At 45.6% G+C, this 121,896-nt stretch overlaps 2 protein-coding genes and 1 long non-coding RNA gene across 3 annotated transcripts in view; 2 read left to right on the top strand and 1 right to left on the bottom strand.

The window, feature by feature from the left end:
* Positions 1-7,278: 7,278 nt before the first annotated feature.
* LOC135556436 (glypican-1-like) lies at positions 7,279-66,567 on the top strand. The gene is made up of 9 exons (XM_064989643.1): positions 7,279-7,923; positions 49,523-49,681; positions 53,566-53,960; positions 57,339-57,504; positions 57,761-57,891; positions 58,016-58,156; positions 58,358-58,491; positions 65,446-65,621; positions 65,845-66,567. Exons 1-9 carry the CDS (start codon positions 7,767-7,769, stop codon positions 66,048-66,050), a joined length of 1,665 nt encoding a protein of 554 aa, XP_064845715.1. The 5' UTR covers positions 7,279-7,766; the 3' UTR covers positions 66,051-66,567.
* LOC135556437 (uncharacterized) lies at positions 66,009-75,111 on the bottom strand. Its single transcript, XR_010457996.1, has 3 exons — positions 74,404-75,111; positions 70,617-70,721; positions 66,009-66,096 (listed from the first exon to the last, which is right to left on the bottom strand). It is a non-coding gene; the product is annotated as an uncharacterized LOC135556437 (long non-coding RNA).
* Positions 75,112-96,021: 20,910 nt separating this feature from the next.
* The window catches only part of LOC135556435 (ephrin type-B receptor 1-like), a 180,997-nt gene continuing 155,122 nt past the window's right edge, over positions 96,022-121,896 (top strand). Inside the window, exon 1 of the mRNA XM_064989642.1 lies at positions 96,022-96,218. Within this exon, the coding sequence (XP_064845714.1) occupies positions 96,161-96,218 (58 nt within the window). The 5' untranslated portion in view covers positions 96,022-96,160. The remainder of the gene's footprint in view (positions 96,219-121,896) is intronic.

Here is a 121,896-nt window from a genome sequence, read left to right as displayed (position 1 = left end):
GGAGAGTGATTGAGTCCTGGCCTCCACAATCACCCAACCTCAACCCAGTTGAGATGGTTTGAATTAGCTGGACCGCAGAGTGAAGGAAAAGCAACCAAAAGTGCTCAACATATGTGGGAACTCCTTCAAGACTGTTGGAAAAGCATTCCATGTTAAGCTGGTTGAGAGAATACCAAGAGTGTGCAAAGCTGTCATCTAGGCAAAGGGTGGCTACTTTGAAGAATATCAAATCTAAAATATATTTAGATATATTTTTTGTAATGTCCGTTAATTTGACTCAACAAATCACAGCGCAGATTGAAGGGTACACTTCCTGCTTTTACTTCCTGGCATGTTCGTCAGTAGTTACCACAGGCACAAAGTCATAATTAGGGCTAAATCTTGCCTATTTATATAATTTATCTTCTTAAAATCTGATTTGAAATCTAACCTTAACCGTAACCTTAAACACACTGCTAACCTTATACCTAAACCTGAGCTTTAATTAGACCAAAAAGCAAATGTTTGTTATCATGAATTTTGACAATTTCGCCAATTTTCATTTTGTGGCTGTAGTAACTAGTAACAACCTCCTGGCATGGGTACACTCAAAATGTGGCTGCCACTCTCAGTCAGAGAGAGAGAGAGAGAGAGAGAGAGAGAGAGAGAGAGAGAGAGAGAGAGAGAGGGAGGGAACTCTGCCAAGTGTCACGGTTTTCTGTAGGTGAAAGAGAGTCAGACTAAAATGCGGCGTGGCTATTGCGATCCATGTTTAATAAAACTGAAGTAAACACGAATCAATACGAAAAACAATAAACAATACACGAAAACCGAAATAGCCTAATACTGGTGCAAACTAACACACGACAGACCTAAGGACAAAAGGACAGGAACAGGAACAATCACCCACCAAACCCAACACCAAACAGGCTACCTAAATATGGTTCCCAATCAGAGACAATGACCAACACCTGCCTCTGATTGAGAACCATATCAGGCCAAACACAGAAACAGACAAACTAGACACACAACATAGAATGCCCACTCAGATCACACCCTGACCAAACAAAACATATAAACATACAAAGCAAACTATGGTCAAGGTTGTAACAGTACCCCCCCCCCCCCAAGGTGCGGACTCCGGCAGCAAAATCTGAACCTATTGGGGAGGGTCTGGGTGGGCATCTGTCTGCGGTGGCGGATCTGGTGCTGGACGTGGCCCCCACTTCACCATAGTCTTTGTCCGCCACCTTGTCCGCTTCCTTGGCCTCCTAACTACGGCGACCCTACTATATAACCCCACTGGATTGAGGGGCAGCTCGGGACAGAGGGGCAGCTCGGGACAGAGGGGCAGCTCGGGACAGAGGGGCAGCTCGGGACAGAGGGGCTCTTCAGACTCCGGCAGCAGCGCCGGACAGGCGGGAGACTAGGCAGCACAGGAGAGGAGGAAGGCTCTGGCAGATCCTGGCTGACTGGCGGTTCTGGCAGATCCTGGCTGACTAGCGGATCTGGAAGAGTCTTGCTGACTGGCGGATCTGGAAGAGTCTGGCTGACTGGCGGATCTGGAAGAGTCTCGCTGACTGGCGGATCCTGGCTGACTGGCGGATCTGGATGAGTCTGGCTGACTGGCGGATCTGGAAGAGTCTCGCTGACTGGCGGATCTGGAAGATCCTGGCTGACTGGCGGATCTGGAAGAGTCTGGCTGACTGGCGGATCTGGAAGAGTCTGGCTGACTGGCGGATCTGGAAGAGTCTGGCTGACTGGCGGATCCTGGCTGACTGGCGGATCTGGAAGATCCTGGCTGACTGGCGGATCTGGAAGAGTCTGGCTGACTGGCGGATCCTGGCAGACTGACGGCTCTGGCTGCTCCATGCTGACTGGCGGCTCTGGCTGCTCCATGCTGACTGGCGGCTCTGGCTGCTCCATGCTGACTGGCGGCTCTGGCTGCTCCATGCTGACTGGCGGCTCTGGCTGCTCCATGCTGACTGGCGGCTCTGGCTGCTCCATGCTGACTGGCGGCTCTGGCTGCTCCATTCTGACTGACGGCTCTGGCTGCTCCATGCAGACTGGCAGCTCTGGCGGCTTCTTGCAGACTGGCAGCTCTGGCGACTTCTTGCAGACTGGCAGCTCTGGCTGCTCCATGCAGACTGGCAGCCCTGGCAGCTCCTTGCAGACTGGCAGTTCTGGCAGCTCCTTGCAGACTGGCAGCTCCTTGCAGACTGGCAGCTGCTTGCAGACTGACAGCTCCTTGCAGACTGGCAGCTCTGGCTGCTCCATGCAGACTGGCAGCTCTGGCTGCTCCATGCAGACTGGCAGCTTTGGCTGCTCCATGCAGACTGGCAGCTCTGGCTGCGCTGAACAGGCAGGAGACTCCAGCAGCGATGTAGAGGAGGAAGGCTCTGGCAGCGCTAAACAGGTGGGAGACTCTGGCAGCGCAGGAGAGGAGTAAGGCTCTGGCAGCGCTGGAGAGGCGAGGAGCACTGTAGGCCTGATGCGTGGTGCTGGCACTGGTGGTACTGGGCCGAGGACACGCACAGGAAGCCTGGTGCGGGGAGCTGCCACCGGAGGGCTGGTGCGTGGGGGTGGTACTGGGTAGACCGGACCGTGCAGGCGCACTGGAGCTCTTGAGCACCGAGCCTGCCCAACCTTACCTGGTTGAATACTCCTGGTCGCTCTGCCAGTGCGCGAACCGGGGACACCGTGCGCAAGGCTAGTGCCATGTAAGCCGGCCCAAGGAGACGCACTGGAGACCAGATGCGTAGAGCCGGCTTCATGGCATTTGGCTCGACGCTCACGCTAGCCCGGCCGATACGCGGAGCTGGAATGTACCGCACCGGGCTATGCACCCGCACTGGGGACACCGTGCGCACCACAGCATAACACGGTGCCTGCCCGGTTTCTCTAGCCCCCTGGTAACCACAGGAAGTTGACACAGGTCTCCTACCTGGCTTCGCCACACTTCCTGTGTGCCACCCCCAAGAAATTTTTGGGGCTGACTCTCGGGCTTCCTACCACGCTGCCGTGCTTGCTTCTCCAACTCCATTCTTCTATACCCCTCTTCGCACTGCTCCAGCGAATCCCAGGCGGGCTCCGGCACTCTCCCTGGGTCGACCGCCCACCTGTCTATTTCCTCCCAAGTCGTATAATCCAGACTCTCCTGCTGCCGCTGCCTGTTGTCACGCCGCTTGGTCCTGTTGTGGTGGGTGATTCTGTCACGGTTTTCTGTAGGTGAAAGAAAGTCAGACCAAAATGCGGCGTGGCTATTGCGATCCATGTTTAATAAAACTGAAGTAAACACAAATCAATACGGAAAACAATAAACAATACACGAAAACCGAAACAGCCTAATACTGGTCCCAACTAACACACGACAGATCTAAGGACAAGATGACAGGAACAGGAACAATCACCCACCAAACCCAAAACCAAACAGGCTACCTAAATATGGTTCCCAATCAGAGACAATGACTAACACCTCCCTCTGATTGAGAACCATATCAGGCCAAATACAGAAACAGACAAACAAAGAAACAGAGGTTTATCCGGGGTTTTGGTCAGGTGGCAGCTCCCATTACCTCACTGCTAAAGGGGGGCCCGGTGCGCTTGCAGTGGTCGGCTGAGGCGAACAGGGCTTTTGAGCACCTGAAGGCTCTGTTTACCTCGGTGCCTGTGCTGGCTCATCCGGATCCCTCTTTGCCATTCATAGTGGAGGTGGACGCATCCGAAGCTGGGATAGGAGCAGTGCTCTCTCAGCGTTCGGGTACGCCACTGAAGCTTCGCCCCTGTGCTTTCTTTTCGAAGAAGCTCAGCCCGGTGGAGCGAAACTATGATGTGGGGAACCGAGAGCTGTTAGCTGTCGTAGAAGCTTTGAAGGTGTGGAGGCATTGGCTTGAGGGGGCTAAACACCCTTTTCTCATCTGGACTGACCACCGCAATCTGGAGTACATCCGGCAGGCGAAGAGATTGAATCCTCGCCAGGCAAGGTGGGCCATGTTTTTCACTCGTTTTGTGTTTACTCTTTCTTACAGACCAGGCTCCCAGAACGTTAAGGCAGACGCATTGTCTCGGCTGTATGACACAGAGGAGCGGTCCATGGATCCCACTCCCATACTCCCAGCTTCGTGTCTGGTGGCGCCTGTAGTGTGGGAGCTGGACGCGGATATTGAGCGGGCGTCACGTGCAGAGCCTTCTCCCCCTGAGTGTCCAGCTGGTCGTCTGTACGTTCTGTCTGCTGTCCGCGACCGATTGATATATTGGGCTCACACGTCACCCTCCTCTGGTCATCCTGGGATAGGTCGGACGATGCGCTGTCTTGAAGGGAGATACTGGTGGCCCACTTTAGCTAAGTTCGTGAGGATTTATGTTTCTTCCTGCTCAGTGTGCGCCCAGTGCAAGGCTCCTAGACTCCTGCCCAGAGGTAAGCTACGACCACTACCCATTCCTCAACGGCCGTGGTCGCACCTGTCGGTGGATTTTTTTACTGATCTTCCACCTTCACAGGGTTACACCATGACCCTGGTCGTTGTGGATCGGTTTTCAAAGTCCTGTCGTCTCCTCCCTTTGCCCGGTCTCCCTACGGCCTTACAAACTGCAGAGGCCCTGTTTACACACGTTTTCCGGCACTATGGGGTGCCTGTGGATATAGTGTCTGATCGGGGTTCCCAGTTCACATCAAGGGTCTGGAAGGCGTTCATGGAGCGTCTGGGGATCTCGGTTAGTCTTACCTCAGGTTTTCACCCCGAGAGTAATGGGCAGGTGGAGAGAGTTAAGCAGGATGTGGGTAGGTTTCTGCGGTCTTATTGCCAGGATCGGCCGGGGGAGTGGGCGAAGTTCGTGCACTGGGCAGAGTTGGCTCAGAACTCGCTACGTCACTCCTCCACTAACCTTACTCCCTTTCAATGTGTATTAGGGTATCAGCCGGTTCTGGCTCCTTGGCATCAGAGCCAGACCGAGGCCCCTGCGGTGGACAATTGGTTTCGGCACGCTGAGGAAACCTGGGAGGCAGCCCACGTCCAACTTCAGCGTGCTATAAGGCGCCAGAAAATTGTCGCAGACCGTCGCCGCAGTGAGGCCCCAGTGTTCGCACCAGGGGACAGGGTCTGGCTCTCGACCCGAAACCTGCCCCTTCGCCTGCTCTGCCGGAAGCTGGGTCCGCGGTTTGTGGGGCCGTTTAAAGTCCTGAGGAGAGTGAACGAGGTATGTTATAGGTTACAACTACCCACTCATTACCGTATTAACCCCTCGTTCCATGTGTCTCTCCTCAGGCCGATGGTGGCTGGCCCGCTCCAGGAGGCTGAAGTGCGTAATGTTCCTCCGCCTCCTCTCGACATCGAGGGGGTTCCGGCGTACTCTGTTCGATCCATTTTGGATTCGAGACGTCGGGCGAGGGGCCTTCAGTACCTCGTGGACTGGGAGGGATACGCGCCGGAGGAGAGATGCTGGGTTCCGGTGGAGGACGTGTTAGATCCTTCCATGTTATCAGAATTCCACCGTCTCCATCCGGATCGCCCTGCACCTCGCCCTCCGGGTCGTCCCGAGGCCGGTGTCGACGCGCAGCTGGAACCGCGCGTCAGGGGGGGGGGGTACTGTCACGAGTTCTGCCGAAGTTGTTGCCTCTCCTTGTTCGGGCGGTGCTCGGCGTTCGACGTCACCGGTCTTCTAGCCATCATTGATCCTTTTTTAATTTTCCATTGGTTTTGTCTTGTCTTCCCACACACTGGTTTTCAATCCCATTCATTACCTGTTTTTAACCCTCTGTTTCCCCTCATGTCTTTGTCAGAGATTGTTTTATTGTCAGTGTAGTGTGATGGTGTATAGGTGCGCGTCGGGTCCTCGTACCCATGTTTGTTTGTTTACGTACATTTAGTGTTATGGAGCATACTCCGTGAACTTTATTAAAAGACTCCATTTTACACTCCATTTGACTCTCCTGCGCCTGACTTCCCTGCCACCTCCTACACCTATGCATGACAACATCATAATAATTGGATTGTCCAGGATTTACATTTACTATGTTACATCTCTCCCTGAGTCCAGGTTGGCCTAAGGAATACATTTCGCACTTCTATCACACATGCACACAGACTATACACACAACCATGCAATCATGCACCCTCGCTCGCACACACATGCACACACGCGCACACACACACACACACACACACACACACACACACACACACACACACACACACACACACACACACACACACACACACACACACACACACACACACACACACACACACACACACACACACACGGCTGTGTCCCAATTCACGACAACCCCATGTTAATCCAGTACAGACCCTGGCAGGCTACACTGTAACAGGGATTACAGTGTGGTTAGTGAGCGACTCGATGTGTCCCCTGTACATGTAATTACACTGTCATTTCACACATACAGTTTAGTGGCTGGTCGGACCTCCCACCCACCAACTCCCACCTCTCAGGCTTCTGTACCCATCTCTGTGCCATGCAGGGAGATACGGCTGACAATGGGATTATATGCTTGGAAATTAGTGTGTACAGTACAGTAGGCCTATGTCAATGGGAATGTGTGTAGAGAATTAAAGAAGCCCCTCCTTCGGTGCAATTATGTGAGTTTTGTCATTGTGTTTTATGGGCACCTGTGGGTAAAAAATGTATTATGCACGGAACTCAAACAGATGAACAGAAAGTATTGTCCTATTGTGGTCATGGTACAGATCTAGATATGAGACAGTATGCTACAACAGGACAATAATTCTGCTGCAACAGAAAATCTGAATTACTATGTGGATTATAATGAATGGACATTTTTGTAGGGGTTGATACAATTTTTTGTAAGGGAAAGTCTGAAATTATAAAGTGAAAATTACAAACTTCAGAGGCCTTTTTAAACCTCAACTACGCTACAAGTTTTACATTTCCTGCTTTGTATGAAAGTTATACTGCAGGGTATACAAATAAAGAGCCTACATCTTTATCCCATCCAGTAGCCTAGAGATGGTGTGGACTTTCAAGAGCCAACAGTGAATGCATTTGGGCTCATTTCCATAACGCGAAATCTCGAGTGATTTTTCTAGAATTATACACTTATTTTTCACCAAACAAATAGGTTTTGATTGGCTCTGGAAGAAAGGTAAATCGTAATATTAAAGTGCTGCACATTCGAAGTCGTTGATTTTGTATTTTGAATAAAAACGTATTTAAAAAACAACAACAGCAAACAAAGAAAAAAAAAGAAAACAGAAGCGCACTGACCTGCAGGTGGTGGCATCCTCTGTTCTCCGCGGGGCGGCACCAAAACAGCAGCTCCGCATGAGTATCCCAGCGCGATTCCAATCCTATACTGTCTGTGCTACGTGCTCAGCTCACAACAGTCGGGCTATTCTCCCTTACACATCTCCGATATTTGTAGAGTTCACTTGTTCCATACAGTTTCATCAAAGACTACAGTGACTCTTCACTGACAGTAGCAGAGCCTTTATTCGGTTTATTGGTGGATTTTGATAACACGTATTAAAGTAATTAATTCTCGTTTTTTTTAGAGCCGTTCTGCCTAGTAGACTCATCACTGCGAGGACTTGCTCATCTTGACAGTCACAGCGTCGTCACAGGACTCCGGGGAGCGCTGACAGATTGCTCAGCTGGTGTTTCCAGCTGTATCCTCCTCGCCAAAGCGAGATACACCGCCAAGGGAGGCTTTATCTACCGGTTGAATGTCATACGAGGCTTTGTAGGACTTATTTTTAATTGCCAAGACTCGTTCTCTTTGATCTACACCTTACTATTTGGTTGTCAGTATGGATTTTCTCCAGGCTCTCCTATTCCTTTGTCTATCTGCTATCCCATTGTCGGCGGACAATGCGAGCAGTAAAGCCCGGAGCTGTTCGGATGTCCGACAGTTCTACAGCGGTAAAGGCTTCACTCTCAACGGGGTGCCACAGACAGAGATATCTGGTAAGTAACGGCACATTTTCTAGACATTAGTATTATATTTTTCAAGCAAATGTTTAATTAAATAATTATATGAAATGTTATAATTTTGGTTTCCAGTGTAAAATATTTAAATTATGAGCATAAGACACGATTGAGGGCAATAAGTAGGTGAGTGGTCGGCTGTTGTAGGCTTCTGTATCTACGGACAGCCTACTAGCACAATCTCCATGTGCAGCTAACTAGCCCCGAAGTTGCAACTACATTTGAAAAGAGCTTCTCGAAGTGCTCTGGTGTCTTCACATAGGCCAGGGCCTGATATCAATGTAGGACTTTTAGATGTGGTCCACTCTTAAAAAAGGTTTACAAAAGGGTTATATGGCTGTCCCCATAAGATAAATCCCTTTTGGGTTCCAGGTAGAAACCCTTTTGGGTTCCAGGTAGAAACCCTTTTGGGTTCCAGGTAGAAACCCTTTTGGGTTCCAGGTAGAACCCTATGCAAAAATGGTTCTAAATGGAACCCAAACAGGTTCTACTTGGATCCCAAAAAAATAGTTATTTAAAGGTTTCTCCTATGGGGACAGCCGAAGAAGCATTTTAGGTTGTAGATAGCACCTTTTTGTGTACAGAAAGATCATTTAAAAAAACATCATTATCAGTAGGCCTACTACAGGGGTGTCAAACTCATTTCCATGAAGGGCGTAGTGCCTGCATGTTTTTGTTTTTTCCTTTCAATTAAGACCCAGACAACCAGGTGAGGGGAATTCTTTACCAATCAATGACCTTAATTCATCAATCAAGTACAAGGGATGAGCGAAAACCCGTAGACGCTCGGCCCTATGTAGAATGAGTTTGACACGTGGCCTTTTACCTGCGAGTGCATCACTTGTTTTTAGTCACGTGGATAAAAGAAAGCTAAGAGGCAAAGCATGGTAGGACATACATTCTATTTCAGGCTCAATATTCAATACAGCATTTGTTTTACTATTAACCATTTGTATGCTAATTGTATTTAGGTACACTCTTAATTGTCCTGCCTGTTCCTTTAACCTTTGGACTTCTGTTCCCAGTGCTCTTCTCTATTAGACAAGGCATCCCTCTTAACTGCCTCATCTGAACAAACAGTCCATCAGCAAAGATGATGTCATCACATAATCATATTGAATAGTGTCATGGTGTGATGTCATGGCTTGAACACAGTATGCTAAATTACTGAAATGTATGTTATATCTATATTCTGACATTCAATATGACATTAAGTGAGTAGTAAACAGTTAATATTTCAGGATGGGTTATCAAAACAACCATGGAGATGAAGATGCATCAAAAGAACAGTTTTCTCATCCAGCATCTGTTTTAGCCTGTTCCCCATGCAACGCATCATGTTCTGTCACAGTGATTAGTGGCCAATGTCAGCCTTTGATGCATCCATCCTTTATAGTGGACTCTTTGTTGTATTATCCATAACTCATGCATAGGTATGCACATACACATGCACATGGGTACACACACACACACACACACACACACACACACACACACACACACACACACACACACACACACACACACACACACACACCTTTGCATTATTGCGGAGTTGTAATAGGTTTCTGAGTCTCCTGTTGGCTGTGGATTATGTACACAGAGCTAAGGTAGTAGGGGGATTGCCAGTGGGCTCTGCAGGGAATTTGAAGGTCACTTCATTCAGTCTCATAGATGATATTGTTAAAGCCATGGGAAAACATTGAATATTCCCAGTGAGAATCATACAAGGTCTGTCTTTTTTTTATCTGAAAAACAAAGGATTGGTTGCAGCTCAGGATTGGATAAAGATTGTAGTTTTTCATAACTTCCAGGATAAAATATACTTTATATCTTCTATATCGATATTTTTTTTACACCCTACTTTCCTGTATGTGACCGTGGACTGGATAAAAAGCAAATATTTTCTGTAGATACTGATCTATGTTGTGCAAAATGTAATTTAAGTTTGTCGTGTGTAATTTTTACCACATCCGTGATGACTGTAGCAATAACCCAGCTGACAATGGTCCCTCAATGTTCACTGTTCAATGGATACTTCAATAATGTAATCCCTTTAGTTTCCTACGGTATCCTTGACAAAGAAAGGATTTTATTTCCTCCATTCAGGTGGAAGTTATACACTGAGTATAAAAAAAACATTAAGAAGACCTTCCTAATATTGAGTTGCGGATTTTGTACACTCAGTGTATGAGTGTGTGTGTGCGCTCATTTTTTTTATTTTTTAAATTGAACCTTTATTTAACTAGGCGAGTCAGAACTTAAGAACACATTATTATTTAAAGCCTACTGAAATGTAACACCTCTCCCAGGGAGGGTATTTCATTCATGAACATGGATTGCCCATCTCATTTTCTGTGGACACACCCATATGCTCATATGACAGACGTCAGGTTGTACGGAAGTGGGTTCATGACTCCATGGCCAGATTTCTCCATACCTCACATGCGTTAGGGTATATTGCGTGTTGTGCCAGTGAGGTGAAAACAAACTCTAAAAACATGAATAACGTAAGGTTGGGTCTAATCCTGAATGCTGATTGGTTAAAACCACATTCCAGCTGGTGTCTATTTCACAAGTTACCACAGGCTAAATCTATGACGTTAAAATGCCTATTTTCTATCTTACTTCGCAATTCACTCTCTCATCAGCCCAACCAGGCAATTTCTAAACTTGATCTCCACTATAAATAGCATCTAGACATTCTCACATTTCCTTTAGACTAACATTTAGTTTTCAACAGCAGAGATTTGTATAAGCCTTGCTGTCTGTCTCTCCGACATTTGCAACATTGTTTCAATATTCAAATTTGATCTCCAGCTGTCCCATAGTAATTAACGTGTCGGGATAAGACAGACAGGTAGGTTGCTTTTCTCAACCACTCGAAATCATGAATTAGCATAATTTCTATCAATAGAAAACAGGTTAAAATGAAACAAAGTGCAGCTAGTTTGAAGTCTTTCCAGCTTCAGTTTGAAATGATTGTGTTAGTTGTGTTGTTGGCTAGCTCCTCTGAACAACAGTGTTTGACGAGAGAGCACATTTTCTATGCCAGCTGAAATCGCACATCATTAGATCATTGTTATGGATGTATCCAAATAAATGTCACTAGAAAACAGTTTAAACAAATGCAGCTACTTCGTTGTTATTATGTCTTCACTGTTTAACATGACTGTAAGTTAGCCGTAGTTGGCTAGCTAGCAAGCACGGGATAAAAACGTTGCCAGCCAATATGGCAATAGAACATTTGGAATGAACTATTGAGTCGCATCCTTAGACACAAAACAAAAAGACTGAACGACTGGGTCACGTCTCTGTGTTCAACAACCAAATCGATAGAATGAACGACCAGCTGGCTTGGATAACAACCATAGATTTATGTCTAGACTATAACTTGTGGAAGGATGAAATAGTATGAATACATTCATCTAAATAATGTTTTTAATGAAAATATGTCAATCTTTATTTGAATATGTTGGTAACCCATTGTAGAAAAGTGATCATGTCCTCAAAGCTGGTGTTTGAAGGATATATTGGCACGATATATCAACTTTGTCTCGGGCCGAACAACACGCGTGCCAATATATCCTCAAAACACCAGCTACTCAGGCATGATCACTTAAGTTAAATAAATTAAATAAAATATGGAAGTGTTGCAGCGTGGGCCTTCAGATTGCTGCTTCCCTCACAGAGACCACGATGAATCATCAGACGACCATTGAAGTCAGACTCCAGATACAACCCTGATATTATAATGAATGGGTCGGACTGTCCCACATATTTTTAGATGTTCCTTTACATTGTTTACTTTCATCTACTTCAGTTGCATTCACTGAGGAAGACATCTGAAAGTTATTCTTGTTACAGTAGCACTGTGTTCAGCAAGTCAATGTGAGTTCCCTCTTCCCCAACTGCTACACAGTGAGACTCAACATCAGCCTTGTAGCCTGGCCCCGACTCCGTGCAGCTACTTTTCCCTGCGGAAATCAATAGACTTAATCACTGGTGTGATAAAGAGAGGAGTTTCTCAGGCCCCTGAACTCTGCTGGGTAATGAATCTCTCTGACGAGGAACCATGAAAGCTGCATTTCACTTGAGCCACATAGAAATATACTGGCTCTGCTTTTCACTGCTACTGAGAAGAACTACTGGACAGAAATTAAATAATAAACACATAATCATCTCATATCTGTGGTTCCCATTAATTGGTCCTCAACTCCTATGCATTATGTGCAGAGCGTTAAATAAACAATATAAGAGTGTTGTGTTGTCCGTGCTGATGAGCTGGTGCTGACTTGGCTTCAGGCCAGGTTCCGTTTGTTCTTCTAGGTTCAGTTGAGGTTTGACAGTTACTCTTGTTTGGCTTCGCCCGCTTATCAGTATTCACTGTAGGCCTACCCTGTGTGTGTTCATGACAGTCAATTGATGCACTGAGATTTAGCAAAGTTTTTGAATCATTTACAGGGAAACCTGACCGCAGCCCTTTCATTTAGAGTTTTTCCCTCCTCACCCAATTAGCTTAGCACTGAGGGTGAAGCCTGGGAGGGAAGTGATCTGAAGGGGAAGCAAGTGACAGGGTTCGACAGGGCGATCGTTATCTTGTACTCTGTCAGTGCCATGATGGCACACTACTCATCACAATGCTCCCAGAGCCACTGCCTGCCTTCACATCCACTGTGATAAACATGAGTGAGCTGAACGCCTTGTGCTGAATGTTAATGGGTTTAGTTTGGCAAATTACCCTTAATGAAACATTCTCCTCCAACACTCGGGATGTCTTTTGAGTTTCTCAGTTGCCTAACACTCTAGACACAGCCAGGATAAATATTACAGTGATAAGTAGAAGATCTATGGAAACTAATGTGTCCAGTGGTTGACTTTGTGTTTGTCTCCTCTTTACTCTCTTGCACACTCTTCTCTGTTGAAGTCAACAGTTTCACTCTCTTTAACACACCCTCCTCTCCCCTCTAGAGCATTGATATTTTCCTTTGGTCTGCAGTTTTTCTGTGTGTCTGTACACTAAGAAAGTGAGTGCCCTTTCACATTTTTGATATTGTCATTGAGTGTTTAAATATAGGGCCTTAGTCTAGGCCAGGGGTGTCAAACTCATTTTGCCCCGGGAGTCACATCTGTCCCCAACGAGGTCCAGAGGGTTGCACTGAAAATGTATCATATTTCCTAATCGTCAAAATTAGCAAAAAATAGTCCTCTATCCACTGATTTTGGGGTCGATGTTTGACACCCGTGGTCTAGGCTTTCCCAACTCTAACGTTCCATTGAACTGACTTAAACAGGATCACTCCTCACCTTCACATGGAAATAACATGTATTCAGAACAAAATAACAAAACTTGATACAATATACTATAAGGAAAACAATCTGAAAGAGCATTATATTCACACTTTTAAGAAATAACACTACGATTACAGCTTTACTGAACACAAATATAAATGCAACATGCAAGAATTTTATAGATTTTACTGAGTAGAAGGAAATTAGTGAATTGAAATTGTAAGGCGTCAAGGTGTAGCAGGTAAGGTGAAGTCAGGCGCAGGACACAGAGATGAGTAATAAACGTAACTTTACTCAAAAAAACAAATATTCCAAGAAGGAACATAAATCAAGCTCACAAATGAGACCAACTTACAATGAACAAAGAAGCACAAAACCATGTGGGACACAGGGTTAAGTAAGGAACATATAATTATGGGAATGGAAACCAGGTGTGTACAATGAAGACAAAACAAATGGAAAATGAAAAGTGGATCGGTGGTGGCTAGAAAACCGGTGACGTCGACCGCTGAACACTGCCCGAACAAGGAGAGGGACCAACTTCGGCGGAAGTCGTGACAGAAATAAATTCCTTAGGCCCTAATCTATGGATTTCATATGACTGGGGGTACAGATATACCTCTGTTGGTCACAGATACCTTTAAAAAATGGGCCTCACAATGGGCCTCAGTGTCTTGTCACAGTAATTTTGTGCATTCAAATTGCGATGAAATGCAATTGTGTTCGTTGTCTGTAGTGGATACCTGCCCATACCACAACCCCATTGCCACCATAGGACACTCTGTTCACAATGTTGACATCAGCAAACCGCTTGCCCACACAATGCCATACACGTGGTCTGCGGTTGTGAGGCTGGTTGTACGTACTGCCAAATTCTCTAAAACTATGTTGGAGGTGGCTTATGGTAGAGAAATGACATTCAATCATCTGGCAACAGCTCTCGTGGACATTTCAGCAGTCATCATGCCAATTGCACGCTCTCTCAAAACTTGAGATGTCTGTGGCATTGTGTTGTGTGACAACTGCACATTTTATTGCTTTTTATTGTCCCCAACACAAGGTGCACCTGTGTAATGATCATGCTGTTTAGTCAGCTTCTTGATATGCCTCACCTGTAATGTGGATGGATTATCCTGGCAAAGGAGAAATGCTCAATAACAGGGATGTAATCAAATTTGTGCAAAATATTTTAGAGAAATAAGCTTTTTGTGTGTATGGAACATTTCTGAGATTTTAGCTTTTATTTCAGCTCACTAAACATGGGAACAACACTTTACATGTTGTGTTTATAAACTCAGCAAAAAAGAAAAGTCCCTTTTTCAGGACAATGTCTTTCAAAGATAATTAGTAAAAATCCAAATAACTTCACAGATCTTCATTGTAAAAGGTTGTTAAGACACTAACAGTTTACAGACACTAACTAACAGCTTACAGACGGTAGGCAATTAAGGTCACATTTATGAAAACTTAGGACACTAAAGAGGCCTTTCTACTGACTCTGAAAACACCAAAAGAAAGATGCCAAGTTCCCTGCTCATCTGTGTGAACGTGCCTTAGGTGATCTGAAAGGAGGCATGAGGACTGCAGATGTGGCCAATAAATTGCAATGTCCGTACTGTGAGACGTCTAAGACAGTGCTACAGGACGGACAGCTTATCGTCCTCGCAGTGGCAGACCACGTGTAACAACACCTGCACAGGATCGGTACATCTGAACATCACACCAGCGGGACAGGTACAGGATGGCAACAACAACTGCCCGAGTTACACCAGGAATACACAATCCCTCCATCAGTGCTCAGACTGTCCGCAATAGGCTGAGGGAGGCTGGACTGAGGGCTTGTAGGCTTGTTGTAATGTCCTCACCAGACATCACCGGCAACAACGTCGCCTATGGGCACAAACCCACCGTCGCTGGACCAGAGAGAACTGGCAAAAAGTGCTCTTCACTGACGAGTTGCGGTTTGGTCACACCAGGGGTGATGGTCAGATTTTAGTTTATCGTCGAAGGAATGAGCGTTACACTGAGGCCTGTGCTCTGGCGGTGTCACAGCATCATCGGACTGAGCTTGTTGTCATTGCAGGCAATCTCAATGCTGTGCGTTACAGGGAAGACATCCTCCTCACTCATGTGGTACCCTTCCCGACATGACCCACCAGCAATACTACTCGTTCTGTGCGGGATTTCCTGCAAGACAAGAATGTCAGTGTTCTGCCATGGCCAGCGAAGAGCCTGGATCTCAATCCCATTGTGCACATCTGGGACCTGTTGAATCGGAGGGTGAGGGCTAGGGCCATTCCCCCCAGCAATGTCTGGGAACTTGCAGGTGCCTTGGTGGAAGAGTGGGGTAACATCTCACAACAAGAACTGTCAAATCTGGTACAGTCCATGAGGAGGAGATGCACTGCAGTACTTAATGCAGCTGGTGGCCACACCAGATACTGACTGTTACTTTTGATTTTGACCGCCTCTTTGTTCAGGGACACATTATTCCATTTCTGTTAGCCACATGTCTGTGGAATTTGTTCAGTTTATGTCTCAGTTGTTGAATCTTGTTATGTTCATACAAATATTTACACGTTAAGTTTTCTGAAAATAAACGCAGTTGACAGTGAGAGGACATTTATTTTTTTGCTGAGGTAATTATATTTTCAGTGTAGATACTGTCATTGATACATTCCTAACAAAGAAGTGAGCAGTCCTAGAGCAGCTTCTGTGTATACTTTCAGCACACATACAGTAGTGTTTCCTTGGTGGAGGATCTTTCATGTGTCAGGGAGGAAATCAATGCTGTCCATCGTCTCTAGCAGAAGAACACCCGTCCGAGATCAGCTACTCACTCAACCATTCACACTGTGCAGCAGCGCATAGAAAACCTTATCGCACTGTTGTTGTTTCTCGCTGCTTTAAAAAAACTCTGTGCCGTGCGGTTGGTTCGCCAGCTGGATGGATGCCTGTGAGAGCACTGTCCCATGCAGGTGAATTATAACCTGAGCTCACCTGCCATAGTGAGAGATCACATGTGCTACAATGCCTTCAGAAAGTATTCACACCCCTTGACTTTTTCTAACATTTTGTGGTGTTATGGCCTGAATTTAAAATTGATTTAAATTGAGGTTTTGTGTCATTGGCCTACACACAATAACCTCATAATGTCAAAGTGGAAATATGTTTTTAGACATTTGTACAAATTAATAAAAAATAAAAAGCTGAAATGAGTCAATAATTATTCAACCCCTTTGTTATGGTAAGCCTAAATAATTTCAAGAGGCTAAATGTATTAGTTATTAATTACACTTTGGATGGTGCACCAATACACCCAGTCACTACAAAGATACAGGTGTCCTTCCTAACTCAGTTGCCGGAGAGGAGAGGAAACTACTCAGGCATTTCACCATGAGTCAAATGGTGACTTTAAAACAGTTACAGAGTTTAATGGCTGTGATAGGAGGATAGGATAGGAGAAAACTGAGGATGGATCAACAACATTGTAGTTACTCCACAATACTAACCTAGTGTAAATGACAGAGTGAAAAGAAAGAAGCCTGTACAGAACAAATATTCCAAAACATGAATCCTGTTTGTAAAGAAATTAACTTTATATCCTGAATATGGGGCTGCAGGGTAGCCTAGTGGTTAGAGCATTGGACTAGTAACTGAACGGTTGCAAGTTCAAATCCCCCAGCTGACAATGTACATATCTGTTGTTCTGCCCCTGAACAGGCAGTTAACCCACTGTTCCTCGGCCGTCATTGAAAATAAGAATTTGTTCTTAACTGACTTGCCTTGTAAAAAAATATAAAGTGTTATGTTTGGGGCAAATCCAACACAACACAGCACTGACATCCCCTCATCACATTTTCAAGCATGGTGGTGGCTGAATCATCTTATTGGTATGTGTGTCATCGGTAAGAACTAGGGACTTCTTTTATGATCAAAATAAATGGAATAGAGCTAAGCATAGGCAAAATCCTCAAGGAAAACCTGGCTTTCCAACAGACACTGGGAGACTAATTCACCTTTCAGCAGCATAATAACCTAAAACACAAGGCCAAATATACACTGGAGTTGCTTACTAATATGACATTGAATGTTACTGAGTGGCCTGGTTACAGTTCTGACTTAAATCGGCTTGAAAATCTATGGCTGCCTAGCAATGATCAACTCCCAACTTGACGGAGCTTGAAGAATTTAAAAAAAGATAGTGTGCAAAGCTCTTAGAGCAGGGATCATCAACTAGGTTCAGCCACGGGTGGGTTTCTTTTTTCTTGAGCGGATGGTTGGGGGGCCGGAACATAATTACAAATAATTCGTAGACTGCTTGCTTACATTTGTATATGATCACATCTCTCTATTATGCGTGGGAATATTTGGGAACAGATGTCTTAAATTAAAAACACTTGGAGCTGATTTCCTGGTGTTTTTTTTAGTCTTTTATGTCCAACAATAAAAGTAAAATATGTATATATTTTGCTCAGAAAACTTGGGGGGCCAAATAAAACCACACACGGGCCGACAATAGGGGTAACTCTGTCTTAGAGACTTACCCAGAAACACACACAGCTGTAATCACGACCAATTATGTATTAAATACTTACGTATGTATTCAAAATACAGTGTTTTGTTTTTCATAAATGTCTTAAGATCTTTTGCATTTTTTACACTTTGACATTACAGAGTATTTTGTGTCGATCGTTGACAAAAAGATGACAATTCAATCAATTTTTAATCCCAACTTGTAACACAACAAAATGTGGAAAAAGTCAAGGGGTGTGAATACTTTCTGAAGGACCTGTATATATTTGACATTTGCTGCACAGTTTTTGAATTCGTATGCGTCTTATGGGCTGATTCACGTGACTGTTTAGTTTATGTTTAGTTTTTTTGTTATTCTCTTGGTTCTGGTTCCAAGGTTAGTGAGTTATACAGTAGATTGTACTTTACGGGTTAAGCATGCCATTGTGTGTGTGTGTTTGGGACTGGGAGTGGCTGTGTTGTGCTTTTTGATGTGTGTGTGTGTATTTGATAGGGGCTTAGGGCAGGCTTGTTAAAAGCCTTTGGCTGTACATTTTTCATGATGTTTGAATTCTTCCTCCGATGGGAGGAGACGCTAATCTAGATTTGAAAGGTAGCAGGACAGAGGACGACAATCTCCAGCTCTCCTTGACAGCCTTTGCAGTTAGCCCTCTCTCTTTTCCTCCCATCACTTATCTCCATTATCTCCTTATTCTTCTTGGATCCCATCCCTGTCTCCTCCTCACTTCCCCTCTCTTGGTTGCATGTAGTCTTTCTTCTGGCCATTCTCTCTCTTTGTTCCTGCTACTCTCACCCTCTCATTATCTTTTCCTTTCCTCTCCAAATCCTCCCCACTGTGCACAAACTGGTTGAATCAACGTTGTTTCAACGTAATTTGTTGTGACGTGAAATCTACCTGGAAAATACATTGGATTCGCAAAAAGACATCAAGGTGAACTGTGTTGTTTTGAGGGTGAAATTTAAACCACAGAATTATGTCATCATGTTAACCAATTTTCAACATAGCCAACCCTCATATAAAATATGTTGAATTTGTACCTTTGAAACAATGTCAGAGCTTCAACGTTATATCCACTATCAGAAAAACTATATAGGCTGGGCAGTACCTCCTACAGGAGAGTTGATCTTTCCACAGCTATCCATTTTGTCTCCCATCCAAGGTTTTAATAAAGCCCAGCAGCCCTGCTTAGCTTTGATATTTGTCACTGACTACTACCAGTGTGCTATTGTAACAGTGATTTTTGAGAGATCTCTTAATAACTAAATACATTCACTGTTGCTATCGAAGTCATTCCAAACGGTAGGTATAACAGAGCAAATGAAACGTAACCATTCTCTATATGTCATATATCATCAATTATACTATTTAGGCCTATAATATTATGGCATTTGCAAAGTCGTCAACAGCTATTGTTTCAATTCAACCCAAGGTTCAACTAAAAGTAGACAATAAATATAGGCCTAGGATTTCAATTTTGGTCAAATGTAATATTCAAGTTATTAAGGAATATGTTGGATTAATGTCGCTATTTCAACCAACAATCTAAGTTAAAGAATAAAACCAAATCAAATCAAACTTTATTTAAAGCGCATTTTAATATTTTATTTTATTTTGTCATATTCTTTAACTTGTTTTTGGGTTGAGACAGAGACGTGAATATCAATTATTAATTTGTAGACAAACCGGAATTAAATTCAGCCTAAGTCAGTGGCACAAAATATCAATCTCTTTCAAATGTTGATATTTGTTTGCATTGACAACCAAACACAATTCAATATCATTTTTGCAATACCGTCGACAAGTTAACAAATTATAAATTGGAATCACATCTCCAACTAAACCCAAAATAAAAGGTAAAGAATAGTGTTAATTCATTTTTAAATGTTGTTTATTTTGATTTATTTCACCTTTATTTAACTAGACAAATAACTAATCTTTATTTAAGCTAGTGGCGTAGTTGAAACCATCCAAGCATTAGATACAGTACATCTCCTTTAAATGTTGAAATTTGGTTGCGTTGTCAACCTAACACAATTTAACATGCCTTTTGTAATACAATAAATAGCCTAAAGTTATCTTACAAATATAAGTATCTGTGTGGAATCTCAGTTTGATCACTTGAACTATGTACTTTTATTGTGATCTCAACTACAATCCAGGTAATTTGGTTGTGCTATTGGATGAAGCACTGTGATAGCACATTAAGTTGTTGTATAAATACAAAACATCTGACATTGTATTCCCATTTTGAAATGTGTTGTGCAGTGATAACATATTTAAAATCAGACATTTTTTTGCTATGTTAGCTAGCTGGCTATGACTATCCAACACAACACTGGAACTCTTCCAAATCAAGGTAAGCTTTTGGTATTAATAATTTATTGCCACTGGGGTCTGCCATTGTAACTGCTTACTGAATGTACACTAACTTTACTTCATGATTGTAGCAGGTTTACTAACGCGTTAGTTCTACGAGCTATGCTGACTATGGCGTTACTTTAGCTAATATGGTGACAGCGGATGTAGGCTGTGTGTAGTGGTTAAGCTTGGAATGTTTTTTTCGCCTGGTCATATACAGCTGATGTGTTGTGTATTGAAGTCCACAAGCTAAGGGACAAGGAGAGGAGGAGTGTGCATAGGTGCGAGAAGGAATACAATGTGGCTGCTATGAAAGTGAACTGTGTTTACGCGTGATCATGGGTGAATTAATTCCGACCATTCTGTTGAAAAACGTTTCTTAAACAGAAGCAAACGGAACAAATGGGGATAAACACACCTAAATGTTTCAATAGAAACTCTCATTTGCAACTGTTGGACTAATGATTACACCCTAGATAAGCTAGATGCAGGCAAGAGTGTGCAAGGTGCTATTGAATGTGTCACTATCATCTCAAATTTTATCTCGACATTTGTGCATCTACGTTGTAAACTTTCATTCATAGGCTAGGTTGTGGCAACCTCGTGGTGGGTTTAGGTAAAATTTGAGTATCATGTAGTAGAATAAACCTTTTGCTTTTACATTGAACTGGGTGAATGGACTATGAAAGAGAATCATCCAATATGCTGTAATAGAAATAAGGCCATGCTCATGAAAAGAACGGCACTGACCGCCACTGCTTTCCATCCCTACCTCTCTCTTCATCTGTAATGTTGGATGCTATTCGTAGTCATTGTCTCTTCCTCCTTCACTGTCTCTGCATGTCCAACAATCCATCTGCTCTCCAAATGAATCTAAAATAAGTTAATCTGCTTGTGTTTGATGTGGGCCTCTTGATTAGTGCTAGTCTGTTTTATGAATGAAGCCGCACGATCTGTGCTTCATGCTAGGGACTTAATAAAGTACACATGCTTTCCTTTGCGGTTGTATTGAAGAGGCGGTGAGTTATGGCAAATGTTGTAAGTCTATAAAAGTATTTAATGAAGAATTTCATGCAGCTCCCATGCTCAGAAATCAGGCAAAATCTATGAATGTAATTTATTGTTCATAGCAGTTAACACAGTAGGACAGTCATGCCTTTACAGTGTTTCCCCTATATTCATTTAGTATCCGCGCACCACAACTCGTTGTCAACACTGCAACAAAAATGTAAATAATTGATATTTACCCCAACGAGGTCATGAGCCCCAGATGTAATCAGTAAGAGTGACTGCTTAACTCAGTCTCCTCTTCATAAACTTGATTAGATCCCTTTACAGGGTTCATATTGGACGAATTAGCTTGTCTCCGACACTCCTTCAGATCTCATTGACTCTTTTAGGTGTGTTGCACACCATGTGTGGCACGTGGCATGGGGTAAATGTTAAATCCTGTTGTTCATGTGAACCTGTGGTACCTTAAACCCACACAGGGAGCAGGGTTTAGCATCAGAATACTGAAGTACCCATTTTTTTGTGTGGATGGCTCGATCCCCAACAACATCATTTAGAGTAAACAAACTTTCACATAGTGAAACACACATAACTCATACATTTTCCTTGTAATGCTTCATTGAAAATGAAACAGTGTTCTATCTGCGTCTAAACACAGCTGGTTAAGGGAAGTTCTCATTTACATGTCTTGGGTTTGAACTCAAAGATTAATTCTGAGAGAGACCTATAATTATCCATGTTTCAGTAGAAATATTTTCCAGAGTGTATATTCAAGTCTGGCTGGTCGGCTAGTTCATGCAACTTCAGCAAGAGCTGTTTTGCTGAGACAAGCATGTGCCAGTGTGTGTTATGAGATTTAATACCTGCTACTTTCAGTCACTCAATTTAATACTTCTTACTCATCTATTTTTTTCTCTTCTCATAACCACTTCTCCATCACTCACATGTGTACTGCACACATGCTCAACTCTATTTCACTCTCTCGCTCTCTCCCTCTCTCGCCCCTCTTGCTCTTTCTCCAAAATGTGCCCTCAACCAACCACAATTGTCATTTCCTCCTCTGCTTTATTACACAGGGATTAGGATGTTTTAAAAACATGAATAATCTCACCATAATCCCAGAGCTGTAGTCCAGCATTTAATAAGAGCATGGAGCATGGCAGTTTAAGACTGTCTCCATGACAGTATAGGATGTTATCTCGCACTTTCTCTTCGTCTCTCATGCATGCTTACATACAGCACACACACATTTAAAACCAGATTATTCACACTGCAAGGTACTGTATTATATTCGGTGCCTAGTGTTTGTTGTGAGCTTATGTAACCGTCTACTCGTTTATAGAATCACATTTTGTATCAATTCAATCATAAATACCTCTTGAAAAGTTACCTGCCAATTATCATGGCTATTTCTGTATAGGCAATAATATTTTGCATTGCGACTAGTGACACTGCATCAGATCATCAGTGAAATGTGCAGATGTCATTCTGCCCAGATAATATATGTCTTGAATGCTGGGCAGTTGTGATGCCCTCAAATAAGCATCTTGGTCTTGTGATAAGGGAGTGAACATCTCCAGAGTCTTGGCATCTCATCCTTCTTTCTCCCCCGCTATTCTGTCATGGACATGTGGAACTAATAGTTTGTTAACCGTTTTAACGTCATTTGAAGGGGATGATCCATATAAAGTGTTACATTTCTCTTCTACCGTTTCGACCAACAGTTTTTTGGGGTTATATACTGTAGCTGGACATCTGTATTCACCTCTGGTATATAAGGTCACTATCTATCAATCCAAAGTTAAAGCTAGAATCCTTAAATTGAAACAAGAACAACCCACTGTGCAAAAACTGGTCGAATTAACGTTGTTTCCATGTCATTTCAACAAAAAATATATATTTGATGGTATTGAATCAATGTGGAAAACTGAATGGATTTGTAAAAAGTCATCAACGAAAGGGCATTTGGTATTTTTTTCACCCAACTTTTTACCTAAATCCAATGACATGGTGAAATGTTTAGTTGATTTCGTGTTGAATTCAAGTTAGTTGACAACTTCACCAAATGTAAATCAAAACTAGACGTTGAACTGACATCTGTGCCCAGTGGGAAGCTGTCACCTCGCCTCAGTTTTTGGAAAAAACTCAGGGATGGGACTGAACAAATATAACCACTCTCAAATTCATAGACAGAGATGTGGATGCAAGGACTAGTTTTAACCATGTTTTGAGGCTATACAGTGGTTGTTTACATTTACATTGTTTACAAGCAATGGAGTCAAACAAGCTTATATTTTCATATCTAATGGGAGCATGACATTAGGTAAACAGCATTTTTATAAAGCCTTGGCAAACACTTTCTTCTCTCTGGTATACGTTCTTAGCACCAGTATGTAACTGCTTATTGAGAAACCAACAGCAGTAATTGACTGAATAAAACACCCTGAAGAAGAATGACATAAAATGCTGCTGAAAGGACACCCATATACACACAGCATGGCACACGTTGCACACATTTACAGCTTATGAGAGCAATAAATAAAATACTATAATAAAATACTAGCTTCTGAATAAAATACTAGCTTGTGTAAGAAATGGCTTTTAAGCACTTGATAAAATTACATAGAATTACATTATTACACCCTTACCTTGCTGTGTACACACACACACACACACACGCGCGCGCGCGCGCTTGGTGTGCAGACAGGCCCGGGTTGAGGCCAAGCACTGCAGTGATGTATTTTTAGACTCTTATGAAACCCAGTAATGTTTCACCCAAAGTGCTGTTTTACCTTCTTTCCTATGTGTCCCATTAAGCAAGCAAGACATCTATATTACATGGAAGTAGGCCAATTAAATCTCCTCATAGAATTTGAATCTTCAACCTCACCCAAATCCTGATGAATTACAGTAAGCCTTCACAGGTCCGTTCAACCATTTTTACAAGCTCTTGGTTTGCTATGTTTCTTCTCTTCTATTAAAGTCAGAGGGACCATTTCGGGAAGCTTAAAAAGACACGATAGAAAACCACAGTGCTCTCAGGAGTCCTTACTTAATGTGAAGTGATTTAGAGGGAAAAACCACTCCAATCTGCCACCACTGATTCTCCAGCCCTGATAGGATCATGAGGCCTCATTAGACACCACCATTACAGGTCAATCATTATTTCCTCCCTTTTTGCTCCTTCTCCTAAAGTAATAAAAATGTTTTCGGAGGCTGGCAATGTGCATACTTAATCAGTTACAGGTGCTTTTCTAAGAGAATGGTAGAGTCAGACCTCAGAGTGTGCCGTACAGCTGTAAACTCACATACATAGAATCACACCCAACAACACATACACAGAATTATACCCAACAACACATACACACACACACACCCAAGCACACATACGCACACCCACCCACCCAAGCACACATACACACACCCACCCAAGCACACTTACACAGTCCCTCCACCCCTTCATTTAGGTGTCTGAAACAAGCATGATCTAAAAAACCTGCTCATGACTAACATGCTCATTTACAAAGGAAGGGAAGGAATAAAAAAACTACTGAAGAAATAAATGACATGGCACTTTTTGGCAGTTTATAGAGCGCGCCAGACCTGCTTTGATGTTGTCTCTTGTGGCACTCAAAGAGGCGAGCCACAGGGCAGCCGTCAATCCCGTTTTATTGCCCGAGTGCGATGGCTTTATGAGCCCACGGGTCAAAGGGCACTAGCGCTTAAAATAAGACGGTGAGGTGCTACAGACGTAAAATACTTCCTGTGTCGTACTTTCAACTCCAGCAGACTCTGCAGGGGGCAACCAACCTGTAGGCATGAGGCGGATGTCACAACTGGCAAATAGGGAAGAGAGTTGGAGCGGAGAGAAGTGGGTGGGGGGTGATAATGAACAGGGGCAGAAATAGGGGAAAGGTTAGAGGGGATGTGAAGGTTGGGAGATAAGGAGAAGAGATGATGTGAGGAAAGGTGCTGTGAATTGGGTATTTTTTGTGAGTGCTTCTTTCCGTTAATACCATCACAGAAATGACCCAACACAATGGATAGGGTTGTGACAGTAGTGGGATCCGAATAGACTGAAAAGTGAATGCAAGCCATTACAGTAAAGACCCTGTGTTCAATTCAAACATATTGTAATGCTAATGAGTTAAAGGATTTCAAGCTGATGTCAACATTAGGAACTTTTGCATGCTGCCTTCTTTTACAATGATACAGTGTGTATGTCTGTGTATTACATGCACTTGCTCACCCATCATTGACTCTCGGCATGCTTAACCTCATTGTCTATGCACTGTGGCTCATAATGCTGATATTATGTCTGTGTTTGTGTTTGTTAAACACACTGATCTGCTTAATTGAGACCATTGTTTCTGTAAAGCTCAGATTGCCTGTGACCCCAAATCTGAAAACAAGGTCAGACTTAACAAAGGAGCTTATCTCTGTGGGGACTATGACCACGAGACACCCATCTGGAAAGGTCTGTGTTTCAACACTATCTTTTCACATGGCCTTATGTATAGCCTAGCCTATCAAGTATTTATCCCATCACTTTGATCAACTACAGCCATCGCAGAATGTCCTGCATTTAACCTGCAGTATTATCACCTTAGTTCTTGCCTTTTTGGAAAGCAAATGGCTATTTGTGACTGTTTAGGCCCGAGTTGATGAACTAAGTTGTTAGGATCTCCAGTAAGATAGGCTATTTTACCTTCAATCTCAGTCTAACATCACTTTGTTGCTTGTTATTAGCTTTAAATAGCTTGTTTGGCTGCTAGTCAGACACATCCATTTATCTTTGAAGATTTGGCTGAAGGCTGAATGGAGCATTTTTCCAATAATGCTTCTGAATGCCTCTATTTCACAAAATTACATGGGCTAGCATCGATTATGGAATCGAGGGCTGAGCGCGACGATGTGGTTTTCCCGCCCTTACCAAGGGGAATTTGGGACCACGCCCCTCGCACCTGTTCAGGCTCGAACTGTGTTCAGGCTCGCTGTGGTATTTACTCCGGGCCCCAGGGATACACAGAGGGCTTTGAAAGAACATAGGGAGGATAATTAATTTTGGTTGGTCTGGTTAACACAGGGATCTGTAGTTGGAGAAGGATTGGACATTCATGTTAGATTCTGATATTCATTCTGTAAATGTTTAACAAGGGGCTAAAAAGTGTTTCTGTCTGAGAAAAATGGTTCAATACTGTTTTGAAATGTTTCTACTGTCCAATGTCCAATGTGTTCTGTATTCTCATAACACAGAGGCTGATGTTTTTTCAAGTTTTAATTATAGTCCCCACAAAGTCTTTAATTTTGTAGTGTGGATTTAATGTTTCACTGACTGGTGGGTTTTTGCCCACTGGAGGCGTGAACATGGTTCGATACAATAGATGGCGCCGAAGAACATGGCTGACGTTTTACATTCTCCCAACCAATTGTGCTATTTTGTAGTTTTTTGTGTGTTTTGTGTAACTTCTTTTTTTACTCATTGTGTACATAATGTTGCTGCTACCGTATCTTATGACCGAAAATAACTTCTGGACATCAGAATTTTTATTTATTTTACCTTTATTTAACTAGGCAAGTGAGTTAAGAACAAATTCTTATTTTCAATGACGGCCTAGGAGCAGTGGGTTAACTGCCTGTTCAGGGGCAGAATGACAGACTTGTACCTTGTCAGCTTGGGGATTTGAACTTGCAATCTTCTGTTTATTAGTCCAACCCTCTAACCACTAGGCTACGCTGCCGCCCCAAGTGGCAGAAAAGCGATTACTCACCGCGGACTGGAAGAAACTTTTTCCTTTAACAAGTCCGACGAGAAGAATATTCTGCTTTCATTGGAACAGGCCCAGATCCACGCCTTTTGCTTGAAGAAAAGAAGCCGCAAAAGAGGCCGCAGATCGTGCACCCTTCTGAGAATCTGGAGGTTAGCGAGTAAACTCCCATTGCCTTCCATTCTTCTTGCTAACATGCAATCATTGGAAAATAAAATTGATGACCTACGACTAAGATTATCCTACCAACTGGACATTAAAAACTGTAACATCTTATGTTTCACTGAGACGTGGTTGAACGAAGATACATACAATAGAGAGCTAGCCGGTGCATTTTCCATGCACCGGCAGAACAGACACGCTACCTCTGGTAAGACGAGGGGTTGGGGTGTGTTTTTTTTTATCAAGAAGCAGCGCTCCTAGTGGCCGGGGTCTTTAATGCAGGCAAACTTAAATCAGTTTAAGCAAGTTTTTACCAGCATGTCACATGTGCAACCAGGGGGAAAAAATACTTGACCACCTTGACTCCACACACAGAGATTTTTTTTGTTTTTGTTTTTGTTTCAACTTTATTTAACCAGGTGGGCCAGTTGAGAATATGTTCTCATTTACAACTTGATTTATAGTTGTCCACATATTCTAAGTCAGCGCCATCCAGAGTAGTGATGCTAGTAGGGCTGGCGAGTGCGGGCAGCGTTCGGTTGAAGAGCATGCATTTCGTTTTACTAGCATTTAAGAGCAGGTGGAGGCCATAGAAGTAGTTTTGTATTGAGTTGAAGCTCGTTTGGAGGTGTCCAAAGAAGTGCCAGATGTACAGTTGAAGTTAGAAGTTTAGATACACTTAGGTTGGAGTCATTAAAACTCGTTTTTTCAACCACTCCACAAATTTCTTGTTAACAAACTATAGTTTTGGCAAGTTTGTTAGGACATCTATTTTGAGCATGACAAGTCATTTTTCCAACAATTGTTCACAGTAAAGTCTACACTTGTTGTATTTGTACATGCAGAACTGAATTCAAATGAGCATTACCAGCAATCAGCAGAGCTAATCAATTGCTGTGTTTTACACAAGAAGCCTTTAAGACACAAATAATATTTTGTTATTCTCAACATTCTATCATTTATTTACGGTATTTCTCAATTCAGTGCTCACCTCCCACTGTGCCTGCCTGAAGGTGAAAATCCTATCAGAGTTAACTCCTGGGTAAAATGTATGTGTATTAACCCTTGGGATGTCTGAGGAATTAAATTTATGCCAAGGCCTAGAGGCAATTGGCAAATAAAAGGAACCACTTCAGTTGAAATTGTATTGTTATTTTCCCCAGACAATGGCTTAGGGAGAGAATATGGTCAAAGGTCATGGGCAGGTCCTCTTCACAAATTTCTCTCTTAGTTACCTACTGTATGGAGGTCCTAAAGTCTGTATGTGATCTGCAGTGTGTGTGTGCGTTTGTGTGCATCTGAGTCATGATCAATGATATATACTGTACATTAGATGACTAATGGGGGGGTGCTGTGTTGAAGCCACCTTATCTCCATCCTGGCTCTCCCCACCATTGTAAAAAAATATTTTGGAAGATATAGAAATGCATTTATTAGGGCCTCCCGAGTGGCGCAGCAGTCTAAGGCACTGCATCACAGTGCTAGCTGCTTCATTACAGATCCTGGTTTGATACTAGCTGTGTCACAGCCAACCGGGACACCCATGAGGCGGCGTACAATTGGCCCAACGTCATTCGGGTTAGGGCAAGTTTTGGCCGGCCGGGATGTCCTTGTCCCATTGCGCTCTAGCAACACCTGTGGTGGGGATCCTAATACATAGTAAATAGTATATGTCTGATTGTTACTGTGAACCATTTTGTCTACTCTGCCTAACTATAACAATTCTAGTTAATTGATAATTTACTGTGTCTGAGAAGGTTTAGTTTACCTGACACATTGGAGTGTCTGACACATTGGAGTGTTATGAAAGAGCCTAGAAGCCCAATATGCAAGACTATGGAGATGATAGATTATTTCAGATGGAGACAAAGGATAAATATAATGAACAAAAATATAAGCACAACATGGAACGATTTCAAATATTTTAATGAGTTACTCTTCATATAAGGGAATCAGCCAATTGAAATACATTCATTAGGCCCTAATCTATGACTGCGAATACAGATATGCATCTGTTGTTCACAGATACATTACTTAAAAAAGGTAAGGGCATGGCTCAGAAAACCAGTCAGTACCTCGTGCGACCACCATTTGCCTCATGCAGCACGACACATCTCCTTCGTATAGAGTTGATCAGGCTGTTGATTGTGGCCTGTGGTATGTTGTCCCACTCCTCTTTAATGGCTGTGCGAAGTTGCTGGATACTGGCAGGAACTGGAACACGCTGGTGGGAACTGGAACACGCTGTTGTACACGTTGATCCAGAGCATCCCAAACATGCTCAATGGGTGACATGTCTGGTGAGTTTGCGGGCTATGGAAGAACTGGGACCAGGAATTGTGTACAGATCCTTGCGACATGGGGCTGTGCATTATCATGTTGCAACATGAGGTGATGGCGGTGGATTAATGGCACAATAATGGGCCTCAGGATCTTGTTATGGTATCTCTGTGCATTCAAATGGCCATTGATAAAATTGTGTTCGTTGTCCGTAGCTAATGCCTGCCCACCGCCACCATGGGGCACTCTGTTGACAACTTTGACATCAGCAAACCACTCGCCCACACAATGCCATACACATGGTCTGCGGTTGTGAGGCCAGTTGGATGTACTGCGAAATTCTCTAAAACAACTTTGGAGGGGGCTTATGGTAGAGAAATTTAACATTAAATTCTCTAGCAACGGCTATGGTGGACATTGTTGCAGTCAGCATGTCAATTGCACGCTCCCTCAAAACTTGAGACATTTGTGTCATTGTGTTGTGTGACAAAACTGCACATTTTCGAGTGGCCTTTTATTGTCCCTAGGACAAGGTGCAGCTGTGTAATTATCATCCTGTTTAATCAGCTTTTTGATATACCACATTGGTCAGGTGAATGTATTATCTTGGCAAAGGAGAAATGCTCACTAACAGGGATGTAAACAAATTTGTGCACAACATTTGAGAAAAACAAGCTTTTTGTATATTCTGAAAATGTTTGGGATCTTTTATTTCACCTCATGACAGATGGGACCAATACTTTACATGTTGCTTTTATCTTTTTGTTCAGTGTACATAGAAAACCACCAAAGATGTGGATGTCGATTAATGCAGCCCCCCGCACCTCTCTGATTCAGAGGGGTTGGGTTAAATGTGGAAGACACAATTCAGTTGAAGGCATTCAGTTGACCAATTGACTAGGTTCCCCCTTTCTCCCTTAAAATGTTTATATTCAAATTGCCTAAGACATTGAATAATTGATGTATAAAGAACATTGAATGGAGATCACTGAGGAATCAGTGGAAAACTGCAGACTGGTACTGTATAATAGTGTAATGACCCACTTTAACATGCAACATCTAGACCGTAATAACTAGGTGAATTGTTCATGAATGGTCGACCAGAGAGGGATTAAGCACTCAACGGCCATGGTTTTAGTCCATAGATTAGTCTCTCTGGCTGTGTTTACACAGGCAGTCCAATTCTGAAATGTTTTCCATTAATTGTTTTTTTGACCAATCACATCAGATCTTTTTCAGAGCTGATCTGATTGGTAAAAAGTGTAATTAGTGAAAAATAGGTCAGAATTGTGCTGCCTGTATAAACACATCTTCTGACTACTAGTTACGGTTGCTCAACTGATTTAGGTTTTTTCCCCTGCAGAAATCATTGGCCTTGCTGGTGCACTTAGAGAGAATTACAATAAAGTTCAAAGAGGTTCGTGCAATTTCTAAGAAGTTTCTAAAAGACACCACCAGTGTTTAATTCTGAGCATTTCCCAATTATTCCAATTCCACCATATCTGTCAGGTACTTTACATAATGAATCTCAGACAAATATGATCTCAATCTTATCCCTATTTCATTGTCAGTCTAAATGAACTCTTCTCTCTATGTCAACATTATAGCATAGTAGACATCAGATTTACGCAGATAACACCATTATGTATACATCTGGCCCTTCTTTGGACACTGTGCTAACAAACCTCCAAACGAGCTTCACCGCCATACAACATTCCTTCCGTGGCCTCTAACTGCTTTTAAATGGTAGTAAAACTAAGTGCATGCTCTTCAACTGATTGCTGCCCGCACCATCCCAGCCCGACTAGCATCACTACTCTGGACGGTTCTGACCTAGAATATGTGGACAATTACAAATACCTAGGTGTCTGGCTAGACTGTAAACTCTCCTTCCACACGCACATTAAGCATCTCCAATCCAAAATTAAATCTAGAATCACCTTCTTATTTCGCATCAAAGCCTTCTTCACTCATGCCGCCAAACATACCCTCGTAAAACTGACTATCCTACCGATCCTTGACTTCGGCGATGTCATTTACAAAATAGCCCCCGACACTCTACTCAGCAAACTGGATGTAGTCTATCACAGTGCCATCCGTGTAATCACCAAAGCCCCATATACTACCCACCTCTGCGACCTGTATGCTCTCGTTGGCTGGCCCTCACTACATATCCGTCGCCAAACCCACTGACTCCAGGTCATCTATAAGTCTTTGCTAGGTAAACCCCTGACTTATCTCAGCTCACTGGTCACAATAGCAACACCCACCCGTAGCACGCGCTCCAGCAGGTACAGTGCCTTGCGAAAGTATTCGGCCCCCTTGAACTTTGCGACCTTTTGCCACATTTCAGGCTTCAAACATAAAGATATAAAACTATTTTTTTTGTGAAGAATCAACAACAAGTGGGACACAATCATGAAGTGGAACGACATTTATTGGATATTTCAAACTTTTTTAACAAATCAAAAACTGAAAAATTGGGCGTGCAAAATTATTCAGCCCCCTTAAGTTAATCCTTTGTAGCGCCACCTTTTGCTGCGATTACAGCTGCAAGTCGCTTGGGGTATGTCTCTATCAGTTTTGCACATCGAGAGACTGAAATCTTTTCCCATTCCTCCTTGCAAAACAGCTCGAGCTCAGTGAGGTTGGATGGAGAGCATTTGTGAACAGCAGTTTTCAGTTCTTTCCACAGATTCTCGATTGGATTCAGGTCTGGACTTTGACTTGGCCATTCTAACACCTGGATATGTTTATTTTTGAACCATTCCATTGTAGATTTTGCTTTATGTTTTGGATCATTGTCTTGTTGGAAGACAAATCTCCGTCCCAGTCTCAGGTCTTTTGCAGACTCCATCAGGTTTTCTTCCAGAATGGTCCTGTATTTGGCTCCATCCATCTTCCCATCAATTTAAACCATCTTCCCTGTCCCTGCTGAAGAAAAGCAGGCCCAAACCATGATGCTGCCACCACCATGTTTGACAGTGGGTATGGTGTTCAGGGTGATGTGCTGTGTTGCTTTTACGCCAAACATAACGTTTTGCATTGTTGCCAAAAAGTTCAATTTTGGTTTCATCTGACCAGAGCACCTTCTTCCACATGTTTGGTGTGTCTCCCAGGTGGCTTGTGGCAAACCTTAAACAACACTTTTTATGGGTATCTTTAAGAAATGGCTTTCTTCTTGCCACTCTTCCATAAAGGCCAGATTTGTGCAATATACGACTGATTGTTGTCCTATGGACAGAGTCTCCCACCTCAGCTGTAGATCTCTGCAGTTCATCCAGAGTGATCATGGGCCTCTTGGCTGCATCTCTGATCAGTCTTCTCCTTGTATGAGCTGAAAGTTTAGAGGGACGGCCAGGTCTTGGTAGATTTGCAGTGGTCTTATACTCCTTCCATTTCAATATTATCGCTTGCACAGTGCTCCTTGGGATGTTTAAAGCTTGGGAAATCTTTTTGTATCCAAATCCGGCTTTAAACTTCTTCACAACAGTATCTTGGACCTGCCTAGTGTGTTCCTTGTTCTTCATGATGCTCTCTGCGCTTTTAACGGACCTCTGAGACTATCACAGTGCAGGTGCATTTATATGGAGACTTGATTACACACATGTGGATTGTATTTATCATCATTAGTCATTTAGGTCAACATTGGATCATTCAGAGATCCTCACTGAACTTCTGGAGAGAGTTTGCTGCACTGAAAGTAAAGGGGCTGAATAATTTTGCACGCCCAATTTTTCAGTTTTTGATTTGTTAAAAAAGTTTGAAATATCCAATAAATGTTGTTCCACTTCATGATTGTGTCCCACTTGTTGTTGATTCTTCACAAAAAAATACAGTTTTATATCTTTATGTTTGAAGCCTGAAATGTGGCAAAGTTCAAGGGGGCCGAATACTTTCGCAAGGCACTGTACATTGCACTGGTCATCCCCAAAGCCAACACTTCCTTTGGCCGTCTTTCCTTCCAGTTCTCTACTGCCAATGACTGGAACTAATTGCAAAAATCTCTGAAGCTGGAGTCTTATAACTCTGTCTCTAACTTTAAGCATCAGCTGCCTGAGCAGCTTTCCAATCACTGTACCTGTACACAGCCCATCTGTAAATATCACACCCGACTACCTCATCCCCATATTATTGCTTACCCTCTTGCTCTTTTGCTCCCCAGTATCTCTACTTGCACATCTATCACTCCAGTATTAATGCTAAATTGTAATTATTTTTGACTCTAGGGCCTATTTATTTCCTACCTCCCTAAATCAAATCAAATCAAATGTATTTATAAAGCCCTTCTTACATCAGCTGACATCTCAAAGTGCTGTACAGAAACCCAGCCTAAAACCCCAAACAGTTAGCAATGCAGGTGTAGAAGCACGGTAGAAGCACGGCAGTTGGTCCCTACTCTTCTACATTTGCACACACTGTACATAGATTTTTGTTTTCTTTTGTGTTATTGACTGTACGTTTGTTTATGTGTAACTGTATTGTTGTTTCTGTCGCACTGCTTTGCTTTATCTTGGCCAGGTCGCAGTTGTAAATGAGAACTTGTTCTCAACTTGCCTACCTGGTTAAATAAAGGTGAAATAAAATTAAAATAAATACAATTGCTACACATGGGCCTCAGATCAGTCTCCAGTCCACTTGGCAGTTGGTCCTGTATCAGGACTCTGTCCAGCCAAGTATGAGAGCTGTCAGAGACCAGAGGGCAGGCAGGCAGGGATGCATGGATGTTCCCCAGCCAGGGTCACAGCAGATGCATGTGGCAGCCATTCGATTAAAGCATGTGATGGCTATGGTGGGATTATGCCAGGTGGGCCAGAGGAGACGCAGTGCTCTGCTGAAGATGCACAGCAATTCAATTATGATCGACTGGCATGACAAGGGTTGTGTGTGTGTGTGTGTGTGTGTGTGTGTGTGTGTGTGTGTGTGTGTGTGTGTGTGCTGTTTTCAGTTTTCAGGAGAGGGTGGGAAAGAGATGATGATTGTACAGGTCACTCATGCTCTGTCTATGTTTGTCATGCCCTGAAGCAAAAGCTCAAGCTCCTATTCAGCACGAACACCATATGTCTGATAAGTTACCATGCCAGAGAGCATTGAACAGAAATATAAACGCAACACGTAAATGTTGGTCCCATGTTTCATGAGATGAAATAAAAGATCCCAGAAATGTTCCATCCCCACAAAAAGCTTATTTCTCTCAAATTACCTGAGGAATATTTATGTCTGTAATAAAGCTCTTTTGTGGGGAAAAACTCACTCTGAATGGCAGAGCCTGGTTCCCCAGTGGGTGGGCCTATGCAGGTGCCCCTGCCCAGTCATGTGAAATCCATAGACTAGGGCCTCATTTATTTATTTAAATTGACTGATTTCCTTATATGAACTGTAACTCTGTAAAATCGTAGAAATTGTTGAATGTTGTGTTTATATTTTTGTTCAGTGTAGATTAGTGATTAGTTGCTCTATTCCTCTGTGCTGTAGCGTATAAATAATTCATGGCCAGTTGCTTTGCATTCTCTGTCCTTCTCTAACTGTTGGGTGCTGGCCTACGGGTGTTGTGTGTAAACTTCCTGTGTGTGTGTGTGTGTGTGTCTGGTTGCATGTCTGCGCGTGCACGCATCGATGTGTCTCTGTGCACTGTGCACATGGCTGAGAAAAGAGATGGAGGAGGAGTCTAATGTCAGGTGATGGCTCAGCCTTTCTCTGTATACAGATGACTGGGGTCGTCTGGCGACCTTTCACTGAGTCGGCCCCAGCGTCTACCCTGTCAACACCTGGTTGAGGAGCGGTGTCCCCCCATCACCTCCTCTGCACCCCATCTGTCACGTTCCTCTCCACCATCGGACACAGCTCCCCGGTGGTGTTATCACACTTTCCAAAAATGGACACATCGTCACTGAATGGCCCTTCCCAGAGCCAAGGTGCCCGTAAAATTATACAGCGTTTAGAAATTACTCCCATGTCCTTCCCATATTAAATTGTAGGCAGGGAGTAATTGGAGTGGTGGTGTGACTGGTAGGTGGAGGGGAGGGGATGGGGAGGGAGAGCGGGGTTGCCATGTTTAAACACTGGCCAACATCCCAGATACATGCTCAACAATCTCATTGAAATGATATCAGATGAAAATTACGTTTTTTAAATGTAATAATTATTGCTGTGTTAGATCCAATGTAATTTCTATGTGTGGGCTGTTGAATGAGATGCATGTACCGGTGTAGGCTATATAGTCTGGCTGACACCAAACTGCAAGTCTTCCTGACTTCTGTCTGGATGTTGACTTCAGTCTGATGTAGGCACGAAGTGTTGATAATGTAGGGGGCTGTGCTTTTTTTCTTTCTTTCTCACTGAAACACCCACATGGACAGCCACACACAGCCCGTGAGCACCGCCCCCTTCCAATACAACTGTTGGATGTTCAAATCCAAACAATGAGAGGTCTCAACCCCCCAGGAAATAAAATGTTTGAGAGAACAAATCAAAGCTCGAGCCAACTTTAGCAGGAATATTGCACAAACAACAGACTCCTGTCCAGACCGGTGTCACAGATCTCCCACGCTGTGCACCACATGAGTCAGCCAGGCTACGGGGTATATGGATCTAGCTCCACTATTCTGAGATGGATTTTACAGTTTCAATTTTGGTCTTGTGAATAATGTTAATTGAATGGATAGTAGGTGCAGGATTGTAAACTGGATCCGCTGTAATGTAAATGCCCTTTACATTACTGTGCACAGATGGCAATATATAGAAAGAAAGATGGTGGACAACAGAGAAAGCATAGGTAAACTGAAAGAATATAGACACAGTACATTGGTATGTGGATAGGGCGAGAAGGAGCAGCCCGAGACAGATGCAGAGTGATTGAGTATCATTCATTATCTCTGCTACAGAATGAGTGTTCAGAGAAGCCAATATGATTGTGTTCATTGTAATATGCCAGAGTTAATCCACTGCATCCATATGGAACAAACAGCCCATACAAGAATGTGATCCACCCTTGACGGACCTGTAGTATACAGTTGAAGTCTTTGGTTCGAGTCATTAAAACTCGTTTTTCAACCACTCCACAATTATTATTTTTCAAGGGGTGGATCAGCTTAACAGTGTGGAAAGATTGTTGCTTCCATCAATGTAATTGTCTGCATCATTTCCAATCCCTCATATTTTTGGGGTAAATATATATATATCCATATACATACACGTATGCATACATATACACATATATACATACACATACCTATATAGACATACATACTTTCTTAAGAATATACCTTTATTATTCCCTGCAAACCCTACCACCCTTCCCCCAATTGGAGTAAACTAATAAACACTTAGGCATCTACCTTCAGTTTATACATCTTATACACATTTTACAGACACAATCTACTTTACAATAGTTATATTTAGTTTGTCTTTAGTCCTTCCTCTATTTCTGATGTCCATCCAGTTTGATTCTATTTGTAACTGTGCTATCCCACAAAATATCTGAACCTATATACATTTTAAAGATCCCGTATGTTTTACATTGGTTATCTTGTTATTAGTCCCACCCTTCAGCTCCTTTCAACCCCTCCCATCTATCTCTCAACACCATCCATTTTGAATTTCTATTTGCCATATATTTTTCAACTGTGCTGTGATGCTTCACAAAAGTACTGAGCCTTTCTATTCTCATAGCTTCTACAGATTGTAAATTAAAAATAAACATTTTTGCTAAAACAATTATTATATTATTGATTGATTGACTATGGCTTTTCAAATCACCCAGTATTGCAATCTGCAGCGTTAGTTCTACGCAAAAGTTGCAATTCTTCAGCCATTCCTGGACCTGTGACCAAAACGAGCTACATATGGACAATACCAAAATAAATGATCTCATGACAAATTTCTTGTTAACAAACTTTAGTTTTGGCAAGTCGGTTAGGACATCTACTTTGTGCATGACACAATTTTTCCAAGAATTGTTTACAGACAGATTATTTCACTTATAATGCACTGCATCATAATTCCGGCGGGTCAGAAGTTTACATACTGTGCCTTTAAACAGCTTGGAAAATTCCATAAAATGATGCCATGGCTTTAGAAGCTTCTGATTGGCTAATTAATAATATTTGAATCAAATCAAATCAAATGTATTTGTCACATACACATGGTTAGCAGATGTTAATGCAAGTGTAGCGAAATGCTTTTGCTTCTAGTTCCGACCATGCAGTAATATCTAACAAGTAATATAACATAACAATTTCACAACAACTACCTTATACACACAAGTGTAAAGGAATGAATAAGAATATGTACATAAAAATATATAAATGAGTGATGGCCGAACGGCATAGGCAATATGCAGTAGATGTTATAGAGTACAGTATATACATATGAGATGAGTAATGTAGGGTATGAAAACATTATATGAAGTGGCATTGTTTAAAGTGGCTAGTGATACATTACATCAAGAGGCAAGATGCAGTAGATGGTATAGTGTACAGTATATACATATGAGATGAGTAATGTAGGGTATGTAAACATTATATAAAGTGGCTAGTGATAAATTGATAACATATATTTTTCCATTATTAAAGGAGGTATACCTGTGAATGTATTTCAAGGCCTACCTTCAAACTCAGTGCCTCTTTGCTTGACATCATGGGAAAATCAAAAGAAATCAGCCAAGACCTCCGAAAAAAATGTAGACCTTCAAAAGTCTGGTTCATCCTTTGGAGAAATTTCCAAACACCTGAAGGTATCAACATAACCTGAAAGGCTGCTCAGCAAGGAAGAAGCCACTGCTCCAAAACCGCCATAAAAAAACAGACTGCAGTTAGCAACTGCACATGGGAACAAATATGGTACTTTTTGGAGAAATGTCCTCTGGTCTGATGAAACAAAATAGAACTGTTTGGCCATAATGACCATCGTTATGTTTGGAGGAAAAAGGGGGAGGCTTGCAAGCCGAAGAACACCATCCCAACCGTGAAGCACGGGGGTGGCAGCATCATGTTGTTGGGGTGCTTTGCTGCAGGAGGGACTGGTGCGCTTCACAAAATCGATGCCATCATGAGGCAGGACAATTCTGTGGATATAATGAGGCAACATCTCAAGACATCAGTCAGGAAGTTAAAGCTTGGTCGCAAACGGGTCTTCCAAATGGACAATGACTCCAAGCATACTTCCAAAGTTGTGGCAAAATGGCTTAAGGACAACAAAGTCAAGGTATTGGAGTGGCCATCACAAAGCCCTGACCTCAATCTTCTAAAAAATATGTGGCCAGAACTGAAAAAGCGTGTGCAAGCAAGGAGGCCTACACACCTGACTCAGTTACACCAGCTCTGTCTGGTAAATGGGCCAAAATTCACCCAACTTATTGTGGAACGTTTGTGGAAGGCTACACGAAACATTTGACCCAAGTTAAACAATTTAAAGGCAATGCTACCAAACACTAATTGAGTGTATGTAAACTTCCCAGTATATGTAAACACTGGGAATGTGATGACAGAAATAAAAGCTGAAGTAAATCATTCTCTCTACTATTATTCTGACATTTCACATTCGTAAAATGAAGTAGTGATCCTAACTGACCTAAGACAGAGAATTGTTACTAGGATTAAATGTCAGGAATCGTGAAAAACTGAGTTTAAATGTACTTGGCTAAGGTGTATGTAAACTTCAGACTTCAACTGTATGTGTTTGTCACTGTGAGTTCGTTAATTTTATGGCTCATGCAGGATACATAGTTTCCATGACTAAGCAACGCTGTAATGTTTTTAAGTCCCTTTACTGTAGTAAACATACTTCAGTCTAGAGACAACAACCTCTATGGCTGAGGTGGAAATGTCTTTTCTCCATCCACAGATCAGTGGTTGAACCAAAAACAATTAAATATATTAAAGTGGAATGGCAATCCCTCTTTGGATGGTTTTGTTGCTTAAACCAAAGTTTCCATTAAGTTTCAAAAGTTACATTATGAAAGTCTTTGCAAGCCTTTTATTGCCCCTTCCAAGCATCTGATGTAGTTTTCTTTTCAATCTCTTTTGCACAGAGAGACATTTGTACACTCTTATAAAAAAGGTTCTTCAGCTGTCCCCATAGGAGAACCCTTTTTGCTTCCTTGTAGAACCCTTTTTGGTTCCAGGTAAAACTACTTTTGGTTCCATGTAGAACCCTCTGAGGAAAAGGTTGGATCCCAAAAGGATTCTACCTGGAACCAAAAAGGGTTCTTTAAAGGGTTATCCAACTGTATGTGGACAGCCAAAGAACCATTTTAGGATCTAGATAGAGTGTAGGCTGGTCACAATTGTCTGTCTAGATTAATTTCTGGTTGCAGAAGTGATAGCCATAGATATAAATGGGATGGAGAGTGCAGGTTCATGGACAAATAGTCCATGTCAACATTTTCTTTCAACGGCTGTCCAATCTAGATTTGCTAGCTACATTTTCTGTGGAAGTCTTGCATATTGTATTAGTCTGTATTAAATGTGTGGGTTGTGCCTTTGACTGTGGCTGACAGTGCTATGACTTTGATTCGATTAGTGTGACACGGGAGCGAGGTTGGACACCCCTCATCTCCCTCAGCAGTAATCCGCCTCTTGAATAAACGCTGTAAGTGGGCTAGACTTTCTCCCTGCACCTGCTCCCTCACACAGCCAGCCAGCCAGAGACAGACCAGACCAGGGCTCTGTCTGTCTGTCTGTCTGTCTGTCTGTCTGTCTGTCTGTCTGTCTGTCTGTCTGTCACCAAGCAGCCAACAGGATATAGCCAACCAGCCACTATAGCAAGGATGTAGCTGCCCATTTTCAATCATGCCCATCACAGATTTTTTAAATAAAAAATATATATATTATTTTGTACTTTTTACCCCCTTTTCATGATATCCAATTGGTAGTTACAGTCTTGCCCCATCGCTGCAACTCCAGTACAGACTTGGGAGAGGCAAAGGTCGAGAGCATGCGTCCTCCGAAACACGACCCTGCCAAGCCGCACTGCTTCTTGACACGCTACTTGCTTAACCCGGATGCTAGCCGCACAGCTGGCGACCGAGGTCAGCTTCCAGGTGCCCGGCCCTCCACAAGGAGTCGCTAGAACACAATGGGACAAGGAAATCCCAGCCCGCCAAACCTTCCCCTAACCCGGATGATGCTGGGCCAATTGTGCACCGCCTCATGGGTCTCACGGTCATGGCAGGCTGTGACACAGCCTGGCATCGAACCCAGGGCTGTAGTGACACTTCAAGCGCTGCGATCCTGTTCCTGTTCCCAAGAAAGCTAAGGTAACTGAGCTAAACGACTACCGCCCATAGCACTCACTTCCGTCATCATGAAGTGCTTTGAGAGACTAGTCAAGGACCATATCACCTCCACCCTACCTGACACCCTAGACCCACTCCAATTTGTTTACTGCCCAAATAGGTCCACAGACGATGCAATCTCAACCACACTGCACACTGCCCTAACCCATCTGGACAAGAGGGATACCTATGTGAGAATGCTGTTCATCGACTACAGCTCAGCATTTAACACCATAGTACCCTCCAAACTCATCATCAAGCTCGAGACCCTGGGTCTCGACCCCGCCCTGTGCAACTGGGTACTGGACTTCCTGACGGGCCGCCCCCCAGGTGGTGAGGGTAGGTAACAACATCTCCACCCCGCTGATCCTCAACACTGGGGCCCCACAAGGGTGCGTTCTGAGCCCTCTCCTGTACTCCCTGTTCACCCACGACTGCGTATCCATGCACGCCTCCAACTCAATCATCAAGTTTGCGGACGACGCAACAGTGGTAGCCTTGATTACCAACAACGACGAGACAGCCTACAGGGAGGAGGTGAGGGCACTCGGAGTGTGGTGTCAGGAAAATAACCTCACACTCAACGTCAACAAAACTAAGGAGATGATCATGGACTTCAGGAAACAGCAGAGGGAACACCCCCCTATCCACATCGATGGAACAGTAGTGGAGAGGGTAGTAAGTTTTAAGTTCCTCGGCGTACCCATCACAGACAAACTGAATTGGTCCACCCACACAGACAGCATCGTGAAGAAGGCGCAGCAGCGCCTCTTCAACCTCAGGAGGCTGAAGAAATTTGGCTTGTCACCAAAAGCACTCACAAACTTCTACAGATGCACAATCGAGAGCATCCTGGTGGGCTGTATCACCGCCTGGTACGGCAACTGCTCCGCCCACAACCGTAAGGCTCTCCAGAGGGTAGTGAGGTCTGCACAACGCATCACTGGGGGCAAACTACCTGCCCTCCAGGACACCTACACCACCCGATGTCACAGGAAGGCCATAAAGATCATCAAGGACAACAACCACCTGAGCCACTGCCTGTTCACCCCTCTATCGTCCAGAAGGCGAGGTCAGTACAGGTGCATCAAAGCTGGGACCGAGAGACTGAAAAACAGCTTCTATCTCAAGGCCACCACTAACATTAAACAGCCACCACTAACAGTGGCAGCTGCCAACACACTGACTCAACTCCAGCCACTTTAATAATGGGAATTGATGGGAATTGATGTAAAATATATCACTAGCCACTTTAAACAATGCTACTTAATATAATGTTTACATACCCTACATTATATATCTCATATGTATACGTATATACTGTACTCTATATCATCTACTGCATCTTTATGTAATACATGTATCACTAGCCACTTTAAACTATGCCACTTTGTTTACATACTCATCTCATATGTATATACTGTACTCGATACCATCTACTGCATCTTGCCTATGCCGCTCTGTACCATCACTCATTCATATATCTTTATGTACATATTTATCCCTTTACACTTATGTGTATAAGGTAGTAGTTTTGGAATTGTTAGCTAGATTACTTGTTGGTTATTACTGCATTGTCGGAACTAGAAGCACAAGCATTTTGCTACACTCTCATTAACATCTGCTAACCATGTGTATGTGACAAATAAAATTTGATTTGATTCAGTGCCTTGGACTGCTGCGCCACTTAGGAGGCAGATATTACAGAGTGTAGATACTGTAGGTCGAGAGCATCTCAATATGGAGTGGCAAATGTTTCATACAGTATATACCGTTGTAAGGGATCTACATAATGTAGGCCTAAGTCTCAGGAACCTTGTTGTCTTAGTGGTCCAATGGGAGATGGGATCCTATCTGCATACTGATGATGACTTGCTATTTATAATTCTGTGTGTTTGTTTTTGCATGTCTATGGATTGGGGAGGGAGGTATGTGGGTGTGTGTGGGTGCTCAAGCGTGTGTCTCCTGTGTTCCTGGCTTGTATGAATGTGGGTGCACATGACAGATTATCAGTCTTGTCTTTTGTTGTTCACTGTCAACAGTAATTGAAATGCATGCCACACATCTTCCCTCTGCTTTCGGACTAAAATGGACGCATGCTCATGAACAGGCCACAAGATGAGCTGTTTAATGAGATTTTAGCCAATTCAGCTCCGTAATATTCTAGGCCTACGAGTAAGACATGCAATAGGATCTCTACTAGAATCCCTCCATTGAGTTTTTACTGGTTCACACTTTGCTCCGCATATCAAATCACCTCATCACAACCTGTTTGAAGTCTCGCTTCAGAAGCTAAGCGCTGCTTCAAAGTAAAGACATAACTAAAAGAAAGAGAAAAAAGAGACGTTCAGGAGGAAGGAGTTTATACTTGCCTAGTTAAATAAAGCTAAAAAGATTTTTTCAATTATACACAATAGGAAAATGCACAATAAAAATGGCTGTCAAGTTCATTGAGTGCTACCCTTCTCATCTCTATACAGCGTGATCACGATAAGGATCAATCAACCCTTTCCATGTCCTCTCAAAGTTGTTTGATTTGATATAAAGGTTTGCAATACTCCTCATGACATTGTCATAATACTGTACCACATGCTGTTTACAACACTAAAGGAAAACAGACAAACTACTGCCTGACTACCACACAATTAGTGAGCTTCCTGGTAGGCAGATATCTATGTTCTTTCTCTGGAATTGTAACATAAAAGTGAGGAAATAAATCAGTTAATAGAAACTTCTCTGAACTTTTCCCACCTACTGTAGTCAGGAGTCATAAAAGATGCATGGATGCGATAGCATCTCTTCTCCAGTTCCCTGGAAAGACATCCAGGACCAGGCCGAGGGAAGGGCTTCAACAGGGAACCTGTTTGCGAAATGTCAAATCTTAGTCTGGGTTAACTGGTTTGAACTCCAAGCACAGATAGGACACATGGAAATGTAATTGCTTAGGCATTAGTCATGCAAACACATTTCTTTTTTATTGTGGCACGGAGTCAGTGAGATTCAAACCTATGCTCTTCTGTTTTCTATCCATGGAATAAGTCCACTGCATCACCAGGATGGAGCTAGCATGCCATGTTGATTTTTTTACCCATACAAAGCTGTTCATTTAGGTCTATTCAAACAGAACGCAGTTCAAAGGAAACAATCACTCTGATTAAAATAAGATGTGGCCAATAAGTGGGCGCGGCCGACACACCTGAACACACTTAAAAAATGTTTTAAATGTAATTTAGCAGACACTCTTATCCAGAGTGACTTACTTTCCGGACTTAACAAGATAGAGGATAGAGAACGTTATGTTGATGCTGAGAATGGAATGTATATGTTTTTAAATAACATTCTTAGAACATTCTCTGAATGTTACTAAAGTTTTCTTGTGGTTTTTATGGAAAGTTTTCTTAACGTTCTTTGGACAATTTGAGAATATTACTTAAAATAGAACCATGAAGAAATCTGTAGGAAATGTTACGCTGAAATATTGAAATTCCCACAAAAGAACGTTGTCTCTGAATGTCCTCTGAACTATTTGAGAACATTCCCAAAGTCAAACCAGTTGGAGAACACTCCTAGAACATTACCACAATTGAAATGAAGTATAACCATGTTTGAACTTTTAGGAAACATTATGTTAAAGTATTGAAATACCAAGATTTTCTTTTGTGAAGTTCCTTTAATGTGCTGAGAATGTTCCAAAGCCGGCACACTATCCTGCACCATTCCCATAAAGTTGTGGGAAGGTGGTATGCAACATAACCATAGGACAACCATGCTCTCACCACCAAGCTCTAAGAAACATATGGTTCTCAGAATGTTATGTGCTAGCTGGGATGTCTTTTACAGTCGCTTCAGAAAGTTTTCACACCCCTTGACTTATTCCACATTGTGTTACAGAATGTTTTCCTCACCCATCTACACACAATACCCCATAATGACAAAGTGAAAACATGTTTGCAAATGTATTGAAAATGAAATACAGAATATCTCATTTTACAGAAGTATTCCCACCCCTGAGACAATACATGTTAGAATCACATTTGGTAGCAATTACAGCTGTGAGTCTTACAGTTGGATTAAACAATATTTGCCCATTTATTCTTTTCAAAATTCTTCAAGCTCTGTCAAATTGGTTGTTGATCATTGCTAGACAACAATTTTCAAGTTTTTCCATAGATTTTCAAGCAGATTTAAGTCACAAATGTAACCTGGTCACTCAGTAATATTCACTGACTTCTTGGTAAGCAACTCCAGTATAGATTTGGTGTTTCAGGTTATTGTCCTGCTGGAAGGTGAATTAATCTCCCATTGTCTAGTGGAAAGCAGATTGAACCATGTTTTCCTCTAGGATTTTGCTTGTACTTAGCACCATTCAATAAATGTTTTTATCCTGAAAAACTCCCCAGGCCTTAACGATTACAACCATACCCATAACATGATTTAGCCACCACTATGCATGAAAATATGGAGAGTGGTACTCAGTAATGTGTTGTATTGGATTTGCCCCAAACATAATACTTTGTATTCAGGACAAAAAGAAAATTGCTTTGCCACATATTTTGCAGTATTACTTTTGTGCCTTGTTGCAAACAGGATGCATCTTTTGGAATATTTTTTATTATTCCTTCTTTTCACTCTGTCAACTAGGTTAGTATTGTGAAGTAACTACAATGTTGTTAATCCATCCTCACTTTTCTCCTATCGTAGCTATTAAACTCTGTAATTGTTTTAAAGTCACCATTGGCCTCATGGTGAAATTCCTGAGCGGTTTCCTTCCTCTCCGACAACTGAGTTAATAAAGACAGCTCTATTTTTGTAGAGACAGGGTGTATTGGTACACCATCCAATGTGTAATTAATAACTTCACCATGCACAAAGGGATATTCATTGTCTGCTTTTTAGATGTTTTATCCATCTACAAATCGGTGCCCTTCTTTGCGAAGCATTGGAAAACCACTCCTGGTCTTTGTGGTTGAATCTGTGTTTGAAATTCACTGCTCTGATGGACCTTACAGATAATGTTATGTGTGGGGTATAGTGATGAGGTAGTCATTTAAAAAATCATGCTAAACACTATTTGATTTGATTTATTGCACAATGAGTGAGTCTATGCAACGTACTGTATTATGTGACTTGTTAAAGCACCTTTTTATTCCTGAACTCATTTAGGCTTGCCATAACAAAGGGGTTTAATACTCAAGTCATTTCAGCTTTTCATTTTTTATTAATTTATAAAAATGCTGACATTATGGGTTATTGTGTGTAGGCCAGTGACCAAACAAATCTCAATTTAATCAAGTTGAAAGTTTCAGGCTGTAACACAACAAAGTGAGGACAAAGTCAAGTGGTGTGAATATTTTCTGAAGGCACAGTACTGTATATGCAGGTATCAAATCAAATGTATTTGTCACATGCGCCGAATACAACAGGTGTAGATTTTACCTTGAAATTACTTACAAGTCCTTAACCAACAATGAGAGAAGGATGCTTTTTTGCGAAATAGGAAGCCAATTCTAGATTTAACTTTGGATTGGAGATATTTTATATGGGTCTGGAAGGAGAGTTTACAGTCTAACCAGACACCTAAGTATTTGTAGTTGTCCACGTATTCTAAATCAGAGCCGTCCAGAGTAGTGATGTTGGACAGGCGGGTAGGAGCGGGTAGCGATCGGTTGAAGAGCATGCATTTAGTTTTACTTGTATTTAAGAGCAATTGGAAGCCACGGAAGGAGAGTTGTATGGCATTGAAGCTTGCCTGGAGGGTTGTTAACACAGTGTCCAAAGAAGGGCCAGAACACGGCTGCACAGTAATGAAAGCTGGTGGTTCCTTTAAACATGAGTCTTCAATATTCCCAGTTAATAAGTTAGGTTGTAGTTATTATAGGAATTATAGGACTATTTCTCTCTATACCATTTGTCTTTCATATACCTTTGACTCGGATGTTCGTATAGGCACCATAGTATTGCCAGCCTAATCTCGGGAGTTGATAGGCTTGAAATCATAAAGGGCACTGTGCACCAGGCAGCCCAAACTGCTGCATATACCCTGACTCTGCTTGCACTGAACGCTAGAGAAGTGACACAATTTCCCTAGTTAATATTGCTTGCTAACATGAATTTATTTTAAATAAATACCCAGGTTTAAAAATATATACTTGTGTATTTATTTTAAGAAAGGCTTTGATGTTCATGGTTCGGTACATTGGTGCAACGATTGTGATTTTTCCTCGAATGTGCTTTTGTTAAATCATCACCCGTTTGGCAAAGTTGAAGTAGGCTGTGATTTGATGATAAATTAACAGGCACCACATTGATTATACGCAATGCAGGACAAGCTAGTTAGACTAGTAATATCATCAACCATGTGTAGTTAACTAGTGATTATGTTAAGATTGATAGTTTTTTACGAGATAAGTTTAATGCTAGCTAGCAACTTACCTTGGCTCCTTGCAGCCACAAGGTCCTTTTTATGCTGCACTCGCGTAACAGGTGCTACGCAGTCTCCTCATGGATTGCAATATAATTGGCCATAATTGGCGTCCAAAAATGCAGATTGCTGATTGTTATGAAAACTTGAAATCGGCCCTAATTAATCAACCATGCTGATTAATCGGTTGACCTCTAGTGCGTACAGTCACTGTAGGGACGACGTTGTCGATGCACTTATTGATGAAGGCAGTAACTGAGGTGGTATACTCCTCAATGTCTTTGGATGAATCGCAGAACATATTCCAGTCTATGCTAGCTAAACAGTCCTGTAGAGTAGCATCCGCATCATCTGACCACTTCCTTATTGAGCGAGTCACTTCCTGCTTAGGTTGTTGCTTGTAAGCATCTATATGTGTGGTGTTAAGGTGGTCTAGAGTTTTTTTCCCTCTGTATGCATATTTGACATGCTGGTAGAAATGAGGTAAAACAGATTCAAGTTTGCCTGCATTAAAGTCCTCGTCCACCAGGAGCGCCGCTTTTGGATGAGCATTTTCTTGTTTGATTATGGCCTTATACAGCTGGTTGAGTGCGGTCTTAGTGCCAGCGTCGGTTTGTGGTGGTAAATAGACGGCAACGAAAAATATAGATGAAAACTCTCTTGGTAGATGGTGTGGTCTACAGCTTATCATGAGGTACTCTACCTCAGGCGAGCAATACCTCGAGACTACCTTAATATTAGACATTGCGCACCAGCTGTTATTGACAGATAGACACACACCCCCACCCCTCGTCTTACCGGACGTAATTGTTCTGTCCTGTCGATGCACGGAAAACCCAGCCAACGGTATAACATCTGTGGTTGTTCAGCCACATATTACAGTTTTTAATGTCCCGTTGGTATGTAGGATAGTCTCAAACGGAGCTCATCCAGTTTATTCTCCAGTGATTGCACATTAGCCAATAGAACAGATGGTGGAGGCGGGTCACCGTCGAATTCTCACAAGGCACCCTGATCTGTGTCTACTTTATTTCCTTATTTTCTTCATGCGAATAACAGGGATTAGGGCCTTGTCAAGGAAACAACATTATGTTCTTCGTGTCAGACTCATTAAAGAAAAAATCTTTGTCCAGTTTGAGGTGAGTCATCGCTTTTCAGATATCCAGAATCTCTTGTCGTTCATAAGAGACGGTAGCATCAACGTTATGTACAAAACAATGCAAAAAACCACACAAAATAAGACAATTGATTTGGAGTATGTAAAACGGCATCCATCCCCTCCGGGGCCATTCTTCTATTAGTAACTGACAAAATAAAGGTAACACCAACATAAAGTGTTTTAGTAGGGCGTTAGTCCACCACGAGCGAGCACAGCTTCAATGCACCTTGGTATAGATTTTACAAGTGTCTGGAACTCTATTGGAGGGATGCGACACCATTCTTTCACTAGAAATTCCATGATTTGGTGTTTTGTTGATGGTGCTGGAGAACGCTGTCTCAGGCGCCGCTCCAGAATCTCCCATAAGTGTTCAATTTGGCAGGGATCTGGTGACTGAGACAGCTTTGGCATATGGCTATGGCATTACATTGTTTTCATGCTTATCAAACCATTCAATGATCACTCGTGCCCTGTGGATGGGGGCATTGTCATGTCATGGGGCATAGCCATGGTAACCAAAATAATGGGCAAAATAATGGCCTGCCCAGCATTTTTATACATGACCCTAAGCATGGTGGGGATGTTAATTGCTTAATTAACTCAGAAACCATATCTTTGTGGAAGCATCTGCTTTCAATACACTTTGTATCCCTCATTTCCACAAGTGTTTTTGGCAGTTACCTGTATATGTCATCTGGTTGTTTTTATATATGAATTTTTGAAATGGCCCGTTCTCCAGTGTAGTTTTCAGCTGTGCACCTCCATGTTCTTTGAGTTGATCCCAGTGTGTCCTTTAACATAATCAATATCTCTGTTCTATGACTGAGCTCATCTCTATTCTCTCTGGTTAAGCTCCTCTCTGGCTGAAGTCTGACAGACACTGGTCTGATGTGTTGCTCAGAGACAGTCAGAGAGAGGGGGAGAGGTGATATGTGATAACCATAGCCCCCTCCACCTCTGGGGTCCTGAGGGCCCGAGGCCATGTGATGGCATGTAGGTCAGTGTAATGAATTGGTGGTAACAATGAGATATCATCCTCTCTCTTTCTTTTTACTGTGGGTTCTGGGGAAGCAGAGGAGCCTGCACAGCTATTTTTAGATCCTTAAGAGATTGATTACTCCACAAGTTACAGAGACCAATAGCAATCCATTATGGACCATTTTCAGTTTATCAGATACAATGCCCACCACAGTTGTGCTGTTTTGCTGTGTGAATAAAATACAGACAGAACAAAATACATGTATGGAAATATAGTTTGTATGCACTGTGGATAAAACCCTAAACATGTCCTCTCCTCTGTCTTGCGTCTGTGTAGGTGAGCACCTTCGGATCTGTCCCCAGGGGTACACCTGCTGTACCAGTGCCATGGAGGAGACCCTGTCCAACCTGAGTCGCAGGGAGTTTGAGGGCCTGGTCAGAGAGGCTGGACGCTCGCTACAGGCCTCTCTCAATGCACAGTACAGGAGCTTCGACAGTGAGTAGCAGCCTCCCAGAACGCATACACTCCTCTATACTGACAATACAAACACACTCGCACACACACACTTATTTGCATGCGATCTTTGAGTTCAAGAACTGGATGCCCTTGATGATGTCCTTGACCTGTTCTGAGAATTTTAAAGACTGCAATCTTTAACACATCACTGGTAAACTCTATTTATAAACTAATCAATATAGTTCTGAGGCTCCAGCTACAGGACCAATGTGGCCCAAAGGATATGGTGCCCCGATGACAGCAGCTGATAACGCCTGAAACACGGTTGTTTGCTCAGGGAAAATAAATCCCCCACAGGGTAATCTGGACCTCCATCCATCTGATTAACATAAGATTAGAACAGGAACTGGAGATGATGGCATGGAGTCATGTTTCCTGCTTTGATGGGTCCTAGCTGTCATCAGAGTGGCATAGACAGAGAGCAGTAGAAACAGAGACAGGGAGGAGATTGCGGGTGGCTGGGAAAGTGAGTTATGATTGGTTGTGGTAATGAGTCATGGAACCTAGCAGACACCGTCTGACAGGTTGGTGGGGATGGGGGGAGCAGGGAGCCCTCCCTCCGTCTCTCCTCCTCCAATCCACTGCCACAGGCTGGGATGCTGGCAATGCTAATGGACATTTGAAAGAATTTAAAAAAGAAGGAAAGAGGAGAGGGTATGGTGGTATGAGTCAGGCAGTGTGTGTCAGATGGGGAGTTCCAGTTCCCTTTTCTCCTGCTTTCTGCACTTTCTGGACTGCTGGGCTGCTATGATTTACGGAGCAAGATGAAAGAAGTGTGACTGATGTGGCAGAGTTAGCCTAGCAACAGGAGGAAGGTTTGGGCCACACAACAACAAGGACACTATCACACACACAGGGGCTGGGCTGGCAGAACAGTATAGAGCTAGTCCAGCTGCATACAGTACAGCTCCCTCACCCCAAAACCCACAACCCCTTTTCATCCCCCTCAACATCAGGAGTTTACAACCACAGAGACAGCGGAAAGTCAAATGTTGATGAGGATGAAGCAATGCATCAAAGAGGAATGAGCAGGAGAGCTATAGCTACATGAAGCAGTGATAGAGAGAGGAGGAAATTGACGTGTGCATGTGATGGTTCAAGCCCATTTGATATGACTGCAGCTGTGTCGGATCAGCAGTAGAGTACAGGAGTAGTAGCAGTAGGAGCAGTAGAAACAGAAGGAACAGAAGGACGCGGAGAGCAGTGACGGTAAGAGCTACATGGCCATCTGGTTGTGTTCAGGGTTGTCGGGCGTGGGCCCTGGACTCGCTCAACTAAATGAAGGTTTTTATTGCTTCTCCACAGCAGCAGCAGCACTCCCAGGCCCCACCCAGGCACCTCCCCTCTCCTCCAGCATGCAAACCTCAGATTAGAGGGAGAGTCAGAGGCAGTCTGCCCATCTTAACCATCTTTCTATGAGGGTCAGCTCCAGCATCAGGCAGCAGCAGCAGCCCAGTCAGTGTGTCAGCAGAATGGGAGGATACAGAGATGTATTACATTTCTCACTGACACTGTAACTCTCAATATATGCTGCTTTATTACAAGGCTCAATAAGGAGGTATAAGGGGCAATGACATTGTCCCTTGTTGATTTTATTGTTTTGTTTTTCTCTTCTCCTCTCACTATACACTCTTTGTAAAAATGTGCTATCTAGAACCTTAAAGGGAACCAAAATAGTTCTACCTGGAACCAAGAAGGGTTCTTCAAAGGGTTTTCCTATGGGGACAGCCAAAGAACCCTTTTTGGTTCCAGGTTTGAACCCTTTCTTGCCCCGGGTAGAACCTTTTTTTGGTTCCGGGTAGAACCCCTTTGGTTTCCATGTAGAACCCTTTCCACAGAGGGTTCTACATCAAACCTAAAAGGGTTCTACCTGGAACCAAAAAGGGTTATCCTATGGGGACAGCCGAATAACCCTTTTAGAACACTTTTTTCTAAGCGTGTACCCGCACAGTGCTGTGAACTGAAACGCAGCTGAAAAAGTGCTCGACAGTTCTACAGATAAATTCACAGGTTCTCACAGTGTCTATAGCTCATTTGTCAGGGAAGCTAGAGCACTACTCCTTGTATGTCACAATCAGGGCCCTAGTTTTTTGGAAGCCTCAAGCAAAACCTTGCGGGCAAAACAATTTAGTGGCCCCCCTTTTGAAGGCGGAGAGTAGAATAATAATGAAGATATCAAAACAATGAAATAACACATATGGAATCATGGAGTAACCAAGAAAGTGTTAAACAAATCAAAATATATTTTATTTTTTGAGATTCTTCAAAGTAGCCACCCTTTGCCTTGATGACAGCTTTGCACACTCTTGGCATTCTCTCAACCAGCTTCACCAGCAGCCACCATTAATTTGCCAGCTTCCCCTGGAATGCTTTTCCAATAGACTTGAAGGAGTTCACACATATTGTTGGCTGCTTTTCCTTCACTCTGCAATCCAAATCATCCCAAACCATCTCAATTGGGTTGAGGTCTGGTGATTGTGGAGGTCAAGCCATCTGATGCAGCACTCCATCACTCTCCTTCTTGGTCAAATGGCCCTGACACAGCCTGGAGGTGTGTTGGGTCATCGTCCTGTTGAAAAACAAATTACCAGATGTGATGGTCGCCTTGCTGGTTAAGTGTGCCTTGAACTCTAAATAAATCAAATACAATGTCACCAGCAAAGCACCCCACACCATCACACCTCCTCCTCCATGCTTCACAGTGGGAACCACACATGCGGAGATCATCCGTTCACCTACTCTGCGTCTCACAAAGACATGACGGTTTGATGTGTTAAAGTAATGATGGAATGTTGATTCTCTTCGCTTATTTGAGCTGTTCTTGCCATAATATGGACTTGGGGTTTTACCAAATAGGGATATCTTCTGTATACCACCCATACCTTGTCACAACACAACTGATTGGCTCAAACGCATTAAGAAGGAAAGAAATTCCACAAATGAACTTTTAACAAGGCACACCTGTTAATTGAAATGCATTCCAGGTGACCACTTCATGAAGCTGGTTGAGAGAATGCCAAGAGTGTGCAAAGCTGTCATTCAAGGCAAAGGGAGGCTACTTTGAAAAATCTAAAATGTATGTTGATGTGTTTAACACTTTACTACATGATTCCATATGTGTTATTTCATAGTTTTGATGTCTTCACTATTATTCTACAATGTAGAAAATAGTAAAAATAAAGAAAAATCTTTGACTGAGTAGGTGTGTCCAAACGTTTGACTGATACTGTGCATATATATATGATGTCTCTTATGCCCTGGTCATAACGATGGGCCAAATAAATCTGCTAATTTCCACACTCCGAATTTATTTCAATGTTTTACGTAGCACCAAGACCTCACCCTCTGGGCACAGACATCAATTCAATGTCTATTCCATGTTGCTTCAATGTAATTTCATTGAAATGATGTGGAAACAAGGTTGATGGATCTAATGTTGTTATGGCTGGAAGCTGGAGACAAACCAGGTGTGTGTGTGTGTGTGTGTGTCAGAGGGAGAGATTGAGTTTTGGTCTTGGTCTACTGGTCACATTAGACTCAACAGAGAGGATGTCCTGCAGTTTTAATGAAACACACACCTGCATCTCCAGCCAGGCGCATGTGACCATGCGTGTGAATGAGCCTAATCACCCTTTTTGTAGACTAGACCAAAGAGCTTTGGAGGCCTGTCTCTTTCATAATCTCTTCCGTGTTTGATTGGTCGGTTGCCTCAAGTTCCTCAAGAAAAGATATGTATCCCACTCTACGCTCCCTAGGCCCTGTTTGTGGTCTGGCAAAGGCATTGATAGGTGCTGCTCCTGTCCTATAAATACAACTGACTAGTCCAGTATTTGATTCCTCGTCCCTCTCTCCTCTCTCCTCAGCATACTTCACAGACCTCCTGAATAGCTCAGAGCGCTCCCTCCAGGAGTCCTTCCTGGCCAAACTGAGCTCCCTCTACTCCAAGAACGCCCCTGTGTTCCAGGACCTGTACACTGATCTGCGTCGCTACTACCGTGGCTCCGCTGTCAACCTGGAGGAGACGCTCAACGACTTCTGGGCACGGCTGCTGGAGCGCCTGTTCAAGGCCTCCACCCTCCCACAGTACACTCTCACTGATGACTACCTGGAGTGTGTGGCCAAGCAGACGGAGACCCTGCGGCCCTTTGGGGATGTTCCCCGCGACCTCAAGTCCAAGGTCACTCGGGCCTTGGTGGCGTCGCGGTCATTCGTCCAGGGCCTGACCGTCAGTGGAGAGGTGGTCCGCAAAGTCTCCCAGGTACTGTTGTTGTAGAGACCTGTGCTGTTTCACGTGCTGTTGCCTCTGATAAACATAGCTGTGCTTTTTATACCTGAGATTACCACCTCACATCTGCCACACTGTTAACCATTAACCACCATACACACACATTACTCACATCCTACAGCACACACTGAAACCCTCTCAACCAGTTCAAATTGGGATTTTTATGAGGTAGTATCTTGTGTAAATGTGTCACAAAAAAGTAAAGTCCCTGGATGAGACTGTAATTTTCACCCACAGGCAATGTTTAACCTTGGCTATCCTGGTGAAAACATGTAAGTCGCTCTGGATAAGAGCGGCTGCTAAATGACTTAAATGTAAATGTAATGAATACTGTGGATAGATAAAGCACACTAGGGGCGTGTCTCAGCAGGGGCATGTCTCAGCAGGGGCGTGTCTCAGCAGGGGCGTGTCTCAGCAGGGGCGTGTCTCAGCAGGGGCGTGTCTCAGCAGGGGCGCGTCTCAGTAGGGGCGTGTCTCAGTAGGGGCGTGTAAAAGGCTCCTGTGCATTGCCGGTAGCACTCCCTTCTATAGCCATGAAATGCTTTGAAATGCTGGTCATGGCTCACATCAACACCATCATCCCAGACACTCTGGACCCACTCCAATTTGCATACAGCCCCAACTCATCCACAGAGGAGGCAATCTCTATTACACTACACACTGCCCTCACCCACCAGGACAAAATGAATACCTATGTAAGAATGCTATTCATTGACTACAGCTCAGCTACTTCAATTACCTCGTACCCCTGTACATAGATTCGGTACTGGTACTCCTTATATAAATGGGGGAAAATAGAGATAAATATGCACATTGAACTTATCAGCTGCAGGACAAAAGAACGACTAAGATCCAACTCAGATCAAAACTTTGTGTTTATTGTGCGTCTGATTAAATCACCATGGGAGCGTACTGGAGTTGCGGACATTCCTCTTTTCTATTCCCTATATATATGGCCATTTTATTTTTATTCCATATTGTTATTCGTTATTCACTGCATATTTATTCCTTGTACTACTATTTTGTAAAAACTTAAATAAAAAATCTTGAGCTTTACCTCTGCATTGTTGGAAAAGTACCCCTAAGTAAGCATTTCACTGTTAGTCTATACCTGTTGTTTACAAAGCATGTGAAAAATAAAATATGATTTTATTTGTCTGAGGGGCAGATGAATAATGTAGCTAGGCTAGCTTAACATCTTTTCCCCATCATAAGTGAATTACAGAGAGGTCTGGCCTTCCTGTCCCTGTTCTTACAGCCACTGTCTACTTGCTGAATACTTTGGCCATTCTACTTTTTCTCTTCAAACATGGCTTTAATAAATCCTCTTAGGGATAGTGAGACTCTAGCGTCTCAAGTGGCCAATAGCCTCGGGAAATGCATAGCATCAAATTCAAATAATACGCGATAAAATTCAAACTTTCATTAAATCACACATGCAGGGTACTCAATTAAAGCTACACTCATTGTGAATCCAGCCAACATGTCAGATTTAAAAAATGCTTTTCGGCAAAAGCATAAGAAGGTATTATCTGATAGCCTGCACCATCTGCACCAACAGTAAACAAAGGGGTTAGCATATTTCAACCCTGCAGGTGCTACACAAAACGCTGAAATAAAATATAAAACATGCACAGTGGGACGCTTCTCTGTCTCAGCAGTGGATGTATGCCATTTTTTTGATGCTCTTGGTGGTATAAAGAGTTTCAAAAGGTGATTCCTGGCACATTCTTGGAGAGAGGAAGGAGCCTTTGAAAAACATTAAGGTTTTACGTTCATGTGAATGTTACATTACTATGAAAGTACTTTAAGTCTGTATTGTCATGTCTAATGTGTAATCTGTTGTGTTTTTAAAAAAGTGGATTGATGTGTATTTGTGCTTTACATATCGAACATACACAAGCTGTTTACACAAACACCACAGAGGCCAATAGCCACTTGCAGGAATCCAGTGGATTCTCACTCCCTTCTTGCTAAAAATAACCACCATTTCAAACCACTCTTTATGTTGGCACAAAGAGGCCAGAGTCTGGCCCATTTAAATACAGTCTGGGTTTCCAGTACATGATACCACAAGCTTTACCACCTTTAAATAGAACACAGGGAGAGGGAGATATAGAGGAGGAGGTATAGAGAGATCCATGAATGTGAGTGTATGAGAGAGAGAGAGTTTGAGTAAAGTGAGAGGATCTGAGTGAAAGGATCTGAGAGAGAGAATCTGAGAGAGAATCTGAGAGAGAGAATCTGAGAGAGAGAGAGAGAGAGAGGGGGAGAGAGCATGCAGATGGAAGAATTCCTTGGAGCTATGGTTGATTATTGTCATTACTGCCAGTGATGGTGGCTGCTGTAACAGTGAGGCATCATGGGTATCTGTCCCATCATTGATCTTAATTTAGCAGCCACCAATAACTGGCCTCTGCTCTGCTCCACTCCCCCTCCTGTTATGTCACTCTGTAGGAGATCTCACACTGGGATGTCACAATCAATCGGTGGCTGTCGGACGTGCTAGGAAGCCGGCTGTCTGTTTACATTAAACCCTGTTGATGTGTCCCTGTGAAGTCTGGCAATACAAGGACCGGTTGTAATGATGCCTCTTTAATCTTGTTATCTGATCAGTTTGCTTGTAAAGTTCTTAATGGTGTCAAACTCTAGACATCCACATTAAGGAGCTAAATTTGAAACTGCAATCTGGGAAAATGACATGGGTCTTCCTCTGAATGTGTGATTGTCTTTGGAAATGATGGCCGACTCTTCTGACCACAAACATCTACACAACATGGACCAACATATCCACTTCTTTATCCACTATCTAACCACGGTCATGTGTTAGCAGCATGGTAGTGTTGCCCTTCCATATCACACAATACTCTTAATCATAATCAATACATGATAATCAAGATTATAATACATATTATAACCACAAATGCAATGAGGGTGAACTTCTGTCTCTGTATTGGAGATGGTGTATGCATTCAGAGACCTGTGTACAAAATGGCAGTTCTGGAGGGAACCAGTCAGTACATCAGGGGAGGAAAGATGTCTCTAAGTGAGCTTTACTGGGCTTTTCATCGGTCTTCGCACTGACAAGTGTAACGGCCCCTATCGCTATGCACAGTTGACTTGATACATATATAGAGACCTAAGAAGTAACAAGGAACAACTCTCTACTCTACACAGGCGCCAGTCATCATGCCTGTGTGAAAATAGAATTCAGAATAGCAGTTATTTTACAAAACATGACCTTCCCATTCCAACTCGTCGTATTACTCATAACTCCTCACAGTTGAAGTCAAAATTGAAAAGATGCAAAGCTCATTGTTGATGATGATGATGATTGGTCTTTTCCTCCAGGTACCTCTCAGCCCAGAGTGTACCCGTGCCATGATGAAGCTGTTGTACTGTCCTCACTGTCGAGGCCTGGCCTCAGTCAAGCCATGTGCCAACTACTGCAGAAACGTCATGAAGGGATGCCTCGCCAACCAGGCCGACCTCGACACCGAGTGGCAGAACCTCATCGGTGAGAGACACACATGTCCGCCGGACTGCACGGACACGGACACTGACAACACAAACACTGGCACAGACACATGCATGCACACACACACACACACACACACACACACACACACACACACACACACACACACACACACACACACACACACACACACACACACACACACACACACACACACACACACACACACACACACACACACACACACACACACTCAGTCTTTCCCCTTGTTAATATCCTGTCTCTGTTTGTCCAGACACCATGCTGCAGGTGGCATCTAGTTTCAGTTCTGACCCCAGTGTGGACGCGGTCATCTACTCCATCCCCCTCCGTATCTCAGACGCCATCCTCTACATGCAGGAGAACACAGAGGTCTTCACCAGCAAGGTCCGTTCAACCAGCACCAAACGCTGACTAAACCTTTACTCCCACGCTCTATGCTATTTTACATGTGTTTGAGTCTCAGATGTGTGTGTCTAAAGGTGTTGTTTTACTGTGTGTTTGGTGGTAGGTGTTACAGGCCTGTGGGACCCCCAAGGTGGCAGGCACACAGAGTTCTGGGTCTGAGGAGAAAAAGAAGAGAGTTAACCCCGCCAGCACCGCAATGGGGTACAAACCCAGCCCCACCGCAGGGGTCCGGCTGGAGATGCAGGTGTGTGTGTCATTAAAACTGCAGGACATCCTCTCTGTTGAGTCTAATGTACCCAGTAGACCAAGAATAGCTCTCTCTCTCTCTCTCACTCACTCACTCACTCACTCACTCACTCACTCACTCACTCACTCACTCACTCACTCACTCTGTGTGTGTGTACATGCGTGTTTTGTGTTGACTCGTTTGTCATTTCTCTCCTAGATATCTGATGTGTCCAGTAAGCTGCGGGAGATGCAGCAGTACTGGGTCCAGCTGCCAGCTGCTCTGTGCAGTAGTAAAGTGGCAGCAGGAGCAGCTAGTGATGACAAGTGCTGGAATGGCATGACCAAAGCCAGGTATGATGAGCACCTGTCCTGTAGTTTAGCTGTCTGGCATAGACAGACTGTTACTGACACATTGTCAACAGGAATATGTAGCATACCATCCCATGGTATACTATTCCGCTTCAAATGTCTGAGAACATCTGTACTGTGTTGGATGTGGATTGCTCAGGTAACCCTGAGATGCCCTTTTAGAATGAGGATGAACATGCTAACCATTCACAGAGCTATAGACACAGCACTGCCTATTTGTCATGCAACATTCTCTCTGGTTAGAGTGAATCCCCAAGACCCTCTGTAAACTAAATGGATGATGGAGCAGTTTACCTCCCCTTCTGCAGAGCCATAACTCCTCCCTTATTGGATTGAGATTTGGGCATTTAGATTTATGGAGGACTGTTTACGCTGAATAATGACTGTGTCATAAAAACTGTATGTACTTGTGGGTTCATGGGCGTGTTTGTGTTAGCGTTAAAGCAGCATTGGACGCTGATATAAAAGTGTATGTGTGTGTGTGTGTGTGTGTGTGTGTGTGTGTGTGTGTGTGTGTGTGTGTGTGTGTGTGTGTGTGTGTGTGTGTGTGTGTGTGATGCTGAAATATTGAAATATGTGACAGGCCATGTCATAAAACTGCAACTCCAAGGCAATGGGACCATTAGTAATGCATGTAGCTAGGGCTGTGGCGGTCATGACATAAAACTGCAACTCCAAGGCAATGGGACCATGAGTAATGCATGTAGCTAGGGCTGTGGCGGTCATGACATAAAACTGCAACTCCAAGGCAATGGGACCATTAGTAATGCATGTATCTAGGGCTGTGGCGGTCATGACATAAAACTGCAACTCCAAGGCAATGGGACCATTAGTAATGCATGTATCTAGGGCTGTGGCGGTCATGACATTTTCTCAGCCGGTGATTGTCAAGCAAATAACTGCCAGTCTCACGGTAACTGACTGTTAATTAACATCAACACTTTTAGCATCTCCTGGCTTCCACGCACAGCCTACAAGCCACTGATGCAGATCTTTGGAACATCTACAGTTTAGTCTAAGTATAATAAATCCATGTAATATAGCCTACACCATCACAATAAATCCATTATTTATTTTAGACAGTTCTAAAGAAACATGTTATGAAAAAAAAGCTGTCTATTTTAGAAGAACAGAATAGCATACTCTGAGTTGTCCTATGTTAGGCCCTATACGTATATGCCCTATCTGTTTACGCTGTCTCGTGAGTGAGTTTATTAGGAAGTGCATTGGAGATGTTGTACGCACTGTCACTATTAAAACCTTACCTAACCAGAAACTGTGGATTGATGACAGCGTTCGTGCAAACTGAAAGCGCGAACCACCGCATTTAATCATGGCAAGGCGACTGGAAACATGACCGAATACAAACAGTGTAGCTATTCCCGCCGCAAGGCAATCAAACAAGCAAAGTGTCAGTACAGAGACAAGTAGAGTCGCAATTCAACGGCTCAAACACGAAACGTATGTGGCAACGTCTACAGTCAATCAAGGATTACAAAAATAACTTCTTTGCGCGCTTTGAGGACAATACAGTACCACTGACACGGCCCGCTACCAAAGACTGCGGGCTCTCTTTCAACGTGGCCAGGTGGCCAACATGAGTAAAACATTTAAATGTGTTAACCCTCGCAAGGCTTCCGGCCCAGACTGCATCCCTAGCCACATCCACAGAGCATGTGCAGACCAGCTGGCTGGTGTGTTTATGGACATATTCAATCAATCCCTATCCTAGTCATCACACTGCACGACATCACACTGTCCCATCTGGACAAGAGGAATACCTATGTAAGAATGCTGTTCATTGACTACAGCTCAGTATTCAACACCATAGTACCCACCGAACTCATCATTAAGCTCGAGACCCTGGGTCTCGACCCCGCCCTGTGCAACTGGGTCCTGGACTTTCTGACTGGCCGCCCCCCAGTTGGAGAAGGTAGGAAACAACATTTCCACCCCGCTGATCCATTTCCACCCCGCTGGGTGCGTTCTCAGCCCTCTCCTGTACTCCATGTTTACCCATGACTGCATGGCCATGCATGTCTACAACTCAATCATCAAGTTTGCAGATGACACTACAGTGGTAGGTTTGATTACCAACAACGACAAGACAGCCTACAGTAAGGAGGTGAGGGCCCTCGGAGTGTGGTGTCAGGAAAATAATCTCTCACTCAACATCAACAAAACAGATGATCGTGGACTTCAGTAAATAGTAGAGGGAGCACCCCCCTATCCACATCGACGGGACAGTAGTGGCGAAAGTGGAAAGTTTAAGTTCCTCAGCGTACACATCACGGACAAACTGAAATGGTTCACCCACACAGACAGCGTGGTGAAGAAGACGCAACAGCGCCTTTCCAACCTCAGGAGGATGAAGAAATTTAGCTTGTCACTTAAAACCCTCACAAACTTCTACAGATGCAAAATCGAGAGCATTCTGTCGGGCTGTATCACCGCCTGGTACGGCAACTGCACCTTCTTCCGCCGCAAGGCTTTCCAGAAGGTAGTGGGGTTTGCACAATGCATCACCGGGGGCAAACTACCTGCCCTCCAGGATATCTACAGCACCCGATGTCACAGGAAGGCCAAAAAGATCATTAAGGACAGCAACCACCCGAGCCACTGCCGGTTAACCCTACTATCATCCAGAAGGCGAGATCAGTACCGTTGCATCAAAGCTGGGAATGAGAGACTGAAAACAGCTTCTATCTCAAGACCATCAGACTGTTAAACAGCCATCAGTAACATAGAGAGGCTGCTGCCAACATACAGACTCAATTCTCTAGCCACTTTAATAAGTGGATTTAATAATGTTATCACTAGTCACTTTAAATAATGCCACTTTAATAATGTTTACATATCCATCCTCTTACATTGTGTGTATAGGGTAGCCGTTGTGAATTTGTTTGACTACTTGTTAGATATTACTGCACTGTCGGAATTTGAAGCACAAGCATTTCGCTACGCTCACATTAACATCTGATAACCATGTGTATGTGACAAATTACATTTGATTTGTTCTGGCTATGCCATATGGCTGTGGGCACACTAGTTAATTTAGCAGACAAGATTTTCTTAGAACTCTAACCCGGAAGCTTATAATAAATCCTGCTATGCTCTCTGACGAACCATCAAACAGGCAAAGTGACAATACAGGAATAAGATTGAATTTTACTACACCGGCTCCAACTCTCGTCGGCTGTGGCAGTGCCTACAAACTGACTACAATGGGAAGCACAGCCGCGAGCTGCATAGGTGGCACGAGCCTATAAGACAAGCTAAATCACTTCTATGCTCAGCTTTTCCGGACGACTGTTTGATCAAGTTCTCCGTAGCCGACGTGAGTAAGACCTTTAAACAGGTTAACGATCACAAGGCCGCTGGGCCAAGGATTACCAGGACGTGTGCTCTGGGCATGTGCTGACCAACTGGCAGGTGTCTTCACTGAGATTTTTAACATTTCCCTGATTGAGTCTGTAATACCAATATGTTTCAAGCAGACCACCATAGTCCCTGTGCCAAAGAACACTAAGGTAACCTGCCTAAATACTACAGACCCGTAGCACTCACGTCCGTAGCCATGAAGTGCTTTGAAAGGCTGGTAATGGCTCACATTAACGCCATTATCCCAGAAACCCTAGATCCACTCCAATTTGCATACCGCTCAAGCAGATCCATAGATGATGCAATCTCTAATGCACTCCTAACTGCCCTTTCCCACCTGGACAAAAGGAACACCTACATGAGAATGCTATTCATTGACTACAGCTCAGCGTTCAACACCATAGTGTCCTCAAAGCTCATCACTAAGTTAAGGATCCTGGGACTAAACACCTCCCTCTGCAACTGGATCCTGGACTTCCTGACGGGCTGCCTCAGGTGGTGAGGGTAGGTAGCAGCACATCTGCCACACTGATCCTCCACACTGGAGAAACCTTGGGGGTGCATGCTCAGTCCCCTCCTGTACTCCCTGTTCACCCACGATTGCTTGGCCAGGCACGACTCCAACACCATCATTAAGTCTGCAGACGACACAACAGTGGTAGGCCTGATCGCCGACAACAACGAGACAGCCTATAGGGAGGAGGTCAGAGACCTGGCCCGGGTGGTGCCAGAATAATAACCTATCCCTCAACGTAATCAAGACAAAGGACATGATTGTGGACTACAGGAAAAGGAGGACCGAGCACGCCCCCATTTGTGAGCTTGAAGTTCCTTGGTGTCTACATCATCAACAAACTAGAATGGTCCAAACACACCAAGACAGTCGTGAAGAGGGCACGACAAAGCCTATTGCCCCTCAGGAAACTAACAATATTTGGAATGGGTCCTCAAATCCTCAAAAGGTTATACAGCTGCACCGTCGAGAGCATCCTGACTGGTTGCATCACTGCCTGGTACGGCAACTGCTCGGCCTCCGACTGCAAGGCACTACAGAGGGTAATGCATACAGCCTAGTACAGCACTGGGGCTAAGCTGCCTGCCATCCAGGACCTCTACAACAGGCGCTGTCAGAGGAAGGCCCTAAAAATGTTCAAAGACCCTAGTCACCCCAGTCATAGACTGTTCTCTCTGCTACCGCATGGCAAGCAGTACCGGAGCATCAAGTCTCGGACCAAAAGCCTTCTCAACAGCTTTTAACCTTAAGACTCCTCAACAGGTTTTTTATTTTTTTATTTTACCTTTATTTAACTAGGCAAGTCAGTTAAGAACAAATTCTTATTTTCAATGACGGCCATAGGAACAGTGGGTTAACTCCCTGTTCAGGAGCAGAAGGACAGATTTGTACCTTCTCAGCTCGGGGATATGAACTTGCAACCTTTCGGTTACTAGTCCAACACTCTAACCACTAGGCTACCCTGCCGCAGGTAATCAAATGGCTACTCAGACTATTTGCATGAGTGTGTGGTTTTTCCATCCAGTACTGTGACCACAGCAATATAGTCCCGTGGATGAGAAGAGGCCCCAGAGGAAGACGGGATCGAGATGATAAGGAGAGTCTGAGATAGATGGACAGATACAGTGCCTTGCGAAAGTATTCGGCCCCCTCGAACTTTGCGACCTTTTGCCACATTTCAGGCTTCAAACATAAAGATATAAAACTGTATTTTTTTGTGAAGAATCAACAACAAGGGGACACAATCATGAAGTGGAACGACATTTATTGGATATTTCAAACTTTTTTAACAAATAAAAAACTGAAAAATTGGGCGTGCAAAATTATTCAGCCCCTTTACTTTCAGTGCAGCAAACTCTCTCCAGAAGTTCAGTGAGGATCTCTGAATGATCCAATGTTAACCTAAATGACTAATGATGATAAATACAATCCACCTGTGTGTAATCAAGTCTCCGTATAAATGCACCTGCACTGTGATAGTCTCAGAGGTCCTTTAAAGGCGCAGAGAGCATCATGAAGAACAAGGAACATACCAGGCAGGTCCGAGATACTGTTGTGAAGAGGTTTAAAGCCGGATTTGGATACAAAAAGATTTCCCAAGCTTTAAACATCCCAAGGAGCACTGTGCAAGCGATAATATTGAAATGGAAGGAGTATCAGACCACTGCAAATCTACCAAGACCTGGCCATCCCTCTAAACTTTCAGCTCATACAAGGAGAAGACTGATCAGAGATGCAGCCAAGAGGCCCATGATCACTCTGGATGAACTGCAGAGATCTACAGCTGAGGTGGGAGACTCTGTCCATAGGAAAACAATCAGTCGTATATTGCACAAATCTGGCCTTTTATGGTAGAGTGGCAAGAAGAAAGCCATTTCTTAAAGATATCCATAAAAAGTGTTGTTTAAAGTTTGCCACAAGCCACCTGGGAGACACACCAAACATGTGGAAGAAGGTGCTCTGGTCAGATGAAACCAAAATTGAACTTTTTGGCAACAATGCAAAACGTTATGTTTGGCGTAAAAGCAACACAGCTCATCACTCTGAACACTCCATCCCCACTGTCAAACATGGTGGTGGCAGCATCATGGTTTGGGCCTGCTTTTCTTCAGCAGGGACAGGGACGATGGTTAAAATTGATGGGAAGATGGATGGAGCCAAATACAGGACCATTCTGGAAGAAAACCTGATGGAGTCTGCAAAAGACCTGAGACTGGGACGGAGATTTGTCTTCCAACAAGACAATGATCCAAAACATAAAGCAAAATCTACAATGGAATGGTTCAAAAATAAACATATCCAGGTGTTAGAATGGCCAAGTCAAAGTCCAGACCTGAATCCAATCGAGAATCTGTGGAAAGAACTAAAAACTGCTGTTCACAAATGCTCTCCATCCAACCTCACTGAGCTCGAGCTGTTTTGCAAGGAGGAATGGGAAAAAAATTCAGTCTCTCGATGTGCAAAACTGATAGAGACATACCCCAAGCGACTTACAGCTGTAATCGCAGCAAAAGGTGGCGCTACAAAGTATTAACTTAAGGGGGCTGAATAATTTTGCATGCCCAATTTGTCAGTTTTTGATTTGTTAAAAAAGTTTGAAATATCCAATAAATGTCGTTCCACTTCATGATTGTGTCCCACTTGTTGTTGATTCTTCACAAAAAATACAGTTTTATATCTTTATGTTTGAAGCCTGAAATGTGGCAAAAGGTCGCAAAGTTCAAGGGGGCAGAATACTTTCGCAAGGCACTGTACATACAAAGAATGACAAATAAATCACTGGTGATATCGATAGACTAAATCCCTGAACGAAAATTGATTTGTCCAAATTTGTCCAGATTAGAACAGGAAAAGACAACATAACCCACAAAAACCTACTTGCCATACATCCCCATCATGGTCCAAATTCACATTACAATAATGTGCAGCAGGAGGCCTAGTCCAAAATGTTGTCATCCTCCTGCAATGTGGTACCACAGAAATCCACAGTAGTACCAAATGCGTTGCCTGCGAAGTGACGTGTTGATGTGTTCTGTGTCCAGGTATCTTCTTGAGGTGATGGGCGACGGCCTGGCCAGCCAGATCAACAACCCAGAAGTGGACATCGACATCACCAAGCCAGACATGACTATCCGCCAGCAGATCATGCAGTTGAAGATCATGACCAACCGTCTGAGGAACGCCCTCAACGGCAATGATGTGGACTTCCAGGATGCCAGTGAGTGACGGGCGGGAGTGGAGAGGGGGAGGAGGGTTGAGAGAGGAGGGAGGAAGGGCCGAGAGTATAGTAGACATGGTGAGAGGATATGGGGTATTGGTTTTGGGGATGGGGGGTATTGGATGTGCAGGTTAGAGTTGGGAGTGTATCAGAAACATGTTGAACCGCTTGGTCTCACTGATATCCTAATTTCAATTAACCAAGGCCTTTCCTTTGTCTCCAGGTGATGACGTCAGTGGTTCAGGAAGTGGAATGTGTACAGGCGAGTCGTGTGCCCGTAATGGACCTCGTGTCATTGTGCCCAAAGCAGACAGCACCAGATACTACAATCATCCTGAGAACAAGAAGGTGAAGGGCACAGGAACCCAGACCCACCCCTCCATCCTCCTCCTCTTGCTCTCATTGGCCACACTGCTGCGCAGGCGATAATGGACTGGTGGTGCATCCAGTCGAGACTGTGTTTTGGAGTAGGGCTCTGAGATGGAATAGAAGAGAGAAAAAAGGGGGATGGGTGGGTAACTTTGCCAAATAGGAAAGGATTGTTATTGAATGAATGGACTACCTTTCATTTTAATGAGAGAAACACAAAGAAATGTCCTAATAATTTTTTCTTGTTTTGAAATATTTTAAATGTGGCAAGTAGAGCTGGTCTTTGGCTTCTTTTTATTGTTTCTATGCTTGGGTGGTGAACAAGGATGGTTCACATGCTAGATGCAATGTTTGGATGGGACAAGCTTCTTAGCGATCATGCCACTCAATGTAAAGTCAATGTGACCTTGTTGCAATGTTCTAACAATGCCAATAACTTGACAGTGATGTTGTGAGAACACTGTGAGAGACGGTTTGGTGTGTATCTTCAGTGTGCTAATCCAATGCATTTGTTTTTCTTATCAATCACAGTGACAGGGAATTTGGATCTCTCAAGTATATTAAATCAAAAATAATGGTTTCTTGTACTTGTAATATACTTGCATCAATAGCACATTAACACAGCACCATTGACAAACTTCACTTGAGAGGGTATCTGTGAAAGCAGTATAACTATATACCTGACCTCTGCTGAAGGACTGTAGAAAACCACTTTTGTCAGACTAGGCCTATAAGCCTCTCACTGGGCCTGATATTTTCATTTATCCATCTGGTCTTAAAACTTGTAAAAACCACCATTCTGTTAACAGTCAGGTGATAAAGCATAGTTCACTTAGCCAGAAACACACAGCATTTACACATGCCGAAAGAAGCCCAACACACACATGCAGATCTTTTCACAGATCTTTTTTTCAGAACAATTTCAATCATAGTGTACCAGTTGTGGCATGATGACGGAGACCTTGGTTAGTATTGTTCACTCAACACATCCTAGCGACCTGTCCAAAAAAACAAGACGGGTTCACCTTTTTGTACATATTTTCTATGTCTTATAATATAATGTAATCTATGGTCATTAACCCAAGCTTAGGGGTCTGAACCTTCCCCACCTGCCATCTACACAGTTGACTACAGCTGGATGTGGAGTGGGAATGCCTTGACTAAAACGCAGTCACATGTTCTCCAAACATTGCTGGAATGTGAGATTGTAATGAGATAAGGTGTAGTCAGTGATCTAAGTGCATTGTAGGAGCTGGCTCATGTTCCCCCCCGTCACACACAGGAGGACCATTTCAAAGTGTCTGTGTGTGTACAGTTACAAGTCTCATAGCAGAGAATACATCTGATGTAGTGGCAAATTGTGTATGTATGGCCAATGGTGATTAAATGTTGGGGTTGAATAATTTAAGACATCCAGACAGTACGTGGATGTTAGAATGGGGAAGATCTGGTGACACAGTGTCCATTAATGTAACGCAGTGTAGGTGTCAATGTACTGGTGTACGGTATGTAAGTGTGTGAATGCTTGTCTTTGACTTTGTGTAAAACTGTGTATGTGACTGTTTGACTGACTGCATATAGGCACAGTATGAATGGATGCATGTAAAATGTATGCTTTAAGACTGTGTGAATACAGCGTCTGATTACCCAGGAAAGAAGCATTGAAAATAGAGCTAAATGAAACGGAAACAATAGACTGAGAGCATGAGTACTGCTTTCCAGTCTTGTTTACCATCCCTTAAATTTGCACTGCACCTTGTTTCTCCTTCAACACAGGCCCATGAGACTGCATGTTTCTTCCTTAACCTGCTTTTCATATGGTACCCAGGCACATTCAGTAGAGAGATATTGTGTTCTTAATTTCCCTTACTTTAATTGAGGTGGGAAGAAGATCAACACAACACAGGCCCATTCCCTGTTACCTGCAGATTCTTATAGCTCTTAATTTAAACTCTTTGTGCTGTAAACCTAACACTGGGCTCCTCAGTGCAGATCCCAGGGCCCACGCATGCTGAGCAATCGATGAGCAGGCCCTCTCTCAATGCACAGAGAATCAGCACAATGGAAAATCAATGGGTGAGAAGCGCCATGTTGAAGTGCTGATTGATTTGGATACAGATACAGACTGGCTGATTACCATGCATGTGTGGTGCAGATCTGGGTACAAACACGTGTATTTGAGTAATTGTTATTTGAAGAATTTTTCTGTATATTTGAGTATTTTCAAATACACAGCCCAAAATAATTACTTTTGAGTATTTTAATGATTATTTGTAAAAACCAAATAGTTGACCAAATTGCATTTGAAAGTATTTTCCAAATACTTATTTTAAATAATATTTGAAATACCTATGTTAAAGGCATGGGAGTGTATTCGAGCCATGTATTTGAGTATTTTCACATACTTTCCAAGTATATTTCTAAATAGATTCCAATAATCAGCTACTGTTTTTTTATTTTTTATAATTTTGTCTGAATACTTTTTTTGAAATGTATTGAAAAGTAATCAAAATACCTGAAATAGTATTTGAACCCAGGTCTGGTGTGAGTGTGTTTTTATGTGTCAGGGTGTGAATGAGTTTATGTATTTGGAATAAATGGATGAAAAGAAAAACAGGGGCCCCAAGTATTTTGTGAATACGCTTAATTGTCCAACTACCGTGGGAAGCATAAGAACAATGTGACAATTTGACAAAGTGTCCAAGTTATGAAAAATAAAAAAAATACATTTGCAACAATGCCGAGGTGAAAATATGTCAACGCCCTGTCGTTTTTACCCTAGATTGTGTCAGTTACTTTAAACGTGATGACAAAGATGACTGACTGTTCTTTTTAACTGCTACTTGGGATAATAGAGTCAAGAGTCAACAGTACTAGGATGCTGTCCATACAATGTTTCATTATCATTAGTTTATCTTCCTGCACATTATCATGTCTCTCAAATCATCTGGCACACAATTTCACAAGAAATCAAATCAAGTCACCATACTCCATGTTTCTAGAGAAATTCTACTCCTAAAGTGCTTTAATATAGCAGGATCTGTCTCTGTGTAGCTGTCAGATAACGCTGTAGTTCTTTTTCAGGTTTTCAAAGTGTCTCTGAGAGTTTCTGGGCCAGGTTTTGACCCCGGCTCGTAAGTATCGTCTTTGAGTGTCTGGATCCTGAGAGCACTTGTTGCTTTTGGCTTTCAACACAGAGCTGTTTGGGTCATTGGGCTAAGCTGTGGACACAAACACAGAGCCATGCTTATTCCCAATCTCTCTGGCATCTAATGGGTCATGACTGACAGAAATAATGTCCTGCAGTGAAGATGGGGCCTTATCCTACTCTGATCCTACCCTAAACTAACCCTCTTGCCAGCTTCTCCTTGGACCTCTCAAGATGCTGATAAGTTACCTCTTGTTTGTACAGCCAAAGAATAGGGTTTTGGAAGAAACCCAGAAAATAAGGTCTGAGGTTTACACAGGCTTAGGAGATCTTGTATGTTTTGTTCATTGAGATAAATTGACGTTAACTGATGAATATTTAGTGAATTCTGGAGAATCTGTTATAAAAAAAAGCACGTAAATCACAAACGCTTCATAATTCATAAAGGTCATGTTAACGGACTGCTATTATCTCTTAGAACAAAACGTACACGATCTCCTAAGCCTGTGTTAACCTCAGACCTTGTTTTCTGTTTCTTCAAAACCCTTTTCTCATGTACATGCAATAACAATGCCTTTGCTTCCATCTAGTGACTAAAACTTATATAGCTTTAAACGTGCAATTTCCTTGTCTGAAATCTTACAGGAGCCTAATACAAGGGGTCACACCCTTGTTGTAGTTTAGTAGTTCAGCCCCCCCCTGGGTGCACGTTTGGGTTTTGCACTATCACTACACAGCTGATCCAAATAATAAAAGCTTGATAGTGAGTTGGTTATTTTTAATTAATTGGCTGTGTAGTGGGGGGGAGGGCAGGACCAACTCATCTCAGCCTTACTGTGTGTGATGTCCCAACCAGCTCCTTTCGTGCCCCCCAGCATTTCTTCCAGCTCCCTCCCTCCCTCCCTCCCTCCCAATGTGTTCCAGCTCCTCTCCCTCCCTCCCTCCCAATGTGTTCCAGCTCCCCTCCCTCCCTCCCACCCAATGTGTTCCAGCTCCTCTCAAGGATGTGCTCCCTTCCTTCCTTCCTTCCTTCCTTCCTCCCATCCAGCTGAAATTGGCAGCTCCCCGCCTTCCCATAATCGTTGCAAGCTTAGAACGCCCTTGTTACAGCAAATTAACTCTTTGTTGGAGGACAAAACCTTCTGGTTCAAAACAGCTCAGTCTGTGAACAATTGAAGGGACCAAATGAATGTAAGAGAACAGAGCAGGAACATTTCACATTGTGCCATGAAAAAGACGGATTCAGATTTACTCCTCACATATTATAACAGGGTATTCATGTACTAAATGGCTACTGAGGGATGGAGAGGGTGTGAGAGGGGAAATCCAATGGAAATAATTAAGTGGTTGGTGTTAAACACAGCGAGAGATCTCACTGAACCGTCATGGAGAGTTGGGAGAAAACCCTATACCAAGTTTAGAATGATTACATAGGGGGACTAGGGGAGGAGGAGAGAAGTAGTAGAGTGGTAACCTACTTATTTCAAACTCCCTCCCACGGTGTGCAGCAGCAGCTCTGTGATCTTTGGGCCCTCTGCCCTGGTGAGAGCTGCAGCGAAGTGCAGAGGGTATAATCCCTTTTGCTGGAACACAAGAGATGAGAGGAGATATTTGAATGTAACTTCCCACTGGAATAGACCAACCAACCGCTCTAGCCTTTTGTTACCATTAAAACCTCTTAAGGAGCGTGTGAATTTTTTCAGCTTTTTGTTAAAAATCGCACAAAATATCAACGTCCTGCTACTCATGCAAGGAATATAGTATATGCATATGACTAGTATGTGTGGATAGAAAACACTCTGAAGTTTCTAAAACTGGTTAAATCATGTCTGTGACTATAACAGAACATCTGTTGCAGGCAAAATCCCAAGGAAATCTGTTCACAAAAAACACACAAAAAATATCACTCCGCCAGTCTCTGTATTGTCTATGGCAAGAGAAAATAGATACGGTCCAGTTTACAGTTCCTACAGCTTCCGCACGATGTCGCCAGTGTTGGGAATTGGGTTGAAGTTAATCCTTGGTGAAATGAGAAATAGGCACTTCCTGTCATCGAGTACACAAGAGAAAGTTATGGAAGAGAGAAAATCGTCCATGATTTGTTGACTTGCTGCTATTGAATACAGATCGCTCCGTGATCAATTTGATCGATTTATTAACGTTTACTAATACCTAAAGTTGGATTACAAAAGTAGTTTGAAGTGTTTTGTCAAAGTTTATAGGCAACTTTTTTAATTTTAAAAAAGGATTTTTTTCCTGGATCTGACAGTCTTCATAAATTGACATTTTGGGTATACATGGACCGATTTAATCGAAAAAAAGACCCAATTGTGATGTTTATGGGACATATAGGAGTGCCAACAAAGAAGCTCGTCAAAGGTAATGAATGTTTTATATTTTATTTCTGCGTTTTGTGTAGCGCCGGCTACGCAAATTATCGTGTTTACGTCCCCTTCGTGTATTTCGGGGGGTTGCATGCTATCAGATAATAGCTTCTCATGCTTTCGCCGAAAAGCATTTTAAAAATCTGACATGTTGGCTAGATTCACAACGAGTGTAGCTTTAATTGAGTACCCTGTATGTGTGCTTTAATGAAAGTTTGAGTTTTATCGAGTACTATTACTTGTCACTCTGAAATTTCCCCTGATGTTGATCCCTGTACAGGGACTGCAGCCATAATTAAGCCATTCCAGCAACCACAGTCATATTGAAACATCAAGTCTGTGTAGTCAACTAGAGCCAGCTAGGAGTAGCCAATGTTTTGTTAGTGGGGCTAACCCAGAGTGAGAAAGAGTAAAAGAAAGGTGAGCGATAACCCACCTCTGAAGGCAGGCACTTGCTCCACACTCCAGCAGACGCCTGACAGCCTGGATGTGGCTTGCCTTGATACCAGGAAGAAGACAGGCATGGGCACACTGGAGGAGTTGGGGTCTGCTTCCCTGTCCAGTAGTAGCTTCATGGTTGTGTGCCTGCCCATGTGACTTATGTCATTCAGCACATCCCTTTCATTTGTGATATTGCTTTGGTTTTATTTAGAGGATGATTCTATTGGAATATTTTCTTCATGGTTTGCAGTTTTAGAAGTTTGGAACCACCAAAACTCTTCCTAGAGCTGGCTGCCCGGCCAATCAACGAAGAAGGGCCTTATGGAGGGAGGTGACCAAGACCCGATGGTCACTCTGACAGAGCTCCAGAGTTCCTCTGTGGAGAAGGACAACCATCTTTGCAACACTCAACCAATCAGGCCTTTATCGTAGAGTGGTCAGATGGAAGCCAGTCCTCAGTAAAAGGCACATGACTACTAGCTTGGAGTTTGCCAAAAGGCACATAATGGACTCAGACTATGAGAAACAAGATTCTCTTGTCTGATGAAACCTAGATTGAACTCTTTGGCCTGAATGCCAAGCGTCATGTCTGGTGAAGAAGCCGGATGTCTGTCACGTGGTCAGGGTTGGGGAGTAAAGGATTACATGGCTTCTTCATATATATAGTACCAGTCAAAAGTTTGGACACACCTACTCATTCTATTTTTTCTTTATTTTTTACTATTTTCTACATTGTAGAATAATAGTAAAGATGTCAAAACTATGAAATAATACATATAGAATCATGTAGTAACCAAAAAAGTGTATTTTATATATATATATATATATATATACATACATTTTAGATTCTTCAATGTAGTCACAGTTTTTCACACTCATGGCATTCTCTCAGATTTCCACCAGTCTAATGTCCATTGCTTGTGTTTCTTGGCCCAAGCAAGTCTCTTCTTCTTATTGGTGTCCTTTAGTAGTGGTTTCTTTGCAGCAATTCGACAATGAAGGCCTGATTCATGCAGTCTCCTCTGAACAGTTGATGTTGAGATGTGTCTGTTACTTGAACTCTGTGAAGCATGTATTTGGGCTACAATCTGAGGTGCAGTTAACTCTAATGAACTTATCATCTGCAGTAGAGGTAACCCTGGGTCTTCCTTTCCTGTGGCGCTCCTCATGAGAGCCAGTTTCATCATAGCACTTGATGGTTTTTGTGACTTCACTTGAAGAAACTTTCAAAGTTTTTGAAATGTTCCATCTTGACTGACCTTCGTGTCTTAAAGTATTGATGAAATGTAATTTCTCTTTGCTTATTTGAGCTGTTCTTGCCATAATATGGACTCTGTCTTTTACCAAATAGGGCTGTCTTCTGTATAGCACCCCTACTTTGTCACAACACAACTGATTGGCTCAAACGCATTAAGAAGGAAAGAAATTCCACAAATTAACTTTTAACAAGGCACACCTGTTAATTGAAATGCATTCCCAGGTGACTACCTCATGAAGCTAGTTGAGAGAATGCCAAGAGTGTGCAAAGCTGTCATTCAAGGCAAAGGGTGGCTACTTCAAACAATATCAATATAAAATATATTTTGATTTGTTAACACTTGATTCCATATGTGTTATTTCATAGTTTTGATGTCTTCATTATTATTATATGTCTTCATTATTCTTTAATGTAGAAAATTGTCAAAAATAAAGAAAAACCCTGGAATAAGTAGGTGTGTTCAAACTTTTGACTGGTACTGAATATATATAAAACTAGGCCTTTAAATCAACAACGTTTTATATCTGTCCCATGACAAAATGTGTAGAATTGCAGGAATTTTGCTTGAATACGGCCAAATCTTCTTCTAGGGCCAGGAACTTGGTTCATCCTGCCATACACTATTTTGATCTCACTCGATTTGTTCTGATTATGAGGTGGTCCCTAATGAATTTGCTATCACAAAAGGGGTCCTGGGACATAGATGTCTATGATTTGTTAAGATTTGTTCTGGTCTGGACAGGACCAAATCTGAACCAATCATAGACATCTATGTTTGTGCCAGATCAAGGCCGGTCCGGACCAGATCAAATGTGAACCAATTATAGATGTCTATGTTTGGACCAAATATAGGCCAGTCTGTCTGTTGCTGTTGAAATCAAGGCCCATCCGGACTGGGTCTAATCAGAACCAAACAATCAAACAACGTCTATGATTTTTCAGATTTGGTCCGGTATATATTGTACCAAAAATCTACGTCTGTGGACATAGATAGTTGAGGTAATATGTACGTATACGTAGGGGTAAAGATGACTATGCATAGATAATAAGCAGCGAGTAGCAGCAGTGTAAAAAAAAGTAAGGGTAGCCGTTTGATACATTTTTCAGAAGTTTTTTGGCTTAGGGTTAGAAGCCGTTGAGGAGCCTTTTGGAGCTAGAATTGGCACTCCGTGCTCTGCTTACCTTGCGGTACCAGAGAGAACCATCTATGACTTGGGTGGCTGGAGTCTTCAACAATTTCTTGGTCCTTCCTCTAATATCGCCTAGTATAGAGGTCCTGGATGGCAGGAAGATTAGCCCCAATGATGTACTGGGCCATTCGCATTACCATCTGTAGCACCTTACGGTCAGATGCCGAGCAGTTGCCATACCAGGCAGTGATGCAACTTTGGACCATGATAGTTTATTGGGATGTGGACACCAAGGAACTTAAAGCTCTCAACCCGCTCCACTACAGCCCTGTTAATGTGAATGGTGGTGTGTTTGGCCCTCCATTTCCTGTAGTCCACGATCAGCTCCTTTGTCTTGCTCAGGTTGAGGGAAATGTTGTTGTCCTGGCACCACACTGCCAGGTATCTGAGCTCCTCCCTATAGGCTGTCTCATCTTTGTCGATGATCAGGCCTACCACTGTTTGTGTCATCAGCAAACTTAATGATGGCATTGGAGTCGTGCTTGGCTACGCAGTCATGGGTGAACAGGGAGCACAGGCAGGGACTAAGCACGCACCCCCGAGGGGAACCCGTGTTGAGGATCACCGTGGAAGATTTTTGCCTACCCTTACCACCTGGGGGCGGCCCTTCAGGAAGTCCAGGATCCAGTTGCAGAGAGAGATGTTTAGTCCCAGGATCCTTAGCTTAGCAATGAGCTTTGTGGGCACTATGGTGTTTAACGCTGAGCTGTAGTCAATGAACAGCATTCTCACGTAGGTGTTCCTTTTGTCCAAGTGGGAAGGGGCAGTGTGGCGTGCCATTAAGCTTGCGTCATCTGTGGATCTGTTGGGGCCATATGTGAATTGGAGTTGGTCCAGGGTTTCCAGGAAGATGGTGTTGATGTGAGCCATGACCAGCCTTTCAAAGCACTTCATGGCTACATACGTGAGTGCTACGGGGAGGTAGTCATTTAGGCAGGTAACCTTGGCATTCTTGGGCACAGGGACTATGGTGGTCTGCATGAAACATGTAGGTACAGTGGCTTGTGAAAGTATTCAGCACCCTTGCCATTTTTCTATTTTGTTGCCCTACAACCTGGAATTAAAATGGATTTTCGGGGGGGTTGTATCATTTGACTTACACAACATGCCTACTAATTTGAAGATGCAAAATATTTTTTATTGTGAAACAAACAAGAAATAAGACAAAAAAACAGAACACTTGAACGTGCATTTACCCCCCCCCCCCAAAAGTCAATACTTCGTAGAGCCAACCTTTGCAGCAATTACAGCTGCAAGTCTCTTGGGGTATTGCTCTATAAGCTTGGCACATCTAGCCACTGGGATTTTTGTCTATTCTTCAAGGCAAAACTGCTCCAGCTCCTTCAAGTTGGATGGGTTCCGCTGGTGTGCAGCAATCTTTAAGTCATACCACAGATTTTCAATTGGATTGAGGTCTGGGCTTTGACTAGGCCATTCCAAGACATTTTAATGTTTCTCCTTTAACCACTTGAGTGTTGCTTTAGCAGTATGCTTAGGGTCATTGTCCTGCTGGAAGGTGAAAATTCACCCGTCTCAAATCTCTGGAAGACTGAAACAGGTTTCTCACAACGCCATCCATCATTCCTTCAATTCTCACCAGTTTCAAAGTCCCTGCCAATGAAAAACATCCCCACAGCATGATGCTGCCACCACAATGCTTCTCTGTGGGGATGGTGTTCTCAGGGTGATGAGATGTGTTGGGTTTGTGCCAGACATAGCGTTTTCCTTGTTGGCCAAAAAGTTACATTTAACCAGAGTACCTTCTTCCATATGATTGGGGAGTCTCCCACATGTCTTTTGGCGATCACCAAACGAGTTTGATTATTTTTTTCTTCAAGCAATGGCTTTTTTTCTGGTCACTCTTCCATAAAGCCCAGCTCTGTGCAGTGTACGGCTTAAAGTGGTCCTATTGACAGATACTCCAATCTCCGCTGTGGAGCTTTGCAGCTCCTTCAGGGTTATAACCCAACCCTGATCTGTACTTCTCCACAACTTTGTCCCTGACCTGTTTGGAGAGCCCCTTGGTCTTCATGGTTCCGCTTGCTTGGTGGTGCCCCTTGCTTAGTGGTGTTGCAGACTCTGGGGCCTTTCAGAACAGGTGTATATACTAAGATCATGTGACAGATCATGTGACACTTAGATTGCCAACAGGTGGAGTTTATTTAACTAATTATGTACTTTTGAAGGTAATTGGTTGCACCAGATCTTATTTAGGGGCTTCATAGCAAAGGGGGTGAATACATATGCACGCACCACTTTTCCGTTTGAAAGTTTTTTATTTCACTTCCCCAAATTGGACTATTTTGGTTATGTCCATTACATGAAATCCAAATAAAAATCTATTTAAATTACAGGTTGTAATGCAACAAAATAGGAAAAACGCCAAGGGGGATGAATATTTTTGCAAGGCACTGTAGTTAGAGGATGCAGGTCTCCAGGGAATGTTTCAAATACTCCTTGAAAACCGAGGTGGTTTCTTTTATTGGGCCACTGCTCCCAGAAGTGTTGCTGTTTACCCTTTATATCCTGGATCATGCAAACGTTTAGGCCTGCTACTACTTTTCCAATAAAGTGTTTTTCTATGAATTACAGCTGCCAACACATTTTAAAATATAATGTGACATTGAGAGAATAATTATGTATCTGATTTGATCTTGTTTGTAGGTCCAGCCTGAATAATGCAGAGTAACAAGGATTCTACTTTTTGCGTAAGTTCCAAGTCAATCAGAGCAGAACCTGTGTGTGTGTGTGTGTGTGTGTGTGTGTGTGTGTGTGTGTGTGTGTGTGTGTGTGTGTGTGTGTGTGTGTGTGTGTGTGTGTGCATGCTCTTTTTCATGCTCATATGCCACCTTTTCATGCACATCTGTAAGGATATTCTTTACCTAAACCCCATCTTCACTTGAGCCCACATTCATGTAGGTTGGCTTGAATTAGTGCATAGTGTCTCAGGTATACATGTAAACTGAACTGCAACGTGGAATACGTGTCAGTGCGGTGGTGCTGGCTTTTTGTTGTCCAATGTCAACAGATGACTTGTTTTTTCAAATGATGGTCTACATTTCACAGTATGTTCTTTTTGAGTTGGTCCATGAACTCCAAAAGGGTCAACAAATATTAACTTTAACAGGACAATGTCCTCCACAGACTTGCTGTTCAAATACACCACCAGTGTAATTTAGTTTCATCATTATATTACGGATGCTGAGATGAGAGTGAAATCACCAGAAAGTAGGTGATATAGAGAGTATTAGTAAGATAGTTACTGAAAGAGAATAATGCTGCTCAGAAGCATCACTTCTTGCCTCCCATCTTCAGCAACCATAGACAACCTGTTCTCAGTTGCCAGGGCAGGCAGCTTGATTCCTGATATCTCTCTGGATGACACACTGCAAAGCTTCCTATCCCTGGACTCAAGTGCTGCTCTCGAACAACATTATGCAGGCATTCAGCAACACTTGTCTGCTGAACAACTCACTGTTTTCAACCAGGACCTGACGTCTTTATTGAGAGGGAACACAAATGTGGCCTTGGGGGGTGTGGGTGTTGTGGCACTAGCCCTGTCTCTACTCTTTGATGTCTTAGCCCACAAGGCAAAAAGGCATGGGAACAGCAAGAATGCTATGGACCCTACCAAAATGATCTTTGGAATCGGCAATTCCTCAAGAATTGGGTCCCTCATCAGTGAATACCTGAAGCTGGTCCCTGAGATAGCCAATGACATGAACAAGATGGCAGAGGTGACAGAGCTCTATGACCAGTACCTGAAGTATGAGCTGATTGACCATTTTGAGAGGATGACGAACAAGAAACGCATGGGGTCAGTGGCCATGAAACAGTGGCTGTGTGGGGCTTCTTTCCACCTGCACATGAGGATCCATGAGATCCGATTGGGCTCCGTTCCACGAGGCTCAGCAGAAGCACTGCGTCTCTCCTACAAGACTGCGTTCACAAGCCTGGTCAAGCTCTATACAGCCCACCTACGCAAAAATATCCAGGAGATACCACCAGAGCCAGGAGCCAACAGCATGCCAGGGCTCCTGGTCGTTGAGCCCCACAAGAACGTCACACACAGAGTTCAACACAGTCCCTGTGAGTCCAAGGTCATTGGAGACGCTCTGCTGACCCGGATCATTGCTGCTCAGGAGATTGAAGAGAGCAAAGACTTCTTTCTGCAGTCTGAACATGACTTTTATAAACTGATCAACCAACGGGAAGGTTTTGAATTGCAGAAAAGTAATTCATAGCCAAAAAGAACAGTCAATCATGACTGTAATTAAGGTGATTTAATGTTAGCTGCAATCTGGAAAGTAATGGAATAAGTTCATTTAAAGGGTGTAGTGGTAGTTTCAAAGGTAGCGGTGAATTTTATATTTTGGGATGGCTAGATAAAGAATGCATTGTGTAACCAGACGCTGAGTCTGTGTCAGCATAAATGTATGCTGTTTGTGTCTGAAGTCAGCATCAGTCAATGACCTGATTTTTCATTGGCGGAAAGATTTGCCGACATCTAATAACCCTAGATTCCCCTGTGTGGTTATTAGATGTTTGTCCTAGCCGGGACAATGTCCTTCAGACTCTGAGCCCATCATGTGTTTAAATAAACAGGCAGTATTCAACAAAGTCTTAGGAAAGAGGAGCGTGTTAGACAGACAGCACAGCCCAAACATGGGTAACAAAGCATGCAGTCCATCTTCAGAAACTATAAACTGTCTGTTTGAGGTAGCCAGCCATGCAGGCATCGTTCCTGACATCTCCCTGGACAGAACCCTCACCAACTTCCTATCCCGCAACTCCACTGCTGCTCTGGAACATCAATATGCAGCCATCCAGCAGAACATGTCGGCTGAGCAACTAACAGCCTTTAACCAGGATCTGACGTCTGCATTTGGAGGGAGCACCAAGGTGAGCCTGGGAGGTCTGGGTATTGTGGCGCTGGCGCTGTCACTGCTCTTTGAGGTCTTAACTCACCAGATCCATGAGCAAAGGTCATACATAGACCCCATAAGGAGGATCTTTGGAGCGGATTACTCTTCAGAAATCGGCCCTATTGTCAGTGAGTACCTAAAGCAAGTTCCTGGTATAGCCAATGATAAGAAGAGGATGGCAGAGCTCCTCAAACATTATGACCAGAAGCTTAAACAGGAACTGGATAACTTCTATTCAAAGTTGGTCACAGAGAGTAGCATGAGCTCCGCTGGCGTGAAACAGTGGCTGAACGGGGCAGCGTTCCACATGCACATGCGGATCCATTGGTTCCGTCTAACTGCCTTACCAGAAGGCCCTGTAGATGTACTGAACCAGTACTATCAACTCAGTATCCCTGGCTTGATAAAGACTTATACAGAGTTCCTACAGAGAAATATTCAGGAGACCCCCTCGTTGACAAAATCCAACGGCATGTCTGGGCTCCTGGTCATTGAACCCTACAGGAACGTCACACACAGAGTTCAACACAGGCCCTGTGAATCCAAGGTCATTGAAGACTTTCTGCTGGCCCGGATCATTGCTGCTCAGGACATTGAGCAGAGTAAATACTTCTTTCTGCATACTGAAAGTGACTTTGATGATCTGTTCAAGCAACGGGGAGATTTTGAGCTGAAGAAATGAATGAATAAAATCCTATTTATCTGCATAATGCACAGTGGTAGAAATAATGATGTTTACTCTTATAGTTGGCTTATTACCTGTAATTAATGTCTACTCATGTTACAAACACAAAAAAATATTTGATTACCACATAATAAAGTTACAAAAATTGAGACAAACCAGCATTCATAATGTTCTGTAGCCGGGCAATAACAAGACTAGCAAATACACTGAGTTTCTCACTAAGTCAAGGCGTGTAGTGTATTTAACATTAATTGAACTAGGCAAGTCAGTTAAGAACCAATTCTTATTTTACCGTGACGGCCTACCCCGGCCTAACCCAAACCCGGATGACGCGGGGCCAATTGTACCGCCCTATGTGCGCCATACAGGGTTCCTATTTAAAGGGGGTCCTGTGTAAAAAGGGGTTGTTGTGTGAGGATATTGTTGTGATTGGATATTGGAGGGTTCTGAAGAGGAAGGGTATTAGGAGAGGACCTCTGACAGGTTCATTGATAAGGTTGTAGAGTTTTAGAACTGTGGTATAGTATTAATGCGCTGACCAATCTCATGCATCTGTTTCATACATGGCTTCTGTTCCTGTGTCTTCTGTTCCACTGGTTAGCTACCACTGGATAGCACATATCAATTGTGTGTGTGTGTGTGTGTGTGTGTGCGCAGGGTTGCGGTACGTGCATGTGCGTGTGTCTGTGTAGGTGATGCATCACTGTGCCTTTATGTGCAGCTGTGTGTAGGATTGGGCGCAGAAATGTTTTTCAACACTATCTGGTTGCTACCATCTAAAGGTCAGCCAGCTCCACAGAGTCGGCACAGGGCTGTAGTTGAAAGTAGAGCAGGTGAGCGGAGCTGCTGTATTGATAAGAGAGGATCAGGCTCCGTCAGCAGGCCCTGTGTACATCAGTGTCCCTGGGGAGGGGAGGAGGTGCAGGGAGTATGCCACTCGTTGAAGCAGGACCCTCGTAATGGGGAGGCAGGGCGTAGGGGAGGGGGCGGGAAGGCGAGGCAGGCAGGCTGGGGGAGGAAATAGGCATGGGGTGGGTTGGTGTGGGCAGCCAGCAAAGGGCAGAGAACAGCGGGATGTGAGAGGACAGAGCACAGCGGGGTGTGAGGGGGCAGAGAGCAGCGATGTGTCAGGGGTTAGAGCACAGCGGGGTGTGAGAGGACAGAGCACAGCGGGGTGTGAGGGGGCAGAGCACAGTGGGGTGTGAGGGGGCCGAGAACAGTGGGGTTTGAGGGGGCAGAGAACAGTGGGGTGTGAGGGGGCAGAGAACAGTGGGGTGTGAGGGGGCAGAGCACAGCGGGGTGTGAATGGTTAGAGCACAGCGGGGTGTGAGGGGGCAGAGCACAGTGGAGTGTGAGGGGGCAGAGAACAGTGGAGTGTGAGGGGGCAGAGAACAGCGGAGTGTGAGGGGGCAGAGAACAGCGATGTGTGAGGGGGCAGAGCACAGCGGGGTGTGAGGGCGCAGAGCACAGCGGGGTGTGAGGGGGCTGAGCACAGCGGGGTGTGAGGGGGCCGAGCACAGCGGGGTGTGAGGGGGCAGAGAACAGTGGGGTGTGAGGGGTTAGTGCACAGCGGGGTGTGAGGGGGCCAAGCACAGCGGGATGTGAGAGGGCAGAGAACAGCGGGATGTGAGAGGACAGAGCACAGCGGGATGTGAGAGGACAGAGCACAGCGGGGTGTGAGGGGGCAGAGTGTGAGGGGGTGTGAGGGGGCAGAGAGCAGCGATGTGTCAGGGGTTAGAGCACAGCGGGGTGTGAGAGGACAGAGCACAGCGGGGTGTGAGGGGGCAGAGCACAGTGGGGTGTGAGGGGTCCGAGAACAGTGGGGTGTGAGGGGGCAGAGCACAGCGGGGTGTGAGGGGGCAGAGAGCAGCGATGTGTCAGGGGTCAGAGAACAGCGGGATGTGAGAGGACAGAGCACAGCGGGATGTGAGAGGACAGAGCACAGCGGGGTGTGAGGGGGCAGAGCACAGTGGGGTGTGAGGGGGCAGAGAACAGTGGGGTGTGAGGGGGCAGAGCACAGTGGAGTGTGAGGGGGCAGAGAACAGCGATGTGTGAGTGGTTAGAGCACAGCGGGGTGTGAGGGGGCAGAGAACAGCGGGATGTGAGGGGGCAGAGAACAGTGCGGTGTGAGGGGGCAGAGAACAGTGGGGTGTGAGGGGGCAGAGAACAGTGGGGTGTGAGGGGGCAGAGAACAGTGGGGTGTGAGGGGGCAGAGAACAGTGGGTTGTGTGAGGGGGTAGAGAACAGTGGAGTGTGAGCGGGCAGAGAACAGCGATGTGTGAGGGGTTAGAGCACAGCGGGGTGTGAGGGGGCAGAGAACAGTGAGATGTGAGGGGGCAGAGAACAGTGGGGTGTGAGGGTGCAGACCACAGTGGAGTGTGATGGGGCAGAGAACAGTGGAGTGTGAGGGGGCAGAGAACAGCGATGTGTCGGCGGTTAGAGCACTGCTTGGTGTGAGGGGGCAGAGCACAGCGGGATGTGAGAGGTTATAACGCACAGCTGGGTGTGAGAGGACAGAGCACAGTGGAGTGTGAGGGGTTAACGCACAGCTGGGTGTGAGAGGACAGAGCACAGTGGAGTGTGAGGGGTTAGAGCACAGCAGGGTGTGAGAGGGCAGAGCACAGCAGGGTGTGAGGGGGCAGAGCACAGCAGGGTGTGAGGGGGCAGAGCACAGCGGGCTGTGAGGGGGCAGAGCACAGCAGGGTGTGAGGGGGCAGAGCACAGCAGGGTGTGAGAGGGCAGAGCACAGCAGGGTGTGAGGGAGCAGAGCACAGCAGGGTGTGAGGGGGCAGAGCACAGCAGGCTGTGAGTGGTTAGAGCACAGCGGGGTGTGAGTGGGCAGAGCACAGCAGGGTGTGAGGGGGCAGAGCACAGCAGGCTGTGAGTGGTTAGAGCACAGCGGGGTGTGAGGGGGCAGAGCACAGCGGGGTGTGAGGGGGCAGAGCACAGCGGGTGTGAGGGGGCAAAGCACAGTGGGGTGTGAGGGGGAAGAGCACAGTGGGGTGTGAGGGAGCAGAGCACAGTTGGGTGTGAGGGGGCAGAGCACAGCGGGGTGTGAGGGGTTAGAGAACAGTGGTGTGTGAGGGAGCAGAGCACAGTGGGGTGTGAGGGGGCAGAGAACAGTGGGGTGTGAGGGGGCAGAGAGCAGCGATGTGTCAGGGGTCAGAGAACAGCGGGGTGTGAATGGTTAGAGCACAGCGGGGTGTGAGGGGGCAGAGCACAGTGGAGTGTGAGGGGGCAGAGAACAGTGGAGTGTGAGGGGGCAGAGAACAGCGGAGTGTGAGGGGGCAGAGAACAGCGATGTGTGAGGGGGCAGAGCACAGCGGGGTGTGAGTGGTTAGAGCACAGCGGGGTGTGAGGGGGCAGAGAACAGCGGGATGTGAGGGGGCAGAGAACAGTGCGGTGTGAGGGGGCAGAGAACAGTGGGGTGTGAGGGGGCAGAGAACAGCGGGATGTGAGAGGACAGAGCACAGCGGGATGTGAGAGGACAGAGCACAGCGGGGTGTGAGGGGGCAGAGTGTGAGGGGGGTGTGAGGGGGCAGAGAGCAGCGATGTGTCAGGGGTTAGAGCACAGCGGGGTGTGAGAGGACAGAGCACAGCGGGGTGTGAGGGGGCAGAGCACAGTGGGGTGTGAGGGGTCCGAGAACAGTGGGGTGTGAGGGGGCAGAGCACAGCGGGGTGTGAGGGGGCAGAGAGCAGCGATTTGTCAGGGGTCAGAGAACAGCGGGATGTGAGAGGACAGAGCACAGCGGGATGTGAGAGGACAGAGCACAGCGGGGTGTGAGGGGGCAGAGCACAGTGGGGTGTGAGGGGGCAGAGAACAGTGGGGTGTGAGGGGGCAGAGCACAGTGGAGTGTGAGGGGGCAGAGAACAGCGATGTGTGAGTGGTTAGAGCACAGCGGGGTGTGAGGGGGCAGAGAACAGCGGGATGTGAGGGGGCAGAGAACAGTGCGGTGTGAGGGGGCAGAGAACAGTGGGGTGTGAGGGGGCAGAGAACAGTGGGGTGTGAGGGGGCAGAGAACAGTGGGGTGTGAGGGGGCAGAGAACAGTGGGTTGTGTGAGGGGGTAGAGAACAGTGGAGTGTGAGCGGGCAGAGAACAGCGATGTGTGAGGGGTTAGAGCACAGCGGGGTGTGAGGGGGCAGAGAACAGTGAGATGTGAGGGGGCAGAGAACAGTGGGGTGTGAGGGTGCAGACCACAGTGGAGTGTGATGGGGCAGAGAACAGTGGAGTGTGAGGGGGCAGAGAACAGCGATGTGTCGGCGGTTAGAGCACTGCTTGGTGTGAGGGGGCAGAGCACAGCGGGATGTGAGAGGTTATAACGCACAGCTGGGTGTGAGAGGACAGAGCACAGTGGAGTGTGAGGGGTTAACGCACAGCTGGGTGTGAGAGGACAGAGCACAGTGGAGTGTGAGGGGTTAGAGCACAGCAGGGTGTGAGAGGGCAGAGCACAGCAGGGTGTGAGGGGGCAGAGCACAGCAGGGTGTGAGGGGGCAGAGCACAGCGGGCTGTGAGGGGGCAGAGCACAGCAGGGTGTGAGGGGGCAGAGCACAGCAGGGTGTGAGAGGGCAGAGCACAGCAGGGTGTGAGGGAGCAGAGCACAGCAGGGTGTGAGGGGGCAGAGCACAGCAGGCTGTGAGGGGTTAGAGCACAGCGGGGTGTGAGTGGGCAGAGCACAGCGGGGTGTGAGGGGGCAGAGCACAGCGGGGTGTGAGGGGGCAGAGCACAGCGGGTGTGAGGGGGCAAAGCACAGTGGGGTGTGAGGGGGAAGAGCACAGTGGGGTGTGAGGGAGCAGAGCACAGTTGGGTGTGAGGGGGCAGAGCACAGCGGGGTGTGAGGGGTTAGAGAACAGTGGTGTGTGAGGGAGCAGAGCACAGTGGGGTGTGAGGGGGCAGAGCACAGCGGCGTGTGGGGGGGCAGAGCACAGTGGCGTGTGAGGGGCAGAGCACAGCGGGGTGTGAGGGAGCAGAGCACAGCGGGGTGTGAGGGGGCAGAGCACAGCGGCGTGTGGGGGGGCAGAGCACAGTGGCGTGTGAGGGGCAGAGCACAGCGGGGTGTGAGGGAGCAGAGCACAGCGGGGTGTGAGGGGTTAGAGCACAGTGGGGTGTGAGGGGTTAGAGCACAGTGGGGTGTGAGGGGGCAGAGCACAGTGGGGTGTGAGAGGTTATAACGCACAGCTGGGTGTGAGAGGACAGAGCACAGTGGAGTGTGAGGGGTTAACGCACAGCTGGGTGTGAGAGGACAGAGCACAGTGGAGTGTGAGGGGTTAGAGCACAGCAGGGTGTGAGAGGGCAGAGCAAAGCAGGGTGTGAGGGGGCAGAGAACAGCGGGGTGTGAGTTGGCAGAGAACAGTGGGGTGTGGGGGGGCAGAGAACAGTGGGGTGTGGGGGGGCAGAGAACAGTGGGGTGTGAGGGGGCAGAGAACAGTGGGGTGTGAGGGGGCAGAGCACAGCGGGGTGTGAGGGGTTAGAGCACAGTGGGGTGTGAGGGGTTAGAGCACAGTGGGGTGTGAGGGGGCAGAGCACAGTGGGGTGTGAGAGGTTATAACGCACAGCTGGGTGTGAGAGGACAGAGCACAGTGGAGTGTGAGGGGTTAACGCACAGCTGGGTGTGAGAGGACAGAGCACAGTGGAGTGTGAGGGGTTAGAGCACAGCAGGGTGTGAGAGGGCAGAGCAAAGCAGGGTGTGAGGGGGCAGAGAACAGCGGGGTGTGAGTTGGCAGAGAACAGTGGGGTGTGGGGGGGCAGAGAACAGTGGGGTGTGGGGGGGCAGAGAACAGTGGGGTGTGAGGGGGCAGAGAACAGTAGGGTGTGAGGGGGCAGAGCACAGTGGAGTGTGAGGGGGCAGAGAACAGCAATGTGTGAGTGGTTAGAGCACAGCGGGGCTTGAGGGGGCAGAGAACAGTGGGATGTGAGGGGGCAGAGCACAGTGGGGTGTGAGGGGGCAGAGAACAGTGGGGTGTGAGGGGGCAGAGAACAGTGGGGTGTGAGGGGGCAGAGAACAGTGGGGTGTGAGGGGGCAGAGAACAGTGGGGTGTGAGGGGGTAGAGAACAGTGGAGTGTGAGGGGGCAGAGAACAGCGATGTGTGAGGGGTTAGAGCACAGCGTGGTGTGAGAGGGCAGAGCACAGCGGGGTGTGAGGGGGCAGAGCACAGCGGGGTGTGAGGGGGCAGAGCACAGCAGGGTGTGAGGGTGCAGACCACAGTGGAGTGTGATGGGGCAGAGAACAGTGGAGTGTGAGGGGGCAGAGCACAGCGATGTGTCGGCGGTTAGAGCACTGCTTGGTGTGAGGGGGCAGAGCACAGCGGGATGTGAGAGGTTATAACGCACAGCTGGGTGTGAGAGGACAGAGCACAGTGGAGTGTGAGGGGTTAGAGCACAGCAGGGTGTGAGAGGGCAGAGCACAGCAGGGTGTGAGGGGGCAGAGCACAGCGGGGTGTGAGGGGGCAGAGCACAGCAGGGTGTGAGGGAGCAGAGCACAGCAGGGTGTGAGGGGGCAGAGAACAGTGGGGTGTGAGGGGGCAGAGCACAGCGGGCTGTGAGGGGTTAGAGCACAGCGGGGTGTGAGTGGGCAGAGCACAGCGGGGTGTGAGGGGGCAGAGCACAGTGGGTGTGAGGGGGCAAAGCACAGTGGGGTGTGAGGGGGAAGAGCACAGTTGGGTGTGAGGGGGCAGAGCACAGCGGGTGTGAGGGGGCAAAGCACAGTGGGGTGTGAGGGGGCAGAGAACAGTGAGATGTGAGGGGGCAGAGAACAGTGGGGTGTGAGGGTGCAGACCACAGTGGAGTGTGATGGGGCAGAGAACAGTGGAGTGTGAGGGGGCAGAGAACAGCGATGTGTCGGCGGTTAGAGCACTGCTTGGTGTGAGGGGGCAGAGCACAGCGGGATGTGAGAGGTTATAACGCACAGCTGGGTGTGAGAGGACAGAGCACAGTGGAGTGTGAGGGGTTAACGCACAGCTGGGTGTGAGAGGACAGAGCACAGTGGAGTGTGAGGGGTTAGAGCACAGCAGGGTGTGAGAGGGCAGAGCACAGCAGGGTGTGAGGGGGCAGAGCACAGCAGGGTGTGAGGGGGCAGAGCACAGCGGGCTGTGAGGGGGCAGAGCACAGCAGGGTGTGAGGGGGCAGAGCACAGCAGGGTGTGAGAGGGCAGAGCACAGCAGGGTGTGAGGGAGCAGAGCACAGCAGGGTGTGAGGGGGCAGAGCACAGCAGGCTGTGAGGGGTTAGAGCACAGCGGGGTGTGAGTGGGCAGAGCACAGCGGGGTGTGAGGGGGCAGAGCACAGCGGGGTGTGAGGGGGCAGAGCAGAGCGGGTGTAGGGGGCAAAGCACAGTGGGGTGTGAGGGGGAAGAGCACAGTGGGGTGTGAGGGAGCAGAGCACAGTTGGGTGTGAGGGGGCAGAGCACAGCGGGGTGTGAGTGGTTAGAGAACAGTGGTGTGTGAGGGAGCAGAGCACAGTGGGGTGTGAGGGGGCAGAGCACAGTGGCGTGTGAGGGGCAGAGCACAGCGGGGTGTGAGGGAGCAGAGCACAGCGGGGTGTGAGGGGTTAGAGCACAGTGGGGTGTGAGGGGTTAGAGCACAGTGGGGTGTGAGGGGGCAGAGCACAGTGGGGTGTGAGGGGTTAGAGCACAGTGGGGTGTGAGGGGTTAGAGCACAGTGGGGTGTGAGGGGGCAGAGCACAGTGGGGTGTGAGAGGTTATAACGCACAGCTGGGTGTGAGAGGACAGAGCACAGTGGAGTGTGAGGGGTTAACGCACAGCTGGGTGTGAGAGGACAGAGCACAGTGGAGTGTGAGGGGTTAGAGCACAGCAGGGTGTGAGAGGGCAGAGCAAAGCAGGGTGTGAGGGGGCAGAGAACAGCGGGGTGTGAGTTGGCAGAGAACAGTGGGGTGTGGGGGGGCAGAGAACAGTGGGGTGTGGGGGGGCAGAGAACAGTGGGGTGTGAGGGGGCAGAGAACAGTGGGGTGTGAGGGGGCAGAGCACAGTGGAGTGTGAGGGGGCAGAGAACAGCAATGTGTGAGTGGTTAGAGCACAGCGGGGCTTGAGGGGGCAGAGAACAGTGGGATGTGAGGGGGCAGAGCACAGTGGGGTGTGAGGGGGCAGAGCACAGTGGAGTGTGAGGGGGCAGAGAACAGTGGGGTGTGAGGGGGCAGAGAACAGTGGGGTGTGAGGGGGCAGAGAACAGTGGGGTGTGAGGGGGTAGAGAACAGTGGAGTGTGAGGGGGCAGAGAACAGCGATGTGTGAGGGGTTAGAGCACAGCGTGGTGTGAGAGGGCAGAGCACAGCAGGGTGTGAGGGGGCAGAGCACAGCGGGGTGTGAGGGGGAAGAGCACAGCAGGGTGTGAGGGTGCAGACCACAGTGGAGTGTGATGGGGCAGAGAACAGTGGAGTGTGAGGGGGCAGAGCACAGCGATGTGTCGGCGGTTAGAGCACTGCTTGGTGTGAGGGGGCAGAGCACAGCGGGATGTGAGAGGTTATAACGCACAGCTGGGTGTGAGAGGACAGAGCACAGTGGAGTGTGAGGGGTTAGAGCACAGCAGGGTGTGAGAGGGCAGAGCACAGCAGGGTGTGAGGGGGCAGAGCACAGCGGGGTGTGAGGGGGCAGAGCACAGCAGGGTGTGAGGGAGCAGAGCACAGCAGGGTGTGAGGGGGCAGAGAACAGTGGGGTGTGAGGGGGCAGAGCACAGCGGGCTGTGAGGGGTTAGAGCACAGCGGGGTGTGAGTGGGCAGAGCACAGCGGGGTGTGAGGGGGCAGAGCACAGTGGGTGTGAGGGGGCAAAGCACAGTGGGGTGTGAGGGGGAAGAGCACAGTTGGGTGTGAGGGGGCAGAGCACAGTTGGGTGTGAGGGGGCAGAGCACAGCGGGGTGTGAGGGGTTAGAGAACAGTGGCGTGTGAGGGAGCAGAGCACAGTGGGGTGTGAGGGGGCAGAGCACAGCGGGGTGTGGGGGGGCAGAGCACAGCGGCGTGTGAGGGGCAGAGCACAGCGGGGTGTGAGGGAGCAGAGCACAGCGGGGTGTGAGGGGTTAGAGCACAGTGGGGTGTGAGGGGGCAGAGCACAGTGGGGTGTGAGAGGTTATAACGCACAGCTGGGTGTGAGAGGACAGAGCACAGTGGAGTGTGAGGGGTTAGAGCACAGCAAGGTGTGAGAGGGCAGAGCAAAGCAGGGTGTGAGGGGGCAGAGAACAGCGGGGTGTGAGTTGGCAGAGAACAGTGGGGTGTGGGGGGGCAGAGCACAGTGGGGTGTGAGGGGGCAGAGAACAGTGGGGTGTGAGGGGGCAGAGCACAGTGGAGTGTGAGGGGGCAGAGAACAGCAATGTGTGAGTGGTTAGAGCACAGCGGGGCTTGAGGGGGCAGAGAACAGTGGGATGTGAGGGGGCAGAGAACAGTGCGGTGTGAGGGGGCAGAGCACAGTGGAGTGTGAGGGGGCAGAGAACAGTGGAGTATGAGGGGGCAGAGAACAGTGGGGTGTGAGGGGGCAGAGAACAGTGGGGTGTGAGGGGGCAGAGAACAGTGGGGTGTGAGGGGGCAGAGAACAGTGGGGTGTGAGGAGGTAGAGAACAGTGGAGTGTGAGGGGGCAGAGAACAGCAATGTGTGAGGGGTTAGAGCACAGCGGGGTGTGAGGGGGCAGAGAACAGTGGGATGTGAGGGGGCAGAGAACAGTGGGATGTGAGGGGGCAGAGAACAGTGGGGTGTGAGGGTGCAGACCACAGTGGAGTGTGATGGGGCAGAGAACAGTGGAGTGTGAGGGGGCAGAGAACAGCGATGTGTCGGCGGTTAGAGCACTGCTTGGTGTGAGGGGGCAGAGCACAGCGGGATGTGAGAGGATATAACGCACAGCTGGGTGTGAGAGGACAGAGCACAGTGGAGTGTGAGGGGTTAACGCACAGCTGGGTGTGAGAGGACAGAGCACAGTGGAGTGTGAGGGGGCAGAGCACAGCGTGGTGTGAGGGGGCAGAGCACAGCAGGGTGTGAGGGAGCAGAGCACAGCAGGGTGTGAGGGGGCAGAGAACAGTGGGGTGTGAGGGGGCAGAGCACAGCGGGCTGTGAGGGGTTAGAGCACAGCGGGGTGTGAGTGGGCAGAGCACAGTGGGGTGTGAGGGGGCAGAACACAGCGGGTGTGAGGGGGCAAAGCACAGTGGGGTGTGAGGGGGAAGAGCACAGTGGGGTGTGAGGGTTGCAGAGCACAGTGGGGTGTGAGGGGGCAGAGCACAGCGGGGTGTGAGGGGTTAGAGAACAGTGGCGTGTGAGGGAGCAGAGCACAGTGGGGTGTGAGGGGGCAGAGCACAGCGGGGTGTGAGGGGGCAGAGCACAGCGGGGTGTGAGGGAGCAGAGCACAGCGGGGTGTGAGGGGGCAGAGAACAGTGGGGTGTGAGGGGGCAGAGCACAGCGGGGTGTGAGGGTTAGAGCACAGTGGGGTATGAGGTGGCAGAGAAAAGTGGGGTGTGAGGGGGCAGAGCACAGCGGGGTGTGAGGGGGCAGAGCACAGTGGGGTGTGAGGGGGCAGAGCACAGTGGGGTGTGAGGGGTCAGAGAACAGTGGGGTGTGAGGGGGCAGAGCACAGTGGGGTGTGAGGGGGCAGAGCACAGAGGGGTGTGAGGGGGCAGAGCACAGCGGGGTGTGAGGGGTTAGAGAACAGAGGCATGTGAGGGAGCAGAGCACAGCGGGGTGTGAGATGGCAGAGCACAGCGGGGTGTGAGGGGTTAAAGCACAGCGGGGTGTGAGGGGGCAGAGCACAGCGGGGTGTGAGGGGGCAGAGCACAGCGGGGTGTGAGGGGGCAGAGCACAGCGGGGTGTGAGGGGGCAGAGAACAGTGGGGTGTGAGGGGGCAGAGAACAGTGGGGTGTGAGGGTGCAGACCACAGTGGAGTGTGATGGGGCAGAGAACAGTGGAGTGTGAGGGGGCAGAGAACAGCGATGTGTCGGTGGTTAGAGCACTGCTTGGTGTGAGGGGGCAGAGCACAGCGGGATGTGAGAGGATATAACGCACAGCTGGGTGTGAGAGGACAGAGCACAGTGGAGTGTGAGGGGTTAACGCACAGCTGGGTGTGAGAGGACAGAGCACAGTGGAGTGTGAGGGGGCAGAGCACAGCGTGGTGTGAGGGGGCAGAGCACAGCAGGGTGTGAGGGAGCAGAGCACAGCAGGGTGTGAGGGGGCAGAGAACAGTGGGGTGTGAGGGGGCAGAGCACAGCGGGCTGTGAGGGGTTAGAGCACAGCGGGGTGTGAGTGGGCAGAGCACAGTGGGGTGTGAGGGGGCAGAACACAGCGGGTGTGAGGGGGCAAAGCACAGTGGGGTGTGAGGGGAAGAGCACAGTGGGGTGTGAGGGTTGCAGAGCACAGTGGGGTGTGAGGGGGCAGAGCACAGCGGGGTGTGAGGGGGAAGAGAACAGTGGCGTGTGAGGGAGCAGAGCACAGTGGGGTGTGAGGGGGCAGAGCACAGCGGGGTGTGAGGGGGCAGAGCACAGCGGGGTGTGAGGGAGCAGAGCACAGCGGGGTGTGAGGGGGCAGAGAACAGTGGGGTGTGAGGGGGCAGAGCACAGCGGGGTGTGAGGGAGCAGAGCACAGTGGGGTGTGAGGGGGCAGAGCACAGCGGGGTGTGAGGGGGCAGAGCACAGCGGGGTGTGAGGGAGCAGAGCACAGCGGGGTGTGAGGGGGCAGAGAACAGTGGGGTGTGAGGGGGCAGAGCACAGTGGGGTGTGAGGGGGCAGAGCACAGTGGGGTGTGAGGGGGCAGAGCACAGCGGGGTGTGAGGGGTTAGAGAACAGTGGCATGTGAGGGAGCAGAGCACAGCGGGGTGTGAGATGGCAGAGCACAGCGGGGTGTGAGGGGTTAAAGCACAGCGGGGTGTGAGGGGGCAGAGCACAGCGGGGTGTGAGGGGGCAGAGCACAGCGGGGTGTGAGGGGGCAGAGCACAGCGGGGTGTGAGGGGGCAGAGAACAGTGGGATGTGAGGGGGCAGAGAACAGTGGGGTGTGAGGGTGCAGACCACAGTGGAGTGTGATGGGGCAGAGAACAGTGGAGTGTGAGGGGGCAGAGAACAGCGATGTGTCGGTGGTTAGAGCACTGCTTGGTGTGAGGGGGCAGAGCACAGCGGGATGTGAGAGGATATAACGCACAGCTGGGTGTGAGAGGACAGAGCACAGTGGAGTGTGAGGGGTTAACGCACAGCTGGGTGTGAGAGGACAGAGCACAGTGGAGTGTGAGGGGGCAGAGCACAGCGTGGTGTGAGGGGGCAGAGCACAGCAGGGTGTGAGGGAGCAGAGCACAGTGGGGTGTGAGGGGGCAGAGAACAGTGGGGTGTGAGGGGGCAGAGCACAGTGGAGTGTGAGGGGGCAGAGAACAGCAATGTGTGAGTGGTTAGAGCACAGCGGGGCTTGAGGGGGCAGAGAACAGTGGGATGTGAGGGGGCAGAGAACAGTGCGGTGTGAGGGGGCAGAGCACAGTGGAGTGTGAGGGGGCAGAGAACAGTGGAGTATGAGGGGGCAGAGAACAGTGGGGTGTGAGGGGGCAGAGAACAGTGGGGTGTGAGGGGGCAGAGCACAGCGGGGTGTGAGGGGTTAGAGAACAGTGGCATGTGAGGGAGCAGAGCACAGCGGGGTGTGAGATGGCAGAGCACAGCGGGGTGTGAGGGGTTAAAGCACAGCGGGGTGTGAGGGGGCAGAGCACAGCGGGGTGTGAGGGGGCAGAGCACAGTGGGGTGTGAGGGGGCAGAGCACAGCGGGGTGTGAGGGGTTATAGAACAGTGGCATGTGAGGGAGCAGAGCACAGCGGGGTGTGAGATGGCAGAGCACAGCGGGGTGTGAGGGGTTAAAGCACAGCGGGGTGTGAGGGGGCAGAGCACAGCGGGGTGTGAGGGGGCAGAGCACAGCGGGGTGTGAGGGGGCAGAGCACAGCGGGGTGTGAGGGGGCAGAGAACAGTGGGATGTGAGGGGGCAGAGAACAGTGGGGTGTGAGGGTGCAGACCACAGTGGAGTGTGATGGGGCAGAGAACAGTGGAGTGTGAGGGGGCAGAGAACAGCGATGTGTCGGCGGTTAGAGCACTGCTTGGTGTGAGGGGGCAGAGCACAGCGGGATGTGAGAGGATATAACGCACAGCTGGGTGTGAGAGGACAGAGCACAGTGGAGTGTGAGGGGTTAACGCACAGCTGGGTGTGAGAGGACAGAGCACAGTGGAGTGTGAGGGGGCAGAGCACAGCGTGGTGTGAGGGGGCAGAGCACAGCAGGGTGTGAGGGAGCAGAGCACAGCAGGGTGTGAGGGGGCAGAGAACAGTGGGGTGTGAGGGGGCAGAGCACAGCGGGCTGTGAGGGGTTAGAGCACAGCGGGGTGTGAGTGGGCAGAGCACAGTGGGGTGTGAGGGGGCAGAACACAGCGGGTGTGAGGGGGCAAAGCACAGTGGGGTGTGAGGGGGAAGAGCACAGTGGGGTGTGAGGGTTGCAGAGCACAGTGGGGTGTGAGGGGGCAGAGCACAGCGGGGTGTGAGGGGTTAGAGAACAGTGGCGTGTGAGGGAGCAGAGCACAGTGGGGTGTGAGGGGGCAGAGCACAGCGGGGTGTGAGGGGGCAGAGCACAGCGGGGTGTGAGGGAGCAGAGCACAGCGGGGTGTGAGGGGGCAGAGAACAGTGGGGTGTGAGGGGGCAGAGCACAGCGGGGTGTGAGGGGTTAGAGCACAGTGGGGTATGAGGTGGCAGAGAACAGTGGGGTGTGAGGGGGCAGAGCACAGCGGGGTGTGAGGGGGCAGAGCACAGTGGGGTGTGATGGGGCAGAGCACAGTGGGGTGTGAGGGGTCAGAGAACAGTGGGGTGTGAGGGGGCAGAGCACAGTGGGGTGTGAGGGGGCAGAGCACAGCGGGGTGTGAGGGGTTAGAGAACAGTGGCATGTGAGGGAGCAGAGCACAGCGGGGTGTGAGATGGCAGAGCACAGCGGGGTGTGAGGGGTTAAAGCACAGCGGGGTGTGAGGGGGCAGAGCACAGCGGGGTGTGAGGGGGCAGAGCACAGCGGGGTGTGAGGGGGCAGAGCACAGCGGGGTGTGAGGGGGCAGAGCACAGCGGGGTGTGAGGGCGCAGAGCCCAGCGGGGTGTGAGGGGTTAGAGCTTAGCGGGGTGTGATTTGTTAGAGCCCAGCGGGGTGTGAGGGGTTAGAGCCCAGCGGGGTGTGAGGGGTTAGAGCCCAGCGGGGTGTGAGGGGTTAGAGCCCAGCGGGGTGTGAGGGGTTAGAGCACAGCGGGGTGTGAGGCGGGCAGAGAAACGCAGGGTGTGAAGGGGCAGAGAACAGTGGCGGGGGACAGAGCACAGTGGGGTGTGATGGGGAAGAGCACAGTGGATGTGAGGGGGAAGAGCACTGGCTGTTGGCACACCCTGCCTACATTATTGTGTGGTCTGTCTGTCTGCCTGGGCTGCTGAGTCACAGGCTCTTGCCTTCTCCACCCTCATTTAGGAGGACAGTAAAATTAGTGAGGGCAGCAAGTAATTGTATATTCCATGCAATGCGCAAAATTATTTAACATATAAAATGGGAAATAAATGTTTACATATTACATTTAATGCAACACTCTATGCATTTAGACACTATTTATTCTTATTACTCAAATTACCATTACAATGTGAAGTGTTCTACATTTTTCTAAATACTTATTATATTAATCCAGTTTGATTCTAGAAAATAGCAGCAAGTACATTGAAGTGGCACGCAATTAATTTTCATGCTGGCAACCCACTTTCAAGGTGTTTGTATAGGGAAAGGGAAAGGTATAGAGGACATCAGTGGTAGAAAATAATGATTTATACACTTATAGTTGACTTATGTCCTGTAATTATGGAATATTCATGTTACAAACACAAATGATAATTGAATTACCAAGAAGAAAGTAACAAACATTCAAATTAGCCAGCATTCTCAATGTTCTGTAGTGTGTGAGTTATGCACACACACACACGCACGTACGCACGTACCCACGTACGCAGACACACACACACACGCACGTACGCACGTACCCACGTACACAGACACACACACACACACACACACACGCACACACGCACGCACGCACGCACGCACACACGCACACACGCACACGCACACACACACACACACACACACACACACACACACACACACACACACACACACACACACACACACACACACACACACACACACACACACACACACACACACACAAACATTATTCTCTTCCTCAAGTGAAGAAGGCTAAACATGATTGATTGGCTGGCGAAGTGGTCTTTCCCCTGTTATCCAACTGCAGGGTCATACGATCTCATAGTATAACTACTGCACTACTACACACATAAATCCAAACCATTTCATAGGCCAACACTTTTTCGCCTCAATGCACCCGTTCAAAATTCCTATGCAAAGTCATGATGACACAGTAATGGACACAGTTGTTGGAAAATACTCTTAAATCTGCCATAGTCTCTTGCAGGACATAAAACATTAATAAATCTATGAGCCTACTTAATCAACGAGTTGGTCTATCGTAAAGGAAGGCAGATATGCATTGATTCGGTCGCCGTCCTGCATGTGATGGGTTTTGTTCTCATCAAATACAGATATTACAGGTATTAATTCAGTATATCATCATGGTCTATGGAAATAACTCATGACTATGCATAGCCATAAAACATCATGGACTGCTAAGATTTATGGAATAGGATGAGAAATAAAGGGTAAATGCAATCACATTATCTACATAGACCATTTATCACTGACATTAATTTGATGAAACTGTGCATGCAGTACTTTCTCTGGACCACTAGTCGCTGCTCTTTCCCTTCAGTATGAGCGCAAGGCAACACGGGGGCTTTTCAGTAGTTTGAAAATGTTAGTAGGACTCTGAGCGGGTCCTCTGCTGGGATTGGTTTGAGATCCACTATCTTCTTTCCGTGATTGGCCAAGAGGTGTTCAAGGGGTGTGAGAAGTGGAGGGGGCCCAAGGTCTTTCTCGCATCCGGCTTCACCTATTCCCTTCGTGCCACAAGCCTCCAAGTATTAGGTTTTCATACACTGCGTACAGTACGGTTTGAAATGTGACTCAAAATAAGCACTGGTGGAATACTATTCTGTGGCAGCTGAAGGACTTGTGTTTACACCTTTTTGAAAGGGAGAGGAAAGGCAGACCACCTTTGCCATGCCAGTGGATTTGTTTGCGATTTTATGCGTGATTGCTACGGTTTACGCAGTGGAAGGTAAATTATAGGAGTTTCTCTTTTTTAGTTATGATATTGTATGGCTATGTGTGAGCGCGTTTGAACGCAATGTGTTACATAAACATGGCTATTGTAAGCACGTGGATGTTTTATCTTCTAAAGGAATGGAAAGCTATTAGGATCTTAGATGGGATAACTTTGGGGCTGGTTCCGTGGCGCCTCAGATGGATGCAGGGCAGGCAGAGGTACCCAGGTTCGAGGGTGGGCTTAGCCTACCACTGCCACCAGACGATGGTGGACCTTGACTTTTGGGTCACACATTCCCTTCAATCATTAGGCTACACGATGAACACTGAATCCATTTATTATTAAAAAAAAATATATATATATATATCATCTTTGCGTTATCGGCTTCAATTGGTTAATTTTGTTCAATTAATGACCAATCATTAAATGCCGCGGGGTAATTAAATGTTAATGCAACTATCTGTAGGCCTAGTACACGAATTATTTACACCAATATTATTTGATATGATATTACCTCCCCGAAATATAGGCTAGTACAGATGAGGGACGCGTGCGACAGCCAGTCCCCGGCACCCTGGTGAAGGATATGCAGTCAGTCAGTGCGCCATGGAATATTTCATACTGGTCATGTTTTAGATGGGTGACAGGCATTGTACCTATAATGATTTATTTATTTGACTATATCCCCCTAAACCTCCATGAATTATGACTTCACTGAATCCCATTTTGATGTGGAGCTGTGCCTGTCAAGAAGTTAGCTGTAGAGAAGGTCATCCCCTAAATGCTATCTGTTCGACACACTATATTATTAGATACGTTTCCTTCAGGTTTGCGGGGTTTGTTCCTCTCATGTTAACGATTGTCTGGTTTTCAAAAAACTAAACTTTAATGTGGATTTTGTCTATATGGATGTTTTTGAGTAGGCTACTCGGGAAGAATCCACAGGTCGGGCTGGTCTCACCAGGTTTATTGATATACCTAGACGCTCTCAGTGAAGCATCATCAGCTATGGATGTGGTAAATAGCATAGCAAACGCCAACCTGGACTCAGGGGTAGACATAACATAGTAAACTAAATATGAGACACTCCAATTAGTTTGATATGTTATTTTTCAGTATAGTGTGTATTAATTTGTGGATGTCCATCCATTTAGTTACGAATTACAATTCATATATGTTGCTAATTGCAATTTGAACAATATGTTCAGAATTTCCTAAATGTATATGTTCGGAATTCCAATTTGTTGGGACTAATGTTAGCTCAGTTAGGGCAGGGATGGGCAATTCCAGTCCTCAAGGGCCTGATTGGTGTCACAGTTTTGCCGCAGCTAACACACCTGACTCCAATAATCACCTAATCATGATATTCAGTTTAGAATGCAATTTGATCAAATCAGCTGTGTTTGCTAGGGATGGATTTCCCTGGGTTAGGAATTAGGTTAAAGGGTTAAGGTTTGGGTTAGGAGAAGGGTTAGCTAACATGCTAAGTAGTTTCAAAGTAGCTAGAAATTAGTAAGAAGTTGTGAAGTGGCTAATGAGCTAATATGCTAAAGTTGTCCGAGATGAGATTCAAACACATTCGCGTAATACGCTTACCCATCCACGCGTAATGCGCCTTGACCAACTCAGTGGCCTTATGTTTAGTGTCCACCCTGAGATTGGAACGTTGGGAGTTCAATCCCTGGCTGAATTGCACCAAAGTCTGTAAAAATTGGACCCATTACGTCTCAGCTTGGCACTCCGCATTAATGAGTTTGATTGGTGGTAAGGCCCTGCGATAGACTGACTTCCTGTTCAGGAGGGTGTACTTGTATATTAAGCTGCCTCACGCTACAGAAACAGGAGATAGGATCCTGCTCCTATGAGCCATTCTGTCTCGTGCAAGGCTACTTACTTACTTACTTCCACCAGAACCAACCACCTTACTTTTGTTTTTGTCTTAAGTAACCTTCTGTCTTATGTAACCATACAAATACAACGTATCATACTAATATGATTTGACCAAGATTACATTTACTATGTTACGCCCAGACTATGAGACCAGGCTGCCAACATGCATCTGTGGTGCACCCAATGACCGTCAATTGGGCACAAATCGAATGCCCTTGTCTCTGTTTTTTAAGGTTTCTTATAGATCAATCCACTGATATACACCATGGTTAGAAAAAACCCTGTATCAAATATTTAATCTTTGATTTGATACAGTATTTCACAGCAGGGTTTTGAAAAGACTAAAGGAGTGGTTAGGTATAACCTGTACTCAGTATGTGGACTAGGGTTGACTGGTCATATAGTGAGGCCCCTTACCATTTGCCTGGCTATGACAATAACCTGACTAATCCTTGGGCCAGACCCAGTAGAGGACTGCTTAGTTCACCTATTAGTGGCCAGGCCCCATGAATGAGTTGGCCAATGTTTAGGCAGTCATTGTCATTAAATATCCACAGCTTGCTTTGACAATCTAGCCATAAACAATGACTATCAGTGAATTAGACCTGGCTTTGTCAATGAGCTGGCCCAAGCTTTATTTGGCCTTGTCGAGCATTGGGTATGGTGTGGCCAATCAAGCCAGTCCTTCAGAAGGACTTTCTCTAACCGATCCTCTGTGTCCTAATTAAAACTGGTGCCTGTTGCAGGCAAATTGCTGCCTAATGAACTGGTTGATAAAGTAATTAAACAAGCCTCTGTTTATGGGAAACAACTTTATAGTGATGATTGGTCCAGAGCATAACTCTCACAACCTTACAACAGTGACGATCTCACAGGCAGTCGGTGTGCTGCTCTCTGTTTTGCTTCATTCTCTCCCTACCATACCATTGGATCTTCAATTCTCTTCTCCCTCTCTTTGTCTGTCCTTTTATTCTCCACAGTTAATTGTGTGAATATTTCAACTTGTCTTCTGAATTCAAATGACACCAAAAACCCAAACAATCAAGTGCTCTGATCTAATCCGTAGTGTGTTTTAATGAGTATTTTCCTTGTCGTCTTTCTTCATTCCTCTTTTCATCTTTTGCCCTCCTGGTCCTCCCTCCTTTTCTCTTTCACCGCATCTGCATATTTCTCTCACTAACTGTCCGTTTGTATTCTATTCATCTCCCTCTTTTCTCTCATGTTCCCGCTATCACCCTGTGTTTTAATGAGCTTGCATGTAAGACATTAATTATTAACTAGCCTTCAATAAATGGACAATATCCCCTAGCTTGTTAATGCTGCCTCTACTTAAAACCATAACTCCCAGGCCTAGCCTTATCCCGACTCCCTCTGACTCCCTCAGGCCCCAAGCCTGTTAGAAAAGAGACAGAGAGGAGAGCATGAGAGGGAGAGAGGTGGTGAGTTCGTGAGGGATGTGGATTGTGTAAGTCACTGAGCGAGTGTCATTGGCTGTGGTGGCGGTGCTGTTTTTGTGTGTTTTTTTTTACATTTCACCTTTATTTAACCAGGTATGCAAGTTGAGAACAAGTTGTCATTTACAATTGCGACCTGGCCAAGATAAAGCAAAGCAGTTCGACACATACAACAACACAGAGTTACACATGGAGTAAAATAAACATACAGTCAATAATACAGTTGAAAAACAAGTCTATATACGATGTGAGCAAATGAGGTGAGATAAGGGAGGTAAAGGCAAAAAAAGGCCATGGTGGCGAAGTAAATACAATATAGCAAGTAAAACACTGGAATGGTAGATTTGCAGTGGAAGAATGTGCAAAGTAGAGAGAGAAATAATGGGGTGCAAAGGAGCTAAATAATAAATAAATACAGTAGGGGAAGAGGTAGTTGTTTGGGCTAAATTATAGATGGGCTATGTACAGTAATCTGTGAGCTGCTCTGACAGATGGTGCTTAAAGCTGTGGCATTGGAGGCCCCTCCCTTCCTCCCTGACACAGGCTAATGAGAGAGGCCCCTGAGCCTGTTTGACTTTGGAAAGGGGGGCTTAGCATAAGGGTAATAAGGGTACAGGGGCCTTATGTCCGTACAAAGAATCATTGTTATGTCTGCGTGGACCTGCTCCAGGGCCTGTTTCCTCTCTCTCTCTCTCTGTCATTCATTCATCCATTCTCCTGGTAATTAAAGTCTTCAGTAGCGGTAGCAGCAGCTCCTGGTGAAGGCGAACAGAGCTCTCTGTGTGCCTCACAGCCCCCCGGCTAAAAGACTAATTGGTTTTTGTTTTGATATTGTGTTTGAAGTTTGAATGTCTGTGATTACGGACTTTGCTTTGTGTTTTTTAAACATTCTATTATTACATTGAATAGTAGTCAATATACATGTTTACAAAAGGACAACAGAGGAGAGTGTTAGACCAAAGGAGGAGGGAGAAGAGGCAGGAGCGAATTAATTAGGTAGGTAGGGGAGGTAAGAGTTGTAAGGCTTAAGTCTCTCTCTCTTTTTCCTTCGCCTTTATAATTGTGGACCAGGCAGGCCTAAATACGTTGGTGTTTCACGCTTTCCTATTTCTGTCCTTTCCATTTAGGCACCCTTCAAGATAAGGGTGCCTCATCTCTAATGTCATGCTAGTCCTGGTCCACAAAGGTCATAGGTCAAATGAAGGATTGCTCAGTGAATATCCATATGACTGCAAGAGCCATAAAACTCAGAAAACAAATGCTAGAAACTATTCACCCAGAGCACATTATACAGCAGAATTTTATTCGCTGCTTTTCAGGAATGCTCAGGCACTGTTCTGTTCTTATATTCTATCTATGGTGTTCTCTGTTCAGCATGCCCTTTTCCCCTTTCAGAAAAATGAGAGCAAAACAAGGGACAGCAGATTTGTGGTAGAAACAGAGGGAGGAAAAGTTTTGAATGATGGAAAAAAAGTGTGTAGGAATGTGGAAGGTGATAAAGTAAGGAAGTTGGTAATGACCTTGCCCCCTCTTCCCCCTCTTCCCCCTCTCCCCTCTTAGTCTCTGCAGTTGACGCTGACGTAAACTGAAAAAAAGCATTTTCAGGTAATTCGGTATTGATTTTTAAGAAGCAGGAGTACTGAAAAAAAGAACGCAACAGCCCTCTTCTTCTCTGCCCTCCTTTCCTCCTCGATACTGGAGTGAGCAGCCGAGTTAGACTGGCTGTCAATCTTGGCTGCAGGGCCAGCCTAGTGGGGAAGAGAAAGGGTTCAGCAACTAGTGATGCAAAGTCTGGTGTAGACTAAGCACCCCCACCCCCAAACATCTTCCCGTGGCTATGTAAGGAATCACTCAATATATATATATATTTTTTAAGTGTTCCCATCTGGGTGAGAGTCTTTCCAGTTGCTAGTGCACTGGAGGGCCAATCTCTACTTCTGTCTTTCCTATTTGTATTCAGATGTCTAGTAATGTAGATGAACAGGAAATACATTGTGTCATTGCTGTTTTAGTGGACAATGCTGATCATGTGATTTTCAGCCTGCTTGTCTTGTAAGGATAGACGGACTCCCTGTGGGTGTGAACATGGACACACTTTGCCACCCAGTTCTTTCCCCTCATGATTCACAGCCTCGTTATTTTAATATGTTGCAGCCCTTATTTCCTTTTTGAACCCAGGAAACAATGCCATAAAGCTGTTACGTACCTCGTGAATCTTCCTGAGTGGCCATTTTAGATCCCTATTAGAGCCTTAAATGCTTTGTTTTGGGTTTATGACCTCAGTAGTGTACTTATTTTGACTTCAGAGTGTGTGAGAGATAGAGGGAGAATGAGAGAGAGAGAGAGAAATTACAGCTGTCATACTTCTGGCACTATTGTTGATGTCTCTTATTAGTCTGTGTATGGAACAACACAGGAGAAGAAAGACATCTGAACATTACACATTTGAATTAACAGCCGAACCTTTGATGCATTTCTTATCCTATTGCAAATCCACAGGGCAATATGGTGATTTGACTGTTTTGGGCCCTTGGTGATCAATAAGCTATAGGGGAGATATCGGGGTGCCAATTACCTTGTTGTTAGGGTTGATTTACCAATATCAGGATAAAATTGAACGGATTGACAAGATGTGCAGACACCCTTTTTTTTAACCAGGTAGGCCAGTTGAGAACAAGTTCTCATTTACAACTGCGACCTGGCCAAGATAAAGCAAGGCAGTGCGACAAAAACAACACATGAACAAACGTACAGTCAATAACACAATAGAAAAATCTATGTACAGTATGTGCAAATGTAGAAGAGATGGGAGGTAAGGCAATTGAATAGGACATTGAGGCAAAAATAATTAGAATATAGCATTAACACTGGAGTGATAGATGTGCAGATGATGATGTGCAAGTAGAGATACTGGGGTGCAAAAGAGCAAGAGGATAAATAACAATATGGGGATGAGGTAGTGGGTTTGCTATTTACAGATTTGCTGTGTACAGTGATTGGTAAGCTTCTCTGACAGCTGATGCTTAAAGTTAGAGAGGGAGATATAAGACTCCAGCTTCAGTGATTTTTGCAATTCGTTTCAATCATTGGCAGCAGAGAACTGGAAGGAAAGGCAGCCAAAGGAAGTGTTGGCTTTGGGGATGAAATATACTTGCTGGAGCGTGTGGTACGGGTGGGTGTTGATATGGTGACCAATGAGCTGAGATAAGGCGGGGCTTTACCTAGCAAAGACTTATAGATAACCTGGAGCCAGTGGGTTTGGCGATGAATGTGTAGTAAGGGCCAGCCAATGAGAGCATACAGGTCGCAGTGGTGGGTAGTATATGGGACAGAAATCGGTTGAAGAGCATGCATTTAGTTCTACTAGAATTTGTAAGCAGTTGGAGGCCACAGAAGGAGTGTTGTATGGCAGTGAAACTGTGAGAGCCAGATGTATACAGAATGGTGTCGTCTGCGTAGAGGTGGATCAGAGAATCACCAGCAGCAAGAGCGACATCATTGATATATATACAGAGAAAAGAATCGGCCAGAGAATTGAACCCTATGGCACCCCATAGAGGTTGCCAGAGGTCCGGACAACAGGCCCTACGATTTGACACACTGAACTCTATCTGAGAAGTAGTTGGTGAACCAGGCAAGGCAGTCATTTGAGAAACCAAGGCTATTGAGTCTGCCGATAAGAATGCAGTGATTGACAGAGTCGAAAGCCTTGGCTGTGTCGATGAAGACGACTGCACAGTACTCTCTTTTATCGATGGTGGTTATGATATCGTTTAGGATCTTGAGCGTGGCTGAGGTGCACCCATGACCAGCTCGGAAACTAGATTGCATAGTGGAGAAGTTATGGTGGGATTTGAAATCGTCAGTGATCTGTTTGTTAATGAAGATTTTAGAAAGGCAGGGCAGGATGGATTTAGATATATAACAGTTTGGGTCTAGAGTGTCTCCCCTTTTGAAGAGGGGGATGACTGCGGCAGCTTTCAAGTCTTTGGGGATATCAGATGATACGAAAGTGAGGTTGAACAGGCTAGTAATAGGGTTGCAACAATTTTGGCTGATAATTTTATAGAGGGCCCATATTGTCTAGCCCAGCTGATTTGTAGGTGTCCAGATTTTGCAGCTCTTTCAGAATATTAGCTATCTGGATTTGGGTGAAGACGCAGGGGAGGGAGGGGGGGTGCTATTCAATGCTAATGCAGAACGCCACAGGATGTTTTTGTGCTTGTCAAGGGCAGTCAAGTCTGGGGTGAACCAAGGGCTATCTACTGATGGGATGAGGTCAATATCCTTCCAGGATACCCGGGCCAGGTCGATTAGGAAGGCCTGTTCGCTGAAGTGTTTTGGGGAGCATTTGACAGTGATGAGGGGTGGTTGTTTTACCGCAGACCCAGGCAATGAGGCAGTGATCGCTGAGATCCTGGTTGAAGACGGCAGAGGTAAATTTAGAGGGCAAGTTGGTCAGGATATCTATGAGCGTGCCCATGGTTACGAATTTAGGGTTGTACCTGGTAGATTCCTTGATAATTTGTGTGATATTGAGGGTATCTAGCTTAGATTGTAGGAAGGCCGGGGTGTTAAGCATGTCCCAGTTTAGGTCACCTAACAGTACGAACTCTGAAGATAGATGGGGGGGCAATCAATTCACACATGGTGTCCAGTGCACAACTGGGGGCTGAAGTGGGTCTGTAACAAGCTGCAAAAGTGAGAGACTTGTTTCTGGAAAGGTGGATTTTTAAAAGTAGAAGCTCAAATTATTTGGGCACAGACCTGGATCGTATGACAGAACTCTGCAGGCTATCTCTGTAGTAGATTTCAACTCCACCGCCCTTGGCAGTTCTATCTTGTCGGAAAATGTTATAGTTAGGGATGGATATTTCAGAATTTTTGGTGGCATTCCTAAGCCAGGATTCAGACACGGCTAGGACATCAGGGTTGGTGGAGTGTGCTAAAGCAGTGAATAAAACAAACTTAGGGAGGAGGCTTTTAATGTTATCATGCATGAAACCAAGGCTTTTACAGTTACAGAAGTCAACAAATGAGAGCTCCTGGGGAGTAGGAGTGGTGCTGGAAGGTGCAGGGCCTGGGTTAGCCTCTACATCACCAGAGGATCAGAGGAGGAGTAGGATAAGGGTATGGCTAAAGGCTATAAGAACTGGTTGTCTAGTGTCGTTCGGAACAGAGACTAAAAGGAGCAGATTTTTGGACACGGGAGAATAGATTCAAGGCATAATGTACAGAAAAGAGTATGGTACGATGTGAGTACAGTGGAACAGTAAACCTAGGTATTGAGTGGTGAGAGGTTTTGTCTCTAGAGGCACCAGTTAAGCCAGGTGAGATCACCGCATGTGTGGGGGGTGGAACAAAATGGCATATTTTTGACAGGGCTCTACAGTGAAATGAGACAATCACTAACCAAAACAGCAATAAACAAGACATATTGACATTAGGGAGAGGCATGTGTAGCCGAGTAGGGTCCAGAGAGTTGCAATAGATGAGTCAGGGAGCCAATTCAGTAGTCGTTACTACGCTACACTAGCTGTAGACACAGCGATTCAGACAGCTAGTGGGCCGGGGCTAGCAGATGGGCTTCCGGTGACGTAGCTTCAACTATGACAGACAAAATGAGAAGAAAAAAAATCCAGAAAATCACATTGTAGGATTTTTTATGAATTTATTTGCAAATTATGGTGGGAAATAAGTATTTGGTCAATACAAAAGTTTATCTCAATACTTTGTTATATACCCTTTGTTGGCAATGACAGAGGTCAAACATTTTCTGTAAGTCTTCACAAGGTTTTCACACACTGTTGCTGGTATTTTGGCCCATTCCTCCATGCAGATCGCCTCTAGAGCAGTGATGTTTTGGGGCTGTTGCTGGGCAACACTGACTTTCAACTCCCTCCAAAGATTTTCTATTTGCTTGAGATCTGGAGACTGGCTAGGCCACTCCAGGACCTTGAAATGCTTCTTACGAAGCCACTCCTTTGTTGCCCGGGCAGTGTGTTTGGGATCATTGTCATGCTGAAAGACCCAGCCACGTTTCATCTTCAATGCCCTTGCTGATGGAAGGAGGTTTTCACTCAAAAGCTCACGATACATGGCCCCATTCAGTCTTTCCTTTACACGGATCAGTTGTCCTGATCCCTTTGCAGAAAAACAGCCCCAAAGCATGTTTATATCAGCTGTTAGATGTGAATCAGTCTTACTTTTACTTGACTGCTTTTGGGTAAAGTTTGCCGACTCATAAAAAACATTTAAAAAAATACCGTTATGACTTGTATTTTATTTTCATGATGGTCTTCATCCCTATTGGTCGGTTATGTGATTATACAATTACCGTGCCAGCCCAATATCACACCTAAGAGCACACAACACCAGTTAGTGTGTGGAGTTATAGAATGAAGCCTACTTTCTTTCGCTGACTTATTTTTCAGTGCACATCTTTCTCTGCTGCAGTTGACTGCAATACAAAAACGAAGACCATCCAGATGATGATGAAGTCCCTTTACTGAAGTTTTTCTGCACCGAAAAATAAAAAACACCAGAGACAAAAGTGATCTGAAGAGCTGAACCACCCAACCCCCCTCTGCAATTTGCATAGCGAACATGATTTGATGGCTTTGATTTCAAAATAGATGATTGCGTTTGATGAACAAAAGGCAAAAGGCATTTTAAAGAAAGGGTTCTTTGTTTCTAGCATAAGCCAACTTCAGTACTCTTTCTTTTTGGTCTTTTAATAGACTTATTCATGTGCTGGGTAAGCAGTGCTAGCCAACTGTCACCAGCATGTAGATGATGTGGGCTCCTTTATAAATGTTTAAACGTGGCATTTATGACAGAATACTAATGCATTACATTTTATGAAAAAGTTGATTTACGTTTAATTTCACACCGTATTTTGAAACATAATAGCTCTCCCACAGAGTCAGAGACAAAGACAAATGTTGATTTTTATGACTGTCAAATGCACCACCAGAACTCAACGGCCTTTTCACAAGCACTGTGTGAGTTGGTTGAGAAAATGGGCCTCAGATTTGCCCATGTACTTTGAGGTCTGTATAAGGTCTGGGCCCTCTCCCTTGCAGCAGGGAGGGACATCACTCCTAGGTTCCTGCCTCATCTGTTCCTTGTCCACTGACACAGGCGCATTAGCTGACATAATGGGGAATTATTATTGGAAGAGCAGATACACTATTTAAGGGCAGGCAATGTGCCAGCCACCTAAAGAGTCTCTCTCTGGGCATATGGCTCCATAAGCAGACATGATGGATGTTTCAGGAGGATTATCCCACCAGGGAAGACAGATAGTGAAAGGCAACTAAAGAGAGAGGGAGGACTGTGAAGAGTGTGAAAGCATGGAAAATGACATACTCGAGTGTACGCCCATCTGAGGTAATGGAGGTTTTTAGAATAGCAAAGTTGCACTGGCTGTGAGTGTGTGTCAGAAAGTGTTGGCTGATCCAATTAATGATAATGACCTTTCCATATCTGTTTATGCAGGGGCATGACAGTATGATGGATGGATGGATAGATGGATGAATTAATACAAATGAGTGCTAAAATAGCTTCCTCCTTAAGGACAAAAATAAAGCCCTCTTTAAACCCACCAATCTGACATGTCATACATTCTTAGAAATAAGGGTTCCAAAAGGGTTCCTTGGCTGTCCCCATAGGATAACCCTTTTTGGTTCCAGTCTGCAACTATGTTTGTGTGATAGTGGTGGTGAATGTTACAGTGCTTAGACTGTACAATCATACTTAGAAGGGATCCGTCACTTAAGTGGGATATGATATGGACTGGACATGTGTTTTTGAAGTTAAGCATATGGTCCTGACAGGTAGATTTATTGATACGGACGGGGGCACATTGTTCAGGAGTGTAGCCTAAGCCTACCGGTAATTGAAACCATGTGGAGCCCTACTCTCTGTAACCCAGCATTAACAACCATACAGCTACCCTAATCCAACCCAGGGCTATAACTTTACAAGAACACTAACAACACCAACTCTGGTGAATAACCTTTCTTAGAACGCAGGTGGAAGATAGTCAAGTAAAAGAGAACAGGAAGGAAAGAAGGAGAGAGAGGTGGATTAAAAGAGGATGAGGTGCTAAGAGGGTGCAGTCTCACTCTTTTTTGCAACACCTGTCTCTGTGGCAATAATTGGTATTTGCGTATTTTAGTTATGGCTATTACATTGCTCATTAGCTGTGGTAGATTTGTTGCTTATTCTGACGTGCAGCCACTTTTCAGCCCCCAGGTTTGTTATCTTGCTTATTATCACATTTTCCACAGTGCGTCTATGATATGGACGAGGGTGAAAAGCATTGACTCTGGAACTTTACTTTCTTGTGAGGCTGTGATCAGGGATGACAATCATACATCATTCTTTCCTCTTCTTATACTCTGAGTCAGAGAGAGTGAATTCTCTGTGACAGGACACATCAACTGACAACTGACGGACACAACTCCACTTTAGAAGCGTTCACACTAAAATTTAGCCCAGGGGTAAGAGCCTCGTTAGCCCTGGGCTAAGGGAGAGTTTAGCCCGGGGCTAAACGAGTGTTCACACTTGCACATTCTAAAGTGGGCTAGCACCAACCTTATCCCAGGGCTAACTGGCCCTGCTTCAGAGCATGGTTATCACTGACTTTTCGAGGCTAGCCCCAGAAACATAGTGCCAAAATAACCCGTGTGAAACGGGGTCAAGAACAACGCATCAAATGTTCACTGTCCAATCACAAAAGCTGCACTTTCACTTAATTTGCATTTGTTGTGATGTGTCTTGGATGCATTCTGCACACTATATTATTACGTTTCATTATTAATTTCATTCTCCCAACTGAGGACAAAAACTTGACAACAGAAACAGTTGCTATGCAGGCTATCTAGTGCCCTCACTTCGTTAGCCAACTGAAGCCACATCCTCTACAGCTGGAAGGGCAGAAAACACTCCGTTTTCATAGCTTTTCTATAGAAATTTATTTGGATATAGCTATCCATGATTATAATATTGTTGCATATTTTGACTGGATCAGAAAAGTTGATGTCTTGTCCTTGCACAGCATTTGCTGTACAGGACCGATATCATTACATTACATTACATTTAAGTCATTTAGCAGACGCTCTTATCCAGAGCGACTTACAAATTGGTGAATTCACCTTCTGACATCCAGTGGAACAGCCACTTTACAATAGTGCATCTAAATCATTTAAGGGGGGGGGGGGTGAGAAGGATTACTTATCCTATCCTAGGTATTCCTTGAAGAGGTGGGGTTTCGCATGTCAAAGTGAAACATTGTTTCCGTGGTCAGACAGGCAGACAGCAAAGTTTAAACAAACCATCACTGTTGGAAATCAAATGCTAGGCTAGAAGCAGGAGGAAATCAAATGCCTGACTAGAAGCAGGGGAAAATAATGGGTTAATAAATGCCTTATTGCTTATAACATTGGTCACGTGGCAGAGATAGAATGTTGGTCGCATGTGTGTTTGTCCATTAGCCCAGGGTTTTGAAATACAACGGTGAATCCTTAGCCCAGGTCTAAAGCTTTTCCCAGGGTCAACAAGTGCTTGTGTGAACACAGAATAAGTTAGCCCAGGGCCAGTCTTAGCATGGAGCTAAGAACATTGCAGTGTGAACAGGCCTTTTTATGACCAACTTTTAGTTAAAGTGGCTACGATATTAAATAGATCAGATTTTTGTACTCCAGTAAAAAGGAATAAGACACATTTGACCTCAAACGAGGACCAGGTTTCTTCCACCCGACCAGGATGTGATTGACAGACAAATGTAATTGTCTTTAAGGTCTTTAACAAGTATGTAAAACCAAAGGTGACCTTTTATACAACCTTCTCCATGACTGCTGTTGAGCACGTTTTGACTGTCTGTCAACCTCATTGTCAAAAGTCTATTCATTCATTATTCTTATCTCGTTTCACACGTTTTCAACATTTTATTGAGTGTTAAATCAAGTTTATTCAGAAAAACTAAAAAGTTATAAAAATATCCAGTAATAGGTTGTAAACAACAAAGAAAGAAGCAATAAATGAGCTGCTATAATTTTTTACGAGAATAGCCTGTAGCAAAAGACGAACAAAATAACTTGTTTACACAGACCCAAAAATCTATCACATTTTTCTGCTGGCGGACCAGAGATGAGCAGTAGGATACCCAACACGGATTTCATCTCACCATAGCAACATCTCTTCAATCTTGTTAAAAAAACAATTAACCCCCCCAAACACACACACACACTCACACTCAATGTGCTGGTTTGTGTATGAGATACAGTATAAATGTGTTTGCAGTTTGTTTGGGATGTGTATGTAATATGTTTGTACTTTCGGTCAATCTGTTTGTGCCTTTTCTGTAGGGATGCATGTATCTGTAAATCTATGACTATGTTGTGGAGCTCAGTCAGTGACAGTGGCTCAGTTATCTCTGGGAAGAGCTCATTCAGGTTTAAATCACTGGACAGACACATCTTTGGCACAATGCCCAACCTTTCTGATTTACACAGATGTGATGGGATAGGCCCTACAATCAGAAAGCCATTCACAAAATCTATGGCAACAAGTCTTGCTTTCAGTCACCAGCGACAGACATTTTTACCCACTGTCATTTCCCCCACCCCTAAATCAGACAGCACACACACACACCGACACACACACACCTTCCCTTAGCCCACTGTCTGCCAAGAGGAAGATATTACAGTCAATAAAACATAGCTCCTTGGCCATGGTCCCAGCCTGCTGAACCGCCAGCGTGGTCCTTCCCTTGTGGTCATAGAGCTCAATGATATCTGATAGCAGAGCGACCTGAAGCTAAGAGGGGAGATGACTCCATTCAGCCCACTGCTAAGAGAGACTGTGTTTTATAAATCTACATATTCTGCAAGTCTCAGGCCCAGTGGCTTCATGGAAGGACATGGACTGAATATTGCCATTTTCTTACTACTGTAGGCCTGCTATGTTCCACAAAATGAGAGTTGCGTTGTGCCCTCACCTATGTGTTCTTCTCTGATAGTTTGAGCCGGCTCGCAGCTAATTACTCGTGGATACATACACTACACAGTCATTTCCTTTTTCCCCTTTTCCCTTCCTCTCATGTTTTAACTGTCTTTTATTTCAAATGTACATTTCCAAGACACACACACACACATACATACATACATACATACATACATACATACATACATTACATACATTACATACATACATACATATACATACATACATACATACATACATACATACATACATACATACATACATACATACATACATACATACATACATACATACATACATACATACATACAAACAAAAGGATTCTTTCCCCTTTTCACTGCACTCCCAGGACGATTACTTGAGATCAGGGCAATTACCTGGGAAAACGGAAAGCAATTTGCTTCGCTTGGCAAAAACTCATCACAGATTGCTTCTGTACCTGGTCCCCTTCGACATTCATTAAGATGCTGCTGAACTTTGGGGAGCCCTGGTAACTGAAAGCAATTCCAGCCATCTCAGCAAGCTGTTGAATGAAATAGAGGGCATGGTTTTTGGGAGAGGAGGGGAAAATGGACAGAGATGGATTTTTTTAAAGCTATTAAAACAAGCTTGCTTTTAGCACTGGACAATTGTGACTTTAAAACAAGACTCACAGCTGTAATCACTGCCAAATGTGACTTTATAACAAGACTCACAGCTGTAATCACTGCCAAATGTGATTCTAACATGTATTGACTAAGGGGGTTGAATACTTATCTAATCAAGATATTAGTGTTTCATTTTTTTTGTATATATATATTTTTATTACAAATGTTTGTCTCTGCTGATGCTGCATTGCGATCCTCCTGCTCTAAGCTGGGGCCTAAATCTTAAGAGAGGGGAACTGTTCTGGTAGGAAGTCAAGTGTGGTCTTAGGAGCGAGCAGACACAGACTCCTAAAATCTTGCTTGACTTGCTTGCCCTCAGAGGTAGGTGTCCTCCTTTTTTTCCCTTCTCTCCCCCATTCAAACATGTTAGATTTCTGTTTCCGGCTAAAGTCCCCCTCCCTACATCACACTACCCACGCCCTCAGTCTGGGGTTGAATGAGTACCGAAGATAACAGGTGACGAGCTCAAAGTGACACTTTGTGTGGCACAAAGATAGTGTGCCCTTACCCATACTTCAATTCCTGGTACAACAATCCAGAATGCGTCAGTTTGCACGATGCATCAGTTCCCCCATGTAGGCTATGTCAAAAATACACAGGTTAAGACAACGTAGTAATTCCATGTAGAGTTTTAGAAAATAAACACATTAATTGGACCAGCATAGTTGCTGATATGACAGGATTAGCATTAAAAATGTGACCAAAGGTTGGGAAATCAAGTAAAGTGGCTGTAGATCATTTGAAAAACATTTTAATGAATAGAATGACAGTAAAACAGTTATGTGTTTGCTGAGTAGTTAGCTGAAATTCACGACGATTGTGTCAGGATTTGGCCAGGGTTGTTCCGGGTTTTGGTCACTAGATGCCCCCATTGTGCTTTTTGACCTTATGTTTTTTCCCTTGTTCCCCATTATTATTTGCACCTGTGCCTCGTTTCCCCTGATTGTATTTAAACCCTTAGTTTCCCTCAGTTCTGTGCTCTGTGTTTGTATGTTAGCACCCAGCCCTAGTGTTCTGTGTATTCTTGTCGATTCCGGTGGATGCTCTTGTGGAATTCTGTTTTTGTTTTTGAGTATCTCTTGAGGCTTTTTTGTGCTATTCCTACCACCTTTTGGATTTGCCATTTTTTGTATTGAAGGACTTCTCCTTTTTACTTTATTAAATACACCGTCTTAAGTACTGCTGTGTCTGCCTCATCTTCTGGGTTCTGCTGACTATTCGTGGCTCAGTTGGTTAAGTGACTGTTTCTCACTCCGGAGACCCAGGTTCGTAACCAGGTCCTGACAGAAACACAGAGCCAAAAATGAACCCAGAGGCAGCCAGTTCCCAGGACCTTTTTGCCATGCTGTCCCACCACCAGGAGACTGTCCAACGCCACGAAGCCGCCCTGGTTCAGCAAGAGGCCTTAATGGCTAGACATTCTCATCTTCTGTCGGAGATGCTGACTTCCATTAAGCAAATATCTGATCGTCTTACCCCGGCAACAGTTCCCGTCCCAGTACCTCAGATTCACGTACCCATGGCAGTTAACCCCCTGGCTGAACCTCGTCTTCCACCTCCCCAACGGTTCTCAGGTGATCCAAGTGCTTGTAAAGGGTTTCTCACCCAATGTTCTCTCTCCTTTGAGCTACAACCCTCGTCGTTTCCCACCGACCGGTCTAAGATCGCTTATATCATCACCCTGCTGTCGGAGAAAGCCCTGGCCTGGGCTACTGCTGTGTGGGATGCCCATAGTTCCTGCTGTGCCAGCTACTCTGCCTTTGCTGAGGAATTCAAACGAGTGTTTCAAGGCCCAAGCAGTGGTTCTGACTCAGCCAAACAGCTCCTGACTCTCCACCAAGGTTGGTGCAGCGTGACGGACTATGCCATCCAGTTCCGCACGGTGGCAGCAGCAAGTGGCTGGAACAACGAGGCGCTCACGGTGTGCTTTCTGAAAGGCCTTTCCGACACTATCCAAGATGAACTGGCCACTCGGGAACCACCGGACAATCTCGAGTCCCTGATCAAGTTGGCCTCACGCATTGATCAGCGTCTGAGAGAGAGAGAACTCAACCGTAGACCTCTAGCCCCTATCAGTCCCAGCTCCGAGTCCCCACCTTTATCCTCGCTGGCACCATCGGAACCCATGCAGATTGGACGCATCTCCCAGGCTGAGAGAGACCGCCGGATGAGGGAGCGACGCTGTCTATATTGCGGCAAACCGGGCCATTTCCGTTCCACGTGTCCCGGGCTCCAGGGAAACGCTCTGTCCCGTACAGACCGGGGGAACTGTAACGGGAAACATAACCTCCTCCCATCCGTCCAACTCCCGTCTGCTCATTCCAGTCACCCTCTCCTGGGACAACCACAAGCTTCACCTTCAAGCCTTGGTAGACTCTGGAGCCGCAGGTAACTTCATGGATGGTGTCTGGGCGAAGGAGAATGGCGTTCCCTCTGAACCTCTAAGTGAACCCATGAGGATCACTACATTGGATGGAAGCCCTTTGGGATCTGGACTTGTCACTCATGTCACTACCTCCTTGCGACTTTCAGTTTCACAACACCAGGAATTGATGAACTTTCATTTGATCTCCTGTTCCGAGTTCCCTCTCGTCCTTGGATACCCCTGGCTTCACAGCCATAACCCTCACATCGACTGGTCTGTGGGCACTATCAAGCAGTGGGGTCCTACGTGCCAAGCTACTTGTATTTTCCAGAATTCCCGAGTTCTACTCCCGAGTCTTTAGAATCCATCGACCTGACCCGAGTTCCCGAGTGTTACCATGACCTCAAACTGGTGTTTAGCAAACAGAGGGCCACCATGCTACCACCCCATAGACCTTACGATTGCCCCATCGACCTGTTTCCGGGCACTTGCCCCCCAGGGGTCGGATCTTTTCCCTATCTCCACCCGAACGAGCTGCTATGGATACCTACATCAAGGACGCTCTGGAAGCAGGCCTCATGCGTCCATCCACCTCCCCGGCGGGAGCAGGGTTTTTCTTTGTGGCCAAGAAAGACGGTGGATTACGTCCTTGCATCGACTACCGGGGACTCAATGCCATAACCGTCCGTAACCGTTACCCGCTACCCCTTATGGCCACAGCCTTCGAGCTGCTCCAGGAAGCAGTTGTTTTCACTAAGCTTGACCTGCGGAACGCATACCATCTTGTGCGGATCAGACCTGGTGACGAGTGGAAGACCGCTTTCAACACGCCTACTGGTCACTATGAATACTTGGTGATGCCCTTCGGCCTGACCAACGCCCCAGCGGTGTTCCAAGCGCTCATAAACGATGTGCTTAGGGATATGCTTAACATATTTGTGTTCGTTTACTTGGATGACATCTTCATCTTTTCGAGCTCCCTTCAAGAACACACTAAGCATGTCAGACAAGTACTCAAACGCCTCCTGGACAGCCATCTGTACGTTAAGCCGGAAAAATGTGAATTCCATTCATCCCGAGTACAATTCCTGGGATTTGTAGTGGAACCCGGTCGAGTCCAAATGGACCCCAGGAAGGTAGGGGCGGTAGCGGATTGGCCCACCCCCAAATCCGTTAAGGAAGTTCAGCGTTTCCTGGGCTTCACAAACTTTTACCGCAAGTTCATCAAGAACTTCAGCTTGGTGGCAGCCCCTCTCTCAGCTTTAACCAAGGGTGGCAATGCAAGGTTTTTGTGGGGAAGAGAAGCTGAGACGGCCTTCCAAGGACTCAAGCAGCGCGTTCTCTCTGCTCCCATCCTGATACTACCGACTACGGATGAACCATTTGTGGTGGAGGTAGACGCATCAGAGGTTGGTGTTGGAGCTGTCCTGTCTCAGAGGGGTGAAGACAAGAAGCTTCATCCGTGCGCTTTCTTCTCACACCGGCTTACCCCGACTGAGAGGAACTACGATGTGGGGGATCGTGAACTTCTAGCGGTTAAGATGGCATTGAAGGAATGGAGACACTGGCTCGAGGGGGCTTCTCACCCGTTTCAAGTGCTTACGGACCACAAAAATCTGGAGTATATCCAGCAGGCGAAGCGGTTGAACTCTAGACAAGCTAGATGGTCTCTTTTCTTCAATCGATTCCAGTTTATCCTCACCTATCGGCCCGGGTCGAAGAATCTCAAACCGGATGCCCTGTCCCGAGTCTACGCTCCTGCCATTCGAGATGACACGGACATGCCTGTCCTTCCTGCTGCTAAGATTGTGGCTCCGATCTCGTGGCAAGTTGAGGATACCGTGAGACGTGCTCAAGCTAGCGAACCGGACCCGAAAGGAGGTCCTGCCAATCGGTTGTTTGTCCCCAAGGCAGTGAGGACTCAGGTCCTTCTGTGGGGGCACTCCTCTCGCCTCACCTGTCATCCGGGCGTAGGTCGCACCTTGGAGTTCATCCAGCGTAAGTTCTGGTGGCCTACCATAAGAGAAGACGTTGCCACTTTCGTCAATGCCTGTCCCGTGTGCTGCCAGGGCAAATCTTCTCACCTCCGCCCTCAAGGACTCCTTCACCCTTTACCTGTTCCCCACAGACCCTGGTCCCATATCTCATTGGACTTTATTACTGGACTTCCTCCGTCCCATGGCAATACTAGTATCCTAGTCATAATCGACAGGTTTTCAAAGGCGGCCAGGTTCGTCCCTCTGACTAAGTTACCTTCTGCCAAGGAAACGGCTGAGTTGGTAATTAATCATGTGTTCCGAGTCTTCGGCATTCCTCAAGATATGGTTTCTGACAGAGGTCCCCAGTTCGCCTCAAGGTTTTGGAAGGCCTTCTGCCAACTCATGGGGGCTTCTGCCAGTCTATCTTCAGGATACCATCCGGAGTCCAACGGCCAAACAGAGAGGATGAATCAAGAGCTGGAAACCACCCTCCGATGTATGACTCGTGACAACCCGTCCACATGGTCATCCTTTATTGTTTGGGCCGAATACGCGCACAACACCTTGCGCTCCTCCTCCACTGGTATGTCCCCGCACGGGTGTCAGTTTGGCTATGCTCCTCCATTGTTCCCGGACCAGGAGGCAGAAGTCAGAGTGCCTTCAGCCTTGAAGTTCGTCAGACGCTGTCGGCTTATGTGGAGGAAGACCCGTCTTAATCTTATGCGTTCCTCACAGAGGTACCAACAACAAGCCAACAGACGTCGCCGTCCCGGGCCTACCCTGCGCCCCGGCCAGAGAGTCTGGCTCTCCACAAGAGACTTACCTCTACGGGTGGAGTCTCGCAAGCTGTCCCAAAAATACATCGGTCCCTTCAAGGTTGCCAGGAGAGTTAACCCAGTTTCTTATCGCCTACACTTACCCAGATCCCTTAAGATTAATCCCACATTTCACATTTCATTGTTAAAACCTGTTGTTTTTTCTCCCCTTGTCCCGGCAGACAGACCTCCCCTCCGCCTCGTGTCATTGGAGGCCAGCCGGCTTATACCGTCCATCGGATACTGGATTCCCATGTGTTTGCTGAGTAGTTAGCTGAAATTCACGACGATTGTGTCAGGATTTGGCCAGGGTTGTTCCGGGTTTTGGTCACTAGATGCCCCCATTGTGCTTTTTGACCTTATGTTTTTTCCCTTGTTCCCCATTATTATTTGCACCTGTGCCTCGTTTCCCCTGATTGTATTTAAACCCTTAGTTTCCCTCAGTTCTGTGCTCTGTGTTTGTATGTTAGCACCCAGCCCTAGTGTTCTGTGTATTCTTGTCGATTCCGGTGGATGCTCTTGTGGAATTCTGTTTTTGTTTTTGAGTATCTCTTGAGGCTTTTTTTGTGCTATTCCTACCACCTTTTGGATTTGCCATTTTTTGTATTGAAGGACTTCTCCTTTTTACTTTATTAAATACACCGTCTTAAGTACTGCTGTGTCTGCCTCATCTTCTGGGTTCTGCTGACTTTCGTGGCTCAGTTGGTTAAGTGACTGTTTCTCACTCCGGAGACCCAGGTTCGTAACCGGGTCCTGACAGATTGTGTTTATTTTGAACTTTCTGTACTGCTAACATTCATTTCCAGTCAATTTCGCTCGCTATCAACGGTGCTGGTCCAATGACTTTGCTTATTTTCTAACACTTCTGAATGGAAATATTACATTGTCCTAACCGTTGTTATCTTCAACCTAGCATATAAGCATGAATATGATGAGATTAATCCAGAATAGTTATTGGCAAATTTGATGGCCTCCCTCTTGACAAAAGAGAAACAGTTTTGGAGTTAATTTCATGCAATTATACAAATTTTACCATGGGGTGTAGAGAAAATGTAGCAATTCTATAACTAATTTCATGCAATTTTGCCATGGGGCGGAGAGGAAAATTTGCTGTTTTACTGCAAATTTCCTGCAATTCTACACATTTTGCCATAGGGTGGAGAGAAATGTTTGCAATTGTTAATATGATATCTGAGTGAGACTGACTAATACAATCAATGGGGGCCCCCCAGACGGTAATTCAACCAGTTTAGATAGCTGTCCGCTAAACAGCTATAACTTAGCAATCACACTTTTTTTTTTTTGCTATGGGCTAATTGATTGACTATCAGTGACTGATTTAACAAGAGAAAAACTGCTTATGCACAACCAAATTTTGAAATTGCACCTTGTGTGTTCTACTATTCTACCTCACAACAGTAAGTTGAGACCCAGTTTCCCATCCCTGATCAAGAGGATGGACCAAGAAAGCAGAAAACGGCAAATGCAGAATATGGCTTTGTACGGATTAACCTTTTCTCAAATGACATAGCGTGCATGTTTGCCAGGATATGAAACTACATTAAAAGAATACCATGTATTCATTATTCATTAAACCTAGTAGAGCAAATGAATGTATCCTGCGGAACAATGACAACATGTATGCATTATCAGAAAGGCAGAAAAGACATGAATGTATCCTGCGGAACAATGACAACATGTATGCATTATCAGAAAGGCAGAAAAGACATGAATGTATCCTGCGGAACAATGACAACATGTATGCATTATCAGAAAGGCAGAAAAGACATGAATGTATCCTGCGGAATAATGACAACATGTATGCATTATCAGAAAGGCAGAAAAGACATGAATGTATCCTGCGGAACAATGACAACATGTATGCATTATCAGAAAGGCAGAAAAGACATGAATGTGTCCTGCGGAACAATGACAACATGTATGCATTATCAGAAAGGCAGAAAAGACATGAATGTATCCTGCAGAACAATGACAACATGTATGCATTATCAGAAAGGCAGAAAAGACATGAATGTATCCTGCGGAACAATGACAACATGTATGCATTATCAGAAAGGCAGAAAAGACATGAATGTATCCTGCAGAACAATGACAACATGTATGCATTATCAGAAAGGCAGAAAAGACATGAATGTATCCTGCGGAACAATGACAACATGTATGCATTATCAGAAAGGCAGAAAAGACATGAATGTATCCTGCGGAACAATGACAACATGTATGCATTATCAGAAAGGCAGAAAAGACATGAATGTATCCTGCGGAACAATGACAACATGTATGCATTATCAGAAAGGCAGAAAAGACATGAATGTATCCTGCGGAACAATGACAACATGTATGCATTATCAGAAAGGCAGAAAAGACATGAATGAAATAACCCTATTTTCGATTTGCTGCACAAAGCACTAAATTGATCATGCCACATCAGTAAAATGCACATCTTTGGAGTACCTGGCTGGCATTATATTTGCAGCCAGGTCACCAGTGATACAAGTCAGTATTCGACGTCCATCCATGTCTGAGGACGTGGGGAGATGACGTGGAAACGGACCATTAGGGGCACCACTAGGTGCTGGTTTAGATATACAGTGCATTCGGAAAGTGTTCAGACCCCTTGACTTTTTCCACCGACTTATTCTAAAATGGATCTACACGCAATACCCCATAATGACAAAGAAATACCTTTTTTACATAAGTATTCAGACCCTTTGCTATGATACTCGAAATTGAGCTCAAGTTAAACAGTTGACAGTGCATTTCAGAGCCAAAACCAAGCCATGAGGTTGAAGGAATTGTCTGTAGAGCTCTGAGACAGGATTGTGTCAATACAGATCTAGATAACGGTACCAAAATAAGTGTGGAACCACTAAGAACCCGATGATCACTCTGACAGAGCTCCAGAGTTACTCCTTGGAGATGGGAGAACCTTCCAGAAGGACAACCATCTCTGCAGCACTCCAATCAGGCCTTTATGGTAGAGTGGCCAGATAGAAGCCACTCTTCAGTAAAAAGGCACATGACCGAGTCAACCTAAAGGACACTCCGACCATAAAATGCTGCAAGATTCTCGGACCTCCCTGGTGACACAGCGGTCTAAGGCACTGCATCGCAGTGCAAGAGGCATTACTCCAGACCCGAGTCCCATAGGACGGTGCACAATTGGCCCAGCGTTGTCCAGGTAAGGGAAGGGTTTGGCTGCATGCTTCCCAGATGAAACTGTTCAGAACAGTTTGCATATATTATGTCAACATTTTGTGACGTTTTTGTTCCTTTTGGACTTCGGCAAGTTTTTTTTTGCCTGTTGGGCACCCAACATTTCTTGAGGCAAGCCGAAGTTGGTAGCTGAAGTCCACGCCCCATTGTTGCCGATTGGTTAACAGGACATTCGATCGGGTTCAAGTCCGGGTTCTGTCTGGGCCACTCAAGGACATTCAGAGACTTGTCCCGAAGCCACTTCTGTGTTGTCTTGGCTGTGGGCTTACGGTCATTGTCCTGTTGGAAGATGAACCTTCTCTCCAGTCTGAGGACCTGAGTGCTCTGGAGCAGGTTTTCATCAAGGATCTCTCTGTACTTTGCTCCTTTCATCTTTCCCTCAATCCTGACTAGTTTCCCATTTCCCTGCCACTGAATACATCCCTAAAGCATGATAGTGCCACCACCATGTGTCACCGTAGGGATGGTGCCAGGTTTCCTCCAGACGTGACGCTTGGCATTCAGGCCAAAGAGTTCAACTTGGTTTCATCAGAACAGAGAATCTTTTTTTTTTTTTGTGTGTATTTTACCCCTTTTTCTCCCCAATTTCAATCTTGTGTCATCGCTGCAACTTCCCAACGGGGGGAGAGAGAGGGGAAGGTGGAGTCATGCGTCCTCCGAAACATGACCCACCTAACCGCGCCCCTTAACACCCACCAACTTAACATGGAAGCCAGCTGCACCAATATTGCAGGAACCCGGCCCGCCACAAGGAGTCGCTAGAGCGCGATGAGCCAAGTGAAGCACCCCCCCCCCCCCCCAATAAAAACTTACCCTTACCCGGACAACGCTGGGCCAATTTTGCGCCATTCTATGGGACTCGGGTCTGGAGTAACACCTCTAGCACTGTGATGGCTTTCTCCAGTGTTATTGCACCATTCACACGGAAGGGAAGTCAAGTGATGTAGTGGAGAGCAGGGTCCCAGGTTGTGAGAGTGGATTAGTACAGACTGAACAGGCCAGCAGCTGATGGATAACACAGTCCAGTGAGACTTATCCCCAGCCCAGCTGCCGGTTATCTTTCAGCCACCTGATGGTGGTGGTTTTAAGAGACCTGATGTTCTGAGGGGGAAGGTCACTCCTGGAATGTGTGAGTGGATCAGCTCAGTCAGAGCAGTTATCCAGAGCCTGTTTAAAGGCTCCAAAGCTTTAAGTCTATTGTCCCAACTTGCTAAATGAAGCTTAAGCGGTAATCGTCTCAGGGCTGTGGCCAGGGCCCTGGGTGAACCTGAATGTATGGGCCCTGTCGTCCAGAGGGGCCCAGCCCTGATAGGCCCCCCCTAGAGGTGTTGAGAGAGGGAGGCTCCTGAGCTCCAAATGATCAGGGATTAGAGCACATAAACCTGTGTTTACCATGGCTCTCCCACAGCCTCTGGCCTGTTTGCCTCCTTTCCACTGCTGTCTGGGAAAGGCAGAGGGAGAAGAGGAAGAGAGATGGTGAGACAGACTGCTGAACTTCTGCTGAGTTTTGGATGTGATGATGGATGACACAAAGTTACATTAAAGAAGTACAGCTAATGACACACTCATATTCACCCAGATCAAGTTTCACAGTGTTCACACCAGCACAACCAGGCCTGTTGTCGGGGGTAACTGGAATGTTTCAGGCTAATTTGGGGTCACTGAAGTTCAAGCGATGCAAAAGCACGCTCACTACACGGCCTTAGACAGACAGATAGAACATGTATTATGTTTCAGCACTGTGTGTATGTGTGGGCACCCCATAGACGGTAATCTCCTCTTTCCTGTTGTGCTGACATCTAGGGATTATGTTTTAAGACCAGTGCTCAAAAGACATTAATTGGGAACACGCAAAGGTGTGTTCTAAATAATGATTCCATAGGATTTCAAAACCTTTTTGGCACCTAACCAGGAGAGACGAATGATTAAAATATTATTTACGCAACATTCTGAAAACACACCTATTTTAGTGTAATTGTGTGTTGTTTTTGAACTAGGCAAGTCAGTTACAAACAAATTCTTCTTGCCTTGTTCAGGGGCAGAGCGACATATTTTTACCTTGTCAGCTCAGGGATCTAGCAACCTTTCAGCTACTGGCCTAACACTCTAACCACTAGGCTACCTGCCGCCCCTGTGCTTATTACTTTTTGGCATGCTCTCTTTTAGGGCTCATTTGTAATACTAATCTTATTGTTGTCCCGATGGTTGAATTCAACCTTGGCCTTTACTTCCATTAAGTTATTTCACAGTCTTTCTGTTCAGAGAGAAAGTGAGGGAGATATCTAAAGAAAGA

The sequence above is a fragment of the Oncorhynchus masou genome, chromosome 15 (genome assembly GCF_036934945.1).
Source record: "Oncorhynchus masou masou isolate Uvic2021 chromosome 15, UVic_Omas_1.1, whole genome shotgun sequence".
Lineage (NCBI taxonomy): Eukaryota > Metazoa > Chordata > Actinopteri > Salmoniformes > Salmonidae > Oncorhynchus > Oncorhynchus masou.
The sequence above is the reverse complement of the archived record's forward strand: the minus strand, read 5'-3'. Positions and strand labels throughout refer to the sequence as shown.

What these genes read in the sequence shown, in the direction of transcription:
- LOC135556436 (XM_064989643.1), top strand. Translation starts at nt 7,767, where the DNA reads ATGGATTTTCTCCAGGCTCTCCTATTCCTTTGTCTATCTGCTATCCCA. An exon ending in ACAGTACAGGAGCTTCGACA is followed by an intron (nt 49,682 to 53,565) that starts GTGAGTAGCAGC and finishes CTCTCTCCTCAG; the next exon opens with CATACTTCACAGACCTCCTG. An exon ending in AATGGCATGACCAAAGCCAG is followed by an intron (nt 58,492 to 65,445) that starts GTATGATGAGCA and finishes TTCTGTGTCCAG; the next exon opens with GTATCTTCTTGAGGTGATGG.